This window comes from Juglans microcarpa x Juglans regia, chromosome 4S, assembly GCF_004785595.1.
Source record: "Juglans microcarpa x Juglans regia isolate MS1-56 chromosome 4S, Jm3101_v1.0, whole genome shotgun sequence".
Taxonomy (NCBI): domain Eukaryota; kingdom Viridiplantae; phylum Streptophyta; class Magnoliopsida; order Fagales; family Juglandaceae; genus Juglans; species Juglans microcarpa x Juglans regia.
The window spans coordinates 7,511,590-7,655,768 of NC_054601.1; the positions used below are offsets into that span (position 1 = coordinate 7,511,590).

The 144,179-nt window shown below is 34.9% G+C and overlaps 12 protein-coding genes, 1 long non-coding RNA gene and 2 pseudogenes across 14 annotated transcripts; 9 read left to right on the top strand and 6 right to left on the bottom strand.

Annotated features, from left to right (window-relative positions):
• The first annotated feature begins 7,087 nt into the window (after nucleotides 1-7,087).
• LOC121263124 (cytokinin riboside 5'-monophosphate phosphoribohydrolase LOG5-like) lies at nucleotides 7,088-8,995 on the top strand. The gene is made up of 8 exons (XM_041165923.1): nucleotides 7,088-7,356; nucleotides 7,561-7,658; nucleotides 7,767-7,797; nucleotides 7,897-7,996; nucleotides 8,073-8,143; nucleotides 8,339-8,482; nucleotides 8,578-8,662; nucleotides 8,814-8,995. Exons 1-8 carry the CDS (start codon nucleotides 7,240-7,242, stop codon nucleotides 8,828-8,830), a joined length of 663 nt encoding a protein of 220 aa, XP_041021857.1. The 5' UTR covers nucleotides 7,088-7,239; the 3' UTR covers nucleotides 8,831-8,995.
• A 4,446-nt stretch (nucleotides 8,996-13,441) lies between these two features.
• Nucleotides 13,442-14,389, bottom strand: LOC121261987 (uncharacterized mitochondrial protein AtMg00810-like). Its single transcript, XM_041164438.1, has one exon. It carries the CDS (start codon nucleotides 14,387-14,389, stop codon nucleotides 13,442-13,444), a length of 948 nt encoding a protein of 315 aa, XP_041020372.1.
• Nucleotides 14,390-33,356: 18,967 nt separating this feature from the next.
• Nucleotides 33,357-36,778, top strand: LOC121262860 (ATP-dependent zinc metalloprotease FTSH, chloroplastic-like). The gene is given in 9 exon segments (XM_041165521.1): nucleotides 33,357-33,516; nucleotides 33,519-33,718; nucleotides 33,721-33,825; nucleotides 33,828-34,164; nucleotides 34,167-34,780; nucleotides 35,246-35,492; nucleotides 35,592-35,775; nucleotides 35,898-36,069; nucleotides 36,448-36,778. Coding segments are annotated over 9 exon segments (2,148 nt in total). The 5' UTR covers nucleotides 33,357-33,449; the 3' UTR covers nucleotides 36,670-36,778.
• On the bottom strand, nucleotides 36,722-42,440 carry LOC121262915 (serine/threonine-protein kinase BSK1-like). Its single transcript, XM_041165611.1, has 9 exons — nucleotides 41,839-42,440; nucleotides 41,591-41,726; nucleotides 41,071-41,204; nucleotides 40,769-40,874; nucleotides 39,594-39,679; nucleotides 38,842-39,030; nucleotides 38,072-38,236; nucleotides 37,875-37,988; nucleotides 36,722-37,172 (listed from the first exon to the last, which is right to left on the bottom strand). Exons 1-9 carry the CDS (start codon nucleotides 42,208-42,210, stop codon nucleotides 36,918-36,920), a joined length of 1,557 nt encoding a protein of 518 aa, XP_041021545.1. The 5' UTR covers nucleotides 42,211-42,440; the 3' UTR covers nucleotides 36,722-36,917.
• An 8,561-nt stretch (nucleotides 42,441-51,001) lies between these two features.
• LOC121261989 lies at nucleotides 51,002-52,054 on the top strand (annotated as a pseudogene).
• Nucleotides 52,055-54,226: 2,172 nt separating this feature from the next.
• On the top strand, nucleotides 54,227-57,785 carry LOC121261990 (protein FAR1-RELATED SEQUENCE 5-like). Its single transcript, XM_041164439.1, has 6 exons — nucleotides 54,227-54,289; nucleotides 54,388-54,516; nucleotides 54,610-54,759; nucleotides 54,849-56,861; nucleotides 56,968-56,979; nucleotides 57,642-57,785. Exons 1-6 carry the CDS (start codon nucleotides 54,227-54,229, stop codon nucleotides 57,783-57,785), a joined length of 2,511 nt encoding a protein of 836 aa, XP_041020373.1.
• A 9,642-nt stretch (nucleotides 57,786-67,427) lies between these two features.
• Nucleotides 67,428-75,404, top strand: LOC121262946. The gene is made up of 11 exons (XM_041165654.1): nucleotides 67,428-68,117; nucleotides 68,474-68,568; nucleotides 68,727-68,920; nucleotides 72,636-72,675; nucleotides 72,794-72,875; nucleotides 73,013-73,090; nucleotides 73,209-73,334; nucleotides 73,597-73,718; nucleotides 74,260-74,299; nucleotides 74,706-74,780; nucleotides 75,009-75,404. Exons 1-11 carry the CDS (start codon nucleotides 67,798-67,800, stop codon nucleotides 75,172-75,174), a joined length of 1,338 nt encoding a protein of 445 aa, XP_041021588.1. The 5' UTR covers nucleotides 67,428-67,797; the 3' UTR covers nucleotides 75,175-75,404.
• A 592-nt stretch (nucleotides 75,405-75,996) lies between these two features.
• LOC121262891 (O-fucosyltransferase 16-like) lies at nucleotides 75,997-82,222 on the bottom strand. Its single transcript, XM_041165572.1, is given in 11 exon segments — nucleotides 75,997-76,472; nucleotides 76,561-76,892; nucleotides 77,278-77,380; nucleotides 78,044-78,225; nucleotides 78,936-79,119; nucleotides 79,247-79,335; nucleotides 81,230-81,255; nucleotides 81,258-81,305; nucleotides 81,545-81,635; nucleotides 81,732-81,782; nucleotides 81,882-82,222. Coding segments are annotated over 11 exon segments (1,710 nt in total). The 5' UTR covers nucleotides 82,041-82,222; the 3' UTR covers nucleotides 75,997-76,027.
• A 1,964-nt stretch (nucleotides 82,223-84,186) lies between these two features.
• On the bottom strand, nucleotides 84,187-89,269 carry LOC121263075 (50S ribosomal protein L22, chloroplastic-like). The gene is made up of 7 exons (XM_041165863.1): nucleotides 88,929-89,269; nucleotides 87,014-87,147; nucleotides 86,677-86,759; nucleotides 85,795-85,962; nucleotides 84,919-85,029; nucleotides 84,725-84,791; nucleotides 84,187-84,648 (listed from the first exon to the last, which is right to left on the bottom strand). The coding sequence occupies exons 2-7, from the start codon at nucleotides 87,132-87,134 to the stop codon at nucleotides 84,374-84,376; spliced, it is 825 nt and encodes a 274-aa protein (XP_041021797.1). The 5' UTR covers nucleotides 87,135-87,147; nucleotides 88,929-89,269; the 3' UTR covers nucleotides 84,187-84,373.
• Nucleotides 89,270-89,748: 479 nt separating this feature from the next.
• On the bottom strand, nucleotides 89,749-90,437 carry LOC121261991. Its single transcript, XM_041164440.1, has 2 exons — nucleotides 90,036-90,437; nucleotides 89,749-89,973 (listed from the first exon to the last, which is right to left on the bottom strand). Exons 1-2 carry the CDS (start codon nucleotides 90,435-90,437, stop codon nucleotides 89,749-89,751), a joined length of 627 nt encoding a protein of 208 aa, XP_041020374.1.
• Nucleotides 90,438-105,611: 15,174 nt separating this feature from the next.
• On the top strand, nucleotides 105,612-106,982 carry LOC121261992 (stemmadenine O-acetyltransferase-like). Its single transcript, XM_041164442.1, has one exon. It carries the CDS (start codon nucleotides 105,612-105,614, stop codon nucleotides 106,980-106,982), a length of 1,371 nt encoding a protein of 456 aa, XP_041020376.1.
• A 1,434-nt stretch (nucleotides 106,983-108,416) lies between these two features.
• On the bottom strand, nucleotides 108,417-135,658 carry LOC121262936 (metallocarboxypeptidase A-like protein ARB_03789). Of its 2 annotated transcripts, XM_041165642.1 has the most exons (12): nucleotides 135,214-135,657; nucleotides 134,236-134,293; nucleotides 134,050-134,160; nucleotides 133,695-133,832; nucleotides 127,296-127,365; nucleotides 127,153-127,208; nucleotides 126,709-126,834; nucleotides 125,099-125,238; nucleotides 124,674-124,746; nucleotides 124,514-124,588; nucleotides 124,002-124,323; nucleotides 108,417-108,444 (listed from the first exon to the last, which is right to left on the bottom strand). In XM_041165642.1, exons 1-11 carry the CDS (start codon nucleotides 135,444-135,446, stop codon nucleotides 124,003-124,005), a joined length of 1,401 nt encoding a protein of 466 aa, XP_041021576.1. In that variant the 5' UTR covers nucleotides 135,447-135,657; the 3' UTR covers nucleotides 108,417-108,444; nucleotide 124,002. The 2 variants fall into 2 exon arrangements, with proteins under 2 accessions (XP_041021576.1, XP_041021577.1); XM_041165643.1 differs by lacking the exon at nucleotides 108,417-108,444 and having other exon boundaries at nucleotides 123,921-124,323; nucleotides 134,236-134,290; nucleotides 135,214-135,658.
• Nucleotides 109,852-110,882, top strand: LOC121263239. The gene is made up of 3 exons (XR_005940211.1): nucleotides 109,852-109,931; nucleotides 110,395-110,506; nucleotides 110,848-110,882. It is a non-coding gene; the product is annotated as an uncharacterized LOC121263239 (long non-coding RNA).
• Nucleotides 117,313-118,228, top strand: LOC121261993 (annotated as a pseudogene).
• Nucleotides 119,387-123,907, top strand: LOC121262865 (pentatricopeptide repeat-containing protein At5g42310, chloroplastic). The gene is made up of 5 exons (XM_041165525.1): nucleotides 119,387-121,285; nucleotides 122,219-122,371; nucleotides 122,466-122,537; nucleotides 123,185-123,367; nucleotides 123,602-123,907. Exons 1-4 carry the CDS (start codon nucleotides 119,534-119,536, stop codon nucleotides 123,293-123,295), a joined length of 2,088 nt encoding a protein of 695 aa, XP_041021459.1. The 5' UTR covers nucleotides 119,387-119,533; the 3' UTR covers nucleotides 123,296-123,367; nucleotides 123,602-123,907.
• Nucleotides 135,659-144,179: the final 8,521 nt, after the last annotated feature.

Below are 144,179 nucleotides of genomic sequence, written 5' to 3' on the forward strand. Positions count from 1 at the left end.
CACCATACCGCCACTCCGGGCTCCCCTCATGGGCCCCAAACAACTCCGACCGAGGCCTACATCTTCATCGTGGGCCAAAAATAACTCTTTTTCTCTCTTTAGCCGGATGATTACAAAACACACCTTAACAATACCTTAACAAATAGATATGGTAAAACTTGCAGTTTATAAATTTAAGGTGATCATTGATTCAATGCCCCCTTATATGTATAGCCCCGTGTCCCCGATCGACGACGTACGTACATTCCAACTTTCAACAATTTCAACTTGTTGCATGCATGGCGTCTTGTATAAATTCAAGACTACTTTACATAGGTAGCTTAGGAAAATGCTAAGCCGCGTCTCGCTCCAACGAGAGCTATCGCTTGTATTAGTGTGTATGTTTTTGTATATTTATTTTTAGTTTATTTTTTAAATAGATTTTATTAATAATTTTAAATATTTAAAAAAATAAAAAAATTCATAATATTATTAAAAAATATTTTCTTAATTATGAAGTAAAATATAGAATTTTTAATAATTTTTTTTTTACTTTCTGATTAAAGAAGTGTTTTTTAATAATGTTCTAAATTTATTTTATTTTTTTAAAATATGTAAAAGTGTTAAAAATTTTATATAATAAATAACTTAAAAAAAAAAAAACACTTGAAAGAATAATGCTAGACGGAGCCCCCAGCCGGGGCTGTAGCATTGTCCGGTAGCTTAAGATCATAGTCAACGAATCTTTATTTAAAAATCTCTTTCACCTTAATTTTGCTGTTATTTCTCACTAGCTAGCTAGTAGAAGTGGACTCCTGAGTTATCACCAATGATGCATGTTGCACTAAAGGGAACATTATTCTTAGTTTTAAACTCCATAACTTTATTAACCCAAACTCTCCCACCAAACAAAACCATAAAAACCAAAAAAAAAAAAAAAAAAAAAAAAAAAATATCACAATGATCTACGCCTTACGTAAGCGCCCATACCCATTTTATCTAACCTATACAAGCCAGCTCTCAAAGAACGTGGAAGTTGTGCAATATCTAAAAATAAATTAATAAATCGTTTTTAATCATATTATTAATTATATTTGTTAAGTAATATATTTTCAATAATTACTAATATTTAAGCGATTGACGTGTGAAAGAATTTAAACATATAACATATAAATACGAGTACTGATCAAGATAATAAATAAATTCGTAACAAAAAACTCTGTTCTCCGCCACAAGGCGGTGTGATTGAATCACCCATTTTCTCCTACAAAAACAAAGCCACCACCACGAAGAGATCAAGAGACATGAATGGATCGATCCCGCCTCTCTCTTTTTCTTGATAATTCCTGCTTAATTAATTAAGAAATTCAATCGGTACTTGTACGTGCATGCGTAGTTGGATTCTAAACGGCACAACATATAACAGGTGATCATGATTTTCTTTCAAATTTATAATACTTGAAGAAGTTGCACACGCTCTTTTTGTATTCTCTTATACGAGGAAATGCATGCGTGCATTGATTGATTATCTAAACATAAGGGGGAAAAAAAAATGAGAAAATAGATCATGAGGATAGCATTAATTCGTGCAACCTTTTGGTATATATATATAGTTCATCTTTGGTATTGGATGCGCAGTAATCTCCGATGATATGTCGTTCTCTAGACTGCCGTCCGAGCCTTCAAACTCTTGAGAGTCAAAGCGAGCGAACTGATCAAGGAATTAGGTCATCACCACACAGAAAAAAGCAGTTGTTTTGTGGACGATATGAAAGTCAACATTTTTAGGCACACACACACGCTCGCCCACACACACACACACACACACATATATATATATATACACACGTGTTTAATTTAAAGTCTATATGTTCACACATGATCGATCGTGCTTATTTCTTGATGCTGCAATCCACGAAAAAAATGCTTAATTAATTCCCACAGATACCCAAATTAACAAGAACATGCATGCATGTAGTACTACTACTGTTATAATCAAACGTCATGTCGGCCTTTCTACAGTGTACTTCCACGGAGATTACTGGCTCTTTAAAATGCTTCTTTCGGTTTGACAAATTCACAAAAAGACTATACGACAAGAGATCAGGGGATTAGAATTCAAAGACTGGGCCCTTTTTTATTCCTTCTACTGTGTTTGGAGTGGAGAAATATCGCCACTTATAACATGATACTTTGAAATTTTGAAGCAGCCGGCTCAGAAAGTCGAAAGCAAAATAGGGAAAATATAAACTTTGCAGGTTATAATTTACCGATTTAACGAGAATAATTTGCCATTATATATTTTTATCTTAACGATAAGAAAAAAATGATAAATTCACATCACTTTTTACAATATTTAATATAATTATATTTAAAAATAAGAGTTATTTTATAAAATATTTTATAAAAATAACATCACTTTACAAATATATCCTCATTTTTAAATATGTCATGCAGATATCATTGCTCAATATTATATTTTAATACCTCTCACGTTTGAACCAAATTCTTCTTTGATCAACCCAATATATAAAATATTTAATTAAAAGAATTAGAGTATAGATTGAGAATTCAAATTCAGAACGCTGCTTTAATACTATATATATATATATATATATTAAATCATTCTATCTCGCAAACGTTTAAGTTTAACTAAAATTAAATAAATATAATTATTTATATTATATTTTTTTTTAAGGGCTTCCAGGTAAGAGGTACACCAAAGAGCCACTCAGCCAATAATGGAATCCAAAGAAAGAAGACAGGCTCAAATGTCGTACGTACTACTGTACCTTTACTCTGTCGGTGGGATAGTCTTCCACTAAACATAGTCTGTTTTTTCACGATTATTATAAATTCATCTCATCTCATTATTATAATTTTTTAAAATTTTTATATAAAATAAATTAAACAATTTAATTTTTTCAAATTCTAAAATAAAATAATATTAAAAAAATATATTCTAATAATATTTTATTCAATTTTTAATTTTAATCTCAATTCATCTCATCTCATCTGTGAAAATAAACAAAATAATTCATCTTATTTAATTATTATAATTTTTTATATAAAATATAATAAAAAATTCAATTTTTTTAAATTTTAAAATAATAATAATATTAAAAATAAGATTTTATTCTTAGTTTAAGAAAACATTATTATTCCTTGAATTTATTTTAATTTTGTTTGATCTTGAATCTTGATGGATTTAAATTAAGAGTAGTGATAAACACACAACACTTTACGCAACACTTTTTACAACACATTATAAAATAAGAGTATTTTTGTAAAATGATATTAATTTTATAAGATATTTTATAAAAATATTCTTAATTTTAAAATATTATCGTATAAAGTGTTGTATAAAATATTATATATTTATCATTTTTCTAAAATTTAAAAGGTAATAATGTTTAAGGACTTCTGTCGGCTTTGATGCGCCTTTGTTGCAAAAGGCCAGAGCATGTTAAGAGGTACCAGGGCCGGCTCATCCATTAGACGAATTAGTCAATTGCCTAATGCTCCTATTGGAAGAAGCTCCGAAAAAAAGTCTTTTAAGTATAATTTTTTTAAAAGAAAAGAATCTAATTAAAAAAATTAATTAGCAAAAGTATTAAATTGATATTATGTCATTATTAGTATTAAAAGCTTCCCTCATAATAATTATTTCAAGTACTCTCCTTCTAAGAATATATTTTTCTTTTTTTATTATTAATTTAATATATAATGTAAAAATTATAAATATCAAAATTTTATTTTCAAGTGTTCATCAAAAATTTTTGTATGATCCTTTGAAAATGCAAGGACCTACTTTTTTCCAAATGTGTAGGTTATTTATAAAACTTTATTTACAATATTGATTGTAATTGCTTTTTTAGGGCTCATTTATATACTAAAAATATTTCAGAATATCTATAAATAGTAATGAAATAATTTGAATTAAAATATTTTATTAGATTTTAAGAAATGAGAGAGAAAAAGTTAAATTTGAGAATATTTAAGAACAATTATATTCCCAAACGATCCCTAAGAGTCTAATGCACGTATTTTAAAACTAGATTTGATAATATCCTCTCTAAATCGACAATTTTCTAATAAAGATTAAATTGGTTATTAGTTGAAAAGGTAGTATAAAATCTTAATCAATAATTTTACTTGGCAAACAATTGGAATTGTTTTTAAATAAAAATGGAATGTAAAAATTAATATTAAAATAATTTTATTTAATTTACTTTTTAAAATGAAAACAACCTTAATAAAAATCTAGGGCTGTATTTAGATATTAAATTAAGTTGAGTTAAGATGATAAAATATTGTTAGAATATTATTTTTTAATATTATTATTATTATTTTGAGATTAGAAAAAGTTGAATTGTTTATTATATTTTATATTGAAATTTAAAAAATTATAACGATGAATTGAAATGAGTTGATGATCCAAAAGAAAAGGTTACTAAATCTATCTCAACTCATCTCAACAATTTTTTTTAAATCACAATATAAAATATAATAAACAATTCAACTTTTTCAAATCTCAAAATAATAATAATATTAAAAAATAATATTTTAACAATATTTTATCATCTCAACTTAACTCAACTCAACTCAACTCAGTTCAACATCTAAACGCAGGCTTAGCTTTAGTTTTCCGAACCTATTACCGGGCCTAAAAGTACGGAACTCCTGCTGCTACGTACGGATAGAAGCGAGGTTTAGATTGTGTTTGGATGTTGAAGTAAATTGAGTTGAGATGATAAAATATTATTAGAATATTATTTTTTAATATTATTATTATTTTAAAATTTGAAAAAGTTGAATTGTTTATTATATTTTATATTGAAATTTGAAAAAGTTGTAATGATGAGTTGAGATGAGTTGAGAGGAGTTAGGTAACCAAACGAAACTTTAATATGAGATCTAAATAAATAAGTAAACTACTTTTTAATAATAAGCTGTACTATTTGTTTAAATATGTAAGAATGGTTGGTACACTTTTATGTATCTAATATTATTTTAAATTTATATATATCATACTAACGGCATATAAATGAATTAAAAAAAAGTTCATTGTACAGATATAGTAGTTTACTATATGCAATGTCATGAAAGAGGCCAGCAAGCAATTAGTCCGTACAGTAATGAGGGGGTAAATTAATGAGTTTTGGTGTATATAAATTGAGGTATTAACGCACTATTTATAATTTAAAATATATATATATATATATTAGCATAGTTAATGTAAAAAGTTTTCACATCAACAGTTATAATAAATTTATAAATTGATATGATTTTATATAATACGGTAAATCTACTTTATAATAAAATTAATTTTACAATCTGATTGTATCATGTAATCAAGTCACATCATTTTATAAATTTAATTTTATAAAAATTTTTTGTGGTTAAAATATTTAGTCTACGTTTGAATGTTGAGCTGAGATAAGCTGAATTAAGTTCTTTATGAATATTAATGAGTTGAGTAGTAGAGGGAATTATGTGGGACCTATCTAAACTGAGTTTAAAGTGTGTTTGAATGTTAAAATGAAGTTAATACTTTTTATAAGAAATTAAAAAAAGTAATGTGTCTCACGTATAAAGATGTATTAAGTTAAAAAATATTGTAATTCTCACGTGTAAAGAGATTTTACATTGAGATAAGCTTAATAATTCAAGAGTTAAATATTTAGATGTTAAATTTAATTTAAAATTAAACTAAATTCAATTAAATATTACAACTAAATGATGTACAAAATAATGCGTCTTTCGCAAGCTGCCTCCCAAGAGCCGGTCTATCTTCCCCATTTGCACTACCTACTTTTAAGTTTTAAAGTCGTTTTGCGTGGTAAGTACTGGTTGACAAATTTGGATAGAGAGAGATCGATCGACGATCTTGGCCTTTGGCATTCAAAACCGTACTTCGATCGAAGTTGATGATCTGGAGCTCAAAGTCTCCATCAAGGGCTTGCTTTATGTCGATTAGGATTAGACCACCTTAATTCGATCGTCTCTGCAAAAACAACATATGGAAAATGCCAAGCGTCCCTCTCCAGCTCCCGCTGGGAGCTACTTGCATTGTTTTTGTTTTTGTTTTTTTTCTTTTTTTTTTTTGTTTTTTTACTTCGTGATTGAAGAATTGTTTTTTAATAATGTTATAATTTTATTTTTAAAAAATATATATTTAAAAATGTTAAAAAAATACATGTAAAAAAAACACATGAAAATAATTAGCAGAAACAAGGAAAATTATATTCTCATCACTGATTCTTACAGTTCGGTGTTACTGTTAAAACTTTTTATTTTATTTTTTAATTCTTCTTTTTACTTAGTGATTAGGAAAATATTTTTTAATAATATTGTATTTTTTACTTTTTTAAAAAATATTTAAAAGTATAAAAAAATACATGGAAAAAAAGACAACAAAAAGAAGAATAACAATTATATCTAATGGTAGCTCCCAGCAGTGGACGTAGCACCATTTTTTTCAAATAGAATACGTGAAGCTTGTACATCTTAGAGCTACAAATATCATTTATCATAATGCATATATATATATATATATAATTATTCTTGGAAGAGCACACAACAAAGATTAAGGCTGCATGATTTGAATAATGAGATAATATATGAATAGTAGTCAAATAATTTGTGAATAGTAATGAAATGATTTGAGTTGAGATGTTTTATGAAATTTTGGAAAAAAAAAATTGAGTAAAAATATTATAAATTAAAATATTATTATAATATAATTTTTTAATTTAATTTTTATTTTAAAATTTGAAAAAGTCAGAATTTTTTTTGTTTGTTTTTTTTAAGTTTAAAAAAATTGTAATAATTAAATAAAAAATTTCAAAATTAAAAATTGAAAAGTATTTGAATTGATAATATTTAAATATTAAAATAATATGAGATGAGATATAGAATTTCAAATCCAAACCAGACCTAAATTTTCACAACACATTCTCTGTGTGTGTGAGAAAGAGAAGATTCCGGGTATCTTTGTCGTGCAATAGATTCCTGGGTTCCTAAGTACACGTGGCGCTAAAGGAGTCCACGGATGACCGAACAAATTCGAGCTTGCTGTGGGGTTCGATCTATAGATATATGATCCTTTCGCTATTGGCATGGGAGGCACGACTCTAGAAATGATCTCATCATGAATGCTCTCAGCTGAGTTAATAAGTAGCTAGACAGGGAAAAGGCAGAAAAAGAAAAGAAAAAAACCACAAATTAAATCGATCGGGATTCAAGCTGCCGGGAGAGATGCAGGCCGGGAAGCTGGTGAAGTCAAGGTTCAACAAAGTCTGCGTTTTCTGTGGGAGCAGCACTGGCGCAAGAGACTGCTACCGTGAAGCTGCGGTGGAACTAGGCCAAGAACTGGTATACATATAAATAATCTACTGTTCAAAGTGCATGCCGGCCTTTTGTATTTGGTTCTTCATTAATCTTTCTAGCTACCTACCTATGCCTGTAATTATTCTATATATATATATAAGGGTGAACAGATTAAGCTTTGGTTTGAAAATTTCTAGCCTTTTTTCATTGGTGCTGTACTTACTGATTAATTGGTTTTTCTCGAGGAAGGTATCGAGGGGGTTGGATCTTGTTTATGGAGGAGGAAGCGTAGGATTAATGGGCTTAGTCTCTCAGGAGGTACACCGTGGTGGTGGACATGTGCTTGGGTACTATGCTGTACAATCTGCAACATTTTCATCCATTATTTTTGGGTCCGTAATATTCCATATTCATGCTCGTTTCGATGTGCTAATAACAGCTTGTTCTTTTCGCAGAATCATTCCCAAGACTTTGATGAGCAAAGAGGTATATATATATATAGATATATATCTACATGAGCCTCATGTAGGAATTAATTTCTCTCTCTGTTTATATATATATATGGATTGATTTTCTTGATAGCAGATAACTGGGGAAACAGTCGGGGAGGTCAGGCCTGTAGCCGACATGCACCAAAGGAAGGCCGAGATGGCCCGCCATTCTGACTGTTTTATTGCTCTTCCAGGTGTCTCTCTCTCTCTCTCTCTCTCTCTCAAGCAGTGGATAATTCTCTTACGTCTGGTTTTTATGCATAAGATTAGGTGGTTATGGAACTTTGGAAGAGTTATTGGAAGTCATAACATGGGCCCAGCTTGGCATCCACGACAAGCCTGTAAATTGACTTCCTTGCTTTCAAAAAAATAGTAGTTATAATCGTTAATACACTGCACAATGATTTTTATAAAAAAAAAAATACAAGTTTTAAAATTAATTTTTTAATAATAAATCTTATTTTTTTGAAAAATAACTACACAACGTTTGAACACTCAACGACTATATATAACATTACTTTCCTAAATTTTTACAGGTGGGTTTGCTTAATGTGGACGGCTACTACAACCACCTTCTATCCTTCATAGACAAAGCGGTTGATGATGGCTTTATCAGGCCATCTCAGCGCAGTATTATCATCTCTGCTTCAAACTCCAGAGAGCTTGCTCAAAAACTCGAGGTGGGGTTAATTGGTAAAATTTATAAATTGGTGTGGTTTAACTTATAAAATTATTTTATTATAAAATAGATTTAATATATCACATGATTGATTAGGAATACGTTCCCCTCCACGATGGGGTAATTTCTAAGGCCAAGTGGGAGGCTGAACAGTTAGAGCTCAATGCTTTTATGCAGAATGGTATTGCTCGTTAATTAAAAGTACTTTATTTTTTTTCTTGTTTCTATATTTTAGTTTGAGTATTTCAGGGGAGAGAAAGAAAGCAGTTTTGTTACTCTCTCTTTCTCTCTTCCAATTACTTTGTATTTATGTCTGGTCTAAAATGGATAAGGAGATTCCATGGTTTGATAACTAAAAGAAAAGTGGCAGCTCCATCGTTGGCTTTATACTGGAAAGACAAATTCCGAAAATGGCAAATGATTCATCCAATGTATAAGGAAAAAGAAAAATTCATTTCCCTCGTGTGTATATTATATATATATATATATATAGAATAATGTTAATATGTTTTTTTATTTTATCTCATTATTTTGACCGTTCATATATTTAATTTTTTTTAATAATTAAGAAATTGATTATTAGTATATTAATATTTTTTTATTTTTTAAAAAATATTTAAATATATTTAAACAAAATTTAAAATAAAAATATATATATAATTTGCACACAAAGGCACAGAGTAGCATCACTGATAAATGTTGCTGCTGCCGCTGGTAACTCTGTCAATGAATTTTTTTTTTTAATTTAATAATTAAAAAGATATTTTTTAATAATATGATAAATTTATTTTTAAATATTTAAAAGTGTTAAAAAATTTTAAAAATAAATCAAATAAAATGCACTGTCGGCCAGCTGTAGCCGTAGAGCCGCCATGACATGACTATGATGCATGACATCCATGCAATCATCTCTGGCCGTTAGGACGCGTGGACTCAAAAAGAACACGCTTCATCAGTCTTCAGAGTCCACTGCTTCCTGCTCTCATGCTACTCCGATCCGATTGTGAGAAGTGAAATAATCCGTACAAGTCTTAAATAGATAAATTTTATATAAATTTTTTTAAAAAAATAATTATTATTTTAAAAAAATATAAAAAAATTTATTATTTATTAATAAAATTTATTATTTTATAAAAAATTTGTATAGAACTTATCTATTTAAAATTTATATCTAACATTATTCTTGTGAGAAATGCTCCATATAGATAGGGATATTAAAGCATGAGAAATGATAAACTGATCACTATTTTATAATTATTTGGCAATTATCTAATAAAATATTATTTTTTTAAAATAGTTATTTTTATTTTTGTTTTAATTTATTGAATTTAAATTTTAAAATAATATTATTCTATGGTGAAGTCGTAAACGTGTTTCTATCAGGTCCTCTCAAAGTAAACGTGTTTCAGTATTGTACTTAATTGCTTTATTTGCCTTTGCGTGTTTTCGCGAATGATAACGACTGGACACTTGACATAATCAGAGGGAAAGAGAGAGGAGAACATATATTGGTAATGACAGTTGACAAAGGCATGCTGAGTGGGCTTAATTAGATAAGAGACACTGACCGGTCACCGATTGATTACTTTTAGTTATGCTTGTCCGCTTAATGCACCGCCAAAGGTCATCTCTTTTTTATAAATTGTAATGTTGACTATAATTTTAATGTCTAAGTTTATACATTCTCTTAGAGATGATATCATATATTGTCTGGAAAAATCTTATTACAAGTAAGTTTGTGTACCAATTCGTGCATCAATATTGATATATAATACATATATTTAACGAAACGATATGAATTAAAGATGAAAATAATTTTTATGATATAGGAGATTTTCTTCTTCTCTTAAAAAAATTTTTTTCATTTTTTTTTAAATAAAAAAAATCATTGGTACGCGATATGGTGCACGAACTCGCTTATATCTAGCAAAGCCCTGTATACGAAGGCGGGGTCACTCCCACCTCTACATATGCGGGAGGTACTATTTTCACTCCTGTCTTAGTGCAAATTGAAATGTATATATATAACAATAGTTTAAAAAATTATAACTTAAAAACTATGTTATCAATTTTTAAATTTGTTAGACTTGCTCACAAGAGTGTATTGCATTGGCTTCTTACTATTGAGTCACACATTGCTCAAGTAAGACTCATGTATTACATTGGCCTCCTATATAAAGGTTGGCCTAAGAGGCAAATGCAATATATGTACAATCTTGTAAACAAATCTAATACTCTTGTGAATAAGTCTAATAAATTGTAATATATATTTATATATACACAATTTGTAAAATATAAATATATGAGTGGAGGGTGGGGAGGGAGAAATGCAGAGTGTAATTGGGCCCTGCCCAGCCCCCACCCTTGCTACGGGTCAAAATGCGAGGTGTGTGGCCCCGCCACCCGCATCTGGCAGATGGGGGGTCTGCCCCGCCCATGCAGGGGAGGGAAAACGGGGTGTGGGGCTCGTTGCTCACCGCTACATTCTCTTTGGAAAAAAAAATAAGATCCATTGTTAAAAATATATATATTTTTATATTAATCTCAAATTTATTTATTTATTTATTTAAAAATAATATACGAGATTTGCACACTGATCAAGAATTCCAAATATCATTTATATGATTCATTTAGATGAAGGGTGTTTTGCTACTTACGGTGTTCCAATATCCCTTCTGTTATTTTAGGAGAAATTTTATTTATAGTCCTAAGTAAAAGACTATATGTGCAGTCCTATTGATGAATATAGGTAAAATGAAACAAAAAAATCATTTTAAAAAGGATATTATTGTAATTTAAAATTTTTTTAAACATAATTATATGAGCTTGCATGAGCAGTTTCCATGTAGACTCTTTTTTGAACCTAGACATCTTTTTATTTATTTTTCTTAATTCCAACTAGTTGTCTACCCGCGCAATGTGAAAAAATAATTACCTAATTTTTATATATTAATAGCTAGTCTAGAATTTTATTATAAAGAGTTTAAAATGTAACGATATTCTTATAATCTTTAAGAATGACAATTTTTGTTAGTATTTTTTAATAAATAATTTGTATTAATAACGTTAATTTTTTTAAGAGGTCATAACCGTACGTTGGTTTCCATCAGTTGAAGTTTTGTGGCATTTTTTTACATTTAAACGTTCGTGTTCATTAAGGCATTCATGGTTGTTAACGTTATCTTTTTATTCTTTGGAAATGAACGTTTAATGTCTGGTGTTAATTCCTTGTACCTGAAAAATCTCTACGTTGGGTATCTTTTTTTTATTCCAAATTGTTAATGTTAAAGTCATTTTTACGGCCTCTTATGCGTTTCTTTCATTAATTTGTCATAACTGCTAGCAGCTTTATGGCAGTTAGTTCTTGTAGTTGAAAAAAGATCACCTAGAGGGGTTATTACGGATGGTTGTTTTTAAAGGCGTGACACACTTATTATTTGGTATGCAAAATAATAGTATGCCGTTTTAATTTGATCGCTCGCTTGGCAAATTTTTTTTTTTTTTTTTTAAGTTAGTGATTAAAGAAATGTTTTTAAGTGTATTAGTGTATTTTTTTATTTTTTAAAAATATTTAAATATATTAAAAAAATGTGAAAAAAAAAAGAAAAAAAAATTAATGCTGGGCAGTAAGCCCAGCTGTAAGAGTGGGGCAGCAGAGTAGCCCCACTCATTTGGTATTCATCCAGTGTTATTTTCCAGTTTGAGTGAGAGAAGAAAAATATATTTAGTGAGTATATATTTTTGAGAGTATTTTTACATAAAAGAAATGTATTCTTTTGAGTGGACTTTTGGGCTCAACCACTTGTGCAGAGTAGGCTTGAGTCATACGACGATCAGTTGAGCTATTATATCCTGGATGAGTCAAGTCAAGAGGAATTCTACTGCACCGGTTATTTGAGACTTTGTACACTGCAGAGGGCTTGAATCTCATTAAAGAGGGTGATATTTCCGTGCCTCAGTTCAAACTGGCTTCGTTTTAATTTTATTTTTATTGTAATTTTTATTATATTATTGTGTAATTCACCAACAATTTTTATATCTTAACAAACATTAATATTTATGGATAAAAATACAGCGTGTTTAAAGTAAAAGATTTAAGAGGTAAATAAGTCAAAGTAATAAGTAAAGAAGAGTTATTTGTTATAATAAGATGAATAGTCTTGTTGAGAAAATAATCATAAAATGATGGAAGAATTAAGAAAGCCAAAAAGGCAATTAATAGGAAATCAAGAACTATTATGAGGGAAAAAAAAAAATCTCCTGTTTTCCTCTCTATTAAACTTTTTTCCATATATAAATGGTGATAAACAAGACAAAACCTTTTATTAAATATTAAAGTCAATAAATCAAGTGAATTTATTACGATAATACAATGATAATATTCTAGCATATCTAAGGGTTGTAAGAAATTAATAAAATAAAGTGAAAAAAAAAAAGATACTGTGGTTCATAAGATTCTTTATTTGAAGTTACGTAAGGGATGGGGGTAGATAATCAGGTAACTTCAATATTTATACTGATTTTCCCTTCGGTATATAATTGAAGAATAATTCTATTTAGCATCATACACACCACACACCATAATAAAAGAACATATTCTCCGAATACAGTGAGTATCTCATTGCATTTCAATGGGTATTTATACACAGTTTGCACAATATTCTGAGAATAAAAAAGGAATAAAATTCTGTTACAATTTGAGAGAAAACATTTGTACAATTCCTACGGTTCCTCTGCAGTGCCTTTTACTGGAGCATCACTATCTTCTATATTAATACGCTCCCTCAAGTCCTAGGGTGTATCAGCAACTTTGAGACTCGATCTTAACTTGGAAAATATGTCAACTACCAAAGGTTTAGTAAACATATCCGCTAGCTGATCCTAGAAACTAATGAATGAGATATGTAGAGTCTTTGCAGTAACTCGGTCTCTGACAAAATGTAGTCAATGTCAATATGTTTTATCCTTGAATGTTGTCACACCACAGTATTGGAACTTGATTAAAAGGTAATCCAAGTTTAAAGATGAGTGTTTGAAGCCAAATAAGTTTAGCAGCTGATGATGCCACATACTTGTATTCAGCTTTAGTGCTTGACCTTGCAACAGTGCGTTGTTTCTTTGAACTCCAAGAGATTAGATGATTACTCAAGAAAACACAAAATCCACCCATAGATCTTCTATCATTAGGGCATCCAACCCAATCTGCATCCGAGTAGGCTTGCAATTTGAAAGAGGATTGAGAGGAGAAGAACAATCCGTGATTTATTGTTGCTTTCAAATAACGCAGTATGCGTTTTATAGCAACCCAATGTGGCAGTTTTGGTGTGTGCTTGAATTGACACACCTTATTGACCGCATAAGATATGTCGGGCCTTGTGAGAGACAAGTATTGTAAACTTCCAACAATACTTCTAAAGAGGGTAACATCATCAAAGCTAGGAGAGTCAAATTTTGACAATTTTAAGGCTGCTGCCATGGGTGAGGTAACTGGTTTTGCATGCAACATTTTACTTCGAGTGAGTAAATCTTTAATATACTTTCTCTGAGAAAGTAAAAGCCCATTGTTCATCTGTGTTATTTCGAGACCAAGGAAGTAAGATAGAGTGCCTAGGTCTTTAACTGGGAAAGCCAAGCTCAAGTCACTTATAAATTGATCAACAACAGAAGCTTTAGAAGCAGTGATTATAAAATCATCAACATAGACTAAAAGGTACATGCGCAGATCACCATGGGTAAGCACAAACAGAGAAGCATCAACTTTAGAGGCCTGAAAACCATAACCAAGCAACCACGAACTCAATTGGGCAAACCATTCCCTCGGGGCCTGTTTTAGGCCGTAAATAACTTTATGCAATTTGCATACGTAATTAGGGTATTGAGGATTGATGAATCCTTGAGGTTGATGCATGAATACCTGGTCAGTGAGGGTTCCTTGAATGAAAGCGTTATGAATGTCAATAGGTCTCAAAGGCCACCCACGAGCAACAACAAGTGATAGAATCAGTCTGATTATTGGTGCCTTGACCACTGGGCTGAATGTCTCGTGGAAATCAAGACCGTGTTGCTGATGGTAGCCTTTAGCTACAAGTCGTGCCTAACTGCGCTCAATAGACCCATCGGCATGAAGTTTTGTTCTATAGACCCATCTGCAACAAGAACATTAGAGGATGGATTAGGTGGAACTAGGGACCAGGTATGATTCTGGAGTAGAGCTTGATATTCCTATTTCATAGTTTCACACCATTGAGGATGTTTAGAGGCATTGGAATAACTGGTAGGTGTTTCGAGAAGGATATGGAACGGTACCATCCATTCGAATACGAGGTCAGGAGGAATTTGTTTTTACTCTGGTGATTACTGGTGAACGTGGTGAAGTAAGAATTGGGATTTCAGAGAGACCACGGGAATGAGAGTTATGGATTTCAGATCGTGAAGAAGAGGGGAGAATTGGGGATGAATAAGAGGATGGGCTCGTAGATGTAGAGGGCTGAGAGGTTGGGCCTAGGCCTAAAACTGAAGGTTTTGGACTTTGAACTGGTAAACCAAAGTGAGATGGAGTTTTGTTTTAAGAGAGTGAAATTTTAGTGGGCCGGTGGTTTGAATACGGAAAAGTGTCTTCATGAAAGATGATGTCCCTGGAAAAATAAAGACAATTTGATTTGAGGTTAAGGCACTTGTACCCTTTGTGAATAGAGTTGTCGTAAAAAAAGAGACATAATGTAGACCGATAGTTTAATTTGTGTTGATTGTAAGGTTGTAAGTTTGGAAAACATTCACACCCAAACACCTTTAAAAAATGATAATTTGGATCTCAATGATGGATATTATAAAATGGTGTTTTATTGTTAGTAGTTGGTGAGGGTAATCAATTTATGAGATAAACGGTAGTGTCAAAGGCATCGGCCCAATAATTGAACAAAAGTAAAGCTTGGGCCAGAAGGGCAAGCCCAATCTCAATAATATGTCTATATTTTCTTTCTACAAACCCATTTTGTTGATGGATATGTGGACACAAAAAATAATGATGAATCCCAAGTTTTTGACATGTTGGTGTAAGTGATTTGAATTCACCACCCCCATCGGTTTGAAGAGTGATAAGTTTATTGTTAAAAAGACGTTCAATATAAGTTAAGAAATTGGAAAGAACATTGACAATATCAGATTTTAATTTTAAGGGATAAAACCAAGTGTATTGAGTATATTGATCTACAAAAGAAAGATAATATTTGTAATCCTGTCTAGAAACAAAATGGGCTGGACCCCAAACATCAGCACAGACCAGATCTAATGGTTTATTTGATTGGGCTGAAGTAGTAGGAAACAGTAGCTGATGATTCTTAGCAAGAGGGCACTCGGTGCATTGGAAGTTGGAAACACTTGGAGAAACTTTCAAACATGTGGTGTGCATAATACGTGAGAGAGTTTCGTGATGAGGATGTCCCAACCGACGATGCCATTGAGTTACAGACGTTCTCTCGCCTATATTGACAGATGGAATGAAGGAGGAGGTGGAAGAAGAAGCTGACGCCGAGGGAAAGACGAAGAAGCCATCACAGATTGGTCCAGTGAGGAAGGTCTTCATCGTCGAGATTTCCTTCACAAAGAAGAAGGAAGCATGAAATTCAAAATAACACAAATTGCCTTTGCAAAATTGTGAAACTAAGATGAGATTTTTGGTAATGCTAGGGACGTGTAGAAGATTTTGGAGTAAAAATGAAGAAGAATGAGAGGTTAGAGATGAGTCACCAGTATTTTGAATGGATAGACCCGAACCATCCCTTACTCGAATTTATTCACTATCACATTAGTGCTCTGAGTTGAGATTGAGGTTGTTGAAGTCATGGGTTATGTGATGTGTTGCTGCCGAGTCTAGATACCATGTGGGATCTGAGAAATTGCTGGGTTGTGTGAAGTTAGCTAAGAATGAAGGCGGTGCACTATACTGATAGCTGTGGTCAAACCGATGCTTGCATTGTAGAGCTACATGTCTAGCTTTTTGACAAACTTGGCAAATTGGACATTGCTGGTAAGATGAGTGTGATTGTGTAGCAGGGGAAAAGCTACGGCCATCTCGATTTGGGTAATTGGTCCTGCTCACCCATTTCTACCAGTGCGACCACCCCCATATGTATTATGTCCACGCCCATTGGCATTTGTGAAGTTAATCGAGGGCCCAAGGGAGATAGAACTTTTGGCACTATGGGCAAGTCTGCTTTCATGAACAAGAAACAACTAATACAACTCATTAGAAGAAATGGGCTCAGACCTTGTAGTCACATAAGTAATAAACGAATCATAGGTGGAACCAAGTCCAGTGAGAAGATAAGTAACAAAGTCAGGATCAAGTAGAGAGTTACCAAATGCAACAAGTATATCAGCAAGAGATCTTACTTTACCAAAATAATTTGTAATGCTTTGTTCACCCCGAGTTAAATGTGCTAGCTGAAATCGGACTTGAAACTGCTTGGCATGAGAGTAAGAAACAAAAAGAGAGGAGAGGGATTGCCAAAGTTCATGAGAAGTTTTTGAGGAAAGAACATGCCTGAGAACTTAATCAGAGAGAGAGAAGAACAAAATACTAAGCACGAATTGGTCATTTTGTTTCCAGGAAGAATGATTTGGGTTAGGTTGAGTGTTTTGAAGAAATTCAGCAAGGGCAAAGAGTGTGCGATCAACGTATTGATGAAGATTCTGACCTCTAAGATAGGTAGAGATTTGGACTTTCCATAGTGGGTAATTATCAGTAGTGAGCTTGGTGGTGACTATATGTGAAAAAGAAGACATGACAGAAGGATTTAGAGAAAGAAGAGGAGAAGATAAGGCCATGGATCATGAGATTGTGAGTCGAATTCTTCTAATACCATAACAGAATAACATATTCTCTGAATTCAGTGAGTATTTCATTGCATTTCAATGGGTATTTATACATAGTTTGTACAATATTTTGAAAATAAAAAAGGAATAAAATTCAGTTACAACTTGAGAGAAAATAGTTATACAATCCCTACAGTTCCTTTACAGCGCCTTTTACTGGAGCATCACTATCTTCTATATTAATACACCACACTTCTTTTAATTTGTTTTTCATTTTTTTCATAACAAGTATGTGGTGTATGGATGATATGTAAAACTAGGGCTGTAAAATGAACAGGCTACTCGACAGGCAGCTCAAATTCGACTCGGCTAAACTCGAAATCGACTCGACTCGAATATTAAATGGGCCGTTCGTAAACATAAAATTAGGCTCGATTATTAAACGATACAAACTCGTATAAAGCTCGACCGGCTCGATTAATGTTCGTGAACAAACTCGTATGAAGCTCGGCTCGACTCATGAGCTTGACTCGTATATATTTATACCTATATAATACAATATATTATATATAATAATCAAAATTTAGATATATATAATTTATAATATTCATAATTAAGTATTTAGACTTAGTGTTATTATTATAGACTTATAGTCCACTACATATACTATATATAAATTTATAATATTAACTTATAGTCTTATAAAACTAGAAGTTATGATGAATAAATGCAATAAATATATAACATTATAAATTTACAAATTACACCATATGGTTCCATATTACATATATATTCATATTAGTATATGTATGTTAGAAATATGGTATATTGATATTAGTAATAGTATATGTATGTTAATATATTAATGGTGTTAGAAAGATAATACATTCATATACTATTACTAATGTATGGTGGTGTATGATATACTAATATGGTAATATACTAATATTAATATAGAAGAAAGATAGTGGTGTATTAGTATAAGATATTAGTGTATGCTACGAAGTATGATGATGGATAATATTAACATATCAAATTAGTATTAGTATATACATATGGTGGGGTATCAGTATTTGTGGTATATTAATAACTATATAGGATTATTAATTTATTAGTAGTATAGTCTTACATAATATAGAACATTTTAACATTACAAATTACACCATCTCCTTATCATATTATTATAATAGTATTATAGTATTAGTATATAATATAACTATAATATTATATCGTGAGTAATAAATTATAATGTTTGATAAAATATAAAGTTAAACAATGTTATAAACTTCTATACTTATATATGTATAAATATATAGTTTTATAGTATATAATACATATAATTTTATAGTATATAACATGTGTTACAACTTAAATATTAAAATATAATTTTATAGGATATAAGTTATAACTTATAACATTGTACTGTTTTGTACTATAACTTAAATATTAACTTAAATATAGTATATAACTTAAATATTAACTTATAATAATATACTAATATATAATGTTATAGTATATAACATGTGTTACAACTTAAATATTAAAATATAGTTTTATAGGATATAAGTTATAACATTGTAATGTGTTACATGTTAGAGAGGCTACCCGTATGACATTTGGAGTTATTGGGGCCCTTGGATCTTTATATCTAAATATGAGCTGTTGATTCATCGCAGAACCCTAGCCGTCCCACCCACTTGCATCTTGATTCTCATTTCTCCTTTAGCCGTTTCACACTTCCTCACTTTTTCTTTCAAAGCCAGTGTGAAACCCTAGCCATCTACGCTTCGACGATTTTGTCGCTTACCTCGCGATTGCCATGGAATGAAGCCTTGAATTGATTCTTGATTCTTGAAGGCTTGCAAGCCTTCAAGATTCAAGAACCCGAGGGGCTTCTGTTGTGAATCTTGTGATACCGGCTGCGAGAAACCCTAGTAGATGCAACCGGCGGCCGTATTTTTGGGGAGCCGTGGCTATAATCTCAGCCTCTGAAATCGCAACCGGCCCTCGACACATGGGTCATTAAATGCATGCATTTATGACTCCCAACCAACTAAATCCCTGATTCTATGGTTCGTGGTTCTTTGGTTCGTGGTTCTCTATTTCGTGGTTCACTGGTTCGTCGATTCGTCCATCTATGAGTTGATTACCCTTTTTTTTTCTTGTTTCTACCCATTTGGCTAGGATTTGGTAACTTGACAGATTTGATTGATCTTATCTAGTTATATTTTTATCTGAGCATTTTTTAGGATTCATTCTAGTTCTATCTTAACTCTTTATACATTGTAGTATTGTTAGTTGTTACATTGTAGATCTAGATCTAATCATCTAAGTACACTGTTTTCCAAACATGCTGTGTGGTTAGTGGTGTGACATTGTTCTGCCATACATCAGTAACATCCCTAGTCATATATGTTGTATGCATGATTTTGTAGCTTTGTGAGTCTGTGACTGTCCAATGTCTATCACTTTGATTGATAAGTTTATGCTTTATATTTTATTTATTTTGTAATGGCGAATATGCCCTGTTACTATTAGGGCTTTAGATTGTTTTGTTACTGTTTATAATTACAAATATATGTTTTGAGCTTTATATTTCATATATGAGAACTGAGGGAAAAAAGCATTCTGAAGAACTTGCCTATAGATCTGTGCTTGAAGCAACGCTTACAGCCCACTGTAAGTTTAACTTATTTCCCCTCCTACCTGGTGCTATATTATATTTATTTACTATAGATTTTTAATTTTTCATTTGCTTCTCTAAGTTGTCTTGGATTATTTGTGTATATTGTTGAGTGGAGTATGGAGATTTGGTTCTGGATGTATGTTCGTGCTCCTAGTATTTAAATATGCTTTCTTTTAAATATTTTGATTGATTAATCTGACCTTATCTGGTTCTTGCTTAATGGTTTATGTTCTTGGTTGAAGTATTTAATGATGTTTTATTGTTCATGTTTGGTTATTGTCCTAAGTATTGAAAGATGTGTTGGTTTATTATAAACATGGTTGGTTGATTGATTATGAATTATCACCATGTCTTAAGCACCATCTTTAACATATGTTGGTTGATTATAAATTATCATTTCTTTTAAATCTTTATGTTCTTGTTGAAAGTATGAAATAGTGCTTTATTTAACATGTTTTGGTTGATAAATATGATACTTTCTTTAAACCAGTTTTGGTTGATTATAAATTATCATATATGGTTCTTGCTTCAACTATTTAATTATGCCATATTCAACATGTCTTTTGTTGATTAATCTTTCTTCAATCTGTTTTGTGTTTATATTCTTACTTCAAGTATTTAAATATGATGCTTTCTTTGAACCTGTTTTGATTGATTATAAATTATCATATATAGTTCTTGCTTCAACTATTTAATTATGTTATCTTTAACATGTCTTTTGCTGATTAATATTTCTTCAATCTGTTTTGTGTTTATATTCTTACTTCAAGTATTTAAATATGATGCTTTCTTTGAACCTGTTTTGGTTGATTATAAATTATCATATATGGTTTTTGTTTCAACTATTTAATTATGCCATCTTCAACATGTCTTGGTTGATTAATCTTTCTTCAATCTATTTTGTGTTTATATTCTTACTTCAAGTCTTTAAATGTGGTACTTTCTTTGAACCTGTTTTGGTTGATTATAAATTATCATATATGGTTCTTGTTTCAACTATTTAATTATGTCATCTTCAACATGTCTTGGTTGATTAATCTTTCTTCAATCTGTTTTGTGTTTATATTCTTACTTCAAGTCTTTAAATATGATGCTTTCTTTGAACCTATTTTGGTTGATTATAAATTATCATATATGGTTCTTGTTTCAACTATTTAATTATGTCATCTTCAACATGTCTTGGTTGATTAATCTTTCTTCAATCTATTTTGTGTTTATATTCTTACTTCAAGTATTTAAATATGCTTTCTTGAACCTGTTTTGGTTGATTATAAATTATCATATATGGTTCTTGCTTCAACTATTTAATTATGCAATTTTCAACATGTCTTGGTTGATTAATCTTTCTTCAATTTGGTTTGGAGGCACATCGAGCCACCAAGACAAGAGTCTACTGAAACTATTCAAGTCAAAATTGTTTGACTCTAACATCTTTTGGTTGATTATATTAGCTGTATCAGCCTTCTTTTTGGTGGCACATTGAGCCATCAAGGCAAGGCTGCCAAGGCAAAATTGTTGGAGTCAAATGTTTTTAACTTTAATATATTTTAGTGTCCTTGCTTTTGGAGGCACCTTAAGCCATCAAAACAAGGTTGTTTTCATTTTAGTTGATTAATATAACTTGTATGGTCAATGTTTATATGCTTATTTTATGTTTCTAGTTTTGTGTTTTAAAAATATTAGACCCTAGCAAATGAATGATCGTATGAATTTGGTTGATTCGGTAGAGAAGTATGAAAATGAAAACTCTATTGGGATTAGCCATGTAGAGCCCATATCTGATGATGGTGGAGACACTGCAAATACTGATGCCCTTAATACTATCTCTACTGAGGTCCCAACAGATGGTCAAATAGTAGACAATGAAAGAAAAAAAAGAAAGAGGACTTCCAAAGTATGGAATGATTTTGTCGAACTTGAACGAGATGAGACTAAACAGCCTCAATGTAAGTAGCGTAAATCTTTGTTTAAAGCATCTAGATCAAGTTCTACGACTACACTACGTAGGCACTTGCTAACTTGTTTGCCATACATGGGGTCTAAGAAAAAACAGAAAATCTTAGCAGTTGAGTCTAAGGAGAAAGATGGTGGCTTCACTGTCTCAAACTTTACCTATGATCGTAGTAGGGTTCGAGAGCTTGCCTCACATATGTTACTTTACTATTAATATCCATTTTCTTTAATGAAGCATGTGGTATTTAATAAGTTCATGAGTGCAAACAATCAATATTGGGAAAAAATGTCTTGGGCTACTGCAAAGAAGGAATGCATGATAACTTATGAGATTGAAAAGACAAAGTTAAAGGCTTTGCTTAAATATGTTAACAAAGTTCATATCACAACTGACATGTGGACTTATTGTCAAAAACTTTCATATATGGTAGTGACATGTCATTTTTTAGATACTGATTGGCATCTTCAGAAGCGTGTTTTGAACTTTTGTAATGTGCCACCTCCACATACTGACCTTCTTATTGCTGATGCTTTAGAAAAGTGTTTCCAAGGTTGGGGAATTGAGAATAAAATTAGTTCAATTACGGTTGACAATGCAAGTTCTAATGATCTTGTCATTAAGATCTTAAAAGATAATTTTAGATTGAAGAAAACATTGTCTATAGGAGGGAAATTGTTTCATGTACGTTGTTGTGCACATATAACTAATTTACTTGTGCAGTATGGACTTGGGGAGATTAGGGAGATTGTTGATTGTGTGAGAGATGGTATAACATATCTGGTAGCATCAAAGAGTAGGCTAAAACAGTTTAATGAAATTGCAAAACAGTTGCAATTGCCCTCAAAGAAACTAATTTTAATGTTGGATACGGCAATTCAGTTCAAAGAAGTTTTTCCTAAATATGGTGATAGAGATAGTAGTTTTGAATGAGTTCCAACTGTTGAAAACTGGGGGCAAGTGGAAAATGTTTGTCAACTACTTGCTATTTTCATTGAAGTAACCAATATTGTATCCGGAAGTGATTATCCAACAGCAAACTTATTCCTTTCTGAAGTATGGAGAATGAAGGACATCTTAGGTAAGAATAGTAGAGATGAGAATGAATATATGAAATCAATGGTAAAGAAAATGATTGCTAAGTTTGACAAATATTGGGGGAAGTGTAATCTATTGATGGCAATCACTGCGGTGTTAGATCCTAGATTCAAAATGGTCTTGATCCAATTATGTTTTCCTTTAATTTATCAAGTGCCTGATGCTTCTAAGAATATTGATCACCTCTCTCAAGTGTTGCATGAGTTATATGATAAGTATGTTCATGAATACAATTCGACTCTTGAAGTACAAAAAGAGTAGGAAAATGCTCGAATAAACGTATCCAGTTGTTCCTCAAGTGTTGGGAGAAACATATAGAGTGGCCAGTCATTATTTAAATCTTTTGTTAGAAGTGTTGATACCGTGCAGTCTAGTAAATTAGAACTGGACAATTATTTAGATGAGAGTATATATATCTGTGAAGAGGGTTTAGATGCAAATTTTGATGCCTTGGAATGGTGGAAAGCAAATAGTCTTAAGTTTCAAACTTTATCCAAATTGGCCCGAGATATATTGGCTACACCAATTACCACAGTTAGCTCAGAATCAACATTAAGCGCAGGAGGTAAAGTCATTGATCCTCATCGAGCTTCATTGTCAATTGAAACTGTCCAGATGTTGTTATGTGGGTCTGATTGGGTTAGAGCATTATATGGGCTTAAAATATCATCAACAAATTCTGTAAGTGTAATCTATTTATTTTAACTGTTTGTTGCTCTTTTACTATTTTATTCTTACTATTATTAATTTATTTACAAAATACTAATGCTTGTTTTTTTCTTGTCAATAAAAGGATGTTCCATCAGAAACCCAAATTCTCTTGCCATAGCCATAGGCCTATACAGACTCAGATTCTGGTTTTTTATCATGTTTAATCTATGGAGCATTTGGGCAGCTTTCTAGTTTTATCTGGTTTTTATTGTTTAATCTCTATGATTTGCTATATAATATTTGGATAGTTTGGTTCTATCTGATTTTGTTTGGGATCATATGAGTCATGACAGTTCAGGTAATTTCTAAGTTTTAACTCCTCTCCATCCAAATTTCCTAAATTTCTTTAAATGACAAATTAAATTTTGCATTGCAAACGTCCTTTGACAATATTACTAAGTTAAAAGTACTTGAGTAATGATGCAAAGGAATAAAAATGATATTAGTATTTTTTTACTGTATCAGTGTGTGCAGGTTGTCTTGGTGATTTTCTTAAAGTTTGGAAACTTGCTGACTTCTGTCATGGTGAACTCAGATTTTGTATAAGTTTCGTATTTTCTTGTTATTGTGATTTTAATGAATTTTCGTAAGTGCAGTTTGCAGTTGTCTAGTTGATTTTGTTGAACTTTGGTAACTTGTTTTGGTAAAGAAACAAGTTGTCTGTCTGATTTATTCTGGCTATTTTTGTTGAACTGTGGTAACTTATTGTGAACTTTTTTTTGTAACTGCAGTTGTCTGTCTTGGTTGTCTGGCTGATTTTGTTGAATTTTGATAACTTGTTGTGAATTTGTAACTTCTTTGGTAACTTATTTGGTAACTGCTTGTAGTATTAGTGTATGCCTATTGAGTATTGCATACTGCTGCCTGCTGGTTGGCAGATTCGATTGTTCTTTTGAGCCTGTGGCTGACTGGCTGGTAATTGCCTGTTGTATTAGTCTATGCCTATTGAGGTTGTCAACTTGTCTACCTAACAGTTTGTTGTTTGGCTGATATGAGTCATGCCTATTTCTGGGTCGCTGTTTTGGATCTGTTCTGTGGGTGGTAACAGCATTTGGTAACTGCAGTTAGTAACTTAGTTGAATCCTTGATTCACATCTTTCTATCTGATTTTGACTCTGTCATGGTGATTTCAGATTTGAATATGAGTATGAATCCCTAATGCACATATTTGTTTATGAGATTGCTTGTATAACTGTATTGTGTAACTTGTTAGAGATATGCAATTGATTTTTTAGGCAAATTAAATTTTGCATTTTCTGTCAAACATCCCTTGACAGTATTACTAAGTTAACATCACTTGAGCAAGGGATTAAAAATAACCTTAAATTTTTTAGTGTATAAGTGTATGCAGGGCAACACTATCAAGATTTATGGCTCCATTCATCAACAAATGAGGACTTCATTCATGTCACAACCCTTTTTTTTTTCTTTTGAGTTTAATGTATCTTATTTCATAAGTTATTGTTGTAATTTGTAGAGTATTTTTTGATTCACTAGTTTCACTATAATATAAAAATTAAAAATGTCATTTAATGTACCATAGGTCTGTAGCCATAATACTCTTGAAGGTTTTATGATGTAAATTTGTATTTAATTTATTATTTTACTGATGCATTTATTTTAATTTTATATTAAATATTTGACAGATAAATTTTGCCATAAGCGAGCCGAGCTCGAGTTGAGCTCGGGCTCGGCTCGTTAACAGAACCGAGCTCGAGCCAAGTTTCGAGCTTACTTCCCTTCTACACGAGCCGAGCTCGGACACCATAATATGCCCGGCTGATAAACGAGCATAGCCTGAGCTCGACTCGAGTAGTGAATGAGCCGAGCTTGCACACCCCAGGCTCGCTCGTGCTCGGCTCGTTTACAGCCCTATGTAGAACAACTCAATTGGTTTAGTAGATATAAAATAAAATAAAAATAAAATATATATAGTGTGTGGTGTGAAATGATGATCGGGTAGCATAACCCACAATTCAATGACAACTACCTACAGTGTTACTGTCTTCCGCTGCTAAGAGCACTGACATTGACTTAGCCAAATTCCAATAGAGCTAAAAATTAGCTAATATCATCAATATTTGGGCCACATTGGATCAGTCAAACTAAAGTCATCCATTATATGAGTTACAATAAACCTATCCCAGAACTGTAGCAAAGTTATATGTATTTTTTTATTATTTCCCACAAGTCATATGTATAGATTGTTAGAGATAATGAAAATGAAAATAAAAAATTATTTAAACAAATAAAAAGATGGCATTAAAAATGAAAATAATAATATTTATTATTATAAAGAGTGCAATGGCTAATCCAATCTAGAGTTCAAGTTTTTAGTGATTAGCCAAAAAGCGAGCACTAAGAGCACTCTCAATAGATTAGTCAAAGCTAAAGGACATTTTTTTATGAATGTAAGAAAAATTTGACTTTTGGCTATTCTATTCACATAAATCTCTACATCGGAATGACTATTTTTTTTATTATATAATAATAAAATAATATAAGATGAATTTGGTTTTGATTATTCACAACAAATCTCTACATTAGATTATCTATTTATTCATTATACAGTAATGAATAACTAATAGTTTCAAAAATATTTAAATTTTTTAATTATTAATTTATTCTATTTTATCATATTTTACTACTCTACCTATTATATATTGATTAATAATCATATTCTTATTAAATTAATATATCACTAACTCAAATTAATATATCAAATGTGTTAAAAATATGTGATAGAAAGAAAGTGAGAGAGAAATAATTAATAAAATATGTATTTGATGTATATACAGTAACCTTCAAATTTGAAAAAATTTTAAAAGTCATTGTAACTAAATTTCAAATAATTAAAATTTAGCTAATCCACTGTGAACATGTTTTGCTCTCTAATAGTTAAGTACTCAATAGATTTAACTTTTAACTAATCTATTGAGAATGCTCTTCTGAGCTAGCGATAAATAAAATATAAGCAAAATTTGACTAGCCGCCTCAAAACATATCCCATAACAAACTCAACAAAGCTATAGTAAATTTCTTGCAACTTTTTGGCTAGCCAAATATAGCTGGCCAAACGTTTTTTTCATTATTTTATTTTTTCCGCTGTCTCATTTTGCCGCTATTTCCTTTCGCGCCTCTCATTTTGTACTGTGGAAGCAATTTCAATTGTTGCAGGTAAAAAAAAAAAAAAAAAAAAAAAATTGTTGAGAGACCTTTCATTATTTATTTATTTTTATTTTGAAGAAAACAAAATTTTGACTTATTGGTAAATATTTAGCTGGGCAGCAGTCATTTTTTGCAATTTGGAATTGAATTATGAGTTTATAATTGCCAACATGAGATTGTTTAAATTTATTAGCTAGGATAACTCCTGGGGGTGGATTGAATTTGTTATCAATTTGTATATATGAAAATTATAAATTGATATTAAAATGAAATGGTGATAGATTTGGAGAATTTATTATTTAGTATTGTTAAAAAGTGGTTAATTAAATTAAAAAAAGTGAAATTTCTTCTTAAATTTTAATTAAAAAATGAAATATTAACTTTGATTTATAAGGGAGGCCTTATCCGAACTGTGGATATCACTGTATTGTCTCTCCAATGAGCTTCAAGCCACTATTTCTCTTTTTTGGTCTCTCTTCAAAATACTGCCACGTCGAGACCCTTATCTGTTGTGACACGTGCCTTCGTTTGGGGGTTCAGGTGTCGAAACCGTTTGGCGGATTTTGAGAAATAAAAAGAATAAAGGGTATTTAAAATACTTTATAAAAATAAGTTAAATAAGATTAAATTATAAAAATATTCTCATTTCAAACACATAAATATTGCAAAATGTGCAGTGTTTGAAAAAAAAAAAGGTTTCATTGTCTTCTCAAATCCACTTTAACGAGGCCCATCCAAATGATTCTTCATTGTTTTTGTTTAGTACGTACAATATATAACATATTGCCAATTGTATAGCTTATAAGATTGCTGAATGGGTATATCTTATCTAAACAAAAATCTACAAACTTATATATACGTAAGTGATACTACGTTAGATTGTAAAATAAGTTTTTATAATAAAGTAGATATAATTAACTTATTATATATAGTAAATCACATTACTTGTGAATTTTACTATTATAAACTAAGAGAATATCTTTCCACATGTCTTTTCGATTTTTTCCAAATAACAACCTCCAACGGTGGCCTGCCACTTAGACACTACCTATTCTCAACCCTGAACCGCACCCTCCCTCCCGAGTCCTTCACAGGAAAAACTTTGCCTATGAACAATGGTGGAACTACGTAGGGCGGGGCATCCCCCAAAAGTTTGAAAAAAAGAAATAATATATATTAATTTTTTATAATTTAATAGAATTATATTAATATTATATTGTGTTGGACTCCTCTCTAAAAAATTATCTTGGTCCCCTCTACAAAATTATTTTGATCTTATAAATTATTTTAACTCAAAAATAGAATAATAAACATTTTATTGTAGTTTTAACTTTACTCGGCCTCCTACAACAAATTTCTAGTTCCGTCACTGCCTATGAATGACAAGAATTGCAAAACCCTAAACCAAAAAACATCGTCTTTCTCAAATTTTCCAATGTAAGTTCAAAAAGACCCAAGAAACTCATAAAAAAAATAAAAAGAAAATACATATCCCATGTAGAGAGAGAGAGAGAGAGAGAGGTAGAAAGAATGAATTCGCATTGTGTAATTTTCAAAAGCACAGAAACGTACCTTTGAGAATCCAAGAATGGTTTGAGGACAGCCCAAGGGATGATTGTGAAAGCGAGTGATGCTAAGAAGCTTGAGAGAGAGAGAGAGAGAGAGAGAGAAGGTGGGGGGGGTGGGGGGGGATGGAGGGGTGTGAATTGCACGCGCTAGCCTTAGGAGGGATAAATATCGAGCAGCTATGGATACAGATTCGTAATGGAAATAATATATCGGGAGGAGTCGGTAAAATATTGACATCCGTTAATCTGTATTAGTGTCTGTCCTTTTTTTTCTTCAAAAGCGACTTCTCCTCCTTTTATTTTATAAGTTACGTAATGTATACTATAACGAGAATATCTTCCCACAGGTCTAGAGATGTGACTGTCTGAAGGGGTCGCCTGTCTGGTCGGGAGCTCCTCCGCCGGTGAAGGTCGAATAGCGTCCGGCAGTGGGGTGGGTCACTGGATGCAAAGTTGTCCATCGAAATGGCCTGGTCTATGTTTTCGGAAGAACATACACGAGTCCAAACTTATTTCAGTTTTTTTTTTTTTTTTCCTGTGATGCGGTGCAGGAGTCTCTGTAGAGAGTGCTAATATGTCAACTGTTTATTGGATGCCGTTAAATGCATAAGATCATCCAAAGAGGAAGTTGTAAACTAAATATTCGTGAATCTGTCAAGTCTATGACAATCTAAATTTAGCATGACTTGAACGGATCCCAATTGGTAGTGGAAAAGGTCAAGTGGATTTCCAATATTTAGGCCTATGATCGGCTCCGGCCAGGCCGAGCTAACTGATGATGGATCCTGCATATAGAAACTTCACACAATTCATGCAGCTTTAAGAGCAGCTAGCAGATTAATATAGACCAAGTTCCAACTGTAACTCCATTATAGTAAAGGTTTGGTATCGACGGGAAGCATGCATGCATGCAGGTAGGGTTAAAAGAAGATAGCTAGAAATAACCGGCATACATTTAGGTTACATTTAGGCGTTGAGATAAGTTGAGTTGAGTTTATAGTCTCGTTTGGATAGTGAAAGTATTTCATCTCATCTCATTTTATTATTATAATTTTTTTAATTTTTCACATAAAATATAATAAACAATTCAACTTTTTTAAATTTTAAAAAAATAATAATATTAAAAAATAATATTCTAACAATATTTTATGAGTACTACTACATCTACAAACGAATTACACAAAAATAATCCTACAAATTGATGTGATTTCATCTGATCTGTTAGATCTACTTTACAATAAAATAATTTTATAATCTGACGAACCACATCAATCCACGTCAGTTTATGAGATTATTTTTGAGTAATTCATTTGAGTCTAGAGTATTTCTCATATTTTATTCAATTTTTAACTTTCATCTCAATTTATCTTATCTTAACTTACCATACAAATGATATTTAAATAGTAATATTTTGTGAATTTCATTAAGATGAGTTTAACTTTTTAAAATTGGGATGGGTTTAATTTTTTAAGATTGAGATTGGTTTAATTTTTTAAACAGAAATATATAAAATAGATTGAAATTAATTTAATTTTTTTAAAAAGAAATTTAAAAAGTAATGGAGTAATGATTGACTTTTAACTTTTTAGCGGCTGTACGTGGGGATCTAGCTTGATGTGATCTCAACTGGTTAGGCTAACTACGTTACTATATAAGCCATCTCTTCTGATTCTAATTTACTTCCTGCGGACTACTCTAAACACACTCGATCGATAGGCTGCGTTGTGGAGGCAAAAATAAGATGGATCAGTTATCAACGAATATCCATGAAACGGGAAAGAGCTGGTTGGAAAAAAAAAAATTCGAACTACATATATAGGACAGCTTGTGAAAAGGTTTCTGAGGGTAAAAGTTTAGAGATATATGTAATATTATTAATTGTTATTATTATTAATTGGTAATTTAGATTAATGAAATGAGTAATGTTATTATATATACCCTTAATTTATACCACTCACTTTATTTTCTTTGAGATAGCTTTCCTTTGAGATAGCATCATGGATGGTATTACGTGGCTTATTATAAAAAATTAAAAAAAAAATATATATATATATATTTAAAATACATTAATGGCATCCGAAAATACAAAAAAGAATAAGATTAAAACGCTAAATTTCATCTACATTTTATGTTTGTATTTTTATTTATTTTATTTTTTACTTTTAAAACAAAGTGAGTGGTACAAATTAGAGAATTATTCTATTTTAAAACTTATATCTCATTTCACTTGCATTTTATTATATAAACTATTGTATCATCTAGCCCAATAATTATTTTAAAAAAGAGAGTTGATTGAGGGCATTATTATTAAATTTTATACACCACACTGATATTTCACTTTTCTCCTTCTATGATGAGGTGTCATGGTCCATCAATTTTTATATTTTTTTCTTTAAAAATATAAAGGATTATCCAATGGTGATAAAAGTATCGCATTTTACATAATGAGATGAAAGTGTGATGTATAGCAGTATTCGAGAGTTTAATGTACAAAAATATAAGGACCATACAAAGAAATAATAAAGTAAGATACTAAAGTGCAAATTGTAATGTAATAAAGTAAATGAGAAATTATAAAACAAAAACAAAGAACTGAAAAAGAAAAATATTTTACCTTAATAGACTATGATTTAGAAGGTTAGATATTGGATGTTTTGGAAAGTGGACAGATAATATTATGAAAAATAAAAGATTTGGGCTGTATCAAAGTAGCAACAAAATCTATGGCATGGGTTTGGGCAAGTTGCTCCCCCCAAATCACACCTCATACAAACACCAAAAATCCCAACTACACGACATTTCATAGATTCCACATATCACACACCATAAATTGCATTTTTTAAGTAACAGTAGCTCAAAAATATGCTGCATATGCATAACAACAACTCATAGTTGTTGACTACTATTGCTGCCCACACATAACAGTAGCTCAAAAGGATGTTGCACACACATAACAACAGTTCATAGTTGCTGATCACATACAACAACCCAGAAAATATAACAACAAAAACATATAGTTGCTACTCAAAATTTACAAAAATTAGCACAAAACCAAGAAGTTTCTTTCACATATAGTTGTTACCCACAAAATATAACAGAATCAGTACCATGAGGCCCATATTACAACAATACGCAAAATATAACAACAGTAATGCCCACATTACAGCCCAAACTACAGTTCTTCCTCTGCACAAAGGGGCTGTCCAACCACAGCAGCAGTAATGAGCTGCAACAAAAAATCTGCACTTATATAAATGCCATTGAGAATATTATATAATTCACATTGAGAATCTTATAAATAGGCTAATGTAACTAGTTGTTGCTGTAACATACATGTAACTTGTTGCTGAAAACCAAAAACAGATTCACTCCCAAACGTTGGATGCAAACTCATGCACATCAAATTGTTAGATTAACCAAAATATAAAGATATTGCATGTTGACAGATTCACTTAAGTCTTCCAATCAATGAACTTTGATTAAACAATAATTCTTGCAGGTTACAAACCATACATAATCTTGATAAGTTTTCCATTTGGAGGAGTATAATTCAAAACCCCATAGCAAGGGCAGCTGCAATTTAAATAGATACTTATCAACACAAAGCTTGGCCAAAAAGTCAATTTTAAAAATAATAAAGAGGAACAAAACAAGTACCATACTCGCTAACTCTTTACGCACTTCACGGTTATATGTAGAATTACTCTTTTTCAAATGCATCGCATGATAATTAAAAGTATAAAGGAAAAAGAGAGAAAATAACCACTAGAAAAAATTGTTTGTTGAAATTATTTTAACCTTTCGTAACTCAAGCAACTCTACAGGTTTTCACTACACATAAAAATATAATTATAATATATTTAATCATATAACATACATAAATACACATATGTAGATAATCATACATAGATAAATGTTTTTATATGCATAATCTAAAAGAGGGGCACATGATAGTTTGCTCACATCACATTGGAAATTCACAAGCTCGGTGTCAAAGTCTGTTTCACAATTGTAGAAGTAATAGGAAATGGGGAATGTTGGCACTTGACCGAAATTACTTCAGAAAACAAAGTGTCTCAATAGAGTAGTACTAATATCACCATCATAGGATCTCAGAAGGTCATTCCAAAGCTCACAAATACTATGTATATACATATTCCGTTTTTAATTTTCACAATCTTAGGCTCATTTCTAAGAGAGGTCCAGAATATCAACATGTTTACTGAATAACATTCTTCTAAAGAGCTCTTGGTCATAAGAAAGCTATTAAAACAAAAATAAATGTATTATATGTCTTTCCCTTCCTTAATTTTTAGCAAAAACCAAAGCAAACATAAATTAACTACTCATTTAAAACAAATCACAAACATATAAATTTATATCATTCAGAACCCATCCTCAGAAAATACAAAATAGCCTTCTCAATCCCACCTCCATACAGAGAGAGAGAGAGAGAGAGAGAGTCTTCTTCATAGGAAAAATCATCATCCTCTTAAAATGACACAAACATAGAATATACCCACAAAAGTGACTTTACATCGACAGAAAAACTGAAATTTACACCACCAAAAACAAATTGCAAGTGATGCCACGCGCAATCCTCTCATATACTTGCTATAAATATATCCAAAAAAAAAAAGAACAATAAAACCATACAAGAATATAAAATTCATATGATCCAGAATCCTATCCAAAACACCAAAAATCCCAACTACACAACATTTCATAGATTTCACGTATCACACACCATAAATTAAGTACTAGAGTGGAGGAAAAATATCTTCTCAGCAGTGACGGAAAAAATACATAAATTTTATCTCTCTCTCTCCCAACGTAAAAGAATAAGAAAAATAAATAACTTTGCATAAACGTTGATACAAAGTAAAATCCTGAAGTGATATCGAACAACCCGGTGCTTAAGCTCGAGGAGACGGAGAAGAGAAATAGCACTGAACAGACTTTCTTCAAAGCCATGGCTTCCACGACAACAACCAATCCTTTGCTCTCCTCAAACTTCTTAGGAACTAAAATCTTGCTCTCCCTCCAATTCCCAAGACCACCAAATCAAAACCAAGCCCTTTGCCTCTCTTCTCCAAAAGGAAGTCTGGAATCACTCAAAGCATTCTCGACAAAAGACCCATTTCAGAGCCGCCCTTGAAATCTCTACCATCACAGGCTACCTTAGCTGCCCTTATCTTCTCTACTCTCACCCCACAAGCCACCCTAGCGCTAGACAACCCCACACCGCCTCAACCCCAGCAGTAATCGAAGCCGAACCCGCCAGTCCTAGCCCCTCAAATCCTTCACCTTTCTCACAAAACCTCCTCCTCACGGCCCAAAGCCCCAAGCCCAGACCAACTCTGACCTCCCAGAAGGTGGCCAATGGCGATACAGCGAGTTCCTAAACGCAGTGAAGAAAGGCAAAGTAGAAAGGGTCAGGTTCAGCAAAGACGGCTCTGTTCTTCAGCTCACCGCCATCGATGGCCGCAGAGCCTCTGTAATTGTCCCCAATGACCCGGACCTTATCGACATTTTAGCCATGAACGGCGTCGATATCTCTGTCTCTGAGGGTGAGTCGGGCAATGGGTTGTTCAATTTTATCGGTAATCTTTTGTTCCCTTTTATCGCTTTTGCCGGACTGTTCTTCCTCTTCCGCCGAGCCCAAGGGGGCCCCGGCGGGCCCGGGGGCTGGGCGGCCCAATGGACTTTGGAAGATCGAAATCCAAGTTCCAAGAGGTCCCTGAAACCGGCGTCACATTCGCCGATGTAGCTGGAGCTGACCAAGCGAAGCTTGAATTGCAAGAAGTCGTTGATTTCTTGAAAAACCCAGATAAGTACACTGCCCTGGGAGCCAAAATCCCAAAAGGATGTTTGCTGGTGGGACCGCCCGGTACCGGTAAGACTCTATTGGCCAGAGCGGTAGCAGGGGAAGCTGGCGTACCATTCTTCTCGTGTGCGGCTTCGGAGTTTGTGGAATTGTTTGTTGGAGTTGGGGCTTCGAGAGTGAGGGACTTGTTCGAAAAGGCAAAGTCTAAAGCGCCGTGCATTGTGTTCATAGACGAGATTGATGCCGTGGGGAGGCAGAGAGGGGCGGGACTTGGAGGTGGGAATGATGAGAGGGAGCAAACTATCAACCAGCTGTTGACGGAGATGGATGGGTTTTCGGGTAATTCGGGCGTGATCGTGTTGGCGGCAACAAACCGGCCTGATGTGCTTGATTCGGCATTGTTGAGGCCAGGGAGGTTTGATAGGCAGGTTACTGTGGACAGGCCTGATGTCGCCGGTAGAGTTAAGATCCTTCAGGTAATTATTCGCCGCATACACACAAAGCCTGCCCACACTCCCACACATTTTTGTAATAGATGTGAATGAATGTCCAAGGTCGTAGTGTAGAATATGAAAAAATAGATAATATCATTCAATAGTAATTGAACTTCTTGTTGATGATAATCTAGTTTTTACTAGTGAAAAATAATATCTAATTAGCTGTTGTTTAAGAGGGCTGGTTTGCTCATTGTCCAAAAACAAGATTTACCGAAACTATAGCTGTATGTTAGCCTTTCGTGCCACCAGAGGGGTAAAAATCCATAGCTCAACAACAAATTATAGGGCCAAATTCTAAACATGTTACATATGTTGTGCTAGGAATATAATTATAATATCCATAGTCCACTAGTGAGAAGATCAATGACATCATGTAAATGAGAAGAAAGGGAAGTTTTCCAATCATTGACTAAAACCCATTGTCAAACTCCAAATGTATTACAGGTACACTCTAGAGGGAAGGCACTAGCAAAGGATGTGGACTTCGAAAAGATAGCAAGAAGAACCCCAGGCTTTACTGGGGCTGATTTGCAGAATCTGATGAATGAAGCAGCCATTCTTGCAGCCAGGCGTGACCTAAAGGAAATAAGCAAAGATGAGATATCTGATGCGCTGGAGAGGATCATTGCTGGACCTGAGAAGAAAAATGCTGTAGTGTCCGATGAGAAGAAGAAACTCGTCGCATATCATGGTATATGAATAAGGATCCACCTCATTTCCAACTTTGCCTAGCTTCGTAATCTTTGATTTTTGGTTGCTAAGCATGTGTGTACACTCTTAAATATTGCAGAGGCCGGGCATGCTCTAGTTGGTGCATTAATGCCCGAGTATGATCCTGTTGCCAAGATATCCATCATTCCTCGTGGCCAAGCTGGTGGCCTTACCTTTTTTGCTCCAAGTGAAGAGAGGCTTGAGTCTGGACTTTACAGTAGAAGCTACTTAGAGAATCAGATGGCTGTTGCCCTTGGTGGAAGGTTAGTAATAAGAATTTATTTCCAAACACCTTAATTCGAATAGGCTTAAATTAGAAGTATGATTTGTACCCCGCCTAGGTGACCCCATTTTATCAAAATCCTTCTCTTGTTTTCAATTATAGAATTGCTGAAGAAGTAATTTTTGGCGAGGAGAATGTGACCACAGGAGCATCAAATGACTTCATGCAAGTCTCGCGAGTGGCAAGGCAGATGGTTGAGAGATTTGGGTTCAGCAAGAAGATAGGACAAGTTGCCATTGGCGGACCTGGTGGAAACCCCTTTCTGGGTCAACAGGTATGCGTGTGATTAGACAAGAAAGGCTTTCAATGTAAACGCTGCCCGAATCTCTCAAAAAATTTACAACAAAAAATCTACGCAACCTCCTACTATTCATACAACCTCCACACACCACACTTTTTTAAATTTTTATTATTTTTTTCTTTTATCAAATATTTAATATATGAATAATAAATAGAAAAATTAAATTAGTTTAAAAAGAATAGACTCAAAAAAAATTTAAAAAAAATATTAAAAAATTTTAAAATTTTAAAAAAAAATGTGATGTGTGGAGGATGAGAGGTTGTGTAGCATTGCTCAATTTACAAAGCGCTCTTTCCTGTACATACCCAAGAGATATGATTAATGCCTTGCATACGCATATTATGAATGCAGATGTCATCCCAGAAAGATTATTCGATGGCAACTGCTGATATAGTAGACGCGGAGGTTAGGGAACTGGTAGAGAATGCATATTCAAGGGCTAAACAGATCATCACGACCCACATTGACATCCTTCACAAACTTGCTCAACTACTCATAGAGAAAGAATCTGTTGATGGGGAGGAGTTCATGAGTCTCTTCATCGATGGAAAAGCCGAGTTATATGTTGCGTGATTCCACTAATGCGTCAAAATCTTCTTGTATTATATATTTTCCTAGACCCATATACACATTAAGAACCAATAATTATTTCACCAAATTCAAAAAATCGTTGAACATTTAATGCAGCAGAAACCAAGTTTCTCTCCCTCTCTATGGTACACTTTAAACAGAAATCACATTCCCAATTTCTATTACACACCTCATTTGTCACAACGATTGATATAAAACCAATTATTTCAAGGAATGACTACAGTTGCTCCTCAAGAACCTTTCCCACCTCGTTGCTTTTTTTCTTCAAGCGATGCAGCCTCACTCAACATGTCACCTGCATCCTTGTGCATATCCATCTTGGCAAGTGCAACTGCCTGCATGTAAAACGCAGTGGACCAATCTGGGTACACGCATTGTGCTTGCATCGCATCTCGGAGGGCTGCATCCGGTTGATCACACATGAGATGGCAAAGACTTCGTCGTGCATACACTGTTGGAGAAACCATGGTTCCGACATCTATGAACTACACACAAACAAAATAAATGATTTTTTTGATAAGTACACAGAAATGAAATTGATCGTCACAATAATTTCTCTTCTTTTTTTTTTTTAATTCTTTACTTGACATCGGGATCTGCTTTTTAATATTTGTTTCCCTCTTAAGGATCAATTTTCTTAGCTTGCTGGAGGGAGAGGGGAGTGAAGGAGACCACATCATGACATCACAATCCCTCTAGATAGATGCCGTTTTCCTATCAATCAAGTTACAGTCTTAGGCCTTGTTTGAATTCAAAACTCACCTCAACTCATCTCATCTCATCATTACAACTTTTTCAAATTCACACACAAAATATAATATACAATTCAACTTTTTCAAATTCCACAACTTTTCCAAAATTCTACACAAAATATAATAAATAATTCAACTTTTATTCTACTATTCACAAACCATCTCAATTCAAATTTTATTCTACTATTCACAAACCATCTCAACTCATCTCTAAATCCAAACCATTCAATTCCTACAAAATATCAAAAATCCCCACGACTAAGATCAGGAAAACCCAACACAATGATTTCACTCCCTTGTTAACCTACTAATGCCGGATACCATTATATGAAGTTCCACTTTGTTATCAGGTAAGTACGAGGGCCAATCACAGTGTGGTAAGAAACGAAGTCTGTTATCAACAGCTATATTATATCAATACTGCAATCAACATACCTGAGAATAACAGTCTATGGCAGTTTTAAATTCTCTGTCACGAAATGCCAAGTCCCCACGCTTTCTTGCCTCCAACGTATCTCTCATTCGCTGGGTCCATTCTTGGAAAGACAGCTAAACCAATCAAGATCAAGTACAGATGTTAGTACGGAAGAAGATGAAAGATGTGCAACCTTGCAACGGTACTATTTATTTACCTCATTGGTTCCTTCATCATCTTTGTAATGTGTCATGACCAATATCTGATGGATAGCTGTGAGGTCCATCCTTGAACAGGCATCACCCATTGGAGAGAGAGGGTGTTGTGGAGTAGGTGGTGCATCCTCTTGCATTGGGATTCCTAGCATCACATAAGATGGAACCTGCAAGCAGAGAATCCATGTCCTGAAATATATCATTTTAAGTTCACAAGACCGTCTTATTAAGGACAATCCATCCATATAAGTAAATATATCTTAAAGTTGATTTTAGTATACACCGAAGAAAGTAAGAAGGGCCATTACACAAACCAAGGAAATTAATTAAAATGAGAGAGAAGCAACAATCCATTCCTTCCCTCAGTCACACCCCACCAAACAGAGAAGAACATGAGATGGTCTGTGATTCCATTGGCAACCCATAACAAGGATTTTATTTAACTAAATTTCTCAAGAAATTGAAGGCCCAACCTTGTTATAAAGATTATAAAAGCCGGAAGCAAGCTCACAGGAGCATGCCACAACTAATTTTTGCTTCCACCCAACTGATAAATTGGGCCCTAAACAAGAATCAATCAGAAAAATGACATAACCAGAGGCAGAACAGATAAGTTTACAGCAGGATTGCACAACAAGCACTCAGCAGCGATCTTGGGGTTCCAGTGTTTGGCATGGTTTTACAAAATAAATCACCAGCTCTAGTTTACTATACAAAAAACCCAAGTAGAAAAGCCAAGTGCATTCTAAATAGAAAAGATAGCAGATTTTACATCAGGTTTATTTTGTAGAGGGGCAAGCGTTGCAACAAGATCTTTGGTATTCGGCCGCTCCCTAGGTTCATACTGCAAGCATTTTGAGGCAATATCCAAAACCACTGTTGCCTCCTCAGTTGAAAATTTACCCTCCAAATGTGAATCCATGAGAAGAAGAATGTTTTTTCCCCGTATCATATCTAGAGCCTGCAAATACATTAGAAACACATCCATTAAAATCAAGTTCAACAATTCCAGACCAGCAAGAAAATTTCCGATGACTATGTTAAAATATGCATTGGACAAATGACTGATGCAATTATCAGGGATGTCATATCTCCAAATTTTTTGTATGGGATAACGCATTACATCTTAAATCAGCTGAAGCAAACCCTTTGTCATCTCAGTCCCTTAAGGTTTAACTTATATTCACCAATTCCTCTATTTTGACAAGCAAATGACCTATGTGACCCAGTCTGGTAAGCCAAATAATGGCTTGTCTACATAATAACAATATCGGTTTGAAGGATCCAAGGCCCATCAATTTTGGAAGGATCTGTCATCTGATATCAGCCTTCTTCAACATAAAACATGAAATACCATGCATGTTTAGAAGTTAATATGAGTACTTTATTTTTTAATCTCTTTTGTATTGAGATGATTTCCATCGTGGACTTCACTGCCTGAAACTTGGACAGCTGAATTGTCAGAACCACTAAATTACACCTATGATGTCACAGATTCACTACCATATATAGGGAAATACTTACATGACCTGGAGGGATGTGCTTTCCACTGAGAAGATCCAAAAGGATGGTCCCATAGCTGAAGATAGCGCTTTCTGGGGTCACCCTTCCTACAACAAAGCATTACTCAAAATTAAGTCGTACATTTCTAACAATAATTTTCACACAATATAAATACCTTGCAGTGAAAATTGGTAACATCAGCAAAGCAATTAAGCATCACAGTTCTTTCAAACCCTACACAAGTAAATGGTACATATATGATCATCTAAAATTTGTCAGGGAAGGCAACACTCTGTGGTCCCTTAGATTCTAAGTTTCGCGTGGTATTCATGTAAGAACCTAAGCTCAAGTCATCTTTCCTATATTAACCCCGATCTTTTCACAATTGCAATATTTAATCAAGAAGATAGTAACCAATGCCCTCTATAATAGAAAACGCAAGAACATAGGCATTGCAGATCTAGTGAATCTTAATGCCATATAGAGCTGAATCTGATGAAATTTTTATGAATTTGGAAACTCTCTTGCTAGATCTCCAATTTTTTACAAGTAAAAATTCTACTGATAGCAAACTAGGCAAAATCCCAAGAACACAAGACGCATACAAGAGGAGACACCTAGTTAGGAAGAAAGGGGACACTCTTATGAGATCTCCACATATGGCCTTTTATGGCATTGGTTATATAGATTCGCACCAAACCCCAGAAAGGGGACTCTCTTATGAGATCTCCATATATGGCCTTTAATGGCTTTGGGTATATCGATCCGCACAAACCCCTCTAGTATATAATTGACTAATCAATACCTTTATCTGGAGGTGCATCTTAATCACGTCTTATCTGTGCAAGTGAGAATGGTCTGCAACTTTCTAAAATATTCTACAAGGCATCTTAATGATGCCATAGGGCCACTTTGTTTCAGCAAACCAAGCAGATAATGGAGTTCAACGTTTATATTTTCTCTTTTCTTATACATTGATATGAAAATAAAATCTTATACATTGATATGAAAATAAAATAAACACAATCATCACAACATAAAAAATATGGGAGAATAAGGTTTTTTCTAGATTGGTTTCTGTATCAGAGAATACAAAAGATAACCAAGTCTCAACGTTTAGTATTGACATGTCACCAAGTCACCAGTAAAGAACAGACGAAACCGTATATGTAATGAGATGGCAGGTAAGAGGCTACCATTCTTTAGATACTCTGGAGGTGTATAAGCGAGATTTGTGCTGTAGCCTTTTCCATCCCTACTGTTCTTCATCAAGCCAAAACACGAAAGCCGAGGATCACCATTCTGCCAAAACCATCCACAAAATTACTACCTTAGCCCCTAGAAAATGCCACAGATGACCCTAACAAGACTAAATTAATAGAACCCGAATAAAGACAACCATTTGAGCCAAGTTGAAGACATTGGTCAAAGAAACTTCCAATTTATACACATACTAGATAGCATTCAGTTTTCAAATTGCAAAGAAAGACTCCCTCACCTCATCAAATAGAACCCTATACGCATTCAAGTCATGGTACAATGGACGGCCTTCAGTACTACAATAATCTAACGCTTCAGCAATGTACAAAGCAACCCTTAATCGCATAGCCCACTCAATGGTCTGATTCTCCCCTGTTAAGGAATTGGTAAGCACAACATCAAACTTTAGGCAACTCATAATGAACGAATTTATTGCAATTTTAGAAATGACAATTTTTAGTGAACAGGTCAGTGCTACAGAGCAAGACTGGCGTTATTGACCACAAATACCAGGACAAAAAAAATCAAGTCAAACCTAAATTATCGAGGCAGTTTTTTAATTACTATTCTCAGAATGTATAATTCATTCATCTCAACAACAAGCCATAAAAAAGAGTCCAAAACTAGTACATATTACCCAAAACAACTATGCCTACGAATTCAAGAGAAAAAAAATCCCATAATTCAGGTTTTTTATTTTTATTTTTATTTTGTAGGAACGAATTACTTGGGAAACGAAGGCAATCACAAGACCGTACAGTGGAACAAATGTTTAGCCAGGGTATCGTTGGGCATGTACTCCGCAACAAGCAGCCTCTCATCGCCCTCGCAGCAATACCCAATTAAATTCGCAAGCTTGTTGTGCCTGAGCTTCCCAACCCCGCGAGCTTCCTCCTAAAATTACAATTAAATATTGGAAACCCTAAAAAGAAAGGGAAAAAAACATTTGAAGAACAAAACAGTTAAAACTGGAAATGGAAAGTAAGAAAGGAATTGAGAAATTTACAGCGAACGGCTTGGGATCAGGCCAGGCGAGCTTGGTAAATTTCTTTACGGCGATCCAGGGCCGATGGTTTTGGTTCTGGCTCTGGAGGCGGCCCCTGTAGACGACATTGGGTGCCTTCTCGCCACTCTCGGAGACGATGTGGTCGGGGCTAAAGTTGTTGGTGGCGGCTCTCAGCTCCGCTAGCAAAAACTCCGAGAAACCCGGCACGCCTCCGGAACTGGATGGTCCGGAGTCGATGCCGTTGGGCGGGGGAGGATCAGTTTGAAGGTGGTGGTTGCTGTGGCTGAGGAGCTGGTTGTTGTGGTTGTGGCCGCTGTATATGTTGCCTTCGGGATGAGGTCGTCTCGAGAAGATCGATTCGCAGCAGCCCATTACTGGGTCAAGGTGACTCGATTATCCCCACTACACCTCCACCTTGCTATTACCCAGAAACCATAACACAGGTATTTCTTCGAGTCTCTGACTAAAACCACCCACCCAATCCCGCGTGTGCAGAGAGAGGGATCGATCTAAGGAGTGAAGAGGTGCAGCTTTCTTTTTCTTCTCATTTGCGTGTTTTCTCTTTCTTCGCTGCACTGACAGAAACCTGTGTCTGTCTCTCTGTGTGTTCCTCCTACTATTGAACTGTCCATTTTACGTCGTCGAGGGCACTTTCGTCTTTCTGTCTTCCTCGTCCCTTGTCCTTTTTCGCGGTTTCTTCGCCCTTTTCTTTCCCTCTTTTGCGTTTCTCTTTCTTTTTCTTTTCCACCCTTTTCAACTGTTTATTAAATAAATACAAGTTCTTTTATGCGCTAAAAAAAGTTAGAAGTTTCTTTAATGTATAAAATCACAAAATGTTGATTTACATTTAGAGAGGAGAGGAGAGGAGAGGACGCGAGATGAAATGAGATGATTTTAAATAAAATATAAAAGTTAAATAAAATATTATTAGAATATTATTTTTTAATATTATTATTATTTAAAAATTTAAAAAAATTAAATTATTTATTATATTTTATATAAAAATTTGATAAGATTATAATAATGAAATAAAATGAAATTATAGACTTTCTGAATTTAAATGAAGGCTTAAAATATAATTAATTAATTAGAATATAATTTATTTGATATGTGGATTCGGTTTTTATAAAAGATTCATGTGAAAACAAAGTAGCATCCACCAATAATTTTCGTATTTTGTGTATTTTTAAATAACTAATGCATGCTCTCACACACATGTATATAATAAGAATGCAGTAATTTAAAGAAAATCAGGTTAGACCTAGATTCTAATGGAATGGTATATAATTGATAAGTCCTTAAAATTATAGTAATTACATATATAATCATTGTTTTTGTTGTCGTATTTCACAATCTCCTATCATAATTTTTAATTATACGATATCATGTCAGAAAATAATAAAATGATAATAATTTTAAAAAGCTATTCATCAATTTTTAAGATAAATATACACAAAAATGGGCTCAATTGTTTTATATGCAGAAACTATAATATTGTACAAGATCACTTGTATAACAATTTTAAGTGGACTTGAAAATATTAAAATATATATATAAAAAAAAAAAAAAAGAGAGACAAAGAGAGAGAGAGGTGGAGTTGTATATAGCTACAGTTTTGTTATTCATCAACTATATACATTATACATTACATATTATATTTATTTTTATTATTTATTTAATTTTTTGATTTCATTCTTTCTAAATTAATTGAGTTCTTTTACTTATTTATCTATACATTACACATTTAATAAGAAAAAAATTAAAAAGAAAATTTTTTTATAGTGTATGATATAAAAATGAGAAAAAATATATTTATCATCTTAATTTCTATCATCATTTTACTATCTCATGATGTGTCATTAAATGATAAGTTTACAAGTAAAATATAATAAATAATTTTTAATTATCTAATATTATATTATAAAATTATAAAAAAATTATAAAAATTGAGACGATAAATAATATTATTCTAAAAATGATGAGTAAAATTTTTAGTAATAACGAGTATAGTTTATGAAAATAAATTTTTCGTTTGATCGCTATGTTAGCTGCCCCGGCCGTATTCTGAAGCAGACAGGAAAAACAAAAAACAAAAAAGCCTGATAAATTCAAAACACGGGCGGCTTGTCGTTTTGTGTGACGTCAGATGCCGTGCGTGTGGAGGACGACTATGACGACAAAATAGTAAATTGTTTTTTAAAATTTACCATTTTGTCGTTTAGGACACTTCACGTCACTTCTTACGGCGACATGTCTGTTGTCTTTTAAGATAAGGCCCTCTCTCTCTTCTTTTAAGCTTAGTGGAAAATAATAAGGTTTATTTAGAAAAAATACATTTAAGGTTAGATTGGATTTAGAGATGAGATGATTTTAGATAATAAATAAAATTAAAAAGGTATTATTTTTTAATATTATTATTATTTTAAAATTTAAAAAATTTGAATTGATATTTAAAAAAATTAAATTATTTATTATATTTTGTAAAAAAATTTAAAAAAATTATAATGATGAAAAAAGATGAAATAAAACACTTTCTGTGAAACCTAAAAATAACAATTTTCTTTTAAAAACTATTACCTCATTTGAATCCGTGAATATATTTCATTACATTTCCTCAATCTATTACTTCTCATCATTCCATTTCTTCAATCTATTATTTCTCGTAAATCATATATTTTTTGTGAGATTAATATTGAAATTTATGTAACTTTAAAAAAAAATACTCCTCAGTCTATTTTATTTTTTTAATCACTTTCTGGTTGATTAATCAACAAGAGATTCAATTACTTAAAAAAAAATCGATTCATTAGGGAGCATTCAACAGTCATTTAGAGCATCTTCAATAGATTAATCAAAGTTAAAGGATATTTTTTTATGAATGTAAGATAAATTTATTTTTGACTATTCTATTTACATAAATCTCTATATTGGAATAGCTATTTTTTTATTATATAACAATAAAATAATATAAGATGAATTTGATTTTAGTTATTCACATTAAATCTCCACATTGAATTATTTATTTATTCATTATATAGTAATGAGTAACTAATAATTTCAAAAATATTTAATTTTTTTAATTATTAATTTATTTAATTTTATCATATTTTACTATTCTACCTATTATATATTAATTAATAATTATATTCTAATTAAATTAATATATCACTAACTCAAATTAATATATTAATTGTGATAAAAAATGTGATAGAAAGAAATTGAGAGAGAAATAATTGATAAAATATGTATTTGATGTATGTACAGTAATATTTAAATTTGAAAAAAATTTTTAAAAGTCACTGTAAATTGAAATTTAGCTAATTCATTGTGAGCATATTTTACTCTCTAATAACTAAATATTTGAGGATGCTCAATCCCTAAAAATATGGGATCCATATCTTATTAAAATTGTATTTGTTGGATGATAATTTTTTCTCTTAATGAAAACCAGTTAATTTGTCTCCTACATATTGTCTCCACATATGTAGGAAACTAGTTAATTTTTCAATGAGAAAGAATCTCGAATGTCAAAAGTCCACCACTTCTTCTAATATTAACAGGTAACTATATATATATATATATATATATATATATATATATATATGTTTATGCATATATTAATCCACCAAACTATCGACATCATTTGGTGGAACTAATTAATTAATTAGGTAATAATCCACCAAATTATTCCTCAATCATAATTTAAAAAAAAATAAAAATTAAGATTGTATTTGGGTAGTGAAGTGATCTAAGATATTCTGTAAAGGAAAATAATTTACACACAATATTTTTTACAACACTTTACACAACTATATTTTAAATTAAGGATATTTTTATAAAATATCTTATAAAAGTAATATAATTATAAAAATATCTTCATTTTATAATATTATTATGTAATGTGTTATATACTGTGTTGTGTATATATTATTACTCTATGTAAAAATTAATAATAAATAGTAATTAAATATTATGATATCATCGCCATTTTTGGACAGTGATGCAAATCCACGCCATTTTTGTCCAATGTCAATTGAAAATCAAACCTCAATTTTGTTAGCTTTCAGATTAGGCTGATTTGCTGACATTGCAACGCTCCTCTGTATTCTTTTAAGGGAATTGCCTGCCGACTCGACAAGATTACAAGCTTGAAAGGTACAGGTTGGCACTGAAGTCCACTTGTTTTTTGATTTTCTAAGCCACCAGAGTCCCATTTGGTTTCTACACTTTAGTAGACGTGTACAAACGGGAAAGGTCAAGATTCACCAACTCAATGTCCCAACATTTTTTTAAAGATGAATGATACTTATCGGTCTAATTTTTATTATTATTTTATGATGTAATATTAAATAATTAAAAATTATTTATTATATTTTATTTATAAACTTATCATCTAATGTCTTATCATTGAATGATGGAATGATAATGTAAGTTGAGATAATGAATAGATTTTTTCTTTTTAAAAAATTATTGAGCGAGTATAAATGACGTTGTACTCACATTTTAGCACATAGGTCGTGTCATGCTTATATTTCCAAACTACCTAATAAGTAGGTTTGATTTGTATATAAAAGTTCTACTAATTCATCTCAACTTATTTAATTATTATAATTTTTTCAAATTTTTATATAACATATAATAAACAATTTAATTTTTCCAAACTCTAAAATAATAATAATAATATTTTATTCAATTTTCATCTCATTTCAATTCACTAACCAAACCTCCCCTTAATTTGGTTGTTTGGATTTAGAGAACTCATCTAATCTAATCTAATAATTCTAATTTTTATAAATTCTTATACAAAATACAATAAACAATTCAATTTTTTTAAATCCTAAAATAAAAATAATATTCTAATAATATTTTATTAAAATTTTATTAAAATTTTAATTTTTACCTCATCTCAACTTACTATCCAAACATCTCCTAAACTAGTACTATTTTCTTGATTGTGCCACTTTTAGTTCTTTCTTAGCAGCAGCAGCTGTGGCCAATAGCTAGTTTCCACGCCCTTAAATCAAAGAGGTGAATAGGCATTAGAATGAAGCCTCGTTGACCTCAGCATGGAAAATGATGAGCACAAGAAAGTTCTCCACCCAACCAAGTAATAACATTGAACAGAATCAAGAAAGTTCTCCACAAATTTTGCTCTAGAGGAAGACTTTTCAAACTCTCATGCATGGTGATATTTCAATCTGCAATTGCATGAGTGCATGATATACCATAGACATGCATCAGAACGAAAAGATTTACACGGTTCCCTTACGGGCCTCATCTGTGTAGAAACAGACTTGTGGACATGGACAACTCTCTCAGCAGGCATGCCGCCGCCTGTCTTTCTTGAATGTGTAGAAAGCCCCTCATACTAATGCACAGAGATGGTTGTGATTTGTGAACCTCTCCATGTCCACAAAAATCGTTTTCATGCCTGAACAACAAAACTACTAAATTCAGAATCTCACACCGAGGCAGGACAAGATCATCTTTTTATCTTGAGCCTGTACCATCATCTGTGGTTTGTATCTTATGCTCCTCCCTGTCCAAGCATAGGTGTTTTTGGATGAACAGTTACTTATAAGGATGAGGCATGAAATCACCTCAATCTAACTCAAAGCAATCATTGATGGACTTACTATTTTTTCAAATTGTTATAAAAAGTTAAAACCCATCTCCACTCACTCTATACATTTAAACATATATATCATCTTATTTACATTCAAACACATCTCAATGAGACTTACAAAATATTACTATTTACAAATCATATCAGATCATCTCAAGACTCAAATGCAACCTAATTAGTTTAAGATGCATGTTAATTGACCCGAGAGTTGAACCGTGTAAAAAAATAAAACTTGGTGCGTTTTTGGTTGACAAATGTTCTTCTCCATTAAACAAACATTTCTTAAAGCTCCAAACAATATTGGGTGCTTTGTAGACTGAGACTTCAATTGTCTGTAATTTTTCTAGTATGAAGTTTGTTTATCTCTAAAATTCAACGAAGTAAGAAGTCATGAACCAACGAACTTGATCTTTCGTATGCACTCAATGGAGTTTGTCTCTTGCTACCATCTGGCCGTTAAGAGATATCAAAATATACATTTGTCTAAATCTTATAACATTTATAATTATAAGGAAAAAATCCCAAGTCATGTTTAACCTTACAATTCAAAAACACTAGTCAATACAAGTCTTTTGAAATCATAATAAAAGGCAATAACATTTTTCTCCTACATAATACATGAAGATCTTATTCATTTAATTCCCATACTTAATTTCGGATATTACAGGCTTATTAATGTTAAAAAAAAATTTCTTAATATTATAAAGCTTAACATTACATAATGTGGATCCCCATAATTTATTGATCTCTTTAAGAATTATGAAGAGCAACTTAGACAAATATATATATATATATATATATATATATATGAAATTGCTAGCTCTCTTTAGGTCAATAAACAAGTAATTAATCAATAAACTTTATCGTAATTTTAGTTATTCCAAGTGCATATTTTTAATCATCATTCCTTCGTTACTTTTAACTATGATATATCAAAGATGATCGGAAAATTATTTATTATTTTTATATTAATCATTTGATATACACCATAAAATAATGAAATTATAATAATTTAAAATGATTATCATTTGCGGAAGAGTTCATGGCTCTTGTAGTATAGATTCTTCTATCTCGCGACGGTGAATGCATGAGCTTTAAACCCCGACTAATGATATTAAAATGATTTCATTTTATCTTATTTTATTATTATAATTTTTTTAAATTTTTACACAAAATATGATAAATAATTTAATTTTTAAAATCTTAAAATAATAATAATATTAAAAAATAATATTCTAACATTATTTTATTTAATTTTCATTTAAAATCATCTCATTTTATCACATTATTCAAACATAGTCTTACTTATTTGTTTTCGTAAATAAGATGAGATAAAAGTAAAATAAAATATTGTTATAATATATTTTTTTAATATTATTTTTATTTTGAGATTTGAAAAAAGTAAATAGTTTTTTTTTATTTTGTTTAGGAATTTGGAAAAGTTATAATAATTTTATAAGATAAGTCGAGAAGTTTTGTGAAAGTGAACGAGACCTTATGGCCGGGGTGGTTATATGACCCATTTGGATAGTGAAAGTATTTCATTTCATCATTACTACTTTTCAAAATTTTCACACAAAATATAATAAACAATTCAACTTTTTCAAATCTTAAAACAATAATAATATTAAAAAAATAATATTTTAACAATATTTTATTTCACTTTTAATTTTTATCTCAACTTACTATCTAAATGACTTTTGGATGTTAAGAATATTTAAAAATATCTCATAATATTTTTAAATAGTAGTGAGTGAGATATTTGAGGCGGTTTTGTATAAGAGTGTGGATTCTATTGAGATGTGTTTGGATGTATAAAGTAAGTTGAGATGATTTTATCTTTTTATAAAAATTTGAAAAAATGAAGAGTTTCATCAATAATTGGGTTGTTTTTATAATGATTGAATGATTATTTTATTTGTATGGTTTACTAATAAAACACAACTATTCATGAGACTCATTGCGCTGTTGTCCCAAGGCAATTTAAAAATTAATTTCCCACTTTTTTGTCCCCAAATTAGTTTAATTTGAAATTTTCAAAAATGAATAATTATCAATTATGAAGACACCATTTTAATTTAAAACTATTATAGTTGCGTATAAATGTTGAGATGAATTCAATTTTTTTATGAATAATAGTATATTGTAAGTCTCACATAGATGAATTTAACTTTTTTATGTTGAGATAAATTTAACTTTTTAAGTTGAAATGTATGAAATGGGTTGAGATGTGTTTAAATTTTTATATGAAAAATTGAAAAAATAATAGGTCTAATCAATTATTGATTTGAGATAAATTGAATTTGGCTTAACAACCAAACATAGTTTAAAGAAAAATGCTTTGGATCCGGAATGGTTTTTTTTTTACTTAATGATTAAGGAAATATTTTTTAATAATATTGTGAATTTTTTATTTTTTAAAAAAATATTTATGATGATTAAAAAAATACATAAAAAAAAGAAAAGTAAAATAAAAAAATAAAATATACTATTCAGAACATTATTTGGGACACTTTTTCGATAGCCGTAGTGCCACTCTTGCTTAAATAGAAATAGAAATATATATATATATATATATATTATTTAATAAATACTCAAAATAATTATAATGGTGGAATGACGCTGGGAGTAAACCTCTTAACTGGGTGGGCTCTGGGGTTTAGGTTTTGGGCGAGAGCGTACAGTTACGACGCAGCCTGGGCTTGTCACTTGGAACTCTTTCGTTCGGCATGGTCCATTGTTTAGGTTTTATGGGTCGGATCATGGATTCACTATTATTTACTAATGTTATTTTTCGCCCCGATAGAATTTCCTTCCAAGGAAGAAAGCAGAGGGAAAGAATTCAAAAAACTCAAGCTGCGCAGGAGAGAAGAGAGAGCCAAACCAAACGTAACAAAGTCTCCTCGCTCCCCTCTCTGTTCTCAGGTGAGAGGTGCAAGCAAAAGCAAAAAAACAGCGAACAAGCTTCCACTTCTGACAATGCGTAAGAATCTATGCCTATATATTCTCACTCCCTTCAACTCTCCCTCTCAATTCCTTCGAAGTTCAAAATTTATCGGTCTTTCGTTTCATTTCCATCGTTTTCCCCAATCTGATAGCCCATAGCGGCATAAATTTTTCTTTCGCAATATGTACCTTCTTTCGTAGGTTTCATTGTATAGTTTAACAAACACTTGCTATGCGTGCCATGAATTAGGGTTTTCTCAAACCGGTGCTTGGCCGCACATCTACTACTTCACTTGCAAAATCAGGGGCTTTTCACGTTTTTGGGTCCTTACCCTTTTGTCTGGTACTTGAAATCCGGGAAGATTTTGATGCTTCTGATCTTGATTGATTTTGGGGGTTTATTGGAATAAGCACGAGCTCTTTATCGATTGTATTTTGGGTTTTGGTCAAAAGATTTCAGCTACGAATAGAGGAATTATAACGGTGGATTAATGCACAGAAGGAGCACGGGGTCACAGTGGCTGAGAGATTCGCTTAACGCTAGACGGAGCAACGTGTGCTTTACAGTGGTGGTTGGGTGGTGAGGAGAGGATGACGGACTTCCAATGTGGTTGTGCTTTACAGTGGTGGTTGGGCTGTGGACTTCCAATGTGGGCAGGAAGAACCGCTTGTTCCATTCGACCGTCTCGTGTTAATTCACCCCTATTTGCATTGATAATGCCCGCCACGCTTGACATCATACTACTGTACGCCACTCTCCTCGAGACCTGCTCCTCTGCCCAAAACTCTCCAAAACCTTAAACGCGTTCATTGCCGAACCATTATACTTGGCATTTCCCACCACGACTTCTTACGGACCAATTTCATCTCCTCCTATGCCTCTTGTGCCCAACTACACCATGCCAACGTGCTCTTTTCCTTCGCCACTCGCCAGCCCACCTTCCTCTTTAACACCCTTATCATGCATCTCTCGGTTTGTTCTCTCATTCCCTATTCATCTTTTGCAAAATGCTCATTGCTGGCAAGTCCATTGACCGCTACACCTTGCCTACTGTTCTCAAATCTTGTGCTGGATTGTCGGCTATGCGACTTGGCCGGCAGGTACACAGGATAGTATTGGTTAATGGATTCGCCTTAGATATGACGAATTTGAATGCATTGATTACGGTGTATGCAAAGTGTGGCGATTTGGTCAGTGCGCGTAAGGTGTTCGATGAAATATCTGTGAGGAACGAGATATCTTGGTCCGCAATGATGGCAGGGTATGGAATGGATGGAATGTTTAATGAGGTATTTGGGTTGTTTGATAGGATGGTGGAGGTAGGAGAGAGGCTGGTTGGTGTCACTTTTACAATGCTCCTGACAACAACGTGTAATCATGGGGAGTTGGTAGAAAGGGGGAAGGAGTATTTTGAGATGATAGAAAGGAAGTTTGGAGTGAGACCAGGGCTAGAGCATTATACTTCAATTGTGGATACGTTGGGAAGGGCGGGGCAGGTCGAAGTGGAGAAATTAATTTTAGAAATGGAGGTGGAGCCTGATGAAGCTTTGTGGGGGGCCTTGTTGGGGGTTTGTAGGATTCATGGGAAGGTGGAGGTGGCTGAGAAGGTTTACGAGAAGAGACAAAGTGTTGCATCTATGTGAATCATTCAAGTTATTCTTCAACGTGAATTTTGTTAATGTTACTTTTAATCACAGTAACTTATATGTCAAGTTTTTTTTATTTAATTTATAAAATTGCTAAAAATGTGTCGCATTAGTCATGATAAAATTGACAATACTGCTATGTACTGTCACATTTGTGCAGTTGCGGGGCACTAATCTGATGTGGCAGGTTCCATGTTAGCTTAAAAACATAGAGAAAGAAGAAAGAAGCGAGAAAACACAGAGAGAAGCAATCAGATTCACATTTTGCAGTTCTGAAAGAGGGAGAACTCGCCTGAGACAAGCTCAGTGCTGTCAAATTCGAGCGTGAACTTGGATAAGGTGAAGAGCCAGCCAGTAGAGACCGACTCTCATCCCAACTCATCCCTTCCAGCGTGAAGTTGAAGAAGGTGAAGAGTGATCCAGCGTGAACTTGAAAAAGGTGAAGAGCGAGCCAATCGTTATTTTCCGATCTGACAAGATTTAGAGGTCGGCGAAGAGGAAGGAACCTGAGAAGAAGGTAAAATCCTTCTGAATTCCTTTTTGGTAAATATCTCTCACTTCCTTTGTATAGATCTGAACCGACTCTTGGCTTGTCGGGGGAAAAAATTAGGATATACATAAGTAGGAAAGTAACTGAGCGCTCTTCATCACCTTCTCCGGATCTGAACACGATATTTGGTTTATTACCAGTGCTTCGTAAGCATGGGTTATAAGGATGTTGTTTGGTCTCATGGATGTGTTAGTTACGACGAGATGAAGTATCCTCTGCATGCCATAGCTGTTAGCAGGAATGTCGCTGGTATTTGCTTTTAGGTTTTATTTTTATTTGTTAATGGGTATAAGGGTTTGATGTGGAAGCTAGCCGTATATTTTGCTACAAAATATGGGATTCCTGTTTTTTGGACATTCTTGATTATTAGCATGTGTTTGAAGTTAGGGGCCGGTATGGGCTTTATGCATGGAAAGTGGGGCTCCAGTTTTGGAATGGTTTGCTTGGAGTCCTACATTTTGTGAAGCACAGGTGGTAGAATTACTAATTTTGCAATGAAGTGTGGAATTGGCTACTATATATATTGTGTTAGTCTTTAAATATTTAAACTTGATTTGGTTGTGGGTAACCTGCTGTTTGTACTATGATTCCTAGCTTGCTGCATGAGACATGATGAGAAAAAAAGAAATAAATTGTATGCCATCTAACTTGGATGATAAATATCGTTTATCTTAGATGGGTAATTCGTATTTGGCAAAACCCCTCCCAAATGGAGCACATCCATCCCAAATGATCATGGCAAGCCTGTTGTACAATCTAAGTGGTTATTTAGACATTAACAAAATGAACTAAGCATAAGGGGATTAAATTTACAAATGGAAGAACAGATCATGAAATGCTGGAAAGAGTAAGCATCATTACTGGTGTATTTGTTTTCTTTGTAATCTTGTTATAATTATTATCGGCTCGAACGATAAGATCGAGTCCTCATGCACAGTTGGTAAAGCAGCAGTCTGTTCTCTTGGGAAAATAGGTAAGTTTGCAGCTTCCCCTTGAAATTATTGTGGAAATGTATTGACCAAAGTGTCTTGATAGCTTATTGTAGTGGTATTGAGCTTCCTCACTCCCTTCATGCCACAACTCCAATCTAGATAATCATTACAAACATCTAATATCTTTTGGTGCCTACAAAAGTTGAGTATAATATCATACTTTGTTGCTGGAAAAAATTGTTTCTGCACTAAACTTAAAATCATTGTCAGGAGAATTAGAGAGCTACTGCCAAATGTGGCTTTTACGGCCCTTTGTAAACGATGAAATTTTGCATCAGGCTTGGAAACTTAGTCCTTGACCATCACAGATTTCTGAGTTTTGAGTGCTGATTTTTTCTGACAGATTTGTATTCTCATAGCTGAATTCATTTCACAAAATCGTGGTTTTGTTTTGTTTTTTGTGGTGTTATAAACATATATGTATGTTACTGTTATAAATGAATATATATGTATTTTTTGTTTGAGCAAAAGCCTTATTTCAAGTATGCGTGAATGCATATGCTTGGGAACAGTGAGTTATTTTCTATTTATTTGTATTTTTTGCTTTCTTTTTTGAAGTCAGACCATATTTAAGGCTTCAAATATGTGAGACTGTTTGCAGAGCTAGTTCTTATTGGGATTGTCTAGATGGGAAAAGGGAAAGAACACGTATCTTCCATAACACCTCCTGTCTCAAATCCATCAACCCAGGTATTACAATATCGTTTCAAATTCAGTTTTTGTGTTGTATTGATGTGTATTTTTAGTACTTAATATTGGGTTCATTATCATTATTGTTTATATATTAGGACATGCCAAGACCACTTTATTCAGATTTTGCAAACTATATGCATGGTTACTATGGACCAGTGCCACATGCGTGGTTACCACCTTTTGTTCCTCGTCCAGATGTCAACCCATATCTATGGAACAGCCAGGTGATGCGTTGGACTTACAAATATTGTGCTTTAAGTTTATACAACGAAGATATTGTTTTTTTTTTTTTTCATGTTCCTTGTGGCAAATTGTAGCAAAATCTACAGTACCCATTACACGCTGGACCTACCCCTCCGATGATTCTCACTGCTATAGATTCGAGAAAAATTCAATCATTGTCTAGATCTTCTTTACCACCTTTTGTTCCTCGTCCGGATGCCTACTCATATCCATGGAGGAGCCAGGTGATGTGTTGGACATATAGATACTGTGCTTTAGTTTTTCACAATGAAGTTCTTTGATTCATTTATGTTTTTGTTCTTGTTCTTCGCAGCCGAATATTGCATACCCATTTCAATCTGCAATTAGCCCTTCGACTGGGCTCAACGCTACAAGCTCAAGATGCGTGGAAGAAATTAAAGAGGCCACACCAGATTCTAGGGAAGCTGAAGCGCTGTCTAGTTCCTCTTTGGGTAATACTGTTGAAACCAAGAATGACAATGGCAAATTCGGGACACATCTCATAGTGCATAATGATGAGAGTGATAGCATTGACGAGCCTAAGTCAGGGATGTTGTTTACTTCTGAGGAAGAATTAATCGCTTATTATAAGCGATACTCTAAACAATGCGGTTTTGGGGTAATGACACAAAGGAGTGTCAGAGAAAAGAATGGGAGTGTCAGATATGTCACGCTTGGTTGTGCTCGTGGTGGCAAAGCACGAAATCGGACATCAAATGTCACCAAGCCACGTCCGACAAGAAAGACGGACTGTAAGGCAAAGATAAATGTTATAAAAATTGATGGGATGTTGCAGGTGACAATGGTTCACAATACACACAATCACAGCCTAAGTCCACAAAAATCAAGGTTCTTTCGATGCAATAGAGAAGTGAGCGAGTCACGACACCTACGACTCGAGAAAGGCGATGCTAGAGCTCTTTGTGAGTATTTTGCTATGATGCAATACAATAGTGATGGCTTTTTTACTCTAATGGATTTTGATGATGATTCCAGGTTAAGGAATGTTTTCTGGGCGGATGCACGAAGTAGGGCAGCCTACAAACATTTTGGTGATGTCATAACATTCGACACCAAATATTTGAAAAATAGATATGGGATGTCTTTTGCACCGTTCGTGGGTGTAAACCACCATGGCCAGTCAATCCTTTTGGGAGTAGGTTTGATTTCTAGTGAAGATACAGAAACATTTACATGGTTATTTGAGACTTGGTTGAATTGTATGGATGATAAAGCTCCAAAAGCTATTATAACAGATCAAAATAGAGCAATAAAAAATGCGATTGCTATTGTCTTTCCAGATAGCCGACATAGATTTTGCTTGTGGCACATATTGAAAAAGGTATCTGAGAAGCTTGGTTCCCATGGTGCATACAATACCGGGTTGAAAAGTCAGTTGCTAAAGTGTGTATATGACTCTCAAACTATTGAAGAGTTTGAGAGTTGTTGGGACGTGTTAATTACCACGTACAACTTGCATGAGAATGCCTGGTTGCAGAGTTTATACATTGAACGTGGGTATTGGGCATCAGTATACCTGAAAGATTTCTTTTGGGCTGGAATGAGTACTACCCAACAAAGTGAGAGCGTGAATTCTTTCTTTGACGGGTTTGTTCATGCTAAGACAAACTTAAAAGAGTTTGTCGATCAGTTCAACAATGCTTTGAGGAAGAGGATTGAGAATGAGAATGAGGCGGACTTTCACTCATTAAACGTCACAATTCCCTGCATTTCTGTTATGCCATTTGAAAAGAGATTTCAAGAGTTGTACACGAACTCTAAATTTAGAGAAGTTCAACAAGAAATAATAGGGATAATCAATTGTTTTCCAGTTCTACAACAAAAGGATGGTGTAATTGCAACGTATTTGGTAGAAGATGAAGTGCGTGTTGATTATTTTATCAAGGAGGTTACGTACTTTAATGAGGCTGAGTGCGAAGCAAAATGTTCGTGCGGATTGTTTGAGATGAGAGGGATACTGTGTAGACACATTCTAGCCATTTTCAAAGTTGGCCGAGTACGTTCATTGCCAGAGAAGTACATATTGGATCGATGGAGGAAGGATATAAAAAGGAGATACAGTCTTATCCGAAGTGGTTATGACGTAGCTGATCAGAGGCCAGAAGCTTGCAGATATTCACGTCTATTGAATATATGTTACGACGTGATAACAAATGCAGCGTCATGCGATGAGTATACTGAGGATATGGTTGAGAAGTTATATGCAATGGACGATGACTATCGCACTAACAAGCTGCCTCACCGAATGGGTTCCAATGTTGGAGTGACAACAGTCGATACAACTACAACTGGAAGTTCAAAGAAAGTACTCATTTTTAACTATGTCATGCTGTATAATTTACTTTGTTGGACTTGGCATGATGTTATTTAACGTTTTTATCTGTTAAACATATATTCTATTATGTTCACAGATGCAACTTGAGGTAGATGGAACATAGTTGGTGAGCGTGGATGGGACATAGCCGGAGCGCTTATTGTAGAAGTGAGTAAAATATTTTGTAGAAGTGAGTAATTATGATATTAGAAAAAAAAAAAAAAAAAAAAAAAAAAAAAAAGATCATAGAATATATGTATTTTTAATCAAAATATTTTTCAAATGGACTGGGTTGGTATTTTCTTCTATTACGTTCACAGATGCAAGCTTCAGTATTTTTTGTCAGTATGTTTTTTTACATTCACAGATGCAAGCTTCAGTATTTTTTGTATGGCAGTTACTTTTTCTTATATTACGATCATGGATGAAAATGGTGAAAATGCCACATATGATTCTTCTTTATTATATTTTCTACTGTTATGCTAAATTTGCCATTGTTTTTTTTAAAGAATTTTTGTTAGCTGTGGAACTTAAATCTATCTTAGTTTTGTCATACCTTCAGGAACTTAATCTACTTATGAAAAAATACCTTCGGGAACTTAAATATGTTTAAACCATTAGGGATTGGCATAAATCTGTTGTAACCATTAGGGATTTTGTATGGTATATTGGAGAATCTGATTCCGTTTATGGTTCTTAATATATATATATATATATATATTGATCTAGAAGGCATTTATATTTAGATAGCTTCTATTTTCCTATTTTCAGGCAACACGTATTGCATACAATGGTATATTAGAGCGGTTGGGGAAGCACAACCTCGTGGTGGTAAAATGGGTATCTATTCGAGCTACAAGTGTGTTGGGAGAAGCTGTTGCAAATACCGAGAACTTTATTTTGTTGAAAAGTTAAAAGGAAAATAGCATCTGGATGGAACACTTTCTTTTGTTTTGTTGTTCTTGCATGTTGCAGCTCATCTGTTACACATCGAGAATCATCCATTTTTCAATGACCCAGATCGGGTGATCTCACACGGGTGAAACTTTGGTTCTCTAGGTAGAGTGGGATGCTTCATTGACCTTAAACAAACAAAACTAAGTAGATGAGACATATCCCTATATATTGAAGGTTACAAGGGAAGAAACAAGGATTTGTAATAGCTTCTTGAGGCCCGAAAATCTCTAGTTAGCAGTCTGACTCAATTAATCGAATAGAAATGACTCCGAATGGAAATGTTCAGAAAAGAAGATATTTCTCCCATCATGGTTGTGATACTTGACAAACCGTATTTTGTAAAGACTGTGCACCAGGATGATTAGATTTCGAATAACATATGCCTCTACAGCTGCGAATTATGAGCTATATTGACTCGAGTCCTCTTTACTATCTGAAAGTTGCATCCGGATGGTAAAGAGGATCATAGCTCATATCGTAGAAACTATAGCTTTGGTTGAGCGTTGCTACGACATGAGTTTACATTGAATGACTTGGCCATCATGTTCAGCTTACGTGTGTGAATGAGAGGTCCTTTATTATGGTTGCTGTATTTTTTTTTTTTCCTTTTGTTTAATTAATGTGGATGTGGTTTTTCTACTACTGTATTCACCTGTGTGAATTATGATTAGGACGTTCGTTTCTGTGTACAAAGAAATATATTGGAATATTTACGAAGGACGTGATAACGTCAGATTATAACGTGTTTGTGAGGAATTTTGTTTAAATGCAAGTAAGATCAAAACACACAATATTGTTGAAACTTTGGGAATTTCACTAAATAGTAGCACCAAGCCTAACAAGTGACCGACTGGTAGGTCAAGATTATATACAACAGCATACCAATAAAGTCCCCAATATACGATATACAAGTCCCTTTAATTGGGGCCAAGTTTCCTTTAATTGGGGCTTCACTTTTATCATATTAAGTACCAGTGAAATTAATATGAAAACACTCCAATACACACGAAGTAGTGTGCACGCGTTGCATGTCTTTTTCTTGCCTTCGAATATCAACTTGATTGTTGTGGAGTCCCAATTCACTCTTCCCAATCCTTCATCTCCTTTTTAGATCTTCACCATTCTTTAACAATTTAATTTCTCCCCGTTTTCACTATTATCTGCCCATTTAAAATAGTTGTAATATGCTAATCTTCCATGATTGTTATATCCATGATTGTTTCTATCTTTGTATTGTACTTTGGACACTCAAAGAAGGGTTAGCCCAATTTTTTTGGAGTATTTGATGTTGTAAGTGGAGTTTTAAAACTGCAAATGCACATTGGGTCATTCCTCAAAGATGCTTAACAAGAGATGATGAAAAAAATGTTGATGACATTTTAAATCTGTCACAAGGAATTACGACGACTTTACCAGAAAAAATAATAAACAGTTCATAAAGAAATTCATTTAATAAGCAATTTATTTAATCTGGAGTTTAAGTAATTCTAATTCACTATACAACATTTCACAAAATCACAAGACAAAAGAGCAGAGCAGTCCATACAACAGTTTACAAAGTCTCCGAAGATTCATTACAATGACTCACTCAAATTTGATAAGAAAGTTCTAAAGAAAATCAAAGAGTTGTGAATCTTTAGATTCTAATCTGACCAATCATAAAACTACTTGACTTAGTTAAGATGATCATCTTCATTTAAGCTGCGTTCGGATGTTGAGTTGAGTTGAGCTGAGCTGAATTTTTTATGAATAGTAGTGACTTGAGTAGGTGGAGTGAGTTATGTGGGGTCCATCTAAAATGAGTTTAGATATGTTTGGATGTTAAAATGAGTTTAATACTATTTATGAGAAATTGAAAAAGGCTGTGGGTTCCACGTGTAATGAGGTTTTGAGTTAAGATGAATTTAGTAATTTGATAGTTGGGTATTTGGATGTTAAACTCAACTTAAAATTAGACTGAACTAAATTGATCTTAACTGAGTCTTGCAACCAAACGGGACCTTAGTCTAGACTAAGAAACCATACCCCATAAAAAAAAAAATACTTTCTAGCCTTCCAAGCTGTTTAGAAAGAACGCTAAAAGCCCATTACAGCAAACCAAACTTCTCCAAGAGTCATGGGGGAGAACAAATTGCCGGATCAACTCATTCAAAACACAAAATTAACATCAAAGTTGAAATCTTACTCATTTTATTCACAGGATTTCCTCGAAACTCAAATGGAAGGTTTAAAGAACACAGCCAAGAAAACACTACAAAGGAAAAAAAAAAATGAAAACCCAAATGACGCAAGTAATTTTAGACAAGAATATTGTATTTTGCAGGATATAGTAGGAACATTGTCCTCAATGTGAAAATTATATGCTCAAAATATTATATTTTGCACGATATAGTAGGAACATGAGAATTCAGAACGATAGAGGTGGGCGAGGAGAGAACTACCTGAACAAGTTGATTATTGACAAACTATATCCTGCAAAATATTAGCTAAAATGAACAAAGAAAAAAAATTAGGTACTAAAATAAAGATCAATTGAAAATGAGAAGGGATAGAAAAAATGATTTTTTTTTGTTTTTTTAATGCACTAATCTATAACAAAACTGCAGATTAATCCTGATAAGCAGGATCTTCTAGTGACACTTTTTCAACTTCTGGCCTCTCAAATTCTAAAAATGGTTTCAAGCGTTGCATTAACTTAAATACCACTATTTTTAGAATTTTCAATCTCAAATGCCCCCATTTGGATACAATGTGCGCACTATGAATGACTCCGTCCCTCTGAATCATAATTTTCTTGGGAAAGGATGTGAAAGAGAATTACCAAGGACTTCTTGACTGGGTTCAAATGGTTTTCTCAATATCGATCATGAACCATTTTCATTTAGAGCAATTCTACATATAATCATAAAGTGCGTAAACGTCGCGTAATCGTTTTGAAAAAAAGTGGGATCTACTATTAAAAAATTAATTTTTTTCCATGTGGGTCCCATGTTTTATTCACTTTTTTTTAAAGTGATTACGCGGTTGTTGCACAATTCACGATTGTGAATATATTTTCTCTTTCATTTATTCTTTATATGATTTCTCAAAATCAAAATTGCACCCAAAATGAGTACAACGAGCTTCTAGAGAGTTCTCACAACTTGCTTGTACCAAAGTGTCTTGGACAAAACTCTCAATTATATTAATCTCACAGATATCTTCATCATCCGATATTTGTTTGCTTATATAAAAAATATTAAGCTCAACAGTCGTGTTTTCAAAAGAGATTTTCATCACACCACTTCGGCAATTAATTACAGCATTAGATGTGGCTAAGAAAGGACTTCCAAAAATAACATGGATTTGTGTACTAACATTTTGAGTGAGCTCAGCGTCTAATAACACAAAATCCATTGGAAAATAGAATGAGTCTGCTTTGATCGAGACATCCTTGACAATATCTCTGGGGATCTTAACGAACTTATCAGCTAACTGAAGTGTTATTTGAATGAGTTTTAGCTCCCTAATCCTAACTGCAATATACATATTATGGTAGTAGGTTCACACTCGCCCCCAAAACTAACAAAGCTCTTTCAATATGATAATTCTTAATGTTATATGGAATTGTAGGAGATCTAGAGTCCTTTTATTTGGCTAAATATTTACTTTGAATGACAGAACTAGCTTGTTCAATCAAAAATGTATTTTTTGAAACATTGGTTTTTCTTTTCACTATAACAAGATCCTTAAGAAACTTTGCATAAGTAGGTATTTGTTGAATTTCATCAAGGAATGATATATTAATTTGTATTTTCTTAAATACCTTTAAAACATCATCCAAATTAGCATTTTTTTTAGGATTTGCCAACCTTTGAGGAAATGGGGCTCTAGAAACAAGTTTCTTAACAAGCTTATAAGGACTGGAATCATGAACTTTGATGGACGTTGGGTTGATATTCTTTTGCTCTATGGAGCCCCAACTCCTCATCTCTTGGTATTTTAACTTGATTGTCAATCTGCTTACCCGACCTGAAGGTGGTAATGGTCTGAATATGCTCATGTTCGTGAGTCGAACTCGATGCATTACTAAGGGAATATTGCCCTTTCGGATTGGATATAGGCTGACTTGGGAATTTCCCTTTCTCCCTCTCACCAACATGGGTTGCCCACTGGCCAATTTGGTTATCTAATTTTGAAATTCCTTGAGTATTCATCTCAATGGAATTTTTCATCTCCTGAATGGCTTGATTAGTTGATTGCATGAATAGCTTAAGATATTCCTCCAAGTATGATTGTTGTTGTGATGATGCCACAAATGAAGGAGTGGATTGAGGAACAATAGAATAAATTGGGTTAAGTGGTCAGAATTGACTTTGTTGCTGCATCTTAGTCCATCTAAATTCATGAGTAGTTGATTTTGTCTCAAGGAAAAATTAGGATGGCTCTGCTAATTATGATTGAATGTATCTGGAAAAGGATTAGCAAATGGCTTCCCAAACTTATTCAGTGCATCTGCTTGCTCAGCATAGCACTCTTAGTAGGTCAGTGTGGAAGGACAGAAAGAACATTCTTCTCTTGAAATTGACTAACATAATTCATGGTTTTATTTAAAGTCATACCTTATGAGTGAGATTGTCTAATCTGACTTTAATATCATGATTTTCACTTATTTCATACAAACCTCATTTCTTAATTGTCTAGGATGATCTCTCTCTTTATGATTAGAAAAATCCCATTGATGTGAGTTTTTTGATAAATTTTCAAGAAATTTATACGCATCATCATCCGTTAAACTCAAAAATCCACCACCATTAATCAATTCAATCATGTTATAGTTTGTATGAGTTAAATTGTTATAAAAGTATTGCACTAATCTCCATGTCTCAAAACCATGGTAGGGACACTTTAGAATTAGGTCCTTAAATCTATTCCAACTCTCTTTTATTGATAAAAATAAGCAATCTCTCTTCTCAAAGCATTGATTTTTGAAATTGAAAAAAAATTTAGAGAGAAATTTTGTGATAAGAATATCCCAAGAAGTGATAGATTTAGAAGACAGAGAGTTAAGCCAAGCCCTTGCCTTGTCCTATTAAGAGAAAGGAAACAAGCGTAATCGAACTTACTCATTGATGAAGTTTTAGAACCTAAAGGTAATGATCTTCTCTGTCAAAATCATGAAAGCTAGGAAGTACTTGAATTATTTGTAATTTCAACTCAAAGTGTGCTGTAGTAGTTGCAGTCAACACTATATAACATGACGAAGGATTAGTGGTAATAGGTGAAAACAACTCCCTAAGAGTTTTTACATCTTCGAAGCTTTTCCCCCAATGTAGACAAAGAATCAAAATCCAGACTAGGAAGACGATGTGTAATTTTTTTTTTAATAATTGAATTTTTTGAATTATTTTATAAAAAAAAAACACTAACTACAACTAGTAGAATAATAAATTTAGTTAATATTTAATATGTTTTCCTAACCAAGTCTCCGGCAATACCACCAAAAGCTTGTTAGGAAATTTTAAGTATACTCACAAGAACATAAACCGTACCGAAATATAGTTTAGTAAGAATGGGATCGAACTCACATAAACTTGTAAAAGAGAAATGCTTTTGAAGTGCTTGGGCCCACGTTTTTATTCCTTTGCATCTTCTACTTTTTTTCTTTTCATTATCTTTATTCTTCACTTCTACTTCCATACGTCCAATGTGAAGCCCCTTTTTTCTTTTTCTTTTTTTTTTCTTTTACATTCACGTCCAAAGCTTATTTTTAACTATTTATATAAGGAAAATTAAATATTACAAACTAATAAAAATATAATGACTAACATTACATAGTTGTAATAATGCTTTATTTAAAATATGAAAGTTACGTACGATTTGATTACTATTAGTGACTAGATAGAAACGATATTAACCGTAGGGAAATTGTTGCTGGTGTAGGAGATGAGCATACAAATCTTGCCAACGGCACCGTCGCCCACAATGACACACTTTACCACCACACAGGGCCGAGGCATATAGTGGTGCGACGATCTCGGTTCAGGAACACGAAATGCAAAGAGGTCATGAAGAACTGAGCTTAGGATTAGGGTAAGTTATACTTCAAGGATCGAAATGTAGAGGTGAAGCACGAGCTTTTAGTAAAGCATGATCAAAATGGTGTGTTTTCATTTCGAGGTGAAACGCACTGTTTGGTTAATTCCATTCCATCTCCTGCCCATGTTTCTCTTCCCTCTCCCACCCGAAACTCCCATAAGCTCCTGATGCGTTTGAACCGCAATATGTGAAACCAACCGTTTCATTTATTTGACATTGTGGGCCATGTAAACTAGCGTGTGAAGACTGTACATTCGACAACTGTATATAGAGTTTTTCTAAACCAAATAATAAACAATACCATTGAGTAATAAATAATACTATTACTCAATGAAGGAGATCTTTGTGTGTGTGTGTGTATATATATATATATATATATATTTGTCTTTGAGCTAAAAGTTCTCATTTTAAATAGTGGATGAAAGTGAACTGAGAGTGTGGTATGTGAAGATATATCTTAGCAAAAGATGTTAATTGGAGGCAATGCCAAAAAAAATTACAAAAGAGCAGAACATAAAGGAGACATTCATGAAAACTCTAGAAACCATGTTTGAGATATTTGGAAATGAAGAAATTGAAGAGATAACAATGGTTACTCCAAGAATCTGGAAGAGAAGGAATGACTTTGTTTTTAGTGCAAAATTCACACATCCAAGTTCCTTGGTGCCAAAAAAAAAAAAAAAAAAAAAAAACAGACACGACTTGATCTCAAATCTTTGGATGACAAGAATTCTACAAATGATGCAACATCCATCGACAAGACACAACCGTTGTTGCGAGGCTCCTCCAAAGGAAGTACTAAAGATCAATTGGGATGCAGTAATTGATAAAATTCGATATAAGATTTAAATTGAGGTAATAGTGCGTGACTTGAGAGATGAGAGGTTTGTCAACAATGAGAATGAAAAGATACTTATATTCTGATCCACTCCTGGTATAGACTTTTTGTGTTCTTGCAATTTTTGGTATTCAGTTGGGATTAAGGAAAGTAATTTTGGAGGGTGATGCTCTACAAGTGGTTCAAGCTATCAAAAACTTTGAAGTTCCACAGAACATCACAGGGATGTTAATCACTGATATCAAACAAATGCTCACAAAATCTGATCAATGGTCAGCTCAATACATCAATAGAGAGGCGAATATATTGTGGCTCATGTACTAGCAATAAATGATCTAGGAATATCCGATGTTGTTGATATGGAGGAAATCCATTCTTGTATTGAAGCATTGTCATAAAGGAGTTTTATCAATAAAATTGGATATGATTTAAAAAAAAAAGAGTGGTATGTAACAATTAACATTACTCTCAAATCATTTCCATTTCAATTTATTTCTTCCAATTCTACTATTTTGAGAGGAAAAAAAAAAGTTACCTAAGATTTTAATTTCCTAATTAGGTAGTGTGAGAAAATGTATAGATAATGAAAATGAAAAGAGCTATACTCATGAGTTGGTGGATAAATAATAAATATATATTTTTTGATAATTAACATGATATATTTTGTGAGTTACTTAGGGTGAGAATAAACGAGTTTATAGATAAACTTTCTTTTAATAAAGAAATTCTTATTCCTGATTGATTCTTTTTCTACACCTCATTGGAGTAGATTTTATTGGACTGTGGATTCATGTCCGTGTTCCATCCAACCTGGAGGGGGTTGATTCGTTGCACACCAGGCAGGGCCGACCCATCTTGAGAATGCCCAATGACCAAAATATAACTAGTTCGGCAAATGGTAAAAGAGAAGAGGGTTTAAGGTTAACGTGAAAAGAGGATCAACGTGCAAAGATAGGACACCATCCACGCTGACACGTCTCTGTTAAAATAATATGTAGGAGAGGCACGTCGCATATAAATGACTAAATACGATCACATATAGAAGATCTCAACGAGAGGCTCTATCCCTAATAGAATGTCTAGACAACGTGAAAAGAGGATCAATGTGCGAAGATGAGATAGCAACCTCATTATATGACTAGATACTGTCATAGGCAAGAGATCCTGATGGGAGGCTCTATCCCTAACAGAATACCCAGACAAAGGCTGCACTTCACCTTCTATCACAAGAGACATGACCCGGAGAAGCCACGCTACATTTAGTGTGACAACATGGTTACCAGTACAGTATAGACACCCCAACACAAAGAAAACAGAGGTTCTACATGAAGGAAGGAGGTATATAAGCCTAGCCACATATAACATTCAGCCCATTCAAGAGATTTTAGAGGACTAACTCTCTCTAAAATAAAAAAAATAGAATTAATTTAGATATCGAAGATAACACCCACCCACCAAATTTTCACTACTCGATCTTGTTTGGTTACACAGATGTGATGAGATAAAAATTAAATAAAATATTGTTAGAATATAATTTTTTAATATTAATTTTATTTAAAATTTGAAAAAGTTGAATTAATTATTATATTTTATGTGTAAATTTAAAATAATTATAATTATTAGATAAGATAAAATAATTTATAAAAACAAAGAAAACTGAGGTCATACATGGGGAAAGAGGTATATAAGACTAGCCACATATAAAATTCAACCATTCATAAGATTTTAGAGGACTAACTCTCTCTAAAAAAAATAGAACTAATTTAGACATAAAAGATGACACCCACTTATAGGTGACAATATGTGACACGACCCGTTAATCCAACACGAACACGACACGATAAAAACGGGTTAAAGTTTACCTTTAATGAGTTTGAGTCAAAACAGGTTGACCCGTTAAGATAAGATAGCTTAACAGGTTGATAACGGGTCAATCCGTTATAACTCGTTAAGAAAGTTAAAGTTACAATTATACCTTTATACCTAAAAAATAAAATTGTTGATATTTTAATTTCGATATTTTTATTGTTTGAAATCTAATTTTAGACTTGTAGTTTTATATATTTTTTTTATAGATATTATGATTTTAATATTTATATAAAATTATGTCAAACTTAATTAGATAAAATGGATTAATTTTGAATATGTTTCAATTTATTTACATAAACGGATCAAAACGGGTTGACACGACACGATCCGTTATGTTAATGGGTCGTGTTAGGGTTTAAGATTTTGACATGATAAGTTTAACGAGTAGGGTTAGGGTTGATCTATATAGTATAATATACATGTCTTGACACGACACGAATACGATCCGTTAACATGATTTGACACTCCTATTGATCTGCCTATCAAATTTTTATTATTTAATTTTGTTTAATTATATAATAAGATGAAATATAAATTAAAAATTGAATAAAATATTATTAAAATATTATTTTTATTTAAGATTTAAAAAATTAAATTATTTATTATATTTAATATATAAACTTTTTAAAAATTATAATTATTAAATAAGATAAGACGTGACAAGACAAATCGAAATGATTTACAAAAACAATTATTGGATTCGTGAGTCGGGCTGCCAAGCACATCAATGAGACAATGACAAAACCCAACAGGGAGAGAAGTGACGGAACAAAACGTCGAAACGTGGCATAAGTGGGCCCCGCCTTCTGTACACGTGTATGATTAAATCGGGGAATTCGCACTCCACAGCCATTGCCAAAGCTCCACTCTTCGATCTTTGTCTATCTCTGTTCTTCTTCAGCTTCTTCTTCTTCTTCTTCTTCACTCTTCAAAGCTCAGTCCCTCAGCATCAAATGTCCTAGCACAAAGATTCGCCCGAATTTCTCGCATCTAGTCCTGTTGGTCCCTTTTCTTATTCTCCAAAAGTACTTGCATCAAACTAAGGAGAATAACACAGTTCTTCTTATCTTTCTGCAATCCAGCAAAACTCTGTGCTAAGAGCTTTTTCCTAGGGCATTGAGTTTTTCTTTTCTTTTCTTTTGTATTTTTTGTTTTTATTTCATTGGAATGGCATTTTCGTAAATAATGGTGGCGAGTTCCGGACGCTTATCGGCTCAGTTCAATTTCAAGCTCGGGCCAGGACGACGATTCGTCCGAGATGTTTTACCTAAGACACGTGGCCTCGGACTAGAGTTGGGGAAACGGTGGAGCAGAAAGGTGCGTGACAGAGTCGGACAGCTGGCTCGAGTCAGCTGCTGCGGCTCCGACCCGGTGGTCTCGATCCGGAGAGCGACCGGGTCGGCGAAGCGCATGGAGAAGACAGAAAAATGGCTGTTCGACCCAAAGAAAACCCTCCACAAAGTCCGTACCCAAGTCTCCCATGCGATTCCCTTCGCTTCTTCTCAGTACGTTCCAATTTTCTTGTTTAGTTTTGCTTACTCACATGGTTATATCAGTATTTTCACATTAGTCAAAAAGGTAAAAAACTCCTAAATTAACAGTATTTATTTTTATTACGTCAGTACGTAACGGAAAAGAGAACATACATATAGCATTTTATTATTCTATATACGTACGTACATATCTGTGTGCGCGCCTGCAATTGTCTATAATGTATGTATTTTTTGTTGTTACCGGTGTATTTATAATGTAATGCTTGCATATTAGAGTCCTTTTAAGGTCTTGATTGCTTTTGGAAGACAACTTGTGCTGGCCATTGGTTTGGTTGAGTTGCTTTTGTAGCATTGTAATTATCATGCAGATGGCGCTCTGTTTCAAAACAAGAAATACAATTCTACCCTCGCTGTACCCTGGGGAATACTGGTCCACAATCCCGTGACACTCCTCCAAAAAGAGGTAATTTGAATGGGTTGACATTGCTCATGCTAAAAACTTAAGATAACTAAGAAAATCAACGGAGAAATTCCATCTATGCTAACAACTGATTGGTGGCATCTGGAGATATCATGTCTGATAAAACCTTTTGTGTTCACTGGTCAATTTATTCACTGTAGACACTGGTATTGCGAATGAGAAGGACTGGGGCATTAGCTTGCTGAATGAGAATGTTAACGAGTCCGGCACCAATGAAGATGGAAGTACTTGGTATCAAGAAAGCGGGGAAGATTTGGGTGAAAATGGGTACAGATCTAGGCGCACAAGGATGGGTGGTCAGTCACACGATGGTTCCTCAGAATGGAAAGAAACGGTATGAAGTCATTCTATGATATCATGATATTTCATGTAGGAAAGTATTTTAGTATTGGAGTGAAGCTAAATGGAATAAATGTTCTGTGAATTACTTAGTGTAATTGAAAATGCTAATCTAATTTTACAGTACTTTATATATATCTATACTGATGAAAATGCAACCGAAGAAGTTCGACCCACTCAATGATCGCAACTCGCATGTTTCGGAGGCTACTATTAGATATTTTGATACATAACTGAAGCTACCTTTCAAATGTCTATCCTTTGACAGAACTGTTGGTTATGGTGTTGAGTATCAACCAAATCTTATTCATCAGAAAAAAGAAAATCAACTAAAGCCGAACAGGATAAAGAGCTACTTATAAAGATGAGAGAAATTTCTAACTAGGTGCTTCTCATGTATACTCCCTGTTTACTTGGGCTTTGCCTATTTCTATGAATACAATTTCTTGATTACCTATCAAAAAGAGGGGAGAATGTGGTAAAAGCTTAAGGGTATGAGCTAATAGACCGTTTTCATTTCAGCTGCAAGCTCAAGGGTACATAACCCTTTGACAATCTCAAGGTGTAATCTGATTTAAAACTTTCTATGCAAGGAGTTGTGATGTTTCTCATCTATACGATTAAGAGGGAATGAGAATCATCATTGGGGGATTGAAATTTATATAACTTTCCAGGGTACTTTAGTAATGAGAAAGCAAAAGCATTTCCTTTTAAGTAATGGTCATCTTATTTGCAAGATCTTCTTGGTGGAGGTTATAGGTGCCGATTGATGGCTATGGGGAAAGTGATTTGTTATGTTGGCTTTTGTTGGAAAGTTTCCAAATTTATCCAGTCAACTCTCCCTGAATTATAGGAGAAATTTCTGTAATTATGTAAATATTCTTAGGAGATATTGTAGGAGATTTGTTAGCAATTTTCATTCTTTCCTTTTGTTATTCTTTCCTTTTAGCTTATCCTTGTAGTCTATAGAACATACGGATTGTACCTTATTTTAGTTAATAAGAAATACTATTCTCTTCTCCACTTCTAGATGGTATCAGAGCCACGTTTGATCCTGGGACCTGCAGGTTATGGGCCCACCACGCTTGCACTGCGCCACTTTGATACCACATCTAGAAGTGGAGAAGAGAATAGTATTTCTTATTAACTAAAATAAGGTACAATCCTATGTCTTATAGACTACAAGGATAAGCTAAAAGGAAAGAATAATAAAGGAAAGAATAACAAAATGAAAGAATGACAATTGCTAACAAATCTCCTAGAATATCTCCTAAGAATATTTACATAATTACAGAAATTTCTCCTATAATCCAGGGAGAGTTGACTGGATAAATTTGGAAACTTTCCAACACTGCCCCTCAAGCTGGTTTGAAGATGTCTTCCATAGCCAGCTTGCCGATCAAATTTTCAAATTGCTTCTTTGGTAGTCCTTTTGTAAGTATATCTGCTACTCGTTCAATAGTAGAGATATAGGGTAAACAAATCAGTCCACTGTCCTGCTTCTCCTTTATAAAATGCTTGTCGACCTCAACATGTTTTGTTCTATCATGAAGCACTGGATTGTGAGCAATGGCTATGGCAGATTGGTTATCGCAATACAGTTTCATAGGCAGTGGATTAGTGACTTTCAATTCTTCCAATAGTTTTTTAATCCACAACACTTCACAAATCCCATGAGCAACTGCTCTAAATTCTGCCTCTGCGCTACTCCTAGCTACCACATTTTGTTTTTTGCTGCACCCTGTTTACCTGTTTGGGCCAAGGACCAATAGAAGTAGCAGATATCGGATTGGATTTCAGCAGTTGAAGAAGTTGATCCATCTACTCTGAAATTAGAACATTGGTCTGGCCTTCATTTGCTCTAGGAATTACTTGGTTGTTTCCAGGTCAAGGTTTGCTGCCTTTCCAATTTGCTGGTTTTCCATGTAGTTTCCAGCAGGTTTCTCGGGTATGGCGTGGCTTATTACAATAGTCACACCATCCTCGAGATTTTTGATTGGGATATGACCGTTGTACAGAGGCATTAGCAGCAGCCAAAACAGTAGGATTAGCAGCAACCAAAGCCGAGTTCTCCACTATTCCATCAACCCCTTTTTTCTTTAGCATAACATTCCGATGACAATCTTCACGTCTCACTTCAGAAAATACCTCTCCGATTGGAGGCAGAGATTGTCTACCAAGAATCCTCCCCCTGGCTTCATCAAACTCCTCATTGAGTCCAACCAAGAATTTAAAAATTCTTGCATTTTCCACCATCTTCTTGTTGTAGTTGCAATCATCAGGGCTCTTCCATTCATAATCATTAGATCCAAGTCTTGCCACAGTCCCTTAAGGACATTAAAAACTTAGTCACACTGTCTTCCCCTTGTTGGGTCGTGCCGATTTTTTGCTGCAATTCATAAATCTGAGAATAATTTCCAAGGTCAGAATATATCTGACTAACATTATGCCTGAGTTATTTTGCAGTAGGATAGCACATGTAATTAGCGCTAATATCTTCATCCATTGCATTCACAAGCCAAGCCATAATCATGGAATTTTCAACATCCCATATAACATATGACAGGTCTGCTCTATCAAGGGCCTTGGTTTCACCAGTAAGGTATCCAATCTTACCTCTCCGCGGATATACATTCGAACTGACTGAGACCATCTCAAGAAGTTGGCTTCATTGAGACGGATATTTGTGATTTGGACTGAATGGGGTTCGGTATGGGCTACTTTGGTTTCAGTTTTGGTGTTGACCACAGGTTCAGGTCTGGCCATGGTGGAAATTTTGGAAATTTCAGACATAATGGAGGCTGAATAGGGTTAAGGCAATAAGGACTAGGTTTAGAGGCTATGACTGCTGAAAGGAAAAAAAAAACCAGGCTCTTGATACCCATAAATCAGGGTAGAAATTTCTTTTTTACCCATAAAAAATATTAATCAGCGTAGAAACATATTGTAGAATATTTCCCTAGCCGGCCAGGCTGATGCCTTTTTTTTGGAGTCTTATGTAATGCATACAGAAATCCAAATGACTGTTAAGAACCTATGAAATTTTTAGATGGTAGATAAAATTCTCTTTCATTCCGTAAAATCAAATCAAATCATCATTATCATTGTTGTTAACTTATTGTTGGATCCTTGTCACAACTTATGGATGCTTTAGCCTCAAGTTATCAGTGTATTAGCACATAGCAAGGTATGAATGTTGTCAGAAGGGATGCAAAATTTCATAAAAATAGTAGTAGTCAATCTCTACTTGTATTACTAGCACATTATTGATGAAAAGGATCATGATATTTTGAAATTTAAGTTAATGGTTTCTATCTAGTTTTCATGCCTTGAAAGTTTATATATATATATATATATATATATATATATATTTTTTTTTTTTTATATTACTAGCATTTTTTAACTTGGAACATGTCTCTCCGTTGGCCGAAATCTTTGCCTTCTAGCTATCTATGGTATTATCCAAGTGCATTGGAATTACTGGAAGAAAATTCTTGTAACATTTTTTGTTTTCTCAAATAATTTCCTATCTTTGGACTCTTTTTTGAGTGATCTATCACTTTTCATTGTCCACTCTATTATTAATCACCTACTACTGATCAAAAAACAAAACACTATTATTAATCATCTAAGTAAACATTTTTTTGTGACCCGATTAAGTATCATTTCAAGAGTATGCATTTAATTGGATTTATTAATCTCATTGACAGTGGTGGGAGAAAAGTGACTGGAGTGGATACAAAGAGCTAGGTACATGCTGACCTATCTTTACTGGAACAGCTGGTCTTTATAAAAGAGTTTTTGGGTAGCTGATCAGAGTTTTTGCTTCGTTATATGTGCATTCATTTAGTTCTATATTTTCTCACAGGTGTGGAAAAATCTGGTAGAAATGCCGAAGGGGATTCATGGTGGGAAACATGGCAGGAAAATCTTCGTCAAGATGAATGGAGGTCTTCTTTATTGTCATACTGTCCTTTAAAAAAAATTGAATGATTTGCTTTATTTTTCACACTACAAATGTAACTTTCCTGTTTGTTCCATGTCAATCAGTATAACAAGTCAATTTCCCTGGATTTTGATATTGCAGTAATTTAGCAAGGATAGAGAGAAGTGCGCAGAAACAAGCAAAATCTGGCACTGAGAATGCTGGATGGTTTGAAAAGTGGTAAGCTAATATATTTTGATGCACAATAGTGGCATGTTGTGTACTATTTATGCATCCGAGCAACAATGAGGTATCTTATATTGCTAATATATTGATGATACTTCTAATCTGGATATAGGTGGGAGAAATACGATGCTAAAGGCTGGACTGAGAAAGGGGCACATAAATATGGTAGACTGAAAGAACAGTCATGGTGGGAGAAGTGGGGAGAGCATTATGACGGAAGAGGATCTGTTCTCAAATGGTTTTTAACCATCCTCTCATATCACTTCGAAGTTAAATGTGCTTTGTATAATTCATTTGGTCTTAGACTCAGATATTCCCCTTAATTAACTGCATATAATACATTTTTTAATGATACAGAGCAACAGATAGAAAGAAAAAGAAAAAGAGAAGTATATTAGGAAGTTCCAGTATTTCATTTTTCCGAGACATGGTGACACTGTTTAATACAATTAGACTTTCCCAGTTGACTCTCTCTCTCTCTCTCTCTCTAACCTCCTCAGGACAGATAAATGGGCTGAGACTGAACTCAGAACCAAATGGGGAGACAAATGGGAAGAGAAGTTCTTTGCTGGAATAGGTTCCCGGCAAGGGGAGACATGGCATGTATCTCCCATTGGTGAACGTATGTCTAATGCTAACATTCTCAAGTGATACTGTATATTTTTCCTATCAAATCTGCTCATACTGCTTTAGAGTTAATTATTTGTTATTTTGGAATTTCTTGTGCAGCAACCAATATCCGTTTCCGTTTATACCTTGAGATTTCATACGGGTCTTCCTTTGCTTGCAGATTATAATTTTGGTAATATTTATCCCTGGCCACATATGTAGCAGGTGTTTTTATCAAAACACAAATAAGTGCTCAGCTGGTCTACCCTATGGGTAAAATATTCTTTAGAACATGATACTGATCTGCACAAAATAAATAAATATTGAACATACCGTAATGTGCATAACTGGTCTACTCCTAGGAAGCGGGAAAATCTATATATCAGGATTATCTCATGGTTTGAAGGCCAGGACTGGAGGCATTGGTTGTTAGTTGCCTAGGATTTCTCAGCAAGTTATTTCCTTGTCCAGCAATTGAGATGTTCTTGTTTATGTAACCAATGAGGTATGGTGTACGTGAGTTCATCATTACTTTTTTTTTTTCTCTCGTTCAGGTTGGTCAAGAACATGGGGGGAAGAACACTTCGGAAATGGGTATGGACATCAAACTATTAAACCACATTATGAATCTAGCAATTCTCCACTCATGATAACTAACAGTTCAACAATCATTCGATTTTTGCATGGAACCATGTTCAAATTGTTCTCAAAGTTAACTGCCTCTGAATATAATCTGATTAAGCCCCAGTTCTTTCATTTTTCATGTATTTATTAAGATAAACATCCGCGTAGGAAGTCAATTCTAGAGGCCATTGAACTGGGGAATTTTCTCCTTACATTACCCGATGCACTTGTAGGAAATACCTTGCTAAGAGCGTATGCACCCCCGGGTTTAGTCTGGAATTTGTTCCAAACACCCGGTGCCAATTAAAAAAAAAAAAAAAGTAGTTTTTTGCATGCTGTATTAGATGCTAATACGTTTTTTTTCTTCTTGCATCAGTAAAGTGCATAAATATGGGAAGAGCACAACAGGCGAAAGCTGGGATATTGTTGTGGACGAGGAATCCTATTATGAGTAAGAATATACTTATATTAACCATCAAAGCTAGCAGTTTATGCACACTATAGTAAGTTAAGTGGGAGTAGCCAATACAGTTCTGAGAATTAGAGTAGAGATTACTTTTTGAAGGTTTATTTATTTATTTTTTAATTCTAGTTTCCTTGTTAATGTGATCCTCTTCAAAGAAAAATGGCTTTAATTAAGTTCAAATTAAAATTTGATGAGCTGTTACTTTTGATGAAGGGCTGAACCTCATTACGGTTGGGCGGACGTTGTGGGCAACTCGAGTCAGTTACTTTCAATTCAACCCCGGGAGCGGCCACCTGGTTTCTACCCAAATCTAGAGTTTGGGACATCTCCACCACGTCCAGCCAATTACTCGCCAGAAGAGTTGCCTCCTACTTCCTAAGTTTCAGTTAGGTGGTATAGACGATTCAAATCTAATTATATCAATGAAACTCTTTCAATTAATTCATTCTTTTGGATTGTGAATGCCCTCCATTTCTTCAATTTCAGACCCTGATTACATTTTGGACAACATTTACTTGCGATTTCATCTTTGCAAGAAAGATACATTCTTGTGTGGCATCAGCTTAGGCCCATCCTGAGAGATGACATAATGCCTGAAGTCTTTTAAGTTCTTCGGAGTAAACGAAGATAGTATCAATAGGACAGGAAAAAGAAAGAAAACGAGAAAGGAATAAGAAGAAAAGGGCCGAAGTGCCACAGGCAATATACGTACGTACGTACATACATATGCATATATATACACTCACATATACATATATACGTCTAAAACATGTATTGGCAACACAGTTTGTTTAGATTTCATTACATTAGCCCTATTTGGATGGGAAAAGTGCTTCGTATCATCATTATTATTATAATTTTTTTAAATTTTTATATAAATTATAATAAACAATTCGAAACAGTCACTGACATGATCCCAACATCGTGGCGTTGGTCACAGGCTGGTTAGCATTTTCTTTCTTCTTTCCCAGTGGCTTTATCATACAGGATGCCATTTATGTACCATGGCCGAAAGATTTTGGACACGTGGCATTGCCTTTTTTATCATAGCCATGTCAATTAAAAATAATATTTACATAAATAATTTTAATTACATGGAGTACTGTATAGTCCTTATTTCAAGAGTACCTAAAATTTTTCCATTGCCACGTGTCCATTACGGAAATCCTTTTTGAAAAAAAAAAAAAAAAAAAAAAAAAAAAAAACAAAAGAATCTGTTACCGATAGCTTTGTTAGTCCGAAAGAATCTCTTCCAACTCAAGATCATCATCAGAGATTGCTCCATCAAAATCCGAAACAGTTCTGTTGAAGAGACCTCTCTCTAGGGGTTCATTCCGATCTTCATTGTCATCCATATCAAGCCATTCTGGCTCATCATCAAGATTTTGAACATCAATTACTACATCTTTTCTGGTGGGATAGTGACCCTTGCCATGTTTTCTAGGTCCGGAATCTCTTTCTGCCTTGGCATCAGAATCTTCGCATATACATGTAGATGGGTTCTCATGAAATTCACCTCTGCCAGGCCTCACTTCTTTTGGCTCACCCATGAAACCTCTTTGAAAAGTACGAACTCTAGAGGCAAACGTTTCCCAAGTCATGTTATTTCTAGTCAAGAACAACCGATATAGCTTTTTAGCATTTGGTCGAATAGAAGGTTTGTGTCCAAAATATCTCCTGCACGTAGGGAAATGCTCCAAAGTTAGCAGGTAGTCCAAACAAGAGATAGAAAAGAGGATGGTAAACGGAAAGAAAAAATGCATACCTTCGTCCAGCCAATATTCTAGCCATATTTCCATTATTGTTGGTCACAAATACATCACTTTCATCACACACTATGAAATCAAGTGCAGCCATGCGAGAAGAAAATGAAGAAAACGGTTCCAACTCCTCCTTAGTGGCTATAGTTTCTTTTGAATAGAAATTAGGGAAGAGTGCTTTTAAGGGTGCCAATGTCTCTTCCCCTCCATACACTTCCCCAGATGCCACATAAATGTGGACATCACTGCCATATCCCAGTGCTCTCAGCATCAGACCTACTTCTTCTGGTGTGAGTGGGCATTTTCCATGCCTCCTTTCCTTATCAGGATTGCTAATCTGCAAGTCAATCAAAAAAGCCTCAGACATGCTTCATAAACTATAGATTATTATCAATTCAATTTCAATATATAAGACTCAGGTCCCAAATATATGTTACGGAAGCGTCATTGCAGCATCACTCATTCATCTTAAAAACACGTGCATGCACACACATTCCTATGTAGGAAAGGCTGCTCACACATATGGCCACCATCATTTATCTATGATTCTCTTTTCACACCCATTGCCCCTCGTCTATCCCACCTCTAAAGTTGAGCTTCAAGTTAGAAGTCAGATACATGCACCCTGAATTTAGATTTTCAGGTTTCCATTTTGCATCTCAAAAACGTGGAAGATCAAGCTGAATAAGAGAAGTTTCTTATGTAAAATAGTTGAGACTAACATGTAAAGTTTTCCACCTCCTCCGTATTGCAGCCAGTTCTTTCCTTTCCTTTTCTCCACCACCATAATAGCATCCCGAGAATGCAAGCATATCAGGTTCAAACCTGTAAGAAGAAAGATCCGGTTGCATAAAAAACTCTCACAATGTAAAAGCATTCTTTTTTCCATTATAATGCATATTATGCAATGATGATTTATTCTCCACAGAATGCAGACACGGCCACTATCAATCCTAGAGATTCAGCCTGACAGCCTGCGGTTAGAATTCCAAATTTCTCAAAAGCACTACACCAGATCATCACCTCAAAACATAAATCATACACTCAAAACCTATGCTGTAAGTTGGTTTTTCAATCCAAGTTCAAAGGAAACGGAGAAATAGGCCTCAAGTATGTAGATGTAAGTGGTGTGGACATTTGTGTATACGTGTTTGTGTGTACAATGTGCGTATGTTTGAAGAAAACACGCGAATAAGATCCTGTGCATCTACAAATGACAATCTATTTCATCATCAGCAGTGACCATCAACCTGAAAGTTTGAACACAGGTTCCAAATGTTTGCACAATCGGCTTTATCAAAATGGTGCAGTGCAGGAAACATTTTTTTATGATGTGGAACTTTACCAACGCAAGGTATACAGCCCACTTGTCAGGACCGTGCAGAAATTATACAGGATATACAAGAGAACAAATGGTAAAGTTAAATTATTTCTCTAATTACACCATAGTCATTGGAGTTATAGAAGTTCAAAGACCAATTAGATTACCTCAGGTGTAATGCGATATAATGCTTGCCTTTCATCCTCATCCGACGAACCAATTTTTCACCCATATGAAGTATTGGATCAATAAACCTTAATGCATGGTAGTTAACTCTACATCTCAATTTTTGCAAATCTGTGCCCAACTTGTTTGCAAGTCTGTAATCAAATTTGCTGAGCTGAACAGCCTGTCAAAGAATAAAGACCAGTAAGCATTCTTTTTTGGAATTATTTGAAATATATTCAAGATAGAATATGAGCCGCACGAAAGCAACAGTGGGAAATGTCACATCAGGGATGTGGTTTCTATTTGATATAGGTGATTTGACATATTTCTTGAGCATGTTTAAAATAAACATGGACTCTCAAAAATTATAATGTTCAATCACAAAATAAACATAAAAGATTCAAATGCAGTTTGATACATGCATGTACAAGTAAAATTAAGAATACAATAGATTCAGGGGTTGATATTCTTCTTTTTCAATCCTTTCAGATTTCTTTTGGGTGCTACGCAAATGATATTTTTCTTTTGTATTCCATAAAAATAAAATCGGAATCGTTCAGTTTAGTAAAATCGCTTTTTAAGCCAACAAGTGAGGATGCATGATTCTCCTCAAGTTGAAATCCTATGATCTAAAAGATCTGAAATAAAAGATTCCACAGGCACCTGGTTATATTTTCCAATTAGAAAGACATCAACCAAGTATTGTCCCAATTCATCTAAAGGTACACATGAGAGAGAAACAAATCAAACTTCCGTTATGCCATCCATATCATCATTTCTAAGTTAAGAATATCTACTGATGTGAGCAATAGTATACAAAAACAAAAAAGGAAAATCATAGTTATACTGTACAGAGGCAATCAAAAGATGCATAAGAGAATGAAAACTTACATGCCTTTCCAAGAGAACAGGCAATACACGACTTTCATAACATCTTTCACTACACTTCCTTGGCACACGCATGGTGTATGGATCCAAAGTTTCCCCTCCCTTCCTAGGCAGATGTTGAATAATTTTAACGTCTTTTGACAGAAATGATATAAACCAATCGACATCAAAGATCTCTGAAAAGTTGCTGCAAAACAAAGTAAGAGATTTGTTATCTTGCAATGTAAGAACTGAATGCAAATAGATTCAATTTGAATGGCTAGAAGTATTTGCAACTTCCAAGTTTCAAAGAGATGTTGCAGAGCATTACCAACCTGGAATCTTTCCAGAAGGACTTTTGGTCCAACTTTGGAACAACAAGAGTAGCATTTAATATACGGGCAGCAACCACAGCATCTGTAATCTGTCAAAGGTAGGTCTGCTAAGCTTGGTATGAGCAGTAATAACATCATTTAAATACTTGTAATCAAGAAGTGGCACAGCAACAAAACAATGGTTAGATGGTTGTAGTAACCACACACATCATGCCTACAGGGTCCCAATACTACAGGCAATGTAACTGCAGGGAACAGTTAAGAGACTGACTAAGCAACCCAACCTGCTTCGCACTAACTCTACACCTGGATTATGTAAAACAACAATACCAACTGATAAAGTAAAATATTATGTCTGTATCTTTCTCACTGAGACGAGGCTAAGGTTGCGTTTGGATGTTGAAGTGAATTGAGTTGAGTTGAGTTGAGTTGAGATAATAAAATATTGTTAGAATATTATTTTTTAATATTATTATTATTTTGGAATTTGAAAAAGTTGAACTGTTTATTATATTTTGTGTTGGAATTCGAAAAAATTGTAATGATAAGTTGAGATGAGTTGAGAGGAGTTGATGATCCAAACTAAGCCTAAAAGAAATGTCAGAAAGGATCAACCAAACATCGGTTGATTCCCTGCACCTTCAAATTAACACTAGTATCTTGAAAGAAAAATGTTAGGTACTTCAGGCCAGCAGAAGCTTTTTTACCAATTTGGAATTCAGACTAGCAGAAGCAGAATACATAGAAAATAAAATGGAAACATCCACACAAGACAAGAAGATTTGATGTAATTTAGTCACATTCATTTTTACATCCATGAGTAAAGTCAACCCAAATCCACTATACCTGATACCAATTATAATTAGGGTCTGTTTGGGATTGCGTTAGGAGTCCTAAAAGTGCTTAAACAGTCTTAAAAGCTCTTTAATAGAAAAATTAGGTTGTTTGGGTGTTACAGATTAAAGTACTTTTTAATCTCAAATAAGCTAAAAAGTACGTTTGAGGAAAAGCAACATTTTGATGCTTTTCCTCAAATGTGCTTTTCTAGATAATGCGGAACGTAATTTGAATTTTAAAAAGACTTTCAATGGGCAAAAATACCCATACAACTTTCAGATAATTACAATTTTTAAATTTTCAAAGATATGGTCATAATTTTTAAAAAATAAAATAATAGTCATTTCTACCTTAGAAAACATTTTTTTAATTTGTCTCCAAACAAATATAAAATGTTTGAAAGTGCTGTAAACATATGGCTACCAAACAATAAATAACTTTTTAATAATAGAACTTATTACTTAAGCTATAAGCTATAAGCTATAAGCCCTAAAGCTATAAGCTCTATTTTTCACCGCAATCCTAAACATGCACTTAGTCAACCAACTAACTTATTAAAAAAAAGAAAAATTCTTCTCATCAGTCACTATTCACAATCCCACACCTTACACCCTATGAAAAACATTCTTACATCCTATGAAAAAATTATAGGCATGGGGTGTGGGAGTGAATAGTGGCTGATGCATAGCATTTCTCTAAAAAAAAAAATAGTGTTAAGAGGTCTCGGTTACAGGCAGATGAAATCAGGGTTATAAAAACAGTTTCAGACCTGATTAGTATCTCCATCAGCACGTGTCTGGAGCATTCCCCTACTTTAGTAAAACAATAAAGAATATGCTATAAGTATGTGCAGTACTTGCTTATCTCAAATCTTCGTTCATTTAATTCTTTAGTTTTACGCTCTCTGTCATTTGCCAAAGAGTCAGCAATCCTCTTATAATTTCATTTTATTTTCATGTGCGCTAGCAGTAACAAATAATTCAAAGAAATGCATGTACGTTCCCCTTTGTCGAGTACTAGTAAAATCTTTCAACTTTCACAAAATTTCTGCCTAGCAAACATTCATTCCAACATATAAAAATCTGTGCAAGAACCTTTTCTTACAAGTTACAACTACTGTACAGAGGTACAAGTCCAGAAAATTACACCGGTTCTTTGTTGATTCAAGCCCCACTGGTTGCTATTGCCAGGTATCGATTGGGATGCGTAATAGCTTCAACTTCTGAAATAAAACAAGAAAATTCCAAATCAAAATAATCAGTAGAAAACTAGCATTCCGCAAAAGCCTATCCGAAAACCAAAAGTCGGAAACCTTAGAAACAATACTAAGTAGTTAAATAGTAGGTGGTGATCAGAACCAATAGAATAACTTCCAGAAGCAAAACCAAACGAAGAAACTTTAATTGCAAAATTCTAACAAAAAAGGAAAGAAAAAAGAAAGAGCTGCGAAGTTACACGCACTTTGAAACTTCTTGCTGGCATTGCTGCAACCGTAGTAGAACTTGTAATTTCTGGAGCTCCAAAGATCACGAGCCGATTTCCCCTCGCCACTCTAGTGCTCAAAGTTCAAGAAAACAGTGAGCAGAAACAAGAAATCCAAGAAAACATAAAAGATTGAAATTAGTCTCTCAGGATCGAAAACACCAACCGGAACACGAAATGACGAAATTCCAACTGCATCGTCGTTGCGAATCTTGAGCTGCACACGATGCCACTCGAAATGAATCGAAAGAATAAAAATGCATAAAAAGAGAAAATGTATGTGTGTGTGTATGTGAGAGAGAGAGAGAGAGAGTACGAAGGAACGGTGGCGGAGGTGAACGGAATCGACGGGGGAAGGGGCGAGAAAGGATAGTAGAGCGAATAGGATGAGAAGAACGGCTGACAAGGCGGAAATAAACGGGATAAGACGCTGGAGGCGGAGGTAATAGTGGTGGCGCCGCCTCTGAAACGCCATTATGTCGGGGGATGGCGACTCTGTTGGAGCAGAGCCCCGAGCACAGCGCTCTCTATCCAGTCTAAAAAGTCCCGAAACAAGCGCCAATTCCCTTCCCTTAAACCACGTTTGCGGATGATGTTAAGATTAGAGATTTCATTAGATAAAACTCCGTTCTGTCTTAAAAGGAAATTTATAAGGTTCATGTGCCACTGCCTCTTTTATAATCAATTCAGCTCTAAGCTTCTCTCTCAGTATCATCATTGAAGTTGAGATTTCAGTCTGATTCTGTACGCCATTGGCCCATTTACTGATGATGGAAGATGCTCCCCAATTTTTAAAATTTTATGCATAATATTACAAGGTATAGTCTTATTTTTTCAGTGTTTTTTTAAATAGGCCTAGTTTTTCATCATAATTTTTTTTAATTTATCTTATCTTATCTTATTTAATTATTTTAAATTTTTATATAAAATAAAATAAACAATTCAATTTTTTTTTTAAATTTCAAAACAAAATAATATTAAAAAAATATATTCTAATAAAAATAAATAATATTTTATTCAACTTTTAATTTTATTCTAAATTCATCTTATATATGAAAACAAATGAGGACTTAAATTTTAAATTTTTGAGTTTTAAAAATCTCACCATTTTCAATATTATACCTCCACACGAATAGTTATACAAGTAAAATTATAAAAATAGATAGCAATTATTTCATCTAAATGACACAATTTATAGATTTTCTAGCATCAAATGCTAACTATAGATAGTTAAATCTCAGTTTTAAAGCCTAATCGGATCAACATGTCGTGTTTATGTCTCACTGAATTATAAAAAATACTTAGATAAATACTATTCAGCATTTAAACAAAGTGCTAGTGTATAATTTGACATTATTTTGATGTGATATATTTTTATTTTATGATATTTTTTTAATGCAACATTATGTAATTAAGGCGCATTTTATTTTTGAGTAATGTTAGATATAGTTCTAGGGTGTGTGCAAGCCTAATGCACTCATTTTGAAAAAGAGTGAGATTTACTATTAAAAAAATAATTTTTTTATACAAATTTCATATTTATCTATTTCTTTCAAAGAAAGAATGCAATACTTACGTATCGTATTACTGCAAATATCATTTCTTTTATTTACGGATGCAGTCATTTTATTGAGTCGCCCAGAAAATGGGGGGAAAAATGAGGTTGTGTTTCATGTGATATAATTGAACAATTTTTCTTTCATGTCTTTCACGTTTGGAAGTTTTGGTAGCATAAAGTAATGGATATGATTGTTAGTTGGTTTAATTAAAAAAAAATGTTGGAATCACCCAAAGATATATAGCTACCATCTATCAATTAACGTGGGGGCTAGACTAGACCTGACGCCATATTTGTGATTTAAAATTTTTTAGTTGTCGAGTCCTTTGCATGTATTCAGACGTTTGTTGGGAATTCCAATCATAACTTTAATATATAAGTATAATAAATGAGTTATTATAAGAGCATACTATTTACGTGATTTAAATCGTAAAATTTTATTTATAAGATTTAAATTTTAAAATTTATTTTTTAAATTAAATTATATCGTAAAAACAGTTTAATACGTGTGTTTTTGCTATCGACTTGAGAATCAAATAGAGAGAGAAAAAAAGGGCAATACATCCTAAGCCTCAAGTTCCCTGATATGAAGGAGAGGACAACAGAAAGCAACGGTTTTGTATCTTTACAAAGCCCGATGGATAAATCCGTTTCCTTTGGATCTTTACAAAACCCGAATTGTAGTACTCATGGGCGGCCAAAACTTTGGGCTAGAATAGCACTACAAGTAAAAATTAAAAAGAAAATATGGGATTCAAGACAAAAGAAATCGAAGTTTAAAGAAAAAAGACAATTTCAAAATGAGTAAATAGGAAAAAATGATGCAATTTTTTAATTAACAACCGTATACAATTCAAGCAGATGTACCATTAATTCCATTCACTGAAAGCTATCATGGTCTTCAAGTGAAAGCTAGCATGGTAGGAAACCCTCTTTTTAAATAATCCTTTCCCAACTGGTCTATCGCATCCGATTATTTTGTTTACAACAGCCAGAGTTGCATTTGCATGCACGGCTCTAAGTTAAAACCATTAGAAAAAGAGATGTAAAAAAAGACTCAAAAGAAAGTAAAAGCTTGGTCTAATTTATTAAATAGAACTGTTTCAGAGCAAGTATTACTTGAGATTGAAACAAGGTTGCTCCTCCATTTCTACAAGATGATTTCTATTCGAATGCAGGTATTGGAAGAGATCTCTCCACACTTCTACAAAACTCTCTGTAAGATTCTGAAACATGGGAGTGAAGCTGGCTCATGCAGCCACGCCACTTGGTTCACGAGCTTTGCCCTTGCGATTCCAGATTGGAGTTGTCTCAATAAGCTTATGAGGTACAAGCCGCCTTTCTCGCTTAGTGAGCTTGCGGAAATTGTGGACTCTCAGTCTGGCTATCTCAGCCTCCTCTTCAGCGGTCATCTCCCTTACTACTACTGTCAGTCGGCACTCGGGTCTCACCTTGATTCCACATTTTCCTTTAGCATGGTAGGAAACCCTCTTTTTAAATAATCCTTTCCCAACAAATGACTCAGCTGCAAGAAATGAGAGAATGCAGGATTAGCAAGATTGAAATTAAAGGAAAAAGGCTACTTAACTCGCATCATTTACCAATGAGGAGACGATCTGGATCCAGCCCATGGTTATGTGTTGCGTTTGCTCGGGCTGAGTGAATAACCTGCAGAAAATAGATACTTATTACATAGTCTACATAGTCTAAATCTGCAGCTAAAAGGAATGAAGTCCCTGCTTCCATGGCATTCTGAACACACCATCAAACATTAAGTGTAGGGTACTTGTATTACCTGATATACAGTCTTTGCAGCTCGCTTTACTGTCACTTGCAACTGCAACAATGCATCTTCAACTCGCATGCCACGAACTAAAGCAGCAACCAAGTTGATCTTCTTTGGACTCTGAAAGCAGCATTTGACCAAGGGGCAAACAAAGTATGGATAACAGTTAAGCATATAACTTCTTTTTTGATAAGGAAACAGTTAAGTACATAACTCATATAGATGTCGTTAAGGTGCAACAGAATAAGCATTTTTAATGTTCCATTGTAAGACATCCTTTATGTGCAATGTTGAAAATACACCACCACCACCACCACCACCTACCATGTGTATACATGTACACAATGCTTTTTGAGCAACTTCAGTTTGGAAATTGATCTGAAAATAAGTTCCAAATGCTAGGAAAATTAGCAGCTGAGTCGCTGACTATAAGAAAATATCAATAGGTGTCACTTCCACTTTCATATTTTGTGTCCCAATTCTTCACTCGTTTAAATGGAAGTGCATATCATATTCAGAATCCTTAGAAATGAAAGAAGTACAATATTACAAATTTCAGAAGACTGATAATAATAATAATGAGGCCCAAGGTCATGGTTCTATACCTTCCATGCTACACATTGCTTCCCTATCAACTAAGATTTATTAGTATCCATATAATAATCTCTCTTTTGTATTAATCTGGGATTTGAAATATAATAATCTAAATGGCTATATGCATCTCATATATGGAACAAAAAACAAAGATAATGTTTAAATGCCCCACTAATATTCTTAGATGAGACCAGCTGATTCTTTTTCTTTCTTTCCCTTTTTTTTTTTTTTTTTTTTTTTTTTTTTTGCTGAATGACTAGCTAATTAAAGAACATTTTAATAATAACGTACCTGTTTAATGCCCTTTAAGACAGCTTGAACCCTAGAAGGTTTAGAGACTGCTTTCAGGTTCTGGTCATCACTTTTTCCACTGTTTAATGCCAACACAGGAGTCAATGGAGATGGGATGGCTGATTCTTCAGACAAATCTGCTAGTAACTTCCTTGAACTAGAAATTCCCTGGAGCAGTAAAATGCTATAAGCAAAAGAAAACTTTGCCAATAAACAATATCTACAAATCCAAACATAGATGATTAAAAACAAATACCCTGATTGTAATCTACTATGAAACTCAACCTTCAAATCATGCACACATGCTCTTCCCCTTAATCATTCTTCATATTAACAAATTTTGTCAAATAAAAAGATTATAAAAGTGTTAGTCCACTGCATCTAGTACGTGATCAGACCTACTTCAGAATTATGGATACCTACATATGGTTTTTGATATATTTACAGGTCTGTCATGTATAAAATGCAGTAAGACTTTTAAACCCTAGGGGTTGGCTCAAGTGGTAACAACCTTGGTCTTGGTGGTGTGTTCCCTCCAGGTCTAAGGTTCGAACCTTTGGTAGCAAACAATTTCTAGGGGCTATTGGACTGAAGGAATTTCCCCTTAAATCAGTTGAGGTGCACTTGCGGGAAGCTCTTTGCCGAGCGCCTATGTACTCCCCGGATTAGTCGGGATTTTGTTTTGGACACCCGGTGCCAATAAAAAAATGCAGCACGGCTTTTCTTTTTAAAGCATCTGTGCTACATGGGATAAAACTCAAGAACTTCACTAAACTAGAGGACAAGTGAGGAACAAAAAAAGAAAATTCTCGAGAATCAGGAAAAAAAATCATAAGCAGAAGAAAATCATTTCAAAAAACAAAAAATGGGAGGTAGCAGTACCAATTGTTGAAAATATTGATACAAAGGCCTTGAGATGTTTGCAGAAGGTGGTCTCCATAGTCTCTGCAAATAAGGTAACTCACCTGCAAAAGCAATAAGTGTTTCTTTATCCTCAAATTTGCATTTCTATTGGACACAAAATACCAAAATACATCGACATAGTTGTTATCTCAACAGAAGATTACGATGACAACAACAGCATTTCAAATAAATAACTTGGTCGTGAATAGCAAATGCAACAAGGGAAAGAAAGATGCTATATATACATTTTTCATTTATAAAACTGGTTACATACAGCACTCAAAACTTGTTTCGACCAAGAAAATTGGAGACTAACTTGTAAAAGTGGAGGATTCCAAGCGAACCGAAGAAAAGTTGGCAGATGCATTGTAATTATATTCCACTCTTTTCCCAAAGCGACGAAGTACAAATTGTATTTGTCTCTGCCAGCCCACCATGACCTCAAATTATCTACAAGGAAAAGGCAAGCACAATTTGACTGTAAAACCCAGAAAACAATGATGCACAAAATAATAGACAAGTGTTCATAGTGACTTATAAAAAAAAAAGACAAGGGTTCAAAGTGTAGCGTAAGACTCGTCAATCTCTCACTCAAGATCTAAATCCCAGCACGTAGCAGAATATATTACACAATTGACAAAACTAGATGTAATTTTGAAGCTAGAAAGAAAATAATAGAGGGAATAAAAAAAGCAAATCAAGATTCATTTTGCTCAGCTTGGAGCCCCTAGGTGCGTTGCAGAAACCTCCCAAATCTCCGAGAAGGCATTCACAAGAAACTGCTTCTCCGATATCATTCCCCGACTCTAGCATCGACTTCTTGAAGTCCTCCGTACACATCCTCCGTCCTCTTAACCACCACTGAGAAGTTCTCCCTCACCATTACCCCGTAGATTCACTTTTCAAATCATAGCATCTCAGTCTCCAAGAAAATTGTGCATTTCTCAAAATACAACCCCTCCTAACCAAAGTTTTGAATTCCATTCTGGTGACCGTTCCAATTGAGGTACTAGAATAGAATATTTTGGTACCAATACGTTTAGGTGTACCGTTTCGGGATAGTCGTTATATGGATAAATTTCATATATATATAAACAATTATATATATATATATATAGAAAAACTATATTCCAAATATAACATCAATACAAGTCTTAAAAACATACATATATGAATATTTCTAAGTTCACACCACTTATTCAGCTAGCTAGCTAGAATATTATTAAGCAGGTGCTCCTGGGGAACAGTACTGTTTATGGATGAGAACCCAATACAATGCTTGGGAATGTATCCTATCTTACGAGGTAAAAGGCTGCTCTTTGCCCCCACATTTGCATAAACCTTTTGAAAAAATTATATGTTTAGTAAATTTATAAAAAATGATTTAAGAAAGGAATAATGATAGTAAATTTAAGAAACACAAAAATTTATAATACAAAATCCTAGAAAAGAATATAATATGTTTAGTAAGTTTATAAAAAATAATGACCTTCACTATTGACGTTAGACAAATAAAGATCCTCAAGAAGATGATTTTAACTTCTTCTTTTTTTTTTTTTTTTTTTTTTTTTTTTTTTTTTTTTTTTTTTTTTTTTTTTTACTTTTAATATCTTGACTCCATCTATGTATGAGAGCTAATAAATCTTTCAAAAGGGCATCCAACTGGTAGGTAGGTTTTTTTTACAATTCAGTAGATGTTTTATTTTTCATTTTCGACTTAGTAGAAATGGGAGATTTCATCTTTGGAAGTCATACAGGAGATATGGGACTGATGACAATGGAGCAAAGACACTTGAAAGCTTTCATTCAACTCAAATGCTTAATCAAACAAAACAAACAGAGCTTTAGGCTAACGTGGTCCTTAGAAAAAAAAACCTGGGAAGTCCGCAACCCAACCATATCATTGCAGACGTAAGAGTCTCACTCAACTTGGAAGTATTAGACTTTCTTTGTTGTGTTTGAAATCGACAACCCAAAGTGAAATAGTTTCTCTGTTCTGCTTTCTTTTAACAACTGGGAGCATATGTCTAAACAATCTTGACCTCAAAGAAAGATGCACAAAATTGTATAGGAATCAAGTCCAACGAGCAACACCTAGACGAAAACTCTCAAAGATGTCTATAGTTCCCATTTAACCAATAAACCTTTGAAACAAAAAAGTTCCCATAACAATTAAACCAACGGAGATTAAAAATGATATACGCATCCGAGATTGTTCCAAGAAAAATTACCGTCGAAGACAGAAAGACGTGAGAGAGGGGCTGCCGGCTGCGTGAGAGATGGGAGGGCTGCGTGAGACGGTGAGAGACAGAGAGGGCAGCGCAGCGTTGAGAAAGGGGCCGAGGGGATGTGTGTGCGACGTGAACGGCTCGAGAGGTGAGGCCGTGAGGGGAGGTGCAACGGCGAGAGAGCGGGTCTGTGTTTCTGAGGGGCCGACGGCAAGAGGGAGGGGAATCTGGCTAAGGGGGCGACGGCGAGATGTGCACAGTGCAACGGCGTGGGCCGTGGCCGCGTGAGAGGGCAGAGATGCAGAGAGGCTGCCAGGCAGAGAGGCTGAGTGAGAGAGTGAGGAAGAGGGATCTTACTGTCTTAAGGCCTGGGAGACTGGAGATGCAACGACGTCGTTTAGTAATAATATCAAAATTATTGCCAATAGTCTAATTAGACTAAACTTATAAGTCTATAACTATATTAGTAATTTAGTATAACTATAGTCGACTATTAGTATTAGAATAAATATTAGTATTAGTTATAGCTATATAATATATTAGACTATATAATAGTATTAATATTAGACTATTAGTATAACTATATATATATATATATATTTTTTTTTTTTTGAAATAAACCTCATTGTATTCATATTCAACTTGTAACAAAATCCTTATACATTTTGTCTATACTCAACTGATTTGTAATGGCCTCAGGGCCTTCCTCTACCCAGTACATATCATTATCCTCATATAAAGCCAGTTTAGCTAATTGATGGGCAACCTCATTTCCTTTCCTATGGATAAAAGCAACCTCTCACCTTGAATAGAAGTTCAATTTCTACTGCAAATTCTCAACCAAGTGACCGTAGCTAGAGTCATCCTTCTCACCACTGCTCACTGCATCAATGACACTCTTTGCATCACCTTCAAAGATGACCTCACCTAAACCCAATTCTTCACAAAGAACCATAGCTTCCCACGTAGCAATACATTCAGCCCTAAAGGCCCATAGCTCGCCTCTCTTGTAAGACATGCTGCAGCATAAACCTCCCCTCTGCAATCTCTAATAATCACCCCAAGACCCAACTTTTTACTAGACTATTTTATTGCTGTATCAAAGTTTACTTTAAGCAGCTGGCCTTCTGGTTTCTTCCATCCCCTGCCTCTACTAGTACTAGCATTATCATCAGCCTGAAAAGCATCTTCCCCCTTCCTTTCTCGAGCCAGTTTTAAATCTTCATAACCTGATAAAGACATTTGTACAATGCTAGCCGGGTTCAAGAATTTATTATCAAAAACCACCATATTCCTTCTATACCATATGTTCCTCAAAATAAAAACCATTTTTTCTACATTTTCTGCTGTGAGTTTACTATGCACCTCCTCCCACAGTTGGTAGAAACTCTTCACCCCTACACTCCACTTCTGTACAGGACTGCCTTGCTCAGCCCAAACATCAGTAGCAGCTGGGCATTCCCATATGGCATGCATGACAGATTCCTCTTCTCTCAAACATATTGGGCACATTGCATTCTTCACTATCTTTCTCTGGTATAAGTTTTGCTTTGTAGGCAAAATATTGTTTGCCAGTTTCCACAAAAGATGCTTTACAAATCCTGGAACTCCCAGCTTCCAAATATGTTTCCATATGACTTCGCCTCTACCAGCCTCTTAGGTCTCCCCAGCCCTTTGCCTCCTCTCTTGCTGCTGAACATGGTAAGGTCCCAAATTAGTCTATCTTCTGCACCCATAGGACTAATTGGCAAGGATAATATCAAATCAGCTTCCTCCTCATCAAAAAACTTGCCTCACCAAATCAACCTTCCACCCAACCCAACTTCATTTATCAACACCCTCACACGAGCATCAGCATTTATCCCATTCACTGGAGTTTGCACACACCTAGTCACAGTCTTTGGCAATCATTTTTGACCCTATATACTGATGGATTCACCATTACCAACCCTCCACCTCATTCCTCTCCTAATCACCCCCAATGCAGACCACACTCCTCCAAATGAAATAGGGGAATTTACCCAGTGAGGCTTCAAGAAGGGATGTGTCTTTGAAGTATTTCTCTTTGAAGATCCTTGCCACTAAAGAAGAAGGGTCTTTTAGAATCCTCCATCCTTGCTTGGCTAGCATTGCCAAATTGAAGTCTTCAAGTTGTCTAAAACCCAATCCACCATAACTTTTTCCTTGCCCCAGCCTACTCCATTTCCACCACTGAATTCCATCATCTTTTTTGTACTGCGCCCACCAAAACTTTGCAAAAAGTTGCTCAATTTCCCCACACAACCTCTGAGGCAGTTTGAAAACATTCATAGTGTATGTAGGGATAGCTTGTAAAACAGCCTTAATAAGGATCTCCTTCCCAGCTTTTGAAAGAAACACATTTTTTCAATTTTGGATCTTATTCCACACCCTCTCTTTAAGACCCCTAGAAACATTATATTTTGATCTTCTTACAATGGCTGGCAACCCAAGATACTTTTCATATCTATCACAAATACAAGACCCAGCTTCCCTGTAAATCTCACCTCTAACACCCTCCTTTGTGTTCTTACTGAAGAAAATTGAGGTCTTATGTTTTTTTAATTTCTGTCCCGAGGCCTTTTCATAACACTCAAGGATAGCATACATATTTCTCCACTCTCCAATTGTTGCTTTGCCAAAGATCACACAATCGTCAGCAAAAAGCAGATGATTGACTCTTAAACCACCCCTAACTGCGGCTACACCCCTTATCACACCTTCCCTTTTAGCTTTCTTAAACAAATGGCTCAATCCTTCTGCACAAATCAGGAACAAATAAAGGGATAATGGATCTCCCTGCCTTAATCCCCTTGAGGGTATGAACTTTTTTCCAGATTTTCCATTGACCATAACTGAAAAACTGACTGTTTGGACACAAATCATGAGCAACCTCGTAATTTTCTCACCAAAACCCAATCTAATTAGCATAGCTTTCAAAAATGGCCATTCCACTCTATCATATGCCTTCAACATATCTATTTTTACTGCCTTGTTCCCAGTTTTTCCTTTATGACTAGACTGCATTAAGTGAAGCAACTCGAACGCAACCATGATATTATCAGTTATGAGCCTATCAGCAATGAATGCACTCTGAGATTGTGAAATGACTTCAGGCAGTACCTTCTTAACTCTATTTGCAAGGACCTTTGAAATCAGCTTATACAAAACGTTGCATAAGCTGATTGGTCTATACTCCATCACCTCCTTGGGCATCTTCACCTTTGATATTAATGCAATAAGCGTATGATTTAAGTCTGGCACCATATTTCCCCCATTAAGAAACTCTAGCACTACATCACCAACATCCCTGCCAATAATGCCCCAATGCCTATGATAAAACCCAGCCCCAAACCCATCATGTCTAGGAGATTTCCAAGATGACATTTGTTTTAAAGCCTTTTCCACCTCTTCCCTTCTAAAGGATCCTTCGAGTCCCTTCCTCATCTCAGTAGAAATCTTAGGCTCAATATCAGAGATGCACGCTTCAATATCAATTTCAGTAGGCTTGTTGGATCTATACACTTCTTCAAAATATTCCCCAAATGCCCCTTCAATGTCTTCCTGCTTCCTTAGAGTGCACCCTTGCATATTAGTAATTTCAAAAATTGTATTCTTTTTCTTTCTTTGGCTTGCACTCATATGAAAAAATTTTGTATTACAATCCCCTTGCTGCAACCAATGAGCCTTTGCTCTTTGCTTCCACCAACTGTTCTCCTGCTCCAACAGTTCCTCTAAATCTCTACTCATCTGCCTTATTTCACCAACTAGAGTAGGGCCCTCCTCTTCTTTAAGCTCTTTGAGTTTTCCAGAAAGAGACTTAATCTCTCTCTCTCTCCTTGAATCCCTTCCTGCAGACCACCTTCTAAGAGCCTGCCTACACAGGTTGAGGCCCCTTTGAACATTTGATAGCCTGCTTCTCTCCCCCTCATTCCTTCCCCAAGCCTCCTTTACATTTTCACTGCACTCTCTTTCCTTATCCCAGCACATTTCATATCGAAAAAGTCTTTTATTTCTATCATTAATAGAACTTTCTCTAGAGCAAGACAACAAAATTGGTAGATGATCAGAATACCATGCTATTACAGATTCCACCTCAACCTTATTAAAAGTCTTTCTCCATACTTGGTTAGCAACAGCATGATCAAGCCTTTTTTTTACAAAAGAACCATCAGCATGACCATTGCTCCAAGTAAATTTATTACCCCTCCACCCAAGGTCACTCAAACCTCCTAGGGATAGGGCATTTCTAAACTCCTCCATCTGGCTCTCTCTCCTTTCATTTCCCCCCCCCCCCCCATTTTTCACTTTGAAAGACCAGCTCATTAAAGTTCCCAAGGACACACCAGCCCACTCTAGAAGGAGGCTTTAACATTTGTAGAAGTTCCCAAGATTCATTTCTTTTAGCAGCTTCTGGATGCCCATAAAAACCAGTCAAGAGCCACTTATGATGTTCCCCTTTGCACTTCACCCAGAGGTTAATGTGCCATTGAGAAAAATTCCACAGGTTAACCCCCTCCACATCCTTCCATAGCATTAGCAAACCACCACTCAACCCTCTCGGTTTGACCACCATACACCCCTCAAAACCCAATTTCTTTTGAATCCTTTCAACTTTCTTCGAACTCAATTTTGTTTCCATAATGAAAACAAAATCTGGCAGCTTCTCCTTTACAATCATGCAAAGGACTTGATCTGTCTGAGGGTTGCCAAGCCATCGGCAGTTCCAGCTCAGGGCCTTCATAATTCATGGCAGGGCTGCCCAACAGCACTTGCCAATAATATTGGAGAGTTAATCTCTTTTAATGCTTGCCTTTGTTTTTTAAAACCTCCACCTTCTCCTTCCACCTCCACCCACCTTTTTCCCCTCACTGGATACCTTTCCTCATTTTCTATTTTTCCCACCTCTCTTGCTCTCCTCTTCCAAGACTTTTTATCTTTAATCTTTTTTATTTCAACACCTACCATTTTGGTTGGTCCCAAAATCAACTCAAGTACCTCCCTCACTAACCTTCCCTTCCCCATAACTTCTGGTATTTTAGTCTCTCCCTTCCTAGGCAAATCATACCCAACTCCCTCAGCTTCATTTTGCTCCTTTACCATTGTTTGTTCCTTCATACACCTTCCTATAGCCCCACCTGTCCAAACACTCCTCACCCCCACCTCACTTGACTCTGACTCCTCTACATCAGAGCCTTTAGAATTTGGTTCTCCTTCAACATCTACATAAGCAGCACTTGCCTCCCCCTTTTTTGATCCACCAAATAAGCTGCCCTTTCAACAAATCTCTCCTTCCCCCCTCCCTTCTGATTCCTTCTTTTTGGTCCCCTTTCAGCCCTCAGCCAAGATCCAAATTGATCCTGCGCAGCCTTCCCAAACCCAGCCTCGTCATCCTTTTCCCTCGAGCATCCCTTTTCCCCATGAATCAACCACCCACACTTAAAACAAAGTCTGTGAAGTTTCTCATATTTAAGATCAACCCAAACCTTATGGCCATTCACCATAATCCATCTACCTTTAACAACAGCTCTTTTCAAGGGAATCTCCACCCTAACTCTTCAGTATTCCCCCCATCCAATACCATCAGCGGGAACATCAACCTCCATCAACCTACCTAATGATTTGCCAATCACACTCCCCTTCTCCTTTGTCATGCAAATCATTGGTAGATTATGGATCTGGATCCAGAATAGTTCACTCTCAAACTTCCACTCATTTGGTTGAGTAAAAGCTTCAAACGCCTTGAGTGCAAAAAGATGGTTATCAAACAACCATGGTCTACCATCTAAAACCCTCAGCTTATCAGCCACTGAACAGAACGAGATAACAAATTTATTGTCACCTACCTCCCGAAATTTCGCTGGTTTGCTGATTCGCCAAATTTTCCTCATCGTGGCTGACAACGTTTCTCTTCCAATCATCCTTTCCATAAAGATCTTCCCAACAATGTTCCGTTCCCCACACTCCCAGACCTCCTCCTCGTTATCCTCTCCAACATTAACAATCCGCCTCTCCTCCTTCGAGAGTTTTAACTTCTCCCACTGATCTTCCAGACTCTTCATACCACTCCCATCAGATTCCTCCATGGAAACCAGACTCGTATCTTCCTCACAGTTAGTTATAACTGTTTTTCACCACCTCAGTTTTCTAGAGAGAAAACGGAGAGGAGACTCGTATTAAACGCAGATTCGATTAGATCATACGACTTGACCACACAATCCTCAACTATATATTAGTATTAGTTATAGTGATTAAAATAACTATATATTAGTATTGAGTAATACTATAAACCATACTCTTATCCTATTTTGATCATACTAAGTAGTATGTGGCACAATCATCACTATTAGATGATAAAAAAGCATGTAATAAATGATCATTTAATAATGATAAATGTGTCACATCATACTTAGTGGGATGAAAGTGAGATAGTAGTATGATGTATAGAATTTTCCATTAGTATTTGTTATAGTGAGTTTAATTTATTATAACTATATTATTGATAGACTATAATGATAATATTAGTATTACTATATCATTATTTCATATGTAATTATTTAGTATAGTGATTTATATACTAATTTATATATAAACTTAAAGTATATACTAATTCATTAGTAATATAAGTAATTAATATTATATTACTAATATAGTGATTATATACTAATTTATTAGTAATATAAACTTTGGCACGAGAGATTGATAAATATCTGCAATATAATTAAGACTTTTCAGAAATCTTTGTAATTGTTGCGTATCTTATATTTTATCATGAAATTTATTATCAAATTCTATTGCTGTTCTTATTAGTATTATATTGTTTTTTTTTTATTTTGTTTGCTATGTTATTTTGAATGATATATTTTATGATGAATTATTATTATACTCATAGTGTTGGTTCTCGTTATCTTTATGATTTAAAATGTCTAGATTATAATTTAAGGCTTGAATTAGAAAATATGATGAATAATATAAAAGATCTTAAGAGAAAATAATAATTAATGAAACAAGACTATACAATAATGATGACTAAATATCATGTACTTCAAAGTAGACAAGCAACAATAAAGGAATGGAAAGATCATTGCGACTTCTTAAGAAAAGAAATTAAAAGTGTAAGAAACTATTTGAATATCCTTGCTTTATATATATATATATATATATATATATATAAAGTTCATTGATATAGATCTTTAACAAAGATAACCTAGAGAAAAAGAAAATCAAGTGTATTAGGAAGTTTATGTTGGTAAGCCTTGAAAAACCCGTTGGTGAGCCCATTTATGCTAAGAGTTTTAAGAGTGGTCTCGGTGGTGTTCGCTCAAGTTTTTAATCTACTTATTTATTTTTGAATATAGGAAATCTTTGCCTTAAAAATTTGCCTCAACAAGTTTTTTATTCAAATCCAATAATTCCACTACTAATATTCCTATAGAATCTGATATTATTAACCAAGAAGATTACAGTATAATAGATATAAAAAGAAATTTACAAAATTGAACAAATACTAATGTTTCAAAGAATCAAATATACAAACAATCTACTTTTTCTTCTAAATTATAATTTCTTACTAATTATACTATTAAAACAGTAGAAAAAATCATTAGTTTAAACAATGATTATGAATCATTACAATTATTAATAAAAGAAGCTATTAAACATCATGAAGAACAAAAATATTCATTCATACATATTGGATTAGTACAAGTGGCTATAAAACCACTTACCAGAAGCGGATTAAATACCTCAATATTATTTTGTCTAAGAGATGGAAGACACTATAATTTTCATGATTCATTACTTGGCATGGTAGAATCAAACTTATTCAAGGCACAATTTATTTTAATTGTTATCCCAATTATTCTTTTTCATTATTCAATACTAATATCATACATGTTTTAATATTAAATATTAAAACAGACGGTTATCATATGATGAAATGATCACATCCTTTAACGGTAGTATATAGGATTCATTATAAATTAATGAAAACAACATTAGAGTCACGATATCTTATTACTAACTAGTCCAAAAGTATATACATTATTTTTGCAATTTAGTACACAGAATTCTAGTATACAAATTCCTAAACAGATAAATTGGAATCAAATTACTCTCTCTAATGAATGACAATTAGAAAATACCATTCTATTACCTAAAATAGAAAATAATTCTAAAAATAATTTAGAATACATAGACCAAAAAACCGACTGAACCATCCAAATTGCTTTTCAACCTTTTAGGAGATCGACTTCTTCACTTCGTTCTTCTCTAGCATCCTCTAGCTATCATACACCCATATCTGTTCTTACTTCAATTTTTCAGAATAGATCTCAAAACTTTGACACTAGATCCCAGAATTTGGACACTTAGATTCAGGGAGTTATTCTTGAAAATATTATTGATACACTAATATATGCTCTTAATTATCCAGATAAGGCATCCACCTCTCACAATCCTGAAAAAGAATCTTTTTCTCAAACATATTTACAAGTAGTTTGAGATGATACCTAAATATACACCCTGTGTAAAGAAGAATTTAAAATTAATAAATAATATCTCAAACAAGATTATATGAAAGAAGAAAATAATAAAAAAAGATTAGCATTTTTCTCAACTTCTACAAAAATAAAAAGATTATATTCAAGAAAATATTATCAGTCTTTAGAAGGAATACAAATTAATATACCTTTTTTTACATGGTTTGAAATCTATAAATCAAACAAACTATCAACCATAAATAGGCCTACTAATCAATGGATTGAAGAATAAAGTAATCAAATTGTCTATGAAGAATACTCCATTTTGAAGCCATTAAGTATAATCAAAGAAATACTCAAATATTAACTTCACTAATAAAAAAAATATAATAATACAACAGAAAGTAAAAATACTAATAATATAATCCAACAAAACAATTATATCAATTTATATCTAAAAACTATGAGTAAACAATTAAAAAAAATTGAAACCCAACTATCTCCTATTAATCCTACTATTAGAGAAGTAAAAGAAACCATTTTATTTGTTCCCCATGAAATTCCATTTCATCTAAAAACTATTTTTTCTAAAAATAAAAATAATTTATTAGAACAAATCTAAAATAAATTAGAGAAATTAAATATTACTGATATTGCATCTACCTCAAAACAATCTCATATTAATGTATTAAGTAAGACAGAATTGCTTGTATAATCTGATTATGAAATTAGTAATATTGAAAACGAATTTAAAATTTAGATTTACAAATAAATACGATTAGAGGAAATCATGTTAATAGTTTTTCAGCTGGAGATTATAAATATCATATTTTTATTACTTATAATTGGTATCCAAGGCCTACTCCACTTAATATGCAATTCGAAGGAAGAGAACATATAGTAAGATCTGCTTTTGAACTAGATGTATTATGTGAATTGAATTTAGATAGATTATCTAATTATGAAATATTAAATTATTTCTAAAAAATGATTATGGTTGCTAACGTTTATAAAAGTAATAGAAAAACTTATTACCAAGTAGCTCATATTATTGTTACAGGTTTTACTGACCAATTAAATGGCTGGTGTGATCATTATCTTTCACACGAACAAAAAATAAAAATATTAACTTCATATAAACATGATTAAAATATGCAAATAATTAAAACAGAAGATGGTCTACCATTAGAAGATGTTGTTAATACTTTAATATATGTATTAACCAAACACTTCGTTGGTGAAAGTATCTAATTCAAAGAAAGAACTAATGATTTATTGATTAATTTGAGATGTTCTCAACTATCTGATTTTCGATGGTATAAAGATGTATTTTTAAATAAAGTAATGATAAAAAATGACTGTCAACAACCATACTGGAAGGAAAAATTCATAGTCGAACTTCCATATTACTTCGCCCAAAATGTACGAGAATCATTAGTAAAATCAGATGATACTATTGATTTTACTAATCTCACACATGGTGATATAATAACTACTATTAATAGAACTGGTTTAATTATGTGTAATGATCTAAAAATGAACTTTTCCTTCCAGTATGGTTGTTGACAGACATTTCTGATAATAACTTTAGTTAGAAATACATCTTTATACCAACAGAAATTAGATAGTTGTGGATATCTTAAATTAATCAATAAATCATTAGTTTTTTTCTTTGAATTGAATAGGATTACCAACAAAGTGTTTGGTTAATACATATATTAAAGTATTAATAATTAGGGTTGCAACCTGACCAAACCCTCTAGTGTTTGGACCCGACCCGACCCGCACGTTTGTTGGTAATAGCTCGACTCGACTTAGCCCAACCTGACCTGACCTGACCCGATATCGGGTCAACTAGTTTAAATTTTCCTTTAAATGATTAGCGGCTTTGATCTCAAGATCAGAATTATTTTGTGTTCTTAGCATACCCAAACAAACAAAAATCAAGATCAATGGGTTTGATTTTAGGAATCACAATACCAACCTCAATCTCACGACGAAAGTCTGATAGGGATGACAACACGAAACCAAAATAAAGGAAAGATTGAATCAAAACCATATCTCTTTCTTTTAACTTTTGAGGAGGAAACAAAAAAAGGAAGACTTGTAGTCGATGAGTCATGCCAAAAAAATAAAAAAAGGAAAAGCAGTGAAGTACTAACCACATGTTTATGTTTTTTTTTCCCCATCATGACACAGGGTCTATGGTCTATTTAAACACGATGATAAGGATGAAGTAGTATTTTTCAATCCTTTGGAACACTCACCTTTTAGTAACTCTCTCAAAGTTGAGGGAGATGGAGCAGGATGTCAGCGGCTTCAATCTCATCGACAATAAACTCGTCAAAATGAATGGGTTGGGAAGAATGAGGAGTTGGATTGCTTCGACAGTGAACTCGTAGAAGAACGTGTTGCTTGGGGAAATGATTGGGTTGGGAAGATAGAGGAGTTGGGTTGCTTCGGCAGTGAACTCATCGAAGAATATGTTGCTTGGGTGGGGAAGACGGGAATGAGGAAGAGAATGGGGAGGCTAGCAAGGGTTTCTACATTTGAATTGCTTAAAACATGACTTGCGGGTTGAAACCGGCATTTCACGGGTTTGACCCGAAAATATTTTTAACCCACATTTTATCGGTCGGGTCGGTTCGGGTCATTTGGCCTGATCTAATATGAAGGTTTTCTGCCCAGGCCTATTAATAACATTTTCTAATGGTAGACCATCTTCTATTCTAATTATTTGCATATTTTTATCATGTTTATATGAAGTTAATATTTTATTCTTTATTCATGTATATTATGTATTTATCAAAAAGAATATATTGAGAATTTATTAGGTCATAAAAAGTTGATAATAATATTTGAGTGATTTAATTTCTTTTTTGGTAAATAATATTTTAGTGATCTTGTTTGCAACTTTAGTCTATAAATTCAAATCTTTTGATATTCAGGATTTTTTTTTCCAATTTTAAACTGATTTTAAGTGATATGATTTATCAATTTCAATTTATTTTTAAATTAATTTATATTATTATATATAAAAATGATATATAATATAAAAAATATTATATATAATATTAAAAAAATAATTTAAAATATATATTATATGGAACCGGTCAGGTCCAGTCCAATCCTAAAAAGCCTAAAACTGGACTGGCTCTGACCGGTTTGGCCATTATGAAAATTGGTTCCGGATCAGACTGGTCCAAAATTAGACCGATTTGACCGGTTTGAACTAATTTTTCGATTTTTTTTTTTTATCCTATGGTCAAAATCGGAATGATGGGTTTGAACCGACCCGGAAACTCACGACACTAATGGGCTGATCCACGGTATTGTTAGCCCGTATGACAACATAAAACTTGCATGCCAAGACCATAAAGGTTTGATCCGGGTTATATACACTTGTTGATAGAGTTGCAGCCGCTGAGCCTCATCGGCAAGGTGGCCAGCTTCACTCACTTTTCTGGTTTACACTGTACAGATCGTGGCCATTAGTTTCTTCTCAGGGCAATGCTCGTTCAAGCATCCCGTTCCATTTTTTTTTTCTCTCTCTTCAGATTTTTTTTTACGTAATGATTAAGAAAATATTATTTAATAATATTATAAATTTTTTTCTTTCTTCAAAAATATTTAAAAGTATTAAAAAAATGATGTGAAAAAAATACTTTTAAATATTTAAAAAAAATTTACAATATTATTAAATAATATTTTTTTAATCACTACGTTAAACAATAACTACGAAATAAAATTTTTGTTTGGAACGGTGTAAATGAACGGGATCCTCCTACGGGATCCGGCCTATCATTTTCTTTCTTCTTAAGGTTCCGTTTGAATACAGAAATAATTACATTTCATCTCATCTCATTTTATTATCACAAACTTTTCAAATTTTTACATAAAAATAATAAATAATTCAACTTTTTCAAATCTCAACAATATTTTATTTAACTTTTAATTTTTATCTAAAACCATCTCATCTCATCTCACTATCCAAATGTGGGTCTAAGCAGGTTTGGAAAGTGAGATGAGATGAAAATTTTATGAATAATAGTAAGATAGTTTGACTCGAATATTTTTTGAATTTTAAGAGAAAAGAGAAAAAAAATTGAATACAAAATTATAAAATTAAAATATTGTAGGAATATAGTTTTATAATATTATTTTTATTTGGGATATAAAAAAGTTGGAATTATTTTTTATTTAAAAATTTGAAATAGTTGTAATGATTAGTTTAAAAAAATTGTAATGATTAGTTTAAAAAAGTTATAATGATTACTTTAAAAATTTTGTATTTGAATTACGTTTGAAAATAAGATGAGATGAGATAAAATGAGATTAGATACCATCTTCTTCACTCAACATACACTCAACAATAAACTCAATTACATCAATCCCTCCCTGACATATGAATGAAAAAATGATAACAAAGTTTCAGACAAGAAGTAGAAAATGGAACATACCCGACATGCCCAAGAAACAACATTAATCAAACTACATTTCTCCTGACTAAGTTGCAATATGTGTTTTTAACAGCCAGGTTGAGAACATGACTACTTATATAGGTCTAACTCCTTGGCTTTTTAGATGCATTCTTCTAACAACATACAGCAGGACCAGGGAGTACATATAAATACCTTTACGAGAGCAGTGCAAGTCAATGTCTGTGGATAAAACCCATCGCGCACCATCATGGAAACCAGTGAACAAGCAGATTTAGGATGTAACACAAGGAAGAAACATGCCACACGTCCCTGTGAACATCAGTGCACAAAAGTACACTTGGTTATCTCATTGACAGAAGTTAAAAATGTATGACAATATAACAAGAGAAATGATAATTACAGTGATGAGCGTGTAAGCATCGCACAATTATTATTGTGAAAAAAATGAATAAATACGGGACTCACACGAAAAAAATTAATTTTTTAATAGTAGACCTCACTTTTTTTCAAAACGACAGCATAGCACTCGTGCACTTCACAATTGAAGCGATAACCCAATCTTTATCTTAGACAATCAACTCTATTTAGGTCAGTTTCCAATTAATAGGATCAAAATAATGAGACCAGGAGTTACCATGTTCTTCATTGACAAATACTCTGCTGAAAATCATGTTTGGTCATATTAAAGAAATTTATAGACTTAACTCATCTCATAAAATAGATTCTATAATAGAGAAATACTCATTTATTATAAATATATTCAAGACCTTATCTACAGATAATATGAGATTATTTCTCATCACATATCCCTTTCAATTGCATTTATTCTTTTACCAGCATCTACCTGTAACGGCATATTTCCCTCTTCATACGGGGGCGTTCACTTTCCCAAAAAATGAAAACAACAGCTCATATGTCCTGATATCTGGCAGAATCTTCAAATGTTTCATTTTAACCAATATGTGCACTGCACGTTCAGGTTGGCCCTGTGGATTCAATGCAACATGATTTTGGTTAGATGGAGAGAGTCAGAGACCAATAAACCCCAACAGAATTTGAAATCTGGCGCTAGTGAACTTCAGCTGAATATTAACACAATTAACCTTTGAAGGAGAATGCCTATTAGTTTGGATAGTGTATGAGATAAGATGATTTTAGATGGATTGAATAAAATATTATTAAAATATTATCTTTTTAATATTATAATTATTTTGAGATTTAGAAAAATTGAATTATTTATTATTGTTTTTATTATTATGTTTGGAATTTAAAAAAATTGTAATGATGAGATGAGATGAGATGGATTAAGAATATTTTTGTATCTAAATGGGGTCTAAATGTAGATCCTAAAATCATAGCCAATTAAGTAATAACTTCTCCTAAAACAAGAATAGAAGATGTTGATGTTGTGTTTCGCGGGCCTGGGCAATTTCACACCCCCGGTATCCAAGCGCTATCCTGCACAGTTACAATGGAGGGGGGGACCTCGGGGTCCGTTAATCCTCCAATGCTTAAATCAGTATCTTGAAGAAGAAGATAACCAAAAAATGGGAGCAAGAACGATGGTGTGTATGAAGGATGATAGTATCTTTCTTATTACCTCGTTTGCTGCTGGGTTGACCCTTATTTATAATTACCGTTTAGGATTTCCCCATAGTGGGGTGTGGTGTAGCATGGGGCGATACGCTCTACGCACTTTCTTTACCGAGTAGCTTCCATGTCGTCACCTTGCCGAGCAGCGATGGCCCCGGGCCTTCTTTGTGCATTGCTCAGGTCTTGGGCCGCATTCAATGCAGTACACTCTACGCTCTGGGGCGCATTAAATATGTAGTGACCTTTGTTCTGGGCCGCATTAAATGAGGCGTATTTCCTGTCCCTTGTCCCTTCCATCTGGTAACACACGTCACGCTCCTATTCCCTCTCTTCCCAGTCTTCCTCCAGATCTCCCGTCCCAATCCGAATTCCCTATCCATATTCTAGTCTGGGCTTCTACCTTTCTTGCCCAGACTCAGGCAACAAGACTGGGCCTTATTTTCAACCCAACTTCCTGCAACGTATTCTCCCTGCGACCCTAGGCCCAATATAACGGATTTTCCCCCATCACAGAAGACACATGATTTGCATAAAAGGTTGCTACACCATTTTCAAACCAGAAACATATATAGTTAAAGCAAATTGATAGTTTAAACATTTAACTTGTCTTTACACCGTGACCCAAGGTGAACATGCATACACTGGAGGGGATATTAATCCATCTCATAGCGTTGAGAAGAAATAAAAAAGGAGACAACAAAACAGTATAAGAAACCTAGTTGATTAAGTGAAAGTGTGATGTAAAGCTTTCATGTAAAATTTATCTTTAAAAAAGGTATCTTTCTTGCTAAAGTATCACATGTCATGTCATGTCATATGCATCTGGCGCCTTATGCTATGTGGAATATATATTAATTAACAAGTCTTATTTTCATGAATTCGCAGGTAGCAACGCTATCAATTAAAGACATTATCTCTTCTTTACCATATATGTTGTAGTGAATGCTTTTTAAAAAACTCTTAGGAGGATCAAAGAACAATAGTGGTACTTCTTGTTATCATTGTTTTTCCAAGGGAAGAAAAAAAGGTGTATTCCAATTGAAAGGCATAAATATATATATATATATATATATATATATTTATAGCAATGCAGTACTCCAGAGAGCATGAAGTCCATATCAAGTTTGCTGAGAGTGAAAAAAACAAAAGTCAATATAACTAGTTGACGTAGGAAAATGATTTCTTTTGATAACTATAATTAGGATCTTGTAATATTAATTATTGTTTATGTCTATCTCTCTATCACTTGAATCCCAAATTTCCTCCCACCTCGTTACAAACTTGTAACAAAATAAATGTACTAGTCTTGTATATAAGTTTTGTCCGGCCGAACGCCAAAAAAAAAAGAAAGAAAAGAAAACCGATAAAAAGAGATAAAGGTCCTTAAACGAATATAGTTTAAAGAAGATATTAGATTATTACAAGGATGCTTATAAGAAGGTAAAATGCTCAAATGATTGATGCATATTAAGTTTTGGCCAGCAGTATCACATGGAATGTACTGTAGCATTAAAGAAATCCCAAATTTGTTGTCCCTGACGATCGATTAGTTACATGGCTCGCTCTCGGCGCAATGTGAGGGTATAAAAGCCTTGAAGCCGGCTGCAATATTACAAGAAATGATATTTGCAGTTATAAAGTACGTAAATGTCTTCTTTGTACATTTTATTTAGAAAAATGAATAAATATAAGATCCACGTGAAAAAAATTAAATTTTTAATAATAACCTTATTCCTTTTTAAAAGGAGTGCACACCGCTCACACAATATTACTGTTATATGTAACATTATGGTATTAATTATATAGCTAGATGCCGGCTACAATACTACACATTATTAATTGAGTATTGCTATTCATAAGCTCCACACGCCACACACTACAATTTTTTTTTTTATTTTTCTATTTTTTTTTTAATTTTTTTTGTTTTTGTTCTTCTTAAAACAATTGAATTATTCTACTCATCATCTATATACCACACATTTGGTAAGAGAAAAAAAATAAAAAATCACAAAAAAGATGGTGTGTGGTATATGAGGCTTATGAATATAATTTTTCTTATTAATATAGCTAGTACTTCAGAGGGCAACTCATCTACTCAGCACCTCAGCACCCAGCTTATAAGCTGAATCCTTGAAGGAAAACTGATAAAAAAAATGGAGGTTGAAATTACTTCAAAGGAATGCATCAAACCCTCTTCTCCAACACCCCCTAACTTGAAAACCCAAAAGCTTTCCCTCTTGGACCAGTTGATGCCTGCAGTCTATTATCCCACGATCCTCTTTTACCCCATGAATCAAAGCACAGGTTGTGCTTGCTCTGATGATGTCGAGTACTCTCAAAGATCTCAATTACTAAAGCAATCTTTATCAGAAACCTTGACTCGCTTTTACCCATTTGCTGGAAAAGTCAAAGATCATCTCTCTATTGATTGTAATGATGAGGGGGCTTACTATTCAGAAGCATGTGTAAATTGTAGTCTTGTTGATTGCCTTGATCAGCCTGATCTCTCATCCTTTGTTAAATTTGTTCCCCTAGACTCCACTTCTTATAGGCCAACTACAGGAGATCATGTGGCTATGATACAAGTGAACAGGTTTGCCTGCGGTGGTATTGCTATTGGTATTCTTGTATGCCACATGATTGTGGATGGAAATACCTTAAGCGTCTTTCTCAAAGATTGGGCTGCCATGGCTTGTAAGGTTGATGAGGCTACATGTCCTAATTTTGATGCCCAGACAATTTTCATACAAAACGAAGCATTTTCTTCTGCAAAAACTGCTTTCTCCAATCCTTTTGTCAGATCAAGCACTAGGCGTGCAGTTACAAGGAGAATTGTATTTGATGCGTCAGCTATTGCATCACTTAAGGCCAAAGCAACTAGCTTAAGTGTACAAAATCCCTCGAGAGTTGAGGTAGTCTCCGCACCCCTAGGTAAATGCACCATGGCTGCCTTCAAGGCCACATCCGGCATGCAGAGGCCAGCTTTTATTTCTCATGCAGTGAACTTGCGCCGAAGGGCAGTTCCACCATTCTCCGAATCTTCTATGGGGAACTTCGTTTGGACAGTAGGTGCATTGTGCAGCATGGATGATGATGAGGAGATCGACCTACCATCCATGGGAAGGAAGCTCAGAGAAGCAATAACGAAGATCAATGGTGACTTTGTGAAAAACCTACAAGGTGATGACGGATTTCCAAATCTTAGTGAGATTATGAACTTCAAACATATAGCATTCTCCAATGCAGCAAGCACTTGTGAGATGGATCATGTAGCTTTTACCAGTTGGTGTAACTTTGGTCTCTACGACATTGATTTTGGGTGGGGAAAGCCGATGTGGATAAGCCATAGTGGTACAAGCGATGACAAAGAGAGCTGGATCCCAAATGTGATATTGCTAATGGACACAAAATCCGGCGGTGGAATAGAAGCATGGGTGTGGTTGGATAAAAAAGACATGCTCATGTTAGCACAAGACAACGAACTCCTTGCTTTCGCTTCCTTGGATCCTAGCCCTTTAAACTAGACAAATTAATTAATTGTATTTCTCAATATCCATGAAGATCATGATCATTGTTGATCAACCAAATAAATGCAAGATCATGTACGTTTTGTTTAATTAGCAGGTGGGGTGATCAATTACTAATAATACTTTTAGCTGATTTCAAATAAACAATTTCTATTCCCTTTCTTGAAGTTTATTACCTGACCACCCAAAATTAATTCTTGTTGTTTCAGACTTATCTTCTTGTTTATTATTCTTGAATATACTAGCTAATTTGAATCATGAACCACCTTCATATTAGACACGGAATCGCTGATGAAAACCAGCATGTTTTTTAATTCATGCTGCAAAAGATGGGAGAAATCATGAAACTATGATGATCGAGAAGACAAATAATTTCAAAAGCAAAGATATGAGAGAGGAAACTGCATGCATGCTGAATAGGAGATGCATGCCCGAAACGAATGAAGGACACACACATGAGCTTGAAAACCAATTTGGAGTAAAACTTTGTCTCGTAAATTAATATAATCTTTGAGCTTCGTGTTTTTCTTAAAATATTATATAGATCGGATTGTTACAAATGATCACAAGATATGCTATAACATGAGAAATGTCTGCAGAATATATAAGATATAATATTTCTTAATTATAAGCTAGATCTTTGGTGGATCAAAGAACAATAATTCTTGTTATATTCTCTTGCTGTTTGAACTTGTTTATTTGAGACTTGTATACTCTTCATATATATATATATATATGTTAACGTTGTATTTCGTACGTTTTTGGACCAGTTCCAGCAATTCAGGTCTTTAAAGTTGAGCTTGCGAAAACGAAGACGAAAGAGCTAGGAGAGGGCGGCCTTGAGGCCGGGGAGTCTCCAATGCCAAAGTTAGTAGAGTATTTCAGAAGTTTGTAAATAATGAGAGTCTTGAGTCTAGACCCTTTTTCGTACCTGGAAATTGCTATATATACCGGGAGTTTGGGGGGACAGATCGTGCTTGCTCCTGTGGAGCCCATGTGTCCTTTTTATTGCTTATTTTGAAAGAGTTATTTAATGCGGCATACATATGCGACGTTGTCATTAATGTGGCTTGTTGTTCGGGTGGTGGTGCTATTAATACTGTGTGGCTTCTAGATTTGCCTTACTCTGTTGGTATCTTCAATGGTCCGTCAATGTCATATTGTCAGAGGATTGAGGGTCCCCCTTACTTCCCACTCATTCATGTGGGCAGGTACTCGAGGGCTAGACGTTGTTCGAGGGATCTCCAGGATGGCGAGTCCCATCCCTCTACACTCTGCTCCCATGTGGGAGTTGCTTCCAGGGAAGTCTACCTGCGGGCCGGGCTGAGGGGCCTATTTGTCCTAGACTGGACCTTCTTTTCTTATTCTCTTAATTGCTCATCAAATGCTCACTAAAAGGGAGAAAATCGCTTGCAATATATATATATATATATATATATATATATATATATATATATTTTATATATCACACTTTTTTTTTTCTTTTGTCATTCTTTTCTGGCCTTTTTTTCTTTCATTTTCTGGTAATTAGCCTCCTCACACCTCGTTACAAACTTGGAAGTAGAATGTCTTATATATTAGTTTTGTGCTAGACAACATGGATCAGCAAATATTCTAGAAGAATAGTGTAGTTTCATAAAATAGTGTAGTTTTGTGCTTAATGACATGCACGTACGACATGCAACCAGCTAAGTACTAATCGTCTGGTTAATTAAACGATCGTGACAACTTAGGATCAACTTGCATTAAAAATCTCCCCCCAAAAAAATTAAAGCATTTTTAAATTTGTTAAGAAGAGAGGTTTAACATCAATTATTTGAATATATAGTTTTGTACGTTGGGCAAGCTTTTCTACGTGTGGAGCATGGATATGTTTGTGGGGTCCGATTTGATTACCCTATCATGGATTTTCAAAAAAAAAAAAAATATATATTTTTATCTGGCCCGACACGTTAATTAGAGTTTACTATATATTAATTGAACCGGACTTGTCCGCCCATTGCATTTAGCACTGTTCATCCAGGCTGGGTTTTTTTTTCTGACTTGGTCTGGAATCCGGATAATTGGATTTTGGATGCGGTTTTCGAACCGAATATAATCCGGGCCAGAACCCGGATTAACTTATCTGGCTCTATCCGGTCCGGATGCGGTTATATAATCTGGGTATCAGATTTTAAACCCGGTACCCGGTTTCTATTCAAAACCAAAAAAAAAAAAAAAAAAAACAAAACACTCAAATCCAACCCACGGCTAAAATTACCCCCAAAAGATCTCTCTCTCTCTCTCTCTCTCTCTCTCTCTCGTCTAAACAGTAAACCCTAGCTCCCGCCGCTCATTCTCTCTAGCATCGAACCCTAGCTCCTCCATCTTCTCTTCGCGTTCTCCTCCTCCATCTTCTCTTTCTCCTCCATCGACTGGTTTGCTATTTTTTTCACTACATTCAAAATGGGACCGCGACTACTTGGTGAAGTCGATTCAAAGGTACTGTCCTGTGTCGAACTTGGCCAAGTGGGTATCCATCGATGACTCTCGATGGTTACTTGATGGGGAGGAGTAGCAGATATGGGAAGAAGATGGATGATTCCGTTTCTCTATTTCTTTTGTTGGGTTTCTTGAAAAATGTACGCATACTTACTCTTTCACTTTCTTCTTCAATTTTCGTTTCAGATGAATCCTATGCACAAGGTCTACTGATACTGGAACAGTGTCTTTCCACTTAGTCAAGTGAGGTCCTAGATGCTAAAAACTCGAGGGGATTGGTTTTTCTGGCTATGTCTACCTTATTCTTGGAAGGTTTTCCTTTTCCTTTTATTTTTCTGTGAAATTTTTAGTTTCAGAAATTTATATTAAGTTTGAGTTTGGTGGATTTTAAAGGGGATTTTGGTGAGGCAATCGAAAAATTTCAGAGAATCCAAGATTTAAAGAACTCTTCTTTGGGTGTTAAAGGTAAACATTTGCATTTGTTATGTCTAATTTATTGCATTTTCATTGAATTTGTGAGACTGAACTCAAATGGCGAAAATGGTATTGACCAGAAGTTCTGTTGGGGTCCTTGATATAGTTGTTGCAATGGAAGCTCTTGTTGGGCTTCATCTCAGTAATTGTTGAGACAATCAATTACTGAGAGTAGTTTACCTAGGGTCCACTCAATCCCATTCATACGCATGGGTAGCTTAGCTTTTTATAGGCTTTTTTGTTTTTCATTTGAGTCTAAAGCAGATGAATTAGTCTTTTGATATAAAAGAGTCAATGACAGTGCATTGTGGGTAGGTTTAGCTTTTGTTCCTATGGGTTCTTTTTGGTTAAATATTATCTTTGTTTTTTGCAGTTTTCTTGTATATATTTTTTCAGCTAAATGCATCCCACATTTATGTCCTTTTCTGATAGTGTGTGTGTTTTTCTTTATCAGATTTGTTAAAGGATGCAAACCCAAGCACCATAGTGGATTTAATATATTGATGAAGCTTACCTTCTTGAGTTGGAGTAGTTCCATGAGGTTATTGTTGCATCGGCCATATTTGGTACTGCTGAGCATAAAACACTGTAATAAGTACTTAAATTTCATACAAATAATTCTATTGATGTTTGTCAAATTTGTTTGTCAAATGTTTTGGCTTTGTCCAGAATGATTAGGTTTCACCTTTATATGATAGTTCTTAATCACACCTTTTAAGCACCATAAACAACCATGTAGGATATAATGTAGGATATAAAAGATCACAAGGCCACTTCATCACACAGTTTCTTTAAAAATACTAGATCAGGATGTAAGCCACTTCATCACACAGATTGGAGTACTTTTTCCATATAATCCATTGGAATCATCTTATCCACTTTCTGATTTCTGTTTTTGGTGTTTCAGGGATCCTCATGCAATGGCGACGAAGAGAGAGAAGATATTGTCTTCTCTTTAGGATTGAGAAGACTTCTGGAGCGCAATGTCAATTTGTATAGTCCTTTGGAGGGTAAAGGTAGCATGAGTCATGGATTCCACATTAGTTTTGAATAATACATCATTCTTATTGAATCAATGTGTATTAATTTCTTCTCTTATATAATACTAGTAACTAGCACTTTGAATCCAAATGCATTTTCTGTCTTTCGAGAAGGAAAATGGGAATGCAACCTTGCTAGCTATATCATAACCTTTTGTTTTAGTTCAAAGTAACTAGCTAGCTAGATGCATTGAACTTTAATGTGGACCTTCAAAAGAAAATGTGTGACTTGGGAACCAGCAGCGTAGACGTAGTAACTAGCTAGCTAGATGCATTTTGTACTAATTTTGTGCTTTTGTAATTGCATTGCACATTTTAGTATTTTTCTTTTTTCTGTATTAGCCCCCTATCTAGTAATTTTGTACTGATCTTTTTGGCTTACAGAATGTGCAGGATCTCTCTCAGTCAGATCACTTGAAGTTGCACTTGCCGAAATTATTTTGTAATTCATATCTTGTAGTTTTGTATTTTGCAATGTAATGTAATGTGTAAATAACAAAATAATGTAATATGTAGTGGATTGCATGCATTTTAGTTTTTCATTTTTATATATTTTTATTATTCTGGAAAATATTAGTACTATGCTTTTATAAAAAATTATGATTTTCAACACTTTTTTTAAATTTTTTTTAATAAATATAGAAGAATTATGTTTTTCAACATTTTAATTATAAGCTTTTATATATATATATATATATATATAAAGCTTCTAAACCCTTTATATGAACTTAAAAAAAAAAAAAAATCCGAGTACTACTCGAACCCGAATTTTCAGGTTTCAAAAATTCGGATCAACTCGGGTTTCGGCCCGGGTATAACCCGGACCAATCTGGTCCGGGTTTCGACCTTGGTTTGAAACCCGGGTCTCAGTCCGGGTATACCCGGGTTCCCAGGTCGAAACCCAGATGAACACCCTTAATTGTATTGTATTAATTTTGATTTTCATCTGAATAAAATCTTCTGTAAATTCGTAGATGTAGCCACGTTATCTAATCACATAAATTTTGTATCATATGTGATCGATTAATTCAACTTTTTGTTTTAATATTTTTTGAATTGTACCTAACAATTAGTTTAAGTAGATATTAGATTATAACGAGGATGCTTGCAAGGTAAATCAATGCTCAAATGATTGATGCATATTAAATTTGGCCAGCCGTATCACATGGAATGCACAATAATATTAGGAAGTGATCCAAGATTGTTGTCGTTGATGACCGGAATATATATTATGGCTTGTGCTTGGCCGGATGCGAGGCTATATAAACCTTAATATAGCTAGTGCAGAGATCATCCACCAGCTGTATAACGTGTATCTCGTTGAAGAAAACCAGTTGATAAAAAATGGAGGATGAAATTGTTAAGTTTGCTCCTTTTGGAGTCTCACACCAGTGGAAGATGATTGAGGAGCAGGCCTCAAGGCCTATAAATAAGAGGGCTTAGCCTCTTGATAAATTGCACAGTCAAAAAGCTTAACTAGTAACTTTTGACTTTAGATAAATTCCTCAGTTGACCATTTTTGTAAAAGGGGAAGATGTGTAAGTTAAAGTTTTACTAGTGGAGAATCTTTGTGGGTGTATTTGGGGTGAAGAGTAGGGGTGTAATCGGTCCGGTTCGGTCCGGTTTTGGATAAAATTTAGGACCGAACCGGTACTTTCGGTTTTGTATTTTTTAAAACTGATTACGCACCAGTTATCCTCATAAACCGGTACTTCCGGTTTTACCGGTTTCCGGTCCGGTCCGGTTTTTCGGTTTTTTTAAAATGTAAGTTTCACAATTTGTTATTAAAAATTTGTTTATAAAAAAAATTGATTTAAAAACAATTGTTTTATACTTTTATTAATATATTAGACTATATAATAGTATTAATATTAGACTATTGGTATAGTTATAAGTTATATATTAGTATTAGTTATAAAATTTTAGTGATTTAATATTAACATTTTATGTAATAATTTATAAATTATAACAAGAAATTACTTCATATATGAATATATATAATTATATATATTATATATAAAAATTTCACATAAAAATTTATAATTATACATTATATATAAAACTTATATATATTAATATTTAATATATATAAAATATTTTGTATAAAACTTATATATAAAAATATTATTTTTATTTTTTTTAATCAACCGGTCTAGTCCGGTCCAAAAAATCCTGGAACCTGAACCGGACTGGAACCGGCCGGTTTTTAGATTTTAAAAACCGGTTTCGGACCGGACCGGTTCAAAACCGATAAAACCGGTCCGGTTCGGACCGGTTTTCCGGTTTGAATTTACACCCCTAGTGAAGAGAAAAATTGTGTGATTGTAATAATTTTTCATATAGTCGATTTTCTTTACTGGGTTTGGTGATTTTTCTCTTGTTTTAAGGGTTTTCCACTTAAATTCTTGTGTTGTTATTATTTCTCTATTTTTTTTTATATTCTAGCAAAAGAGTGGATCCAAGGGAGTGAATTTGGAAGTTCCAAATTCCTAACAAGTGGTCACTGGTATCAGAGCCTAAGTCCTTTTGGTAGGGTGGAGTTTTGGTGTAGTAGTGTGATACGTACAGTCTAAGGATGTTCTGTCTAAGGAGATTGAAAATTTAAAGTGTGTCCATTGTGACCCTCAAATCTTTCCTGGGAGCCTTGAAGTTTTGTGTAGGAAATGAGAATCTTTCCTGGGAACTTACTTAGTGAGTACTATTCATTTTTACGGTAAAATTCATCGAAACAATGTTAGGAAGTAGGGCTTCAAATCTTATCAGATTTGAGATGGAGAAATTTGATGGGAGAATCAATTTTGACTTGTGGCAAGTTCAAGTTAATGATTTTTTAATTTAATCAGGATTATAAAAGGCATTGAATGGCAGACCAACCCCTGAAGTCAGTAGTGGTACTAGCGTGATTGGTGAAACAATAGCAGATCTGTAATGAACAATGAAGATTGAGAGGATCTGGATTTGAGAGCAGCAAGTACGATACATCTGTGTCTGGCCAAGAATGTTCTTGCAAATGTAGATGTAATATCTACGGCAAAGGAACTCTAGGAAAAGTTCGAAGAATTGTATCAGACGAAGGGCGTCTCGAATAGAGTGTACCTGAAAGAGCAGTTTCATATACTGCGGATGAGTGAAGGTACGACTATTTCAGATTATTTAAGTGTTCTCAATGTTATTATCTTTGAACTAGAATCTATTGGAGTTAAAATTGATGATGGGGATCAAGCCTTGAGGCTTATCTGTTCTCTTCCACCTTCCTATGAGCATATGAAGCCTATTTTGATACATGAGAAGAAGACAATAATTTTTTCAGAGGTTACTAATAAACTCTTTTCTGAAGAGAGAAGACTAGGTGTCGGAAGAAATGGTTCACCTGAGAACTTAGCATTGGAAGTAGCTGGTAATGGGAAGAAGAAGAACTCCATAAAGATGAAAGCAGTCTGCTGGGGGTGTGGACAATCTGGGTATGTCAAGAAAAATTGTCCAAAAGCAAGAGTAGGTTCGGCAAGTGGCTCCAAGTCAGTAAATGAAGATACTGGAAATGAAGCTAATTTTATGTCTCTCTCCATAGAAGAACGATGTCATTATAAAAAAAAGACATTTATGTCCTCATGGCATGCCGCTAATTCTCAAAGTTGTCATGATAGAGGATGTGTTAATATTAGCGGGTTCACAAGTTTGCACACAGGCATTGGTTTGACATTAATGTAGGGTGTGTGGTGGAAATTCATGTCTATAGCTGATGATCTTATAGGAAAGCCAAACGTAAAAGTTGCACCATAATTTTTCAGCAAGATTATTTTTTACATGGGCCGAAATTGAAATTTTTGGAATTAGTTTATTCTGAGTGAGTATGCTTTTATGATGGAACATGATAGCGGAAACTATGAAGATCTTCATTGCACATGAGCGTGGTTGTGTGATCAGCCAAAGTCGCAAGATGAAGATTGTTGGGTTTGCTCCTTTTGGAGTCCCACACCGGTGGAAGAGGATTGAGGAGCAGGCCTCAAGGCCTATAAATAAAAGGGTTTAGCCTCTTGATAAAGTGCACCAGTAAAAAAACTTAACTAGTAACTTTTGACTTTAGATAAATTCTTCTATTGGCATTTTTTGTAAAAAAGGAAGATGTGTGAGTTAAAGTTTTGCTAGTGGGGAAGTTTTGTGGGTGTATTTGGGATGAGTAAAAAAATTGTGTGATTGTAATAATTTTCACTTAGTGGATTTTCTTCTCTGGGTCTGATGATTTTTCTATTGTTTTGGAGATTTTTCTCTTGTTTTGGGGGTTTTTCATTTAAATTCTTGTATTGTTTTTATTTCTCTATTTTTTTTGATATTCCTGCAAAGAGTGGATCCTAGGGATGAATTTGGAAGGTCGAAATTCTCAACAAGTGGTATTAGAGCCTAGGTTCTTTTAGTAGGGTGAAGCTTTGGTGTAGTAGTGTGGATATGTACAGTTTAAAGAGGTTCTGTCTAAGAAGATTAGAAATTTAAAGTGTATCCATTGTGACCCTTCAATCTTTCTTGGGAGCCTTGATGTTCTGTCTAAGAATTGAGATTCTTTCATGAGAATTTACTTGGTGAGTACCATTCATTTCTATGGTAAAATTCATCGAGGCAATGCTAGGAAGTAGGGCTTCAAATCTTATCAGATTTGAGGTGGAGAAATTTGCTGGGAGAATCAATTTTGGCTCAAGTTCAAGTGAAGGATGTTTTGATTCAATCAGGATTACAAAAGCCGTTGAAGGGCAGACCAACCCCTGCAGTGGTACTAGCGTGACTGGTGAAACAAAGAGTAGATTTGTAATGAGCGATGAAGATTGAAAGGATTTGGATTTGAAAGCAGCAAGTGCGATACATCTGTGTTTGGCCAAGAATGTTCTTGCAAATGTACATGAAATATCTACAACAAAGAAACTCTGGGAAAAGTTCGAAGAGTTGTATCAGATGAAGGGCATCTCGAATAGGGTGTACCTGAAAGAGCAATTTCATACACTGCGGATGAGTGAATGTACGACTATTTCAGATCATTTAAGTGTTCTCAATAGCATTTTCTCTGAGCTAGAATCTATTGGAGTTAAAATTGATGATGAGGATCAAGCCTTGAGGCTTATCTGGTCTCTTCCACCTTCCTATGAGCATAGGAAGCCTATTTTGATACATGGGAAGCAGACGATATTTTTTTTAGAGGTTACCAGTAAACTCTTTTCTGAAGAGAGAGGAGTAGGCGGTGGAAGAAATGGTCCACTTGAGAACTTAGCATTGGTAGTAGCTGGTAAAAGGATGAAGAAGAATTTCATGAAGATGAAAGTAGTCTGCTGGGGGTGTGGACAATTATCTGGGCATGTCAAGAAAAATTGTTCAAAAGCAGGATTATGTTCGACAAGTGGCTCCAAGTCAGTAAATGGAGATACTGGAAATGAAGCTAATTTTGTATCTCTCTCCATGGAAGACAATGTCCTTTAAAAAAAAAGACATGTATATCCTCATGACATACCGCTAATTCCCAAAGTTGCCATGATAGAGGATGTGTTAATGTTATCGGGTCCACAAGTTTGCACACAGACATTGGTTTGGCATTAATGCAGGGTGTGTGGTGGAAATTTATGTTGATGGCCTGATGAACTTCCAGGAAAGCCAAACGTGGAAGTTGCATCATAATTTTTCAACAATGTTATTTTCGACATGGGGCGAAATTGAAATGTTTGAAATTGGCTTATTCTGAGTGAGTATACTTTTGTGGTGAAGCATGATAGCGAAAGCTATAAAGATATTCATTGTGCTGGAGTGTGGCTATGGGATTAGCCAAAGTCGCAAGGTGGAGATTGTTGGGTTTGCTCCTTTTGGAGTCCCACACCGATGGGAGAGGATTGAGGAGCAGGCTTCAAGGCTTATAAATAGGAGGGCTTAGCCTCTTGATAAAGTGCATTAGTCAAAAAGTTTAACTAGTAACTTTTGACTTTAGATAAATTCCTCTGTTGACCTTTTTTGTAAAAGGGAAAGAGGTGTGAGTTAAAGTTTTGCTAGTGGAGGAAACTTTGTGGGTGTATTTTGGGTAAGGAGAAAAATTGTGTGATTGTAATAATTTTTTACATAATGGATTTTCTTCTCTAGGTCTAGTAGTTTTTCTCCTGTTTTGGAAGTTTTTTACTTAAATTCTTATGTTGTTATTATTTTTCTATTTTTCTTGATATTTCTGTAAAGGGTGGATCCTAGGGTGTGAATTTGGAAGGTCCAAATTCCCAACAGAAATTACTTCCAAAGAGTGCATCAAACCCTCTTCTCCAACACCTCAAACTTGCATGAAAACCCACAAGCTCTCCCTCTTGGACCAGTTGATGGCTCCGGTCTATTATCCCACCAACTTGTTCTATCATATGAATCAAAAGACAGATCTTGCTAACGATGATATTGGCTTTTCTCAAATATTACAACTACTAAAGCAATCTTTATCAGAAACGCTGACTTGGATTTATCCATTCGCTGGAAAGATCAAGGACCATCGTTCTATTGATTGTAATGATGAGGAGGCTTATTATTACAAGGAGATTTGTGTTTGATGCATCAGCCATTAAATCACTCGACCAAAACATGCAGCTCAAGTGTGCAAAACCCCACGAGAGTTGTGGTAGTCACTGCACTCCTAGCTAAGTAAATGCATGAGGGCTGCCTTCAAGGCAGCATCTGGTATGCAGAGACGGCCAGCTATTATTACGCATGCAGTGAACTTGCGCCAAAGCGCAGTTCCTCCATTCCAGAAACTTTTATGGGAAACATTGTTTGGTCAGTAGGTGCATTATGCATGGGTGATCAGGAGACGGACTTACCTTCCATGATTACAAATCTCAGAGAAGCAATAACGAAGATCGATGGCGACTTTGTGAAAAACCTACAAGGTGATGGAGGGCTTCCAAATCTTTGCGAGATTATAAAAGCAAGGGAAGGGGCATTTGCCAGTGCAACAAGTAGTACAAGTCGTGGGATGGATCTTATTGCTTTTAGCAGTTGGTGTAACTTTGGTCTCTATGACATTGATTTTGGGTGGGGAAATTAAGCCCGTGTGGATAGGCTACGTTGGTTTAAGTGATGTTACTGAGAGTTGGATCCCAAATTTGATAGTGTTGATGGACACCAAAACCAGCGGTGGAATATATAGAAGCATGGGTGTGGTTGGATAAAGAAGACATGGTCATCTTAGCACAAGACAAGGAGCTCCTTGCCTTTGCTTCCATGGATCCAAGTCCCATAAACTAGGAGTCTAGACCATTGTATTTCTCATCCATTGATCATGAAGGTGGTTGTCCCTATGAGGTACGTACGTACGTAGGCTTTATATAATATCGTATTGCTCAACCAATAAATTAATGTAAGATTTCGATCTAAGCCTAGAATTATGTAATCGATGGCATTTTACCTATAAATGGCTTTGCATGTGTTGCCATTTCTCTCTTCTTTTTCAACTTTGTATTTGTATTATTTTGTTTGGAGTGTTTTAAATGGGAGTCACTTAAGTTTAATGTTTATCTTACTCAGAAAAAAAAAAAAAAAATACAAACATTCTACATGGTATAGCATTGTAATCATGATCAACAAATAACTAGTACTGCAGGGTTTCTTTTTAATCACATCGATCGGGTCCCATTTTGAAACTTTGTTATAAGATCTTGATGAGTTCCTCTTTGAACCCGATATTCTGGTGTAAATGTGGAGTTTACACCGACCAATGAATACCCGACACATCAATATCCTATTATTTTTACCGTGCGTAGACCAATAATGCTTATTTTAAACTAGCAAGTATAGGGAAGAGGCATTTGCTAGTGCAGCAAGTAGTAGTACTACTAGTGGGATGGGTCTTATTAGTGATCTCGGTAGTTTTACTGGTTGGTGTAACTTCGGTACTTTCTATGACAAATAATATTGAATAGTTATGAGTTGTGTAAATATTATGTATACACTCGATTTTTTAAGAAAAGAGTAGAATCTGTCATTAAAAAATTAAATTTTTTTTAAAATCTTCTTATTTATTATTTTTTCAAAATGAATATGCAAAATTTAAATATTTAATTATTATTTAAACCATGAATGAACGAATGAATATTTAAACACTGTATTGACATTCGACCTTCACAAAAAAAATATATCAACACCCATAAATTAGAAATTTACTTCTTATGGTGACTATTATATAGTATTATTAAAATTTTTAATGAACGATGTTCCCTAGTTTAGTTTTTAATTTAATCACAACTTTATAAAATTTATAAAGAAAAACATAAATACGTGCAGGATCGCTATCGAGTGATTTTTTTTTAATTTTACATTTAAAATCCAGTTAAAAAGAGAAATTATTACGTCATCACCTCCTATTCTCTTCCTAGCGGTCTAGATTGTAGACCGACTCTAAATAAGATTTTTTTCTCATCCGCCGCCAACTGAAAAAATATCGAAATAACTGATAATCTCAAGCTCCTCTCCGAAGTGAGCAGCCTCCACCCTCTCCTCTCTCTCTCTCTCTCTCTCTCTCTCTCTCTGTTAAAAGATTATCCCTTCACCAACATGTTTCTTCTGCCACCGCCCCTTCCAAATCGTTTCCCTTCAGTTCCGCTAACTTTCACAACACAGTTCCGCCACCACCGCCACCGCCATATATTCCAACCTCCACTTTCCGTTACCGCCATCGTTACCGAAGCATCCTCTTTCTCTGTTTCCTCGTCCAGACAACTTGATGACGGCGACGGCGACGACGAAAACGACATCAACAATCGCCGCTACGACTTCACTCCCCTCCTCGACTTCCTTTCTAACTCTCCCGATACCACCGGCAGTTCGGGTTTGGATCCTCCGATTTCACTTGACCCGACCGAGTTCCATCTCGCCGAGTCGTACCGGGCCGTGCCGGCCCCGGTCTGGCACTCATTCCTAAAATCCCTCTGTTCCTCCTCCTCCTCCTCCTCCATTGGACTGGCATACGCCGTCGTTTCATGGCTCCAGAAACACAACCTCTGCTTCTCCTACGAATTGCTCTACTCAATTCTCATCCACGCCCTTGGGCGCTCCGAGAAGCTCTACGAGGCCTTCTTGCTTTCTCAGAGACAATCCCTAACCCCGTTAACCTACAACGCCCTAATAGGCGCTTGTGCTCGCAACGACGACCTCGAAAAGGCGCTCAATCTCATGTCTCGCATGCGCCAAGACGGTTTCCCACCCGACTTCGTCAATTATAGCTTGATTATTCAGTCCCTTACGCGCACTAACAAAGCCGACTCTCCGATTTTGCAGAAGCTTTATTCCGAGATCGAATGCGATAGGATCGAGCTCGATTGCCAGCTTCTGAATGACATTATCGTCGGTTTTGCGAACGCCGGTGACTCTGCGCGTGCCATGCATTTCCTAGCCAAGGCTCAGGCCAGCGGGTTGAGCGCTAAAACTGCAACTCTCGTTGCGCTTATATCCGCCTTGGGGAATTCGGGTCTCACCGTGGAGGCCGAGGCCATTTTCGAAGAAATAAGGGACTCCGGATTGAAGCCAAGGACTAGGGCTTACAACGCGCTTCTCAAAGCGTATGTGAAAGCCGGTTCCTTGAAAGACGCCGAGTCGATCGTATCTGAGATGGAGAAGACAGGAGTTTTGCCGGACGAGCATACTTACAGTCTTCTTATCGATGCATATGCAAATGCAGGCCGGTGGGAAAGCGCGAGGATCGTCTTGAAAGAAATGGAGGCTTGCAATGTACAGCCTAATTCGTACGTGTTTAGTAGGATTTTAGCGAGTTATAGGGACAGAGGAGAATGGCAGAGATCCTTTCAGGTTTTGAAGGAAATGAAGAGCAGTGGAGTAACGCCGGATAGGCATTTTTACAATGTGATGATTGATACTTTTGGCAAATACAATTGTCTTGATCATGCTGTGGCCACCTTCGATCGGATGCTATCTGAGGGAATTGAGCCCGACACGGTTACATGGAACACGCTCATTGATTGTCATTGTAAGGCGGGGCGGCATGGTAGGGCAGAGGAGTTGTTTGAAGAAATGCAGGAGAAAGGATACTCGCCGTGTGCTACGACGTATAATATAATGATTAATTGTCTTGGGGAGCAGGAGAGGTGGGAGGATGTGAAGAGCTTGTTGGGGAAGATGCAGAGTCAAGGGTTGCTGCCAAATGTGGTGACTTACACCACTCTGGTTGATATTTATGGACAGTCGGGGAGGTTCGAGGATGCGATAGAGTGCTTGGAGGGCATGAAGTCTGCGGGATTAAGACCATCCTCGACAATGTACAATGCCTTGATTAATGCCTATGCGCAAAGGGTACGTATGTTGTTGCCTTTATATCTATTTGCAATTTTATTGTACATTCATCCTCAAAGGCCGCAACCAATTTGCTTTTAGGTTTGGATAGTGAGTTGAGATGAGATGGATTAAGATGAAAGTTGAATAAAATATTATTAGAATATTATTTTTTAATATTATTATTGTTTTAAAATTTGAAAAAGTTAAATTGTTTGTTTATTATATTTTGTGTGAGAATTTGAAAAAGTTGTAATGATTAGATGAGATGAGTTGAGATGAATTTGAGGTATTTTTGTATCCAAACCAGGCCGTGAATAGGTGTTCTATAAGCAATGCTCCGGAGAAACTTTACATTTATACTAATCTGTAGTTTTGAACGAAACGAATGTAATGTAATTAGCAAGATGCTGTAATTTATGGAGAAAAGTTCTCCCTCGTGCTTTATTTTTTGGTATTTTGTTCCTCCTTATCTGTTCTATTCTCTTCTAAAAAAGTTTCTACCTGGTGCTCGACACCACTCCTATTTATGGAGCCAAGATTGTGTATCATTTCAGTGATCATTGGCACATTATGCATTAGATTATTATGTAAATTAAACCATGGGATGGCTTAATTATACTTTATTGTCATATTTTTGGCTCAATGTTACCAGTGGTATATGTGGGATGTTACTTGACAACGTACAATATCACAGAAGCTTTAAGGCAACAGTTTTGGCATAATTCATTGAAATGAGAAGAAACTCCCATACAAGAGATTCCGTTCCCTGCCAAAAAAATCTGTCCTTGTATTTGGAGCAACAAGTCTTATGTCTCTGAAAGGATATGTTCATTTTTGTTTTTTGTATCATCTGATTGCAAATGTGATGATTGCTTATTTAAAAAAAAAAATTGTAAATGTGATTGTTTCTTGAGGATGCATTTGATAATCTTTAGTTCCAATTTTTGACAGGGTTTGTCTGAGGAAGCAATAAAAGCATTTAGGGTCATGAGAGCAGATGGCCTGAAGCCTAGTCTTTTAGCTCTCAATTCATTAATAAATGCATTTGGTGAGGATAGAAGGGATGTTGAAGCCTTTGCTGTGTTGCAGTACATGAAAGAAAATGTATGTTACCAATCTATTGCTTTTACCCGACAAATATTTTGAAGTTTTACTGGTTTTACCATCTTACTGTATGTCCTTTGGAATCTCCTTGCAGGACTTGAAACCAGATGTTGTCACCTATACTACGCTTATGAAAGCTCTGATTCGTGTTGATAAATTTCATAAGGTATAGATTGATTATAGTGTTTAAAAGCATAAAAGAGGAACCCAGGCCGCCTTTTATGACAAATGGTCCTCTGTATTTTTCATGTGTGTTGGCAAGTTAGATTTGGGTGCCTCCTGCCATTACTTGTGGCAGTGAGGCAGTCCTGCACAGTTTTTCCTGTGTCTGTTTAGTATTTCTAGCTTAGTTATTGGGGGAGGGATTGACTACTGCACATGAAAGGTTAGAAAATGATAATGTAAAAGTTATTTTTGTACATGGGAAAAGATTGTAGAGCCAAGAACTATTCCTCTGCAAGCAACATGTAGGACTTGTTTGTAGGACTTCAGCGTAATATTTTTTCCAACAAACAATATGCAGGCAGTGACCATCGTATTATTAGGGTTTTTAGTATTTTTACCAAGCCCCAATTTTGACCAAATGTTCTATTAACATTTGATATATATATTAATTAGGTTAGATGTACTGCATTAAAAGAATGTCTAGGTATCTTACACATTACTGCATTCTAATTCCATTCGGTATGATTTACTTTGGTCTTGCAAAGCCTCATAGAATTACCAGGCTGAGAACTTCAAGATAAAGGAGATTTGACATTGTATATATGCTTTTTTGCTTTTCTATGGCTAAGTTATTTATTCACATATCAGGTTCCTTCTGTGTACGAGGAAATGATTTTGTCTGGGTGCACGCCAGATAGGAAAGCCAGAGCAATGTTACGGTCCGCTCTTAGATATATGAAGCAGACATTGAAATCATAGTATATGGGGGGGCCACACAGCCAAAGAAATGTACAGGGCTATCGTGTTTGTTTCGTAAGTTATCTATTTGAGGTTAGTTGTCAGTCTTCAGTCTGATATTTCAACAATACGTACTGTGGTATGCAGAAAGTTCCAGTGTTATTGAGGAAATCATGATGTTATGTTTTAATTTCTAATCCTGCAGTGTTGTTATCATCTTTATAATGCATGCTATACCATGATGCAAAATGTTTCAAGTCGTGTTCAAATACACCATTCTCTCCCATACCAAGTTGGTTCTTTTTGTTGGTTCAAATGGTTTTGCAGGTGATATTGATTCATGCACGGTCTGGCAAGAAAGAGGTTCAAGGTATGGGGCAAATGAGTAGGAATGCAAATGCAGACCAAAGCCTGGCATCAAAACACACTCAAATACGTGAAGAAGATACATACCATTCCTCAGAAGCATCAGATAATACACCTTTACCTGTGTGCCGAATATAGTGTTGAACTATACTTGTGGCAGATAATAGAGAGAGGAATGATAGAAAAGTCTTCAAGACTAGTTTTCTATGTTGTTTTTGTTGTGTAAAGCCACGAACAAAAATAATGGCATAAATCTTATCAATTCAATTCATTGGTCATAATTTTTTTATATTGTCTATAGACTGTAGTAACGTTCAACACTCCGCGTGCCTTTCACCAGGGTGAAAGAAAATATATATATATCAGATGGGAATGCCAGCAATAACTTGTCTATTGGACTTGCTTTTTGAAATTCTGGCACAGAACATGAACATTAATAATACTGAGGATAATAAAAAGAGCCTGAAATACGTTCTAATCTCTTGGATCCCAAGCTCAAGCACTTCCGACTTCTTCCCATATCTGCTACTCCTCTCCATCAAGTAACCATCGAGATAGTCATCGATGGATACCCACTTGGCCAAGTTCGACACAGGCAGTACCTTCGAATCGACTTCACCAAGTAGCCGTGGTCCCACTTTGAATATAGTGAAAAAAGCAGCAGACCAGTCGTTGAGAACTCTCTGAAATCCAAAAGAAGATATAGTTACAGAAATACGAACCTATTAATCTTGTTCTTAATCAACTGTATATTTCCTCAAAACATTGATACTTATGTCCAGCAAACGCGAAAAGGAAAAATATTAAGGGAAGAAATTAAGAAGTTCATAATCAAAAGCAACAAAAGACATGGAGCAATCCGTTCTAACATACATTGAATGTAGCGAGGTCGGTGGGATTGAACATTTTGAAGCAGTCGTTAGATGAGGCAGCTCTGTTTCCATATATCTGTCAGTCAATGCAAACAGATAGAGATGTGAAAGGGTCAAATTGCTGTAAGCAATTACAGAATGAGGGATCTGATTTCACAAACCTCAAATGTAAAAGCCATGGGCACCTTTACAACGTCGTACATGAAATCTGTTGCGGTCCCATGTGCCAAATACCTAAAATTAAAGCAAGTTCAAACTTGTTGAAAGATGTAATAACAAGTCGAAACATGGTAGACTGTCCATATTCCTAACAGGCCCTCAATTTAAGCAAACAATAAACTAGTGGAAAATGTGATGGAGAGGTAAAATTTGAACCTCTCCATGGCTCTCCTCTAAACCTGCTGAATATCAGCACCATTTTGCATCAAGGCCATGCATTTTGAATCTCGTGTAAGAATGGAAGATAAATTGTTTCTACCATCCTCATAGCCAGATTCTTAATTCGCTATATATTTGCATTAATTCCTCACTAACTGATGGAATGTTTTTGTGATGATCATTGTTTCCAACTGTAGGAAATACTAACCCTACAGAGCCTCCACCAGATCCAATCACGCAATGCTTTTGGCAATGAAGATGGTTCACCTCTTCAAGCAACAACTTCATCTGATGTGTAGGAAGTCCATAAGGTGTAGTGTTTTTATGGTCATATGGCATAAAGAGAGCCTGCATGAACAAGCAACTTATGAAGTCTGTCATATGCGAAGTATATCATGAGGAGAACACGAGGTAATTGATAAGAAAACAATTCCATGACACTGTAACCATTTGCATTTAAATTTACAGAAACTCAGGAGTGTGTTGGGTTCCCCTGTAAAAGCACTGAAAATCCACATTTCCACTGACTGCATTAAACAAGCACAACGGTAAATAGGCACAAATGCAGAGGAACTCTTTCATCCAAGTAATCGTTGATTTTAAAGGCACAGGGATCAACTTATTTCCGCCATATCAGGTAATCATAAAGTCAACCAATGGAAAGATAATTAGCACTTTGTCTTTCCTAAATAAATTTTTAACATATCTCAAAACCTGCAATACCTGAAAGAAGCATTAGGAAAACCAAATCACCCCTATCTGGGTTAAAACTGTATCAGGCTAAAAAGACTATGGGTGAGAGTATCACGAAGCTGAGCAGGGGACAAGTCAAGCAGTTAATCATTAGTTTGAACCCAGCTTTGTAAAACTTACATCAAGCAAGAAACAATACCACAATCAGCCCAATTACAACTAGCCCTATTTGACCCTGCCCATGTAAACTTGACCAAGCGTGACCTAGTTAACAAGCCTATAAAAGGCCACTCTCATCCTAACCAAGCTGATTTCAATCTCAACCAACTTCTAGTCGTGATTCACATAAAGAACAACCACACTGACTAATTAAAAAGGACAAAAAAAATTATTGACAACCCTTGCACATGAAGCCAGTATCATACACACAACTTGGCTTCTCCAGGATAATAACAAGGCCAAACAAACCGTTCCTTGGCCAACTTGAGTTTTTTATGAGCCATTAAAGAAAAAAATCCTTGATTCCAAATTAAAGTACAAAACATAACCTCTTTTCCTTGAAAGATGGCATCGGTCAACCAAGTGACAAAATCAACGACAAAGTTAACCTATAAATAGTTTCTGACCCATTTGAGTGTAAGATCCTGCACTTCTAAATAAGAAACTTGGGTAGACAGATGATATATATATATATATATATATATATATATATATATATATGGGTAATGCTACTGAGACCGATGATGAACCGATGAAATTTGACCGATAAGTGCAAATGCACTTTTTTTATTTTTTTTCCCTTTTATTTCAATCATTTTTTATATATCGTTAAACATTTCTAAAAAATAAAAAAATACCAATTCACTAATACTCACTTCCTTAATCCTTAAGTAAAAAATAAATAAAAAAATTCAATCGGTCACTTTTATTGACAACTTTTCTCAGTTCAAGTAGCATTTTCCTATATATATATATATATATATATTATAGGTAAAAGTATCTTTATTAATAAGTGTGACTGATGATATATTAAGATAATACATAAAAACTTAAGAAAAAGATGGATTAGCACGAGAGTTTAGATGGCAAATGACCTGAGCAGTCGACAACAGCCAAAAATATTACCTCCATTCCAGAGTGCACATTAACCCATACATGTGGATCAAAAGACACGGCAAGTTTCCGCATAATTTGAGTTTCAGGCTCACTAAAAGGAGCAGTTCCAGGATTTTCCTCATACGGATCATAATTCTGAAATTGGAGACAAACAAAAATAAGAAAGACTATGAGAATAACAAAACACTGAATAGGACAGTTTAATAGTAAGGTGTTGCACGCGCGCAAGTGCACAGAAGATGCAGATGTATAAATAATTAAACCTAAAGCCACATCCAACTGGGTAAAGTGTTCTGTAAATCAATTTTAAAGAGGGCAAATCTGAGCATAATTATCAAATTAATGCATCATCACCAACAAGTTTAAAAGATGCATGCAAACGTACAATGCAATAAGCGGTACCCAGCGTAATTTATATAGCATGATTAAAGTGTCAAAATAATAGGGATGTACCTTTTCCTTCTTGCCCCAATCTACACTCCAATTTCGGTTGAGATCAACTCCTCTCCCTGCAACAAAATTTCAAACTAAAGCATTTCAACACCACCCCAAGTGGTCATCTAATTTTTGAATCAAGAAAAATTCAAGTGCATGACCATTCCTCCGCTCACAAAGATCTCCGGCTTCAACAAGTTTGCGGCCATTCAAATTTTCCATTGGCACCACCTGGCAGATCATAAGATATCAACATCACAAAAATACCAAGATTCCTTTTTTTTTTTTTTTTTTTTACAAGTAAACAAAATTTTATTGTTCAAAAGGAGGCAAAATGCCCAAGTATACGGGACATATACAAGAGCAACGCCTATGCGAGCTAGTTTAGAGATACAAGGAATTCATGAAAAGACATGCCATGGAAATCAATTACAATTGACCAACGAAGCAAGGTATTGAAAAACAAATTTCTAAGCTCTTCCATTGATCGCTCTTGATCTTCAAAGCTTCTAGCGTTCCGCTCCCTCCAAATGCACCACCATAGACATATAGGTATCATTTTCCATATGGATGCAATTTGAGGGTTGCCCCGAATACCTCTCCACGAGGCTAGAAAGTCACATACCCTTTCTAGCATCACCCAAGCTAAACGCAATCGAGCAAAAACTTCATGCCACGAGATCCTGGCAATCTCACAATGTAGTAAGAGATGGTCAGTGGACTCGCCTTTCTTCTTGCATATATAACACTAGTCCATAACTATGATTCCACATTTCCTCAGGTTGTCTATAGTAAGAATCTTCCCCAAAGAGGCTGTCCAAACAAAAAAGGCTGCCTTTAGAGGTGCCTTTGTCCTCCAGATGCTCTTCCATGGGAAAGAACGGGCTGAGGTGTGCATGGTCAAAGAATGGTAGAAAGAATGGGCTGTGAAAACTCCCTTCTTGGAAGGGCGCCAATAAATCTTGTCTTCACCTACCCCCGACGCACGAGTGGAGTACACCTGGACAAAGAACACTAAAAATTCATCCATTTCCCAGTCTTGTGCATCTCTAAGGAAAGTATTCAAAGTAATGTTCCATTGTGGAAGGCCATTGGAGATGAAAACTAAATCCGCTATTGATGCCTCTTTTCTTCTTGCTAAGCCATAAACTCGAGGAAAAACTTCCTTGAGTGCCCAATCACCACACCATAAATTATGCCAAAATTTTACCTTCACTCCATTTCTAACTTGGAAACAAGTATGTGCTGCATATGTGTCCCAACCTCTTCTAATATGTTTCCAAAGCCCAACTCCATGAGGCCCACTCACCTCATTGGAACACCAACCTCCCCATGACTCACCGTGCTTCAAAGCAATGACAGTTCGCCACAAGGCCCTCCATTCATTTTGATATCTCCATAACCATTTGCCTAACAAAACTTTATTGAAAGATTTCAAATTCCGAATACCCAAGCCTCCTTCTTTGATGAGAGAACAAATTGCGGCCCATTTCACCAAATGGAATTTAAACCCATCCTTTATCCCTCCCCAAAGGAAATCACGTTGAAGTTTCTCCATGCGATGAGCCACCTTGGCAGGAATAATAAGAGGAAGTACATTGGTAAGTTAGAAAGAGTGCTCTTGATGAGAGTCACCCGACCCTTTTTGGATAAGTACATCCGCTTCCAACCGGCTAATTTCCTTTCCATTTTTTCTAGCACATCATCCCACATGGATTTTGATTTAAAAGCCACGCCCAACGGAAGATCAAGATATTTCATGGGCAGCTGAGATATCTTGTAGTCCAAGTTGGACGCCAAACTCTCCACATTGGGTACAAGCCTCACTGGCACTACCTCAGATTTAGCCAAATTCACCTTCAACCCTGACACGACCTCAAAGCATATAATAAAAGAGCCCTCAAAGTTCGAATTTGCTCATGTCTGGCATCACAAAAGATTAAAGTATCATCATCAAACAATAGATGCAAGATGTTGAGGGAACCTGAGGTTGCCTCACCAACTGAGAATCCTGATAAGAAACCACCCGCCACTACCCCTGCAATGATCTTACTAAAAGCTTACATCACAAAAACAAAGAGAAGTGGAGAAAGGGGATCCCCTTGTCGCAATCCTCAGGAGCTTTTGAAAAAGCCTTTTGACGTGCCATTCACCAATACAGAAAAACAAGTCATAGAGATACAGTAATGGATCCAAGTATGCCATTTAAAAAGCCACATCTCTCAAGTATATAAAGTAAGAATCCTCAATTGACGTGATCATAAGCTTTCTACATGTCCAACTTGCATAGAAGTCCCGGCTCTCCAGGCATTCATTAGCAATAAGTACTGAGTTAAGGATTTGCCTACCTTTAACAAAGGCATTTTGAGGCTTCAAAATCAAACTTTCCATCACCTTGCTCAGCCTGTTCGCCAATATTTTAGATAAAATTTTGTATAACGCACTCACCAGGCTAATGGGACGAAAATCTTTCACCTCTACTGCACCGATCTTTTTAGGGATGAGTGCTAAAAAGGTTGCATTGAGACTTTTCTCGAACCGCCCACTTTCATGAAATTCATGGAACCCCCCATGATATCTTCTTAAAGTAAATCCCAACAAGTCTGAAAAAAGGCAATGGTAAAGCCATCAGGACTTGGGGCTTTGTTGCCCGCCATACCTTTAACTACCAATCTAACCTCTACCTCCTCAAATGGCCTTTCAAGTTGTTCCAAAGCCTGTGGATCAAGAACATCAAAAGCCAGCCCATCAAGTCTCGGCCTCCACGAAAACTGTTCCGAAAACAACTTATCATAGTAATTGACAATGTAATCTGAGATCTCGGTTTAGTTGGATGAGGTCGCCCCATCTATCATCAGAGTTTCTATAGCATTGTTCAGCCTATGTGAATTGGCCACCTGGTGGAAAAACTTGTTGCATTTATCCCCTTTCTTCAACCATAAAGCACGTGATTTTTATTGCCAAGATATTTCTTCCAAAAGAGAGACCCATTCAATGTCCGCAGTCAATTGAGTTTTGCGTGCCCGCTCGGTTTTAGATAGTACCCTCTCCTCTTCCACACCCTCCAAACCCTTCAGCTCCTCTAAGAGAACAATTTTTTGGCTTTCCACATTACCAAACTCTTGTGCATTCCACTCCTTCAAGTCCTTTTTCAAAGACTTTAATTTACAGGCCATAATATAACTAGAATTGCCATGAAAATGGTATGATGACCACCATTGACGTATTCTGTCCAGAAAACCTTCAGACTTCAACCACATGTTCTCAAATTTGAAGTATCTTGGACCTCTTCGAATGCCTTCGCAGCTTAACAGGATGGGAAAGTGCTCCGAACATAACCTAGGTAATCTCTTCTGAATGAGGTCCGGATAATGAGCCTCCCAATTGGTGAGATCAGAAATCTGTCAAGCCTTGACCAAGATGGAAGATCTCGATTGCTAGACCAAGTGAAAGAGCCACCTGCAAGAGGAAGATCCTGCAAGAGTGCCATTGAAGTCAACACCGATACACCAAGGAAGGTCCCATACACTGCTAATACCGGCCAACTCATCCCAAAGTAAACTTCTGGACTGATCAAGGTTAGGCCCATAAACTCCGGCAAATGCCCACTGATACCCATCTATGACATTCTTAAACGAGCATGCCGCCACATAATCTACCAGAAAATCCTCCATTTTCTCCACCACTCTCCTGTCCCACATTACTAGTATGCCCCCAGATGCTCTAGTGGACGCTAAATAATGCCATCCCACTTGACTACAACCCCCACAAACTTCTAATGATACGTAGAGAAATAATTGTAAGTTTCATTTCTTGTAAACATACAATGTCCACCTTCCATTTACAAAGTTGATTTCTAACTATAAGGCGTTTATCTTTCTCATTCAGCCCCTTACGTTCCAAGAAACAATCCTTGGTTTCATAAAACCACATCCTTTGCCCTTCCCCTCACTTTTCCCCAGTTAGAACTCTTTCCACTTGCTCCATTATTTACTGTCCAGTCAAGTCTATAGAATTCCCTTGCTCGCTTCTTAGCTGATGCGAGCTTCCTGGGTGATCCCAAACTGTTCTTTCCAGCTTCTATAACTGCAAAGAGGGCAATGAGCTGGTCCTCAAAACCATCGCATAAAATCCCCATACTGAATTGCATCTCCTTTGCCTTGTTGAGGACCTAGTTTGAAGCCTGGTGGTTGTTGTTCTTGAACGGATGCAGGGATACCAGTGGGAGTGGGTCTTCCTAGCAACACACATCTTCACACACCAAGGAGATTGTGTCTGCCGTCCCCACATTATCAAACTCTCCCTTAGACCCAAAGGAATCAAAAGGAATCAAAGCCAAAGGGCTTCCTGTTGTCTCCATGTCAGCCTCACCGCTGTAGGGTCCATGTCCGATCTCGAGAGGGCCGTCATTTCAGCCGTCGGCAAGGTCTGTGGTGCTTCCATGACTGTTGGACCAGAGTCGCTGGCTTTTTTTGCCTCCAAAGCTAGCCCAGTTTCCCTAATGCCTGACGACAATGCCGCCATCACTCCCCCTCGTCCGGGAGACCAATACCTGTTTGCCTGCCCCCATCGACCAAGTCTATGGTGGCCCCGTCCGATGGGTGTCAATCGTCGGTAGAGAAGCATCGAACGAAGACCCAGCCTCGTATGTTCATGGGCCTGAAAGCTTGGCCCTCCATCTCTAGGTCTGCTTCTCGGGCCCTCCCTCTCCAGGCCTTCTTCTCGAGCCAACCTCATTTGTAGATGGGCCTGCATGCTGACCGGCCCAATTCTTGTCTGATACACCAACTCCCCCCATGACCTTCTGCGGGCCCAAGGTCTTAGACCCAGTCACTTGTGTGCTCAAAGCCTCAGGGGCTCCACTTGCTATTTCAGGCCCCTGATCGATGCCCAAATCCACATCAATACTGTCAATTAACCTCATGAGCCTCTCCCTCTCAGCTATCAGTTCCTCCTTTATTCTAATTAAGGAAACCTTCTCAGCTACTCTCCCCTTGATTAGAGAGCCTTCATCCCTTTTTGTGTAAACATCTCTGCCATGGCTTTCCACTCTGCCCTTCTCTTTCAAAATTCCATCATTGCCCTTCAATTCAAAATCTGGACTACTGGCAGCTCCTCTCATGGCTGGAACAACTCCAACTACAGCCTCAGCATAGGTCTTGGCAGAGGTATTGTTCTATACAGGAAGATGGCTGGGAACCTCCCTCCCATACTTCTCCCCTGCAGTTTTCACCCCAACACCACTCATCTCACGGGTCTCCAAACCCAGCCTTCTCCATCCTAGACCTCCAACATCTTCTGGGACAATGATGATGCTTCTCATGCCACCACCTCTATATTCCACAATGGCCAAATGTCTACCGAAAGCATTAGACGATCTCTGAGCAATATATGCACTGCTGCCATAACTGAAAGTTTTAATGTAATCCTTCTTGGCATAGCTTGACCACAACCTTCAAGAGACTACACAACCCATCTCGCAATGGTGAAACTGATTACCAACTCTTTAGTCACCTTCCTTCCCTCTCAATGATACGTAATGCTCTACTTCCTGCATGCACTATCTCAAACAACTTTGATTCTATGAGAACTGCCTTTCTAAACCCCATCGTTAAATGTAAAAACTAAAAAAAGATCATCTGGATCTCAATCAAAAATCCACGGAGACCATCTTCGACACCAATTCTCAAAAAAGCGGGGAGTGTACGAAGAGAAAATAAGGAGGAGTTAAGCTCCAAATTAAGACTTCATTAATACCAAGATTCCTCACAGCACTTCCCTAAAAATGGCATATCTGACAAGAGTAGTGCTAGTGTACCGCCTAGCTTTGACAACTAGGCGTGCACACTAATACAAATTTTACTTTTTATTTTTTTCTTTACATTTTTTAAACATATTTAAATATTTTTAAAAAATAAAAAAAATACACCAATTCACTAATAGTCACTTCCTTAATCAGTAAGTAAAAGAAAAAAAAAACTAACAATTAAATACATGAGCGGTCAAAATGAGGGAGCAAAATGAGGCAGCATAGTAGCATTATTCATCTGACAATTTAAATTTATTCGCTATAAAACATGTCGGTCACATATCTGGCAATTTAAATCTTTTCCATACAAAACATACGTTCTTTTATAACTGCAACATGCTGAAACAGAGCTGCCCAGGGATTTCAGTCCTACTGAATCTATATTAAAGTTGAGATATCGTTCAAAGAAATTAACATAAAGTACTTAATGATCAACTAATTATCAATGAACAAACTAGTATTTAAGATTTAAGTATATAAACATAAGAACCATGAGAGGATATATTATCTCTGAGTAATCTACTTTGAGACTTATCCCCTGACATGAGCACTGAAAGCTATCCAGTTCACTCGGTGGGTTTGACTGCCACAACAGTTCACTTGGTAAGCTTGCATATAGGCAATCTTTGTTCATAAGTTCGTAACTTAAACATTTGATGAATCAAAACCCAGCACATAAAACAATCTGATTTACTCAGTAGAAGCAAAATGCAGCTACAACAAACTGTTCTAGAAATTTAATAGGCGCTACCTTTATGACAAGCTTGTCAAGGATACTATTTAGTGAAGCTGGGCTCATGTTGGGTAGAAACTGTTCTTCACTTAATATTGACAAAATCCGAAAAGCAAGTTCAGATGTAATGAGTTCCCTTCCATGCTGGCCAAAACTCTGGAAGACAAGGAATTATCTGTCAAAACACCAGAAATCACAAATCTGTGATAATCTATCCAGTATCCACTACAAGATTTCCAAAGTACATTGTTATTTGTTTCTAAGATCGTACTATTACCCTTAGAAACTGGACAAAATAAAGGCCAAACAAGCAACTGCTTAGCTACATAAAAAAAATTGTTAAAAGGCTCCACTACTTGAACAGAAAACTTACAAGAAGAATCCGAAACTTTGACCCATCATCACTCTCTCTCCCTTCCCGGCAATATGTAACTACTGAGATCTCAGCCTGATAGCCTTTATTTCTAGATTTAACTGTTTCAATCTGTCAAAGACATAACCAATCAGAAAATGAAGATCAAGCATAACGGCTAATTCAGGTGAATCATAGACAACCTACATTGAGTTTGCCCGGGTGACGCTGGACCAAAGCCTTTATCTGCTCCATCAAATTGCTACTACAAACGTCGAATCCGAAGAAAGTTTAATCATAATTTTCGGGTTAGGCATAATCCCAAAAGTTTAAGCCGAAGAAAGATAACCATCGTATATGGATAAACCAGATAAGAATAGATAAGAAGGTAATCAGTTCCTAACACACATTGTTGATTTTTGCATCTTTTGGGAACATATACTCGAGTTAGGTCAACTAGGCCATGTTTGGCAAGTGAGATAAGTTGAGAACATCTCATCTCATCTCAAAACTTCTCATAATTTACTTCCCAAACATTACTAAAAAATAAAACACTTTTTAATTTCAAATCTTCAACTTTTTCAGCTAATTATTACCTAATCATTATAATTTTCCCAAACTTTCAAACAAAATACAAAAAACAATACAACTTTTTCAAATTTCAAAACAAAAATAATATTTAAACAAATTTTAACTTTATAATATTTTTATTCAATTTCTTCTCTCTCATTTCCCAAAATCTAATATAACATCTTAATTCAAACCATTTCACTAATATTCACAAATCATTTCACTATTATTCACATAATTCTCATTTCATCTCATTATCCATCCTGGAAATATATGGAAAACGAAAAGTCCACGCATGGAAGGTTTCAGTTTCCAACAATTCTCAACAGCCAAATGGAGCATAGTTAATAACTGAGATCCAGACTAAAATTTACAAATTCAACAAAAAAGTAAACAATCTTGACATGTAAAACCATGGAAACTTTACTACACATTTCCAGGATTAAAACAAAAATATATAAGTTTGATCAAATCCAACAACCAATTAAACAAAGTCCGGTCTTTTTTTCAACCTGTAACTTCTCAAGAAACGAAGAACACAAACAGATATTTTGAAATATAGAACTTATCCCAGCAAGAAACGAGAGACAAAAACAGGGTTTCATTAGGAATCACCTGGAATGGTAGAGATCGCGGTCGATGGGTGTCCATGACGTTAGGTTGGGATTATTATTCCCATTAACGACGACTAAGAAAACCGCGTCTTGCAGGAAAGCAAAGAAGCAGAAGCTGATTGAGAAAGAAGATGAGAGAGACAGAAGCCGAGGACCACGACCCATGACGAGAGAAACAGTACTAAAACAAGAAGAAGAAGAAGACGAAAAAAAGGCTTCCGTTTCGTGTTTCATTTCATTTATATTCCCAACAGTCTCTGATATTTCTCATCCAATGTTTGGATGTGTGGAAAAACACTAAAAAGAAAGCACAGACAGATTTTGTGGAATCTGGACCGTGAAAAGTTGGGGAGAGAATGTGTGGACTCGCCAGTTTCTGTTGTCTCGGAATGTTATCACGCCGGATTAGGAAAGGTTGGTAACGCGTTGTGATCTCGTCAATATTTTGATGATCTTCGACGGTGAAGGTGCATGATCTGTCGTGCTATTACTTTGTCGGGAGTATCAAAAATAAATTTTATTTTTTTAAAAATAAGGTACAAATCTTCCGAATTATCAAAATTATTTATATATTTTATTTGCCCTTCAAACTTTCTCTCTCATGATATTTACAACAAATTCATAAAATTTATATAAAAAACTAATTTTTTAATATTAACTTTTTTTTAAATAATTACATAACATTTACATATTTTATAACTATATTTAACATTACTATAAGTCACATGACAATGTAGCATAAAGAAGACAACGAATATAAATTAAGAGCATAGTAATATTATTCTTTCACATATATCTTATTTAAGCGGTTAAGTCATGATTCGGTCGTTCACTAATGATTGACATAATAATTTTATTTTTAAAAAAAATGATAAATATAGATATTTTTTACAATATTTTAAATAATAATATTTTAAAATGAGAAGTATTTCTGTAAAATATTTTATAAAAATAATATTATTTTATAAAAATATTCTAATTTTATAATATATATTGTAAAATATGTTGTGCAAGAATTATTATTACTTTTTAAGTATGGTTGAAATAAAAATGATTTCAATTAATTAATTAATTAAATCTGTAATTATAGCATCAGAGTTGATGTCATGCTGAGTGCATAACAAATTAAATGATGGATGATGTAAAGTCCTCAATGTGATCGATGGTAGGTACATATGAGACACATGTGAAGTGTGGCTATTTTTATAAGATTTTTCTAAAAGTACATATTTTTTAAAAATATTATTGTATAAAATATTACAAAAAATGATGTGTATTTATTATATTTTATTAAAAAATAGTATAGATGCAAAAATTTGTGCTTAATAAAAAAAAATGCTTATCCCATTGAGGAAAGCTAGCCACCGAGAAAGGCTATTGATGGTGGTTTTTTTTTTCACTTAATAATTAATGAGTGTTTTAAAATGAATTTGTAACTTTTTTTAAAAAATATATATTTAAAGTGATTTGCTTAGAAAAGAACATATAAAATAAAAAAGTATATTTTACAGTTCTCGATAAAAACTATTGGGACCCGGCCTCTCGGTGCCCTTATAAGTCCCCTAATTAAAATGAAATTGTTTTGGGGAGGTATGTCCAACAAATTTTTACAGGAAGTCTTACGTACGTTATATACTTTTATTTAACTAATCCATGATTTGTTACTTTTATTTTTTTATTTTAATACTTAAATGTGTGTATTTAAGTAAAATGATATAGGCATCGTACGTATTCGTAATTAGTTTTAATTGCTCAATATATATATATATATATATATATAAGGAAAAGACTATGCCCACATAAGTATTCTACCGAATTCCTTTATTTTTTTAATTTTTTTTTACGTAATGATTAAGTAAGTATTTTTAAATGAATATGTGATTTTTTTTTTAAAAAATATCTAAATAGTTTAAAAAAATGGTGAAAGAACAAATAAAAAAAAGAGTTGAACTATTCAGTAAAAAATTTCTTGATAGTAGCAACGTCTTATATATAAGAATGGCTCTACAATCATCGCTTCTAGCTTTCGCTAAGAGTCACCGCTAGTTTTAGGATTTTTTTTTTTATATATGTATTTTTTAATATTTTTTTAAAAATAATAATATTATTAAAAAAATATATACTTAATTATTAAGTAAAAAAATAATAAAAAAATAAAAATTGAGAGCGAGAACTACCAGCGGCGGGACATCTATCATTTCTCTACATATAATGTAATGTGCTGCATATGAATGATGTACGTACGTACCTGTATTTGGTGACCCACTGACCAAGGCGTGAAAGAAAACAGCCATGAGAACCTTGCTGAAATCTGCTCCAACACATGACGTCATGCCTGCCCCAAATGGTATGAAATTCTTCGCTGTGACGTTCGCAGAGATGTCCTATATTTAATTCATCATCAGAGTCATCAAATGAAGCAAAACTCAGTCCATGTACGTATGTTAATATAATTCTACTCATCAGGAATGATTTTGGTGACGGAAGAGCGAATAAATTAGACGGGAGGTAGACCCAACATATTGCAGTACCTGCCATCGCCAAGGATGGAATGCCAGAGGATCCTCGTAAGTTCTTGGGTTCAGACGTTGAAGGGCAGAAGGAACTACCATAAGTGCCCCACTGTTGAGGATCCAGAATCCTCCTCTGATATTCAGCAATCCTCTCCATGATTATAGCATTGTATTCATTCTTGTATAATTTATTTCCATTTGTAATTTGTTTCCATGTACAGCCATACGTGGTTTACAAAACATTCTCATGGTATTAGACAGTTCTCTAGATTAACATTCATTTTTTTCCTGGTCTGTTGCTTTTCTCTTCCACGATCCATGGCTACCGAGCCTCTTTCTTTCAACACCATGGTATCAGACGGTTCCCATGGATTCTCTGAAGAAGCCATGGCTGCAACAGTTGGCATGGTCTCCCCACCTCCGGTGATGTTTGTCTCGCTCTTGAGCGTGCCTTTAGTCACGGATCCAAAACTCGTGAGATTCGTCTCACAGATGAGTTGCAGTTGATGAAGAAAGGCTCTCAGTCTGTTGCTAATTTTTCCCGAGATTTCAAATCTCTCTGTGATCAGTTGCTGGCCTTTGGACGTCTATATAATCCAAGATGCCAAATCTGTAAAACCGAGGGGCATACTGCTGATAAGTGCAAGAACCGCTATGATCGCTCGGATCCTTCGGCACAACTAGCTGAAACTTTTCAAGTTCTTATTCTTTGTCTGATGGTCCCTCCTCTGATTGGTACCTTGACACTGGCGCCTTCGCTCACATGACACCAAATTCGGCATCCCTGGACTCCTCTGAGCAATATGTTGGTAAGGACAATGTTGTTGTGGGAAATGGGGCGTCTTTACCCATCACCCGCGTTGGTACCTCTTCCTCTTGTCCCGACTTGCTTTTGCTTGATGTTCTAGTTGTTTCCTGCCTTACTAAAAATCTCTTATCCATTAGTAAGTTAACCTCTGATTTTACTTTACAAGTTACCTTTACTAATTTTTCCTTTGTTGTTTAGAATCGAAACACAAGAAAGGTGGTGGCAATCGAAAAACGTGATGGCGGTCTCTACGTACTCGAGTGCGGCAATTCTGCTTTCGTTTCTATCCTTAATAAATCTGCTCTTAAAGCATCATATGATTTATGGTATGCACGTCTTGGGCATGTTAATCCTTCTGTTATTTCTTTATTGAATAAAAAAAAGACAGCTTTCTCTTATATCTATATTGCCTAATCCTTCTCTTTGTTCTACGTGTCAACTTGCCAAGAGCCACATGCTCTCATTTCTTACAAATGATACTCGATCTAATGATATTTTGGGCCTTGTTCATTGTGATATTTGGGGCTCTGCTCCTGTAAAATCGATAATGGGTTTTTCATATTATGTTACTTTTATTGATGACCATTCTCGTTTTACTTGGTTTTATCCTATGAAATTGAAGTTTGATTTCTATGAAAATTTTCTTCAATTTCATAAATTTGTGGAAAATCAACTCTCTTGCAAAATTAAAATTTTTCAGAGTAACGGTGGTGCTGAATTTCGTAGTCTACGTTTTCAGTCTCATCTTCTCTCTACCGGGATTCATCATCAAATGTCATGTCCTTATACACCGTCCCAAAATGGTCGTGCTAAATGTAAACACCATCATGTAACTGAGATGGGTCTTGCTCTCTTATTCCATTCATGTGTTCCCACTTCTTATTGGGTTGACGCCTTTAGTACTGCGACATACATCATTAACCGGTTGCCTGCTCCGCTTCTTGGAAATATTTCTCCATTTGAACTCTTGCATGGTAAGGCTCCTCTTTACATAAATTTTCATCCATTTGGTTGTCGAGTTTTTCCTTGTTTACATGACTATGCTTCCCATAAATTTTTCCCCTGTAGCATTTCTTGCATTTTTTTAGGATATAGTCCTTCCTACAAAGGTTTCCGTTGCTTAGATCCAACCATCACGAAAATTTATGTTATTCACCATGCCCGCTTTGATGAAACCCATTTTCTTCTTATTCCCAACTCTCCTGTCCGGCCCATATCTGCCTTGGATTATTCCTCCTTTAGTGAGCCCAGCCGAGCCTAAACTCCATCTCCGCCCGCTGCCACACTGCCACACCACACTCTGTCTGACTCTGTTGCTCCGACCGGGCCCACTCACTGTCGTTTATGTGCTGATCATTTGGTTGAGCCCATGAAGGTTTCCCAAGTTGACTTCACTCTTGCCCGTGAGCCTCCAGCCCAGCAGGATCTTGTTGTTCTGCCTGGTCAGCCCGCGAGCCCAACACCTCCAGCCCCTGCCGATCCAGCACCTGCTGCCCTCTTTCCTCTCATCCGATGGTCACTCGTGCTAAAGCAAGTGTTTTCCAACCACACTATCCTGCCTATCTTAGCCAGCATGTTTCTGGACTTCTTTATGCCTTGCTCTCCTCCTCAGAGCCTCGTGGTTTCAAATCTGCTGCGAAGAATCCTGCCTGGCTTGCCACCATGCATGATGAGATTAAGGTTGTGTTTGGATGTTGAAGTGAGTTGAGTTGAGTTTAAATGATAAAATATTGTTAGAATATTATTTTTTAATATTATTATTATTTTGAGATTTGAAAAAGTTAAATTGTTTATTATATTTTGTATTGGAATTTAAAAAAGTTGTAATGATGAGTTGAGATGAGTTGAGATAGGTTGATCATTCAAACGAAGCTAAAGCTCTCCATGCCAATCACACTTGGGACCTGGTGCCTCGTCCCTCCAACACGAATATTTGGGCTCCAAATGGGTTTTTCGACAAAATATCTCTCCGATGGATCCATTGATCGCCTCAAGGCTCGTCTTGTAGCGAAGGGTTATACTCAGCTCCTTGGACTTGACTATACTGATACTTTTAGTCTGGTGGTCAAGGCGTCCACTGTTCGTGTTGTTCTCTCACTTGTTGTAACTCGTGGTTGGCCTCTCCGTCAACTTGATGTCAAAAATGTCTATCTTAACGGTATTTTGTAGGAAACTGTCTATATGGAGTAGCCCCTGTTATGTTGATCCTTGCTTTCCTGGCCATGTCTGCAAGCTCAAGAATGCTCTCTATGGTTTAAAATAGGCTCCTCGTGCCTGATTTAAGTGCTTCAGCTCCTTTTTATTGAAGCTTGGGTTTTCTTACAGACGTGCTGACACCTCTCTGTTTTTTCTTCATCACCAGCAACATCTCATTTATCTTCTCTTAGATGTAGATGATATTATTGTCACCAGTAGTGATCACTCTCTTCTTGGTGCCTTTATTCGCCAGCTTCATGCCGAGTTTGCTAATAAGGATTTGGGCCCTCTCAGCTACTTTCTGGATCTTGAGGTCACCTCTGTTTCAGACAGCCTCTTTCTCAGTCAAACCAAGTACGCTCGTGATATTCTTGTTCGGGCTCAACTCTTGGATTGCAAACCTGTCACCACTCCCATGGTTGTTGGACAGCGCCTCTCCTCTAATGGTCCTCCCTTTTCTAACGTCACTCTTTATCGCTCTCTTGTTGGTGCCTTGCAATATCTGACTATTACCAAGCCTGATCTCGCTCACTCTGTCAACTCCGTCAGTCAATTTTTGCATGCCCCCACTGAGGATCATTTTCAGGCTGTCAAACGCATTCTTCGTTACGTCAAGGGCACTCTCCACTTTGGTCTCACATTTTCAACCTCTGCTTCTGCCACTATCACTGCTTATTCTGATGCTGATTGAGCTGGTTGCCTAGATACTCACCGCTCCACGTCTGGTTGTTCCATCTACTTTGGTGGCAATCTTGTCTCTTGGAGTGCGAAGAAGCAGCCCACTGTCTCTTGGTCCAGCTGTGAATATGAGTATAGTGCTCTTGCTGCCACTGCCACTGAGGTTCTTTGGTTGTAGCATCTCCTTCGTGATCTGCGTATCACTACCCCTGCTCCACCGCTTCTTCTATGCGATAACAAAAGTGCCCTCTTTCTCAGTTCTAATCTGGTCTCTCACAAGCGCTCAAGGCACATTGATCTGGATTATCATTTCCTTTGTGAGCTCGTGGTTGCTGGCACCATCCGCACTCAGCATGTTCCCTCTTCCTTGCAGATTGTTGACGTTTTCACCAAGAGTGTCTCTCAATCACTCTTTGTTCTCTTTCGCTCCAAGCTTCACGTATGCTCTAATCCCACGCTTAGCTTCCCCCGCGCGCGCGCGGGGGTGGGGGGGGGGTTGTTGAGGATCTTCCAGAATCCTCCTCTAATATTCAGCAATCCTCTCCATGATTGTAGCATTGTATTCATTCTTGTATAATTTATTTCCATTTGTAATTTGTTTCCATGTATAGCCATACGTGTACTCCTCTATAAATACAAATATTTCTCCACCTCTCAAAGTGTGATGGTTTACAAAACATTCTCACCCACCCTTTTGGAACCGTAAACCCTTCATTAATAAAAGTGATGTTAACGTACTTTTCAATTGAACAAGGAATTTTTAATACATCATGACGTTGATCGATCAACACACCAAGAAAATTTAGAGCCATTGTTGAGAGAGAGAGGGGGAGAAGACAGTTCTTCTCATGAGGATCCCAGGAGCAACACTTCCCAGCCTAAGTGATTCATTGATGATCACCTATCTTGCATGCCGATCCATAAAACGTAAGATATATAGAATGTGCCCAAAATGGGCATCTTCTCTGCTGTTAAGATCAATTGCTTCATGTTCCTCCTAATTAACAAAAATAACATGATAGATGTCAAAAACAAAATGCCTTAAGGTATTTCTGAGTACAGTATCTGCATGCATGAGCTGCCACTAACCGTTAATTCTTGCAGAACTTTAGGATTATCTGTAATTAATTTAATGGCTAATGTAAGAGTTGCTGATATAGTCTCAAAGCTTGCAAGGATCATAAGCCCAAACATCATGTAGGTGATGAATTTCTCCGTCAAGAACGACTCCGTTTTCATGTCGGCCAAAATCTGATCAAGAAAATCTCCTCTGCGAATTTCAGGATTACGTTTTCTCTCTTCTAGTGTGTTGGTTATTATGTTCACCGCCGCCTTCTGGTTCTGTATGACAATGGAATTGATATATACGTATTAGAAAGAATTAAAAGGTGGTCTTAATGATCAGAGTGCTTTAGATTTTGAAAAATATAAGAATTGGGATCAGATGGGATTACGTACCTCATGTAGACATCTATGATAAGCGCGTAGTACCAGGGATGTTTATGGGGCATGACATGAGTCCTTGCAAAAAGTTGTCGAAAGATTCACCAATATTTTCCCCTGATTTGTTTGGTTCGTAACTGAACAGCTGCGCTGCTGTAAAATCAAAGATCATCTGCAAATGACCGAAAAATAAGTTAATATTGAATTTGCAGGGAAAAAAACATGTTAAACTATATATATATATGCCATGCATATATTAAAAACAAGTGTTTTCATATTTCGAATATATACACAAATTTAATTTGGATCTATTCATATATGCATAATATATATATATATAGTTTTAATTTATAACTTGCACCAGAAAATATAATATTCAAAGTTATGACAATACCAACAGCGCACAAGTTCCCCACGTGAAGATGTAAATACTACATATAGTAGTAGAGTTAAGGATAGGACGGCACAAAAAATGGCCCAATTTAAGCAACAGTTACAGTTGGAAAACTTTTTGGAAAGCAAGAGTGACGTTGATAGATACCTAACTGAAAGTTGTGAACATGAAGATGCAAGTTTTGACATTCTTATTTGGTGGAAGGTTAATTCAGTTAGATATCGCGTGCTTTCAAAAGTTGCACGTGATGTACGTACTTGTAATATCGGTATCTATTGTGCCTCTGCATCTACATTTAGCACGGTGAGTCGTGTCCTTAACCTTTCCGAATTAGTTTATCTCCGATGATGGTTGAGGGTCGTCTCATTTGTGCACAGAATTAGCTTCGTTCTTCTTCTACTCCAATCATCCTTAGGACTTTAATGGATGAGGTGGAGGATTTTGAGAATCAATTGGATATGGGTATGTTTCTTATTTACGTCACTTTATAACTTTTATGATCTATAATACTATATGTTATGTAAATTTATATAATTTATTTTGTTCCTTTATTGTATAGAACTTGTTCGGGAGGGTGAAAATTCTATGAATGCGTCAAATATAATGTCTACAATCAATGCAAATTAATGAGGTGAATCTATTTTAGCTTGTTAGTTGTTAGTTTTCAGTTTCTGTAAATTCTATCATCTATTTATTTCCCATCTATATCCATCATCGATGAGAATAGGAGCAAGTTGTTTCGGGCTTGACTTGTAGTGGTAGTCTTAGCTTTAGTTTTAGTTATGTTATCCTTCTTGGATTTTTCAACTTACAAATATTTTTTAATAAGCTTCTTGATCTTTCCTGTAGTGATTTTTTCCTCCTACCTTTGGTTATATCTTTGCATTTAAGCCAGTCTTGTTATTTTATTAATTTCAATCCTCCAAGCTGCTTAA

Bases quoted from the DNA above. Each gene is read 5' to 3' on its own strand.
- LOC121262946 (XM_041165654.1), top strand. From the start codon at position 67,798: ATGGTGGCGAGTTCCGGACGCTTATCGGCTCAGTTCAATTTCAAGCTC. The intron at 68,118-68,473 runs GTACGTTCCAAT...ATTATCATGCAG, and splicing joins ATTCCCTTCGCTTCTTCTCA to ATGGCGCTCTGTTTCAAAAC. The intron at 73,091-73,208 runs GTAAGCTAATAT...ATCTGGATATAG, and splicing joins GCTGGATGGTTTGAAAAGTG to GTGGGAGAAATACGATGCTA.
- LOC121261990 (XM_041164439.1), top strand. From the start codon at position 54,227: ATGGGAAAAGGGAAAGAACACGTATCTTCCATAACACCTCCTGTCTCA. The intron at 54,290-54,387 runs GTATTACAATAT...TTTATATATTAG, and splicing joins TCTCAAATCCATCAACCCAG to GACATGCCAAGACCACTTTA. The intron at 54,760-54,848 runs GTGATGTGTTGG...TGTTCTTCGCAG, and splicing joins CATATCCATGGAGGAGCCAG to CCGAATATTGCATACCCATT.
- LOC121263075 (XM_041165863.1), bottom strand. From the start codon at position 87,134: ATGGTGGGCTGGCAGAGACAAATACAATTTGTACTTCGTCGCTTTGGG. The intron at 86,760-87,013 runs GTTAGTCTCCAA...TTGCTTTTGCAG, and splicing joins GGAATCCTCCACTTTTACAA to GTGAGTTACCTTATTTGCAG. The intron at 84,649-84,724 runs GTAAATGATGCG...CATTTCTTGCAG, and splicing joins TCCAGATCGTCTCCTCATTG to CTGAGTCATTTGTTGGGAAA.
- LOC121261987 (XM_041164438.1), bottom strand. From the start codon at position 14,389: ATGCATCAACCTCAAGGATTCATCAATCCTCAATACCCTAATTACGTA.
- LOC121261991 (XM_041164440.1), bottom strand. From the start codon at position 90,437: ATGTGCCCAATATGTTTGAGAGAAGAGGAATCTGTCATGCATGCCATA. The intron at 89,974-90,035 runs GTAAACTTTGAT...GGTGATTATTAG, and splicing joins CAGAAGGCCAGCTGCTTAAA to AGATTGCAGAGGGGAGGTTT.
- LOC121262936 (XM_041165642.1), bottom strand. From the start codon at position 135,446: ATGAAACACGAAACGGAAGCCTTTTTTTCGTCTTCTTCTTCTTCTTGT. The intron at 127,366-133,694 runs GTAGCGCCTATT...ATGATCTGCCAG, and splicing joins TTGACAAGCTTGTCATAAAG to GTGGTGCCAATGGAAAATTT. The intron at 124,589-124,673 runs GTTTGTGAAATC...ATTGACTGACAG, and splicing joins CCATGGCTTTTACATTTGAG to ATATATGGAAACAGAGCTGC.
- LOC121263124 (XM_041165923.1), top strand. From the start codon at position 7,240: ATGCAGGCCGGGAAGCTGGTGAAGTCAAGGTTCAACAAAGTCTGCGTT. The intron at 7,357-7,560 runs GTATACATATAA...TTCTCGAGGAAG, and splicing joins TGGAACTAGGCCAAGAACTG to GTATCGAGGGGGTTGGATCT. The intron at 7,798-7,896 runs GTATATATATAT...TCTTGATAGCAG, and splicing joins AGACTTTGATGAGCAAAGAG to ATAACTGGGGAAACAGTCGG.
- LOC121262865 (XM_041165525.1), top strand. From the start codon at position 119,534: ATGTTTCTTCTGCCACCGCCCCTTCCAAATCGTTTCCCTTCAGTTCCG. The intron at 122,372-122,465 runs GTATGTTACCAA...ATCTCCTTGCAG, and splicing joins TGCAGTACATGAAAGAAAAT to GACTTGAAACCAGATGTTGT. The intron at 122,538-123,184 runs GTATAGATTGAT...TTCACATATCAG, and splicing joins GTGTTGATAAATTTCATAAG to GTTCCTTCTGTGTACGAGGA.
- LOC121261992 (XM_041164442.1), top strand. From the start codon at position 105,612: ATGGAGGTTGAAATTACTTCAAAGGAATGCATCAAACCCTCTTCTCCA.
- LOC121262915 (XM_041165611.1), bottom strand. From the start codon at position 42,210: ATGGGCTGCTGCGAATCGATCTTCTCGAGACGACCTCATCCCGAAGGC. The intron at 41,205-41,590 runs GTACGGTCTTGT...ATTCCTTAACAG, and splicing joins GGCTAAACATTTGTTCCACT to GGGAGAATCAGACCATTGAG. The intron at 37,989-38,071 runs GTAAATAAATAG...TGATTGGTTTAG, and splicing joins ATGATGAAGGAACCAATGAG to CTGTCTTTCCAAGAATGGAC.